Genomic DNA, 131204 nt, shown 5'->3' with positions numbered 1-131204 from the left:
AAGTTCCTTTTTAATGCCTGCAGATCTTTTTACTTTTGCATATTTAAATTATTGAGTGACATTTAGTTGAAACGCATACCATTGGAAAGAAAAAGAAATGCACATTTTTATTCTTGCAATCAAATTTTGTTTTTCATGTGATTTATGGTGAAATTTGAAAAACAAAGCATAAAAATGCTGAAATTTCAGCGTTTTTGGCTTACTGTCCCTTGACGACTGTCAGCATTGCTTATGTAGTTTGACATCTCTTCTATCGATGCAATTTGGGATACCATAAATTATGCACTTGAGTTTTTGAACTTATTGGATTTGCCAGGCATGCCATCGTACCGTTTACAACAAGATTTGATCTACAGTTAAATATGCTTATTGATTTGAACTCACCACGGCTGTGCAATGGCACGCGAGTAGTCATTAAAAAATTGATGAAAACGTCAACCATTTTGAATGGAAAGTTCTAAGGAGAATATGTATTACTACCACAAATCCCTATTGTTCCTACAAATGTGCTAATTGAATTCAAACGGGTTCACTTTCCAATTAGATTGGCATTCACAATGACAGTTTATAAGTCTCAAGGCCAAACGATGTCTGTTTGGGGCTTAGATTTGGGTACAACATGTTTTTCACACCGACAATCATACGTGGCATACTCTTGCATGGGTAAACTGTCCAGTTTGTACCTGTTGGCTAAAATGGACTCACTAAAAATATCGAACACTCCATTTCACTAAGAGACTGATAATGTTCTTTTTTTTAATTATCTTAACTAGTGATATAGAAATAATTTGATAATAAAAGTACAATGCATTCAAAAAATGAATGTTTGGTGTTTTGTTATTTTTACAGGTCGTCATCGTTCACAGCACTCCATTCCTCTTTGAGTCATTCACCACATCCCCACACCCTCAAAATAAGTCAGTTCTTTTTTATTAGACTACCAAAATATTCACTAGAAATAATTTACATGGCAAAACAATGTTTGCTGGGTCAGCTTGTTTATAAGTATAGAAAATAATGACAATAATTCAAATTTTTTTAGAAGAACTGAGAAAATACCAATTAGGTAATTAACTATTACAGTGTAGCCCTAATTTGTACAGCTGTTATCGTTTTGTACATATGCACATGCATCTTGTTTAATAGGAACTTATGAAATTTAAGAAATCATAGGTATTTTATTCTTGAAAGCACATCATAACATATAATATGGAGACATTTGACGTGTGGGAAAATGCCACTGGAATGCATCCTTTATATACAATAGGTCAACTAGGATCACTAAACAGTAATGATGCCTTGTATCTATTTAATAAGATACAAAGTAAGTTAAATGACCCTCATGACTTAATAAAAATAGCATGGCCTACAAGTGGAGAGGAAAAGCAAATCACCATGCTCACAAAAATAAAAACCTATGCTTTCCTACACTTGAAAAGTTCCTATTACACAAAATATATGATAACAGCTTTGGGCTGGGCTTAGGCTGCAAAATGATGACACTTCCAAAAGGTACATTTTTGAAACTGATGCTTCCCTTGAACACCCGAAAAAATGGGTACTTTTTCATTATAATTATAACAAAAATATTAAGTAAAAAGATGTTATATACATACAGAGATTTGGCCTACTGAATAACAAATCAAACTATAAACATTAATGTGCGAACAGTTTTTCTATTAATATTTTCCTTATTTTGCATATGGAAATAGATCCTTTCAAAAATCAAACGTAAATCTACAAGTATGTACTGTAAGCTTGAGTATCAAAAATGCAATGGATTCCTTAAGTTACAGTGAGTGTCCTAAAATCAACAAAATCAGACTAAGATGGGTGCCTTGATGTTGATGATCAGACTATTTGACGAAGGTGCCTTTGATGTTTTTGAAAATAATTTTATGATATCCCCCAATGAAAGAACCTTGAGGTATCCCTGAAAGGGATACTTCAAGTTTCTTTCTTTCAAGATTTCTTCAAAACGAGATACTTCAGTAGATGGAGTGAATAATGATGGATGAAATACCCTTTCTGATAAGGGCAATATGAAAGATTAATACAATCTGAGAGCAAGTGCAAATTTTGCAATACATACTGCTACACACGACCACTTATTGGAATACAATTCACAGAGCAATAATTTATAATACTGATTCGCCAGGATATAATATTACTGGTAAAATCAAACGTATTTGGTACCAGCATTTAATTCATAAAGGACAGTTGTCCAGGAATCCTTTGACAGTAAGGGCAACAGAGGTTCTAGGATTGATCCATTGGAACACTGAATTTATTTTGAGCCAGAATGCTAGAGTCCTTGACCCTTGGGCAATGATCTTCCTCCGCATAGTAATTTCCATCGAAACTTTTCATTTAAGATCTACAAGCACAATCTTCACTCCACCCATACCATATTATTTACCGATACAACGTCAACGCTAATACAGGGCTTTACAACTTCCTCCTGGCTTGATGGATCACCCCAGAAACCAGAATGCTAAATCCCTTGCTCACTTACGAATGAAACTGAAAAATCAGCAGCTAAATGGACTCGCAAGAGAAACTATAGGCATTATATGGACAGAAGAGTTAACTAATGTTATCAATAAATAATTATTCATTTAATTCCGGAAAATCTCGGCCTCGATGACCAAACATGATCCATATTATAACAAAAAGGAATGAATCATTTCAATCAATCAATTCAGCATTTTATGGCTGTTACTCTTTAGCATTCCCGACTTAAGAGTATTTATACAGGAGTTACTAGGTGCAACTTGAACTTGGGAATGTATATCGAAGATGAGGATAGGGTACTCACAAGATAACCACCCTCTGCTGTGCCATGCCTATGAGGATTAGTCATGTGCTTAAAATATTCATTCCTAAGAGCTGTACGTCTTTTTGCTTTGTCTTCTAAATTTCGTATCACTTGTGGGTCGACGTCGTACTGCTTCCCTGCCATTTTTAACAAACGACGATCGTTAACTCAAAAGTAGAATCGAATAGAATTCGACGGACTATCGATCAAACTATCGATATACTAAAAACAAGAATCAACTTATAGCGGGGTTTTCGATTACTTTTCTGGAATTCGTGTCAGTCTCTCAGTATTTTGGAATTGTATTTTATTCAATTACATGGCAATATTCAATAGTAATTGGAGAACTTAGTGCAACAGGAAGACTTGCTCCTGCTGAAACTTCGCCTTGAAAGTACTCAATACCACTCTATACTGCACCATACCAAGGAAAATTCTCTGCATGCCCTGCTATTCCTTTGAGGATTTTGCAATGAAGTACTCTCATCTTACGATGAACACAAGGGAAAACTAGATCCAGTCAAAATAAACCTTCATTTAAGGTACGTTTGTAAAGGGAATTTGCCGATCGGTTGAGATAGGCTAAGTGCCAAAAATATTTTCAAGTAATTTAAAAATTTATTTCGTGTTACTAAGTACCATTTATGGTGTAAAAAGGGATAATTGTGAGCGATAAGTGCAGTGGCGCCGACTCCATGGGGCCTGAGCCCCCTCAAAATTTCGTTATGGTTGTGAGGAAAAAAGGTGCCAGTAGGCTTGTCGATTTTCCCCGGAGTGTCTAGATATCTAGATTCGAGTTACCAGGGTTCTAATGTTGATCATATGACTCTTCTAAAATCCTTTAAAAAACTTAAAACTCACTACTTATAAAATTTCCGGGGGCAAGATCCCCGGTTTGGTACCACCCAATATTTTTTTAATTCGGCATCCCTCGAAAAGTGTCACATAAAAAAATCTTCACTCTGAAAGAGCTGGGAAGTGAATATCTTTCCTTACGTTTGATAGGTATACCTCTCCTCACTCACAGTGTGGGCAGAATCTGTTCTGCTGTGGTTTTTATAAGCGCGACAATTTCCACACATTTATTCCGCAATATATTAATACATCATTGATGCATTATGTCTATTATTCTTTTGTAATAGTATAATCACCATTTATAACACAATGTATTATCATGATAGTGTTACTAGCCATTTACCTACTGTGTATACTGGGAGAAATGAAAAAAAAATTAATTGTTAAAAAAATTAATAGATTGTTCACAACAGTTGTATCAGTGGTACACACCCAAATCAAGCAATAGAAGAACTTCCATCAGTAATCAATTTTATAAGAACTTGTCCATATCTCAGTATGACCATGTCAACGCAACAATTGCGGCCACAATGTGGCCGTATTGTAGCCATAGTGGGCATAGGTGGATTTAGGGAAGGGGGCATGGGGGCAAGTGCCCTCCCCCCACCGCCAAATCCGCTTATGCCCACCACATTTCCGCCTCGTTTTATTTTGTGTATTATGGAGCCTAAATAATTTAATTTAATATTGATAACTTTCATATCAAAATAAAGAGAATATTTTCTGTGGTGATTGTTCTGTTTTTTATCTCAATTTTGAGAAGACCTGGCAGACTGTAGTGCCCCCTCCCGGAAAAAATCATGCATCCACCCTCGATAGTGGGATTGCCATTATGGCCCCATAATGTTTTTGACCCCCAGCCATATTGTGGCCAAAGTGTGGCCCGCCATAATGTGGCTTGACTTTTTCCCTACTAAAGACGTATATATACGTGTGGACGTTTTCTGACCCGGGAGAAGAAAGCCGTATATTTACGTGTGAGATTTTCCTGGCCAGGAGAACGAAAGCGGTATATATACGTTTTCTAGCTCTCCCCCTTTTAGGACGGTCGTGGGTTTACGTCGTCTTTGTCTCGGGACCCAATGCTGTGGGGTTTAGGATTTACTCTCGGAATCCGGGAGCAGGTACCCGGACCCCACGTCTTTTATAAACCCTCTTAGCGGTAAGGGACAGCGGTCATGCAATTGCTTATCCAGTCAGTTTTCGAAATAAATATTTGTTCATTTCTCAAGAAAAATAGATTAAGAATTGAATTATTTGTCTTTTTCACAGCGTTTACAATTTTTAAACGAAATTCTACGTTAAATATTAACTTATATCTCGAGTTATGTCTAAACATCAACATGGAAATTGTTACTGCATTAAACGCATTAATATTGACCTTAGAACTTCGTTTAAAATTTGACAATGCTCAGAAAAAAATGAGGAATTCAATTCAAAGTCTGCAATTTACGTGCAAGCAACAATTATTCATATGCTAAATACATATAAGCAATACATATGTTGACCGCGAACCAATGCCGCATGTATGGCCGTAAACCCGGAAAGGAGGGAGCACAACTCTCGGAGTCCGAGATAATGCGGAGTCCCAGCGGGGTGGGGTCGAAAAAGGTTCCGCGAGACCCTTCTTAATGAATGTTCTCCAAAAATGCTCCGTACTACGAGAAAGAAGAGTCTCTTGGGGCTCAGTACAGCAGTCATGCTAAGACAAAAACTCCGCCGCCTCGAAAGGGTTAAGTATGGATAGTACACTTTCTTTATACATATCAATAGAATCAACCAACTTTCATTTTAATAACTCACCAACAAATCAATAGCAACTGTAATATACTTATGTTTACAAATCCTTGATTCGCAATCTGTGGTCTTCCTGAGATGATCCGAAGTGTGGCCATAGTTGTGCATGTGTCTGGCAAGCCAGATGGTACCCACAGTCAGGCCATAATACGGCAAGCTGTGCGGCTAGCCACCCAGTGAGAAATGGGTGGTGGAATCCACGTTGAGTGGTGGATATTTGGTGGTGGTGGATATTGAGTGGTTGGACCCACGTGGAATCCACGTTGATTTCAAGTGGATTTGTGGTGATTAGCATTAAATGTTAAACAGAATTTCTAATTTGTGGAACTTAACTCTCTGGTGACATTGCGTCATTTATCATCCTGAAACCACGCTAGTTATGTGAAAATGTATCGCACATTCTACTTTTATATAATTCGTGGATAGGCAGCCATGAGAGCACATGAAAAATCGTAGACACATATATAGAAGGTTTAGATATAGAGTGGTTGAGGTTTTAATGGTTTTAGGACAGCACCTACTGCTGTTTTAATTTTTCCACCAAATTTCCACGTGGGTTCCACGTTGATTCCACGACCAAAAACACGTGGTATCCACGTTACATCTCCACGTGGATTCCACCACCCATTTCTCACTGGGCATAGTCATAGTTGCCACAGGCAAACCACAATTTGGCCACATTGTGGCCATAATTGTTGTGTTGACTGGGTGGTATTTTTCATGTGCAAAATACTGAAAATTGCTTAATTAATGAACACTTTGATTAGATTCTCCTCGGATTAGCCCATTGAGCTGCAGGAGTTCACGATTGGTTCGTGACTACCAGCCTAGTTGGGAGAGAAGCAAGAAATATTTTTCCCCTCCAGCCTGACAAAGTGTCTTGCAAGGAGTGAACCCTTAAAAACTGGGGCGACATTTCCTTCTTTCTTACCTGCATTTGGGCTCTTGTCGTGGGCACATTAGCAGTGCAGAAGTACATAGTGGGCAGGAAACAATAAGAAATGGACAGTAAGATAGGAAATTCCAGGAGGTACCTACCCCCCTCCCAGGTTCACAGATTTCTAGTTTGCTGTACTCTCCTATAGAGTTTTTCTGTCCCTTTTTCCTTGCTTTCTCCAGCTTTCTTTGGGTAGTATTATTTTGAGTTTTCTCACTGTTTCTCCTTTGCAACCACCTGTATTTTTTTGCAGTCCAAAGGAGGAACATCTTCCCTCAAAACTCTGATGTACCTTTGCAAAGGTAGGCAAAATACATTTATATTATATTTTACACACAAAATACGTACATACATTGCTCTTAAAAAGTGCATTTATATTCATTCAGAATGAAAATTGCTGGAGAAATTTGTTTTTTCAATAAAAAATACAATTGAAGTATGTATGTATGTACTTTCAAAGATGGCACCTCCTGCCGTGAGGGCTGGCCTGTTAAAGTTAAGTTAGATAGTATTTTTTATTTTTAAGAGTGATAAAAAGTACATAGATATTTTTTATTTTTAAGAAAGTGATAAAAAGCATTTACTTTTTTAAAAATCTACCATTGCACTGTGAAATTCATAATCTAAATGCCCTGCTGTCGATTGTCAGCTTTTCCCCTAGTCTCCTTCATGCCCAGGATATCCAGTCCTCGCTGGTGTCTTTTAATGAAGATGGTGAGGAAATCTCTTTTGTATGGCTCCTGGGACTCGTGGGAATCGTGGGCAATGAGAGGACTGATGCAGCAGCTGTAGAATTACTGTATGACACCACTTCTGTCTCAGCACGGGCTCCACCTCAGAACCTTCAGTCCACCTTAAAAGTGAACTGTGGGGGAGTGGAAGGAAGATTGGTCATTTACTCTCAATAGCAAACTCTGCCTTATCAAGCCTGATATCTTTCCTTGGCCCACAAGCACTAGAGATCATTGAAAGGACTTGGTATCTGTAATTCTTGGATCTCTCCATTTATCGGTTTTTCGCCACGTTTTGTTGTCAGAGGTGACGACCATTTCGCCAGGTGTCTTCAGGTCGAAGTGATGATTTCCATGTTTTTGCCATGTATATATAGCTCTTCCTCCTCGTGGCCGCAGTGTTGTTAGCCGGTTACCCTTGCTGCTACACCGTGATTAGCCGGATTTCTGAACACTCTCTTCCAGGTGTTGGTTATGTTGCATCTGTCTTCTCTATTGAAATTCTTGGGCGTTTTAATGATCTCTATTGCCTCCCTTATCAGCCTCGGGTAATACCTCTTTTCTTCTGCGATGATTTTTGCTTCGTCAAATATTTTCTTGTGCCCAGGCTCGCTCCAAGCACGCTCGCCAACTGCTGAGAGGTGGAATTTCTTGTTCTGAGTGGCCCTCTTGTATTTCTGCAGGTGGATCTTCATGGATGTACATGCCTCACCGATGTAGGATTTACTGCATTAGCATGGTATGCGGTATCTGTAAGCCTGAGGACTGGGCACACTAGGCTCATGCTCTCTTATCATGAGAGAAAAACTATCACTCAGTTTCGTTGCCTGAGATTTGGTATTGAAAGTGAGACATCTGAACTGAATGTGAGAATCTGAAAAAAAACACGACATGGTGGCTAGATTTTGCATAGTGCGGCATGCAGCGACACCTAGGGTTTGGAGACCTTGCTTTTCATATGCCCCTCGTTCATACATCATGATTTATTTGTATTGTGGGTTACATACCTAATTCTGGGTGTTTTTCCAGTATTTTCTATTGATAAAATTTAAAAAAACAATTGTCTATTGGACACATAAGCAATGACTCTAATATCTTACATTTTTCTGTTGCACGCAAATGCTTGAATATGATATGGTGGTAACAATTGGGTACCTTCCATTGCTATCATTGTTTTTTCATGTGAAGCAAAAGATATCTTTCTTCCCACCCTCCTGCACCACAGCACCAGATGCATCGTATATAAGAGATCGTATATATTCTTGAGACATTTTAATTATTCTTTTTTTCATTCAATTTAATTTATAATAGCTTTGTGATTGATGTGACAATTTGTGATGTATTGATTTACACAATTATTAGGTATTGAATAGAAAAGAATGTACTCATTATCTCACAGGGTATATCCTATTTTGCTTAAAATAATAAGTTGTCTTGAAATGAGGTCAATTTTACTTCATGGGAAAGAATGAAAGCATTATTCATTATAATTTTATGGATGAAAAGAAAAAAATACTCTTCTGAACAAATTAAATCGAAACTTGAAGCTTTTATGTGGTGGAAAGGCTCCATATTAGCAATAAAAGACACTTTTTTACTTCCACAATATGTACATATATTAAAAAATTCTGACCGGTTTTGGCTGTTACACCATTATCAAGTACACAGAATGTAAAATAATATAGTGAAGACAGGTTTATATATGCTATGGTTGTTAATGGAGGGGGGATGGTTCAGAGCTGGGATTGGTAATTCCTGTGGGGAAACAAAGTTTGTCATTTGGGTTGTGGGGGTGGGGGTTTTGGGAGGGTGATGAGTAATAAGGGGGATGTGTTGGAAATCGCTCACAAGGTTTCCATTTGTTGTAAACTCCTGGATTTCCAAGGCATCCATCCTCCTTTCTTGCTTTGGAAATTCGGGAGATTACAACAAAAGGAAACCTTGTGAATGACATTACCTTTCCCAACCTATCCCCCTTATTACTCATTACCCTCTCAAAACCAGGGCCGGCCCTAGCAGGTGCGGGGCTAGGGGCAAACCTTCAGTGCGGGGGCCTTCACTTAAAATATTAAACTCTATACCCTATCTACAAACTCGAGCATTTTGAATCCCTACCACTCTCTGGCTAAGTATGTGTTCCCCTCTCTCGTTCTCTCACTCGTTGTTATCACTCACACGACACAGTACTGTGCTGACAAATGCAATTGCACAATAAAAATTACTGCATTATTATTCCTTTTTCATAATATTATTTTTTGTCTTGCACGGACTTAAAAATACAGTAATAGTTGAAATTGCGTTTTCAAAACTATCGTACATATATTTTAATTTTTTTTTCACGAATGCGGGGCCCCCCAAAGCGCGGGGCCCGGGGCGGTCGCCCCGCCCTAAGGCCGGCCCTGCTCAAAACCATGGATGGATATGGAAACAAAACGAAAGTCAAAACCAGTGAAATTTTAATAGTTTCGTTCCCAGAAACGAAATGTATGAACAAAACTATATGGATTTCAACCCGGGGAGCAAAACTCAGGGTCGAAACGAAATCGGATTCAAAACTACTTCAGGTCGAAACTAAATTAAAATTCTGGGATGAAACGAAACGTAGGTAATGTTTCGCAGCAGAGGGACCACGTGCTTCACCTTTGAATGGTTTAGTTTTGACCCACTGACCGAGTAGGAAGTATGGTTAAATGAAGTAGAGGTTTGGCGTAACGCGATTAGATGCATGGGGCATTCATATTTATACCACTAACCGGAGAATGGTGAATGCAAACTGGCCATTCGATTTTTAAGCTCAATGGCTTAACCTTTCTACACATAGTATGTCAAACGTAATGGGTCGAAACTATTCTCTCTTATCCCCCTCCACTCAACTTCTGGCATCAAAACTTAGCTATGAGCAGCTGAGTTTCGATTAATTTAGTTTCATTCCGGGGAGGAAAGTTTCGTCTAGGGTCAAAACTAAACTTTTTGGTGATTTTAATTTCGTGCGGGAATGAAACTATACCTAGGCCACGTATTTTCGTTTCCCTCCGCGTCGAATCGAAACATTTTCGTTTCCTTTCACTTGCCATCCTTGCCCAAAACCCATATCCCCACAACCCGAATGACAAACTTTGTTTCCCCCCCAGGTAGTGGCGCAGTGAGAGGGGGGTTTTGGGGGTTAAAACCCCCTCCAGAGCTCAGAGAAAGTTTTAAGTTTAATCCATTTTACTTAATTGGATTGATATTAACAATGGAATACTGTAAGGATGAATAAAATATCCCTCAGAAACCCATTAAAGTCACCATTTTGAACCAATTATCTTTAAAATTCCGCAATTTATTAATATCGCACCTACTACTTATCCTGGTGGGTATTCCATACCTCAACACACCCCGGTATTAGTTGCACCTAAACCCCCCCCAGCCTTAATTCCTAGCTGCACCCCTGCCCCCAGGAATTACCAATCCCAGCTCTGAACCATCCCCGCTTCCATTAACAACCATAGCATATATAAACCTGCACTCAACATATTTTATGTGCTTGATAATGGTGTAACAGCTGAAACTGATTGGAATTTTAAAATATATTGTGGAAGTAACAAAGTGTCTTCCATTGCGTTTTACTTCTGTACAAACTTCAGGAATGTGTGTAAATTCATTCAATCCCATAAAGTGTTTCAAAGCCCCAGTCCCTAGTACAAGAGGTTCAGAATGCTACGCAACTGTTCAGCCAGGATACACAAGCAAAGTCTTTCATTGTGGTGGGGGAGCAAAACAACATTTAAGGGTATCATAGACCTGTTTATGATTTGATGCAGCTAAAAGCTGAGTACCTTTCAGGATTGAAGTAAATAATAAAATAAGAAAATATTCAGCCAAAATAATTATTATAATTTACCCTCTTCTCACCTACAATTAGCGACAGCTAAAAAATTGGAGCAGTTCTGTATGCGTCATTTCAGTTCTCTCTTTTCCCCATACTTTCCTTAATTCCACTCATTTCTATGTTGAATGCCCTTGTATGAGATGAAATTATGTAATCAGGTAGCTTAGGTTGTGGTGTATTTGTATCAGCATTAGCATCATGTTGATGGCTTCTCCACATAAGATAGAAGAAAGTAATGAAAATCATGGAAACTTTAACTATACCTACCACAAATAGTGAAGATTAAAAACATTTTATGCTCAATGCTATTGTTAGAGTAGGAGTGGACCTTCAGCACTCATGTCTTGTTTCACTATAACTTATCAGTAAATGATGCCCAATATCCTGGAGCTCTGACCAACAGCACATTGTATTTTCTTATGTATGAATTTTATGTGAATTCATTGTTCTCTCTAGCATAATGTTTTAAGTCACTTTTTTCACAAACTAGTTAGGATTTACTTTCACAATCCCGATATTGGCTTGTTAGCCCACTCAGCACTTTGTATTCTTCTTTTACACCACACATGTAGCGGGCCCCTGTCATCACATGTGGTCCCAATTTCTTCTAAAATCAGATAGTGTAGGTGAAAACTCCGTTGGATCGTCCACACTCAGAACCCTCCAGCACATTTCCACAGCAAGACCAATGTCGCCTCCCTGGATGTCCGGAGTGGCCATGGCCACAGCCTTTGTAGCCACCTGTTAAGAGGAGTTGAAAAGTATATTGCCACTTTATTTTCCTTATAAGTTAAGTGCCCTCCACCCCTAACCTACTTCTGGTCTTAGGGATATGAGTTCCCACTACTTTAAAGTAACCTAATTTTAGAATTTGAATACAATATACATTTCAGTTAGGTTGGAACTGGGAAAACATCACTTTTCCCTATTATGAAAAATAAGAGGTGGCCTACTGCACAGCCCTCAAATGACTGCAGGGTGGGTTTTCTTGATAAAAGAGTAATGAGATAAAAGAGTCATTAATGTGAGTAATTACTTTTTGCTTATGCATTTTCATATATCATATTTGATTAAATTTTAAGAATGGGTTTCTGTGATATCCTACGTTAAAAATATTATACAAATAATTCTGAAGCTTTTTCACAGAATGTAGTTAAGTTTTTCCACACAAATTTTTCTCTCTGATGAAATTTTTTGTCTGACTAATGTTTTGAATTCAAGGATGGACAATTTTGCTGTACCAAGTTGGTCAAATGACTTGATTTATAGCAAGTATATCTTCATACCTGGCATTTTCCCTCCACAGGCACATGTAGCTTCCTTGTTTCCATGGCTGGAACAAAAAGTGCAGCAATGGAATATTCCAGTATGAGCTCGTATTGTTCTGGCATGCACTGTGAATGGGCTTCCCTGGGGAAATAATATATTTAGAGAAGTTATGCATGATACTTAATGCTGAAAATAGTCTTTGCCTTTATATTTGTAGTGTCCAATTGTTGTGATGATATCAAACTACTGTTTGTGACACTATACTCTCTTGGCAGTACAGTAGGTCTATCATTGCATAATTAAAAAAGGAATCCACTATGGGAGTAGAAACAGTCTTTATGAAATTTTTGTGCCAAATAAGGGTCCCATTAATGGTACAAAAAAAAAACTAAAAGAAACTTTGAAAGCTAGATTTTCTCTTCAGAGTCTTTTCAGAGGCCATATCGTTGAGTGTGAATGAAATAATTATTAGTTCACTGACAGAGCTCTAAATGATCTCTGACCGAAATCATGACCTTTGTATGCTGTGTTATCATGTATTATTTCATTTGCCTTTTTTAAGTTTTTCATTATGCCTATTGATTCATTGGTTAGTATTCCATTTATTGGTGGTGATCAAAAGTTAAATTTTGGTGCAGATGGAGGCAAGGTATTCTGCTCTTTATCCTAGCATGTTACATCTACACCTACTGCACCACAAGCTGCTTCAATAGGTACACGGTGGGAGTAAATATGATCCTTTTCAAATATCTTTGCGACTGGCCCAGTCGTGCAAGCTCAAAATGTTTCAAGTGGTGTTGAGGCAGGAGGTGGGACCTGCGACATGTGGAATGGGGAGAGAGAGAGAGAGGTGGACATTGCCATGTTTTCTCAAAAGTCTTTGTCAGAGCATCAAAATGAAAGACTGTCAAAAACCCTCATCATCACTGGTCAACAATCCTAGGATTGGTTTGACGCAGCTCTCCACTCAGTTCTCCTATCGGCTTATCTTTTCACACCTACGTATTTCTTCTCTTTCACATCCTTCTTTACTTGTTCCATATATTTTGTTTGAGGTCTTCCTTTTCCGTTCTTGCCTTCAACTTGTCCCTCGACGATTGTCTTCATCAGGCCATCATGTCTCAAGATGTGGCCTATAAGGTTGTTCCGTCTTCTTATTAAGGTTTTCATGAGGCTTCTCTTCTCTCCTACTCTTCTTAAGACTTCCTCGTTACTAACTCGGTCGATCCATTTGATCTTCATTATCTATGGAAAATCATAGGATTTTTCTTCTCCGTAGGAAAATCTTTCCTTTCTGCAGAAACATTAAATTATGGCTTCGCTATTAGTGGCCCATGCCTCCCCAATGATGGCGTTGGGATTTCCCTATCCCCTCCTTTCCAATCCCATCCTTATTCCGGAGGCATTGGTGTGCTTCCTATTGCAGTGGCGCTTCTTTTCTTTTTTTTCCTTTCCCACCGAACTCTGGCTGGGATAACTGGATGAATAAGTCTTGGTCTTGGTTCCTGGCCCTGGTATCCTTCTAAGAGTTCACCGTGGGACCTCATCCGCTGTGTCAAAAACCCTCTTCCCATTTGGCAGCTCAGCTAACTTACAAAGTGTACACCTCGGGGGTCTGAAAGACTAAAATAATTTCAAAGGAGACACCAGGTTGAGAATTAGCAATACGTGGAATCTAGTCATCCACAACATTTCTCCATCTCCCGCTGCAGTCCTTACTCCTCACCCCCGCCTCCCACCTTTCCCACTTGAAATAAAAAGTCAACAGTGCGACACACCACCAGCTTTCCCTCGAAGAAATAACCAGCAGTTGGTCATAAAACATAGGGGCAAAACCGATATATTACGCTGCATGCACCCATATGTCAATCTTTCATCATAATGAGCACAAAAGATTTAATCAAGAAATATAAAATATTAAATATTAAGTGAGGAACAGAAGAAGGTTGCTTCATTCTAACTATATTTTGTACCTTCTGGAGAACCACCTTAGAAAAGTTAAGAGACATTCAAATTCATATGGCAAATATTTAATCATTTTATAGGGAGCTTAATTAAACACATGTGGTAGAAAATCACACTTCTAAATTAACTTTTCTCAATTACCCTTTCATGAAAGGGGTTACTCCTCACCTTACATTGATCAATATATAAAGACTAGCATATGTGAATATACTGGCATAGATACCTGGATGTGCTTCCCTTGGACTGTTACTGTTAGTGACAGGACTCCAGCTGCATCTGGTATGAATGTGAGAATATAACTCCCATCTTTCTGGTCAGAAACATGTACTGGCAGCTGGCTGCAATAGAGCAAGCAAGGTGATACATTTGGAATGCTTAAAGATTTCATATGTTTTCAATGTGGTATGAATGTTGATTATCACACAATTCTTTCCCAGTGAAACATTTAATTGAATCTTATAACCTGCTTACTTGATTTAAACAAAACCAACAGGCAAAATTTAGATGTGGGATATTTTCTAGTTATAAAAAATGTGTCCATTCTAGTTGAATCTAACTAGAAGTGACTGGAAATTTCAGTAAGGTTTCAACCCTAGACCTAGTGTGCGAGTTTATTTGACCTGAAGCCAAGCCTAGAAATATACATACATATATGTTGCTGTGGCACGTAGAAATCAATGATAGTTGTCAGAGATTGGAAATAATGCAAATATAATCCTCCTTTAAAAGATAATGCCCCAACAGGCTTTAGGTTGTTATGCAACATGGATCCTTTATTGGGCTAATCAATTAGTTTTGAAATAAACATAATTTTTAAACAGAGCCACCCAGAGAAATTTAGGGGCTTGCAGAATTGCTCTATTTTTCTTTCTCTCCTAGTGAATTTTTTGTTATCCCCTCCTGCGCTTCATGAAAGTGGGGGGTTGTAGCTAAGTGCTTTAGTTACCCCTCCCCCTGGGGGCAAGGGCTTAGCCACTGGTTCCCGTTAGATCACTGAAGGCAAGCCTTTGGGCCCAGATAGAGGTGTGATGGGTGCTTACTCATACCTTAATTGTAGTGCTCTTTTGTGCCTTCATGATTGTAAAGTGGATTTAAAATAGGGTTCGCAGAGTGAATCAAGAAAGGTGTTGGTGTCCAGTCTCCTAATGATGGCTTCCCAACTCAACCCCTCTCCCTTTCTGAGCAGTCTTGTTTGTACATATCTTGCCCCATTAATGCAAAGGGTATTATACATATTATTAAGGATTCCAGTGAAAGTCATTTCTTTTCATTCTCTTTGTAGGGCATACCATGGGATAGTGAGGAGGAGTAAGATTAATGGAGTCACTGACCGATGGGAAGCATCGCGGTAGTGCAGATTGGCTACCACCTGCTCTCCCCCATGTCCTATTGGCTGGTCATCTGCATCTCTTGTAACCACCACAATCTCTGTCTTACGGTGTTGCCGGCAGTTGGATAGACCTGAAGATGGAGAAAGAAAACCACAGGTATATAGTTCAATATGGAAACTGCATCATGTGTAATGGTAGATTCCATTTTCTCTTGTTTAAAATTAATTACCTATTCAAAGTTAATTTCAGCATGCTCCAACAATATGTAGCAACGATATTACCTTGGAGTTATACGTGGACCTCTGATACTTTTCATTGTATTTCTGTTTGAAAAAATTATTTTCCCACAGGGCTATTCTGCGTAAAATTTTTGAAAAAAATTATTGTCAATATGTATTGCAACCTCGATTATATGAGGAGGGGAATTAGTGTTATCACCGCCAAAATGCAGATTTCTTGAGGAACACCATCAGCTGACGTGCAATCAAGGGTGGGCTGTAACATGGAGCATTTAAAGAAAATTCAATGACGTCTGACATAAACATTCTCATCTGCTCATGTGACGTTTTCTTAGAATTTTGAAATAAAATCGAGAGAAACCTTAAAAATTGAACAGTAGGGTAGTCAAGGGAAATATTTGAAGTTGTTGGAGGAAAGTTCACGACCTTTGCTTGGAAATTCATTATTTTTCCTCTATGGTAATTGCGCACGCAATTTGATTTTATTTTATGACCAGTTTTGATATCTTTGCTTGAGGGTGTATTGATTGTCTTCAACGACTTGGAGATAATGAAAAAGCATGTAAAGCTGTGGCAAAGTCAACTCCGTTTGGTAAATGGCCGGTTTTTTCATCATTATCATAAGTCAACAATCCTAAGGTTTGTTTGGCGGAGCTCTCCATTGAGCTAGCCTTTTCATAGTAACATACATATTTCTTCTCTTTTAGATAATTTAAACGTAATGTAACTCATTTGGGGTCGTCCCTTAAGGCTTGTTTACACAATACATTAACACGGACAAGTTAATGTCTGTTTGCATGAATTATTTTTGCAGACCGGAACGGAACATCTACGAATGCATGAACCAAATTCGAGCAGGTTCTACATATTTTCTGTGCTACATACAATCGCATATGTTGGATGTTTCCATGGTGCATTTCCGTGTACCTACATTCACGTGCCCATACATTTAGTCATGAACTCGTATGGGTTAATGTACCATGTAAATAGGCCTTTACCCTTCTTCCCTTCCACCCAGTGGCCTAAGTATGGGGGGGATGAGAGGATAGATCCAAAGCCCCAGGGAAATAAAAAAATATTTGAAACCATTGTCTAGTTTTGACATATAATAACTGCATCTGCTTAATTCAAGTTAAGTTTTTAGTGCCAAAATGATGTAGAATGTATTTCCAGGCATTTTTCAAAAGTTTTCTCAGAGTTGCCTGGGGAGGGATAGCCATCTCAGGCAATTGCATAGCACGGGGGGATTAAGGGGTACGGACCCCCCGAAATATGAAACACAGATACTATGCTTCATTAAAGGAAAAATATTGAAAAATAATGCATTTACGAAAGATTTCTTTGACAAATGAAGTTGTTTCGATTATGAAAAGTGTTAAAATTAGTTTAAAACCGTTTACTTAGTGCCCCGTTTTTCCATCAGTTTAAACGGACTTAATGCATTTCCAAGGCTAGACCCATACTTTAAACATCGCGATGACTGGCCGATACTTTCTACAAGAATAAAGTGCAGTCTAATCAGGGGTCTAAACATATACGGAGTCATCCGCAATGTGAAAAATTTTAACTGGGGAAAAATAATTTGCCTTCTCCTGGAATCGAACCGCAATCCCCCACATGCCCGCTCGGTAATCGCTCACAGTAGACGTTTTCATGTAAACAACTTATTTTCTGCCGGTTCTTAACTTACGTTTTGCCGTTGACTTAACACCAATGAAATAAGATTTACCAAATATAATCAATTTTACATCCTCCGGTACTAATAATCTTCTCTCCTCTTTTTTTCTCCTCTGGTTTTGGACCCCCCCAAACGAAATTCCTCGCTACGCCACTGATCCCATGCCCTCCCAAAGCATATTCCTAGTTACGCAACTGCTTCCACCTGTCATTCTACGATTATTTTCGTCAGGTCATCATGCTTCATTTTCGTCTCTTTGTTTATTTAAGTAAAAATTCAATTCGAGTCATTTCATGCCTTATTGACCAAAGAAGTAAATGGAAGAAACTTCACAATAACAGAATAAATATATTTTTTTCCTTTCCTTCTGGAACCACTTTAGCCTTGGTATCTTGGTATCAAGAATTATACCCCTTTTACCCATCATTCGGCTGACGTGACAGTATATTTGCTTCCTTGTCTTAGATGAGAGTTCCGTGGAGTGAGAACCACGAGGAGATCACGACATATCACGCAGCGCGCCTTTAAGGCACATTTTCTTTGCGTGCCCCGGCATCTCACTCATTGCCACTTCTTGAGATCTGTTTATCTGATTCTGAAAGGGTAAAGAAAGGTAATGTCGAGTTCTTTTTTTTTAGGTGGGTGGTGTGGCACCCCTGCCTCTTTTGCGTGCGCTATCTTTTCCGTCGAAGGTGCGTATTTATAGCGCCGCGCTGCGTCAGCACATCGAGTGGAGGAGAAACTCTCCCTCCAAGTTGCGCCTGCGTTGTTAATATTTATTGGAATCTATTATTGCTAAATTTATTAACGTGGTAGAATTCGAATTCACATCGGGAGATGGTGACAGTGTGGTCAATTTTGCTGCTGGGGTATACTTGTTGGCTAGGTTTTTTTTTTCAAAGGTGGATTGAGTTCATAGGTATTTCATGTGTATAGCGATTTTGGAATGAATGAGGCATAACATCTGTGAGTAATTTTTGGATTTTATATTCATCTCCATAAGAAAATAACTTTACTTTTTCACTTTGATTGTTACTTTTATATTGTTTGGCGATCATATTGCTTTCGTTTTTTTATTCACATTTTTTTCCGACAATAATTATATCATAGCGAATTTGATTGCGCGTACTGTTTATGAATCTTTGGTTAATATTTACGATTGATTGATTGCTATGATTTCAGCCATGTCATACTTGTTTGATGATGAAAAAATGTGTGCCCTAAGTACAGACTTGGCTGGAGTGGGTGAGCGCGCGCGATCTCCATGAGGCATAAAGGTGGTCTAGAAAAACCAAGAAATCGGGTATAATACCTAAATTAGAGATACGAAAATCTGGAAATCAGAGATAAGAAAAGGCGAAAGATAATACTGCTAACTCCTAGAAAGTAAACTCTAAAATTCATTCTACTCTCAAAATAATCATTTAAAAATATATGGACTAACTTGAAGTAGGCATATGCCTGTAAGTCTGGGCTTTTAAATAAGATCTTATACGAGGCGATTTTTCAACGTAGTGACAGTTTACATCCCGGGGCTAATGCGAGGGAGAAGATTGCTGTCTTTCGCTAGCTTTAGGGTAAGCATTTTTTGTCAGTGCATATTTGTTCCATTCATCATCGTTCGTATGCTGTGCAGTGTGGTTATGTGTTCCGATCCTTGCCAAAGTCAATATTGTGGATGAAAAACTCCCGCTCTGTTGAGGAGCGCTTTCATAATCTCGCGCTCCGAACACGTGGCTTTCTCAAAACATTTAAAAATAGAACTTCCTCCTGCGGTATCACAGCAGAGTCTGTCTTCTTCGTTAGGCATGATTGCACGCTGATATTTTTCTGATTTTTTTAGTGATAGACGAAAATTTAACATTTTTACTTGCCTTTTTGTTGTCAAAGAAAATCCCACTTCCTTCGTTATTAGAACCACAAATAGTTTACTTCCTGGGTCAATGCGCTGCCCATCACGCAACACGTTTCTCCTAAATGCGAGGGAGATTGTAATTAATTCATTGAATGTGGCTATTTTATACAATTTTTTTGAAACCCCTTAGAGTTATTTTTTTGCTTTATCCCGCCGTATCCTTCTAAACAAAGTAAAGGTTTCTAGTCATAAAATATGGCGTTCCAACCAAGTTTGTGATTATATATGCCTTGCAATATTTTCCCCTGTATTAACTATGGACTATTTTTCTCTTTTGTGATAGATGTCTAGTGATCCTCATTCTTCTCATTCATAGTCCTGGCCGGCTATCCAAAAATTTGTTCGTATTCAGCGAGCGCCTAATGTTTAACTCTAGCTCCGGTAAATCTGTATGACACCTCGTCGCTGAATGGGGTGAAAAAATTAAATTTGGCACGTGGAAAAAAGAGATTAAAAATTAACCTACTGGGATAAAATTTGGTAAGGAAGAGGTTAAATATGGTTACATGGCTTGCTATTTAACTAAAAACTTATAAGATATAGCTAGTTCGATATGCATATGAGCGAATCTTACAATCATAATTATGCTTAAAGCAAGGATAATTCTGTGGTAGGTATTAATTATACTTATTCAGGCACCTTAGCCATGATTGGGATCCGTACTCCGTAGTTTGAGTTAACGTTTTTGTTGCATCAAAATGCCCTGTGAATTTTACTACAGCTGAAAGAACACCGATCTGTAATTATGAAAATTGGCTCCACCAATTTGTTTCATAAATAAATCTTGACAATTACTACTCATTCTGGCTGAATTTGTGGCTGAAGTTATTCTGGGAATGGCAGTTGAATGAATGAATGAACGAGAGGAAGGTTGCGCGACGCAGGTGCGGCCTGTAATTTTTACCGTTTACGCCTGCAATTTCTGGGAGACAGCAATACGAGCCTTAAGGTGTCGCGGAATGCCGTATCACAAGGGGTTAGAATTTAGAAACCATCTCGATACTTCCACTGCATAAACGCTCAACAATCGCCCACCGAATCAAATCGTAGCCACCTCAAATCCGCTTATCTAGTAGCCCAACAATACGAATCCGCTCAGTCAGCAGTAGCCGGAGCATAAAAGCTCACCCACGCAAGCTTCGTTTGTGCAGTGGATGTATCGATCTGGTGCCAGGGAATAAGTAAAGCTGAGGAATAGAATTGACATAGGGTAACTCGGTTGATCAATTAAAACCAGATATCGGTGATTTGGAACTCAGAAATGGCGACAAAAATGCCTGAATTGAGGTGCAAAACTTCAACTCTGGACTGAGATAAGATGTTGCTCTGGGGTAAGAATACTCTTTTTTACCGATATGTCCAGAAGTTAAAGAATACATATTTGCTTCTTATGACAAATGAAATCATTTTCTAGATGGTTTATTGGGAAAGGAAATTTATGGCCCAAGCCACTGGTGTGGAGATATGGTATTTATTTAATTTAAGGAACTTCGAAAACGTCGATCGACAGTAGATGCGTTGCACGTAGCCGAGTCAAAGAACGTAGAAAATGGCAGAGGAGAAGAAAAAAAATCATTTCATCGTACATTTTTATTCAGAGGTATGGCCTAGCCTCATGCACTACCCACTGAGAGCCCTACTCTCTGGGGGTTGAACGCCCCCCTGGTTGACTTCTGTTTACGTGAATTACACGAAAACCATAACCCAAGCGAAAAAGTGCAAGGGTATGAAGCCAAACAAAATTTTATTCATTAATGCTTCTTATCATTTTTTATGCATAAGTCGTAGAAAATTAGTTACAGAGGATGTAAAATTGATTATATTTGGTAAATCTTATTTCATTGGTGTTAAGTCAACGGCAAAACGTAAGTTAAGAACAGGCAGAAAAATAAGTTGTTTACATGAAAACATCTATTGTGAGTGATTACTGAGCGGGTATGCGGGGGATTGCGGTTCGATTCCAGGAGAAGGCAAATTATTTTTCCCCTGTTGAAAATTTTCACATTGTGTGCGCTTGCGGGTGACTCTGTATCTGTTTAGACCCCTGATTAGGCTGCAATTTATTCTTGCAGAAAGTATCGGCCAGTCATCACGATGTTTAAAGTATGGGTCTTGCCTTGGAAATGTCCGTTCAAACTGATGGCCCATCGGTGATCGGTCATGACGTCGATTTAAGGGATGGGCGGGTCTATTTAGAAGAAGTTACGTTACGTGGGGGTGTCGGATAAAATTGCCATTATGCTTGGGACTTGAATTGATTCAATGTGAATGCTTGACTCTGTCCGAAGCGCCTCGCTCCCCCTGCAGTTTCTTCACCAGTGGCACTTTTCTTTGTACTCGCTGGAGTTCTGGGATCTCAAAATTCAACCGTATTATGCATTTTGCTTGGTATTTTTGTATGTTGGGTTGAATATGCCACCCTCGCCTCTAAAATGAACAAAAAGTGATGAAATATATTTGAAAAGAATGGCAATTTTTATCCTCTGTAAGTCATTAGCTACGACTCTCACGAAAAAATATTATAAATTAGGGCCTTATTTTATTAAATTTTCAATTGTTTAGTATCGTATTCTTGAACATTTTCGCTTGAGGTCACGGTTTTTGAGTTTATTCACAAAAAACTTTTAAAAAACTAAAAAAAAAGTTTGGAGAAGAGAGGTTGATGATCACTCACCATCCAAGAACAAGGGTTTTTTTGTGTTTACTCATGAGGCTTGGACCAATCATTGTGCAGAAATTTGTGACTACACGATTGTTTCTCCTAAAAACGTTCATTGTGCAGTAAGGTAGAGGTTTGGTCCCAGCATCAAACTTCCGCATTAGAAGTTTTCTCAGGACCGCAATTGTCACATTCATGCGTCGCGAGTATAGTGATGGAAAAAGATCGGTCGAAATCTATTTTTGGAGCAATCGATTTACAATCGAAATGAAAATCTCGAATTTTCAACCAAATTGGTTAAGATAAAAAAATCGACGGTCACTTAAAAAAGTTCTTGAAAAAAATGTTTATTATTTATCTGAAAAAAACTCCAAATACACATTTGAGATGTTGAAAACATTAGTCAGAAGACGTGCTTGAGTTATTGTAGTAAAAATTTACAAATGCATGCACATTAAGGTTCTGGGATCACCGCTTGGAACCATTCGACTACCCTAAAATATGATCAACTGAGTGAGTGCTTTTTTGATGATCGAGGGCGTGCAATTTAACCGACTTTAGAGAAAAGTCTTTCTCAAGGGACGGATGGCGTTAATATAAGCCGGTAGTGACGCTTCTGAGATGAAACGATGTGGTCAAGATCGAATTTGAAAAATCGAGTTTGGATCGAAAATCGAAGATTTTACTCAATCTCGATTTCCTCGATCTTTTTTAATATTAATACTCGATTTTCAATTCCAATCGAATTTGACTTTTCCATCACTACGAGTGTCCTCTATTCGAAACAACCATGCCATGAATAGATTCCTCGGATGAAAACATAAATAATGTAACCTCAGTGGTCCTAGTTGGTGTTGGGAAATGCTTCTTTTGTAAAGGCGTAAAAGGGGCACATTTTTTTAAAGTACATGATCGCATGTGGAGTTGTGAAGGGTCTCAGTGGTGGATACAGATGGGGGCGCGCACCCCTACTTGCGGGGTCCCCGGATTGCCGAAAATTGCATGGCCACAATAGCAACTTTTTTATGTCATAAGATAGCATTGACTTGCACATGTGCAAAATCAATTTAAATAAAACTTTTTAAAAATTTGCCTTTTTTGCCATCACATGTGAAAAAAAAACCTTTCAATGTGTGACTTGATTATTTTTTTTTACGGTAAAAGTAAAGGTAGCTCAATTAATCTTTTTCGCCCCCCTCTTGAGTGTTTTTTCAGTATCCGCTAGGTTGATGATCACTCATCATCCAAGGACAAGTTTTTTTTTGTGTTTACTCATGAGGCTTGGACCAATCATTGTTTTTTTTCTCAGGACCGCAATTGTCACATTCATGCGTCGCGATTATAGTGATGGAAAAAGATCGGTCGAAATATAGTTTTGGAGCAATCGATTCACAATCGAAATGAAAATCTCGAATTTTCAACAAAAATTGTATTTTAAGCCAAAATATTAAAAAAATCGACGGTTACTTAAAAAAAAGTTTGTGAAAAATATGTCTATTATTTATCTGAAAAAAAACTCAAAATACACATTTGAGATGTTGAAAAAATTTAGTCAGAATACGTGCTTGAGTTTAAAAACTGAGTCTAAAAAATGAGTGCTACTGATGAATCTGGGATTACCTTCGGAGGCGATGCGGCACTTAGCGGGGCTCACGGCCTGCGCCGTCACCACACCGTACATCTCGTGTCCGTTGATGTTGGCGGCCCGCTCCGCCGGTAGAAACTGGAGGGACACGGGGCACCCGCCGCCGCCGCCCCCGCCGTCCCCTCCGCCCTCCGCGGCGAGCAGCAGGGCGGTCGTGGTGGCGCGGCCGGCTCTGCTCGCCTCCGCCGACGCGCGGCACCACTCGAGGCGTCGCACCAGCGCCGCCGCCACCGCCAACATCTCGGCGTCGGACGCCTCGGCGAGCAGGTCGTCGGCGAAGCGAACGGCGGTGGCCACGCCCTCCACCTGCCGCTGCAGCCCCGCCCGACGGCCCTTCAAGGCCTCCAGCTTGGAGTCCCGCGCCCTCCAAGCCTCCGCCTTGAGCGCCTGGCGGTGTTCCTCCAGGGCCCGCACCCACGAGTCCACGAAGCAGTCCACTTCCGACTCCACCTCCGCGGCCCGCACCTACATGCAGTGTTAGGAATTTGAGAATTTGCGTTCCAGATTAGCAGTGATTAGAGATGCGTGAAAATCGCAAATGCGATATAGATGCGATGTGCGCAAAGAAATACGACATAGATGCGAAGACTATAATTTTATGATATTTGTACGCAAATTTGCCTTTTCGACGGCAAAATTCGTAAATTTAAAAATCCGCCGACACTCACCGCTTAAAGCATGTGAACGACTGGCCAGCTGCTAGTTGGCTGGGACTTTACGTGGCCGCGAACTACAAGTGGGCGCGGGCAAGCTACACCTCCGCCACTATACGTCTTATTCCTTAATTTATTATTGTTCTAAAATATAATTATTTAAAATATTCTGTATTTTGCTGTATAACTGTTTCACTACATTTTATCGTCATCTACCTCATTATGAAAATAAAAATAGACGCTACAAAATGCGATAAACTGTTATTGAAAGTGCGATAAAATAAAAATGAAAGTGCGATTTTCACTTATCTCTAGCAATGAAACCATTCGTGACTTCCACAATTCATTTAAACAATTACGACCGCTTTCGGCTGTCAAACCATTATCAATTAAATGAAATTCGTATTACGGCACTTTTTAATATAAATTAATGCACATTGTTGAAATAAATTGAGGAAGTCACGAAATGTTATTATTGCTAATATTGGAGCTCTTCCACCACGTTAAAGCTTCAATTTTCGATTTAATATTGCACCACATCTAAAGCCCTATGCTTTTAAGTATCTCGTTAGCATTTAGAATAATAGAAGAAGAAAGAACACTATGGGTCAACTATGGGTTTTAAAGTTATGACGTGGTATTTGGAGGAGGCAACCGACCAGTGGCGCAGCGAGGGGGGGTTTTGGGGGATAAAATATCCCCAGAGCTCAGAAAATGTTTAAAGTTTAATCTATTTTATTTAATTGGATTAATATTACTTATATAATAGTGTAAGGATTAATAAAATATCCCTAAAAAGGCTGTAAAACTCACAATTTTGAACCATTTATCTTTTTTTTTCTGGCGGAGGGCCCTCGCACCTCCCGCTTACCCTGGCAGATACGCCATACCCCTAGACCCTCCAGTATTAGGTGCGCCTGAAATCCCCCCTAGCCTTAATTCCAAGCTGCGCCCCTGCATAGCTAAGGTTATTTGCGCCGTGAGGGAAGAGTAGAGAGGGAAGGGTGGAGAGAAATGCGGCGTCGGAATAGGGTGGTTTTCGATTATTTTTTTATTGCCTAAATCGAAAGATTATTACTCCTGGAGTACGTATTTCACGCTTTTAGATTTTTAATCAACGGTATCTATTTATCGCGATTAAATGAAAAGTGAAAATTTTCAAGCGCGCGAAAACGCGACGCGTAAGTATGAATGCCGGGAAATCTCTCCGTGTGACGCATTTCTGGTTCCCGCTGCCGCCCTGTGAGGTGACCTTGAGGGGAGTTGAGCGCTGATACGACGCAGGCTGCTAGCGGGTAGCTGAGTACCTACCCTGCTGGCTGGTAGCGCTTGGCTTAAATAAGGATTATTAATACCTTATCAAATGAAGAAAACTTTAATAGAAGAAAGTTTTAATAGGTGATTATTAAGACATGTTTCCCTGATCTCTTTGCCTCATGCATGCATTAGTAATCTCAGACGATGTATAACTCCTATCTTCTCGTATAGAAACTAGGTCCCTGTGACGTCACGTGGAGTGGCATCGCATGGGCGCCAATCTGACCCTTTTCAAATGAGGATAAAAATGGACCATTGCCATTCGTCTAAACCGGTATTTCTAAAACGAAATAATTTGTATATTATGAATACAGTAATGGTGGGTAACGAATCGCAATCAATGCCTTTCGTTTTCTTTGATGAAAGAAACTACCCTATTAGTTTACTTTTAACGAAAGACGGCAAGGGCACCACGGCTTTATGTCCCATCCTACGGATGGAATTCTGCACTGTAAGTGCCCTCCAAAAAGTACTCAAGTAAGGATCGGGCAGTCTCTGAAAAATCTCAGTCATGGGCGGGATTTGAACCCGGATCACCTGGATGGGAAACCATCACTCTAGCCATCGTGCCAACCCGATCCCCCCGCCGAAGAAGATCACGGTGTATTGGCCACGCAGTGACACACAGCATTTGTGGGGGAAGCATAATTGAAGGAAAAACTGATGGCAAAGTCCCCAGAGGAAGATGAAAGGATAAGAAGTACCGAGGACAGATCAAGAAGGACGTGGGGAGGAAGAGCCTTAAGGAGGTCAAGAAATAGCTTTATTTTCTTGAGGTTAGTGGCATGGGCGTTCCCAGCGAGGGGCAGGAGGGAGCAGCTGCCTCCCCTCCCCCCCAGAAGGAAAAATCGCAAATTTCTTTAAGGAAAATAATATTTTTTCAAGCAAAAAATTGATTGTTTGAGGCGTAACTTGGTGAAAGCGATTCATTATTAAAATTAAAAAGAAGAACTTTGTGCTTTCACATTAATATTTATTCACAAATTTACGACCATGGTTTCAACGTTAGACGTCATGATCTGATGATGACGTCTAGCGTTGAAACCATGGTCGTAAATTTGTGAATAAATATTAATGTGAAAGCACTAAGTTCTTCTTTTTAATTTTAACAAGCAAATAATTTTAAAAACTAATAAATAGCTGTCACAGTTTCCTTTACATGTGATTTCATTCACCTTTTCCACGCTCAAATCTTACCTACAACTTGAACAACCATGGCTTGCCCCCACCCCTAGTTTTGATCCTGGATACGCCCCTGGTTAGTGTACCTTTTTTCGACCTTTTCTGGCGGTCATAATTTGTGCGGAAAACGGATGCGACCATCTTCTTTTACCTGCACTCGGTGTTCCATTCGCCGGAGTCCGTCAACGGCGGCGAGGGCGTGATCGGCGTAGGGCCGCACCTTGTCCAGGGCGGCGCGGATGGCGGGCGCGGCCCAGTTGCGCGCCGCGTGCGACACGGGCTCGCAGCGGTGGCTGGCGGCGCATTGGCACGACCTGCACGCGAGCCGACTGCACGGGCCGCAGAAAAGGCGCAGCGCGTTGCCCGGGTGCTGTGGGCACATCGGCACCCGACCCACCACTCCCGCAGCACCACTCCTCTGCACGGGCGGCACCACCACGCCCTCACCGATCGGCACCGGCTGCTGCTGCGGCTGCACGAGCGTGTGGCCGGCCGTGCTGCGTTGGCGACGGTGCGTGTCCGAGCATAGGACGCACAGAGCCAGGGAGCACTCCGTACACTTGCTGGTCGCCTGCGGAATGGGAGACGGGAAAGGAATAATAATACAATCTTCTATATTATTTCTACTGTGTAGATACCTTTTTCTCAACTTATACGCATTTAAACTCTACAAATGAGGTACCAAAATGCACAGAATTTATCAGAGAACATGTGACGGCATATCTTACTTCCTAAATATTGCTATTGTTTCCTAAAATTGGTTTTTAAATAATTTAAAAAAACAAAAAAAAACTGGTAAATATTCCTGACGTTAACGGCGCAATAACTGATAAATTTGTTCATTTATAACAATATCTCGCATTCTTTAAATAACTTTTATCAAAATGCGGCTGATTCCACATTCAAGTCTCCTGTTGATATGTAAGTATGAGTCATCATGTGCGTTTAACGGAGGGTAGTGTAATTACTTCCAAAAGTTTTGTTTAAAGAGGTCCTCTGACCTCAATTTGTACATGAACATTCCAATTAAATTTGTACATAAGACACTGCCTTTTTTCTACATTTTAAAATTAGAAACGAGCTCTCGGCGAGACTCTCGGCGCGGCGAGAGTCTCGTCCCGACAATGCCGAGAAATGAAATTCTCGTTTCGACCGCCGAGACTCTCGGGTGGTCGAGATTCTCGCACAGCCCTAGTTATAGGCCTCGTGGGCCCATGAGAGTTTCGATGGTCACTCACGTCGAGGGAGCAGAGGTCACACTTGGGCCTGGGGGCCTTGCGCCCGTGCAGCCGGTGGAGGAGAACGGCGTGCGGGGGTAGAGTGGCGACGGCCGCATGCACAGCCGACGACGCCATCTGAGGCGTCAGCGCCCCCCTCCGCGTCCCCGGTGGCGTCGGCACCTCCGTCTCCGTACCGCAGGTGGGGCAGCGCAAGAGGAGGATGACCCCTCCGCCCCCGTCCTGCTCGCTCCCGCCGCCCCCGACCACGCTCGAAGCCGTGCTGCCCCTCTTCCTCCATAGGAGGGCCGGGGGCAGGGCGGGGGCCCTCAGCGAACCCCCGTGGGCCCTCCGCGGCATGGGCGGCGACGAAGGTGGTGTACGCGCCAGCGTCAGGCTCCTCTGTAGGCCCAGCCTCCGTGGGGACGGGTCTCCTGGGAAAGTCGGCGTGTGGGTGAGTGCAAACAAAGTCTTATATATGTTTATGGCAATTCTTATGGATTTAATTTATCACCATCATAATGGCGCACACAGGGGCGGATGTAGGGTTGGGTCACAGGGGTCGTGAACCCCCCTCCCAAATGTTATCATAAAGTTTAATTTTTATTGGTTTAATAGTTTTTGTATCCTTAACACTTAACACCATATTGACATTAGCACTGTAGATCTATTCCCCACTGTTGACTATTTTCTTTTTCTTAACAACCAACCTTTGATACGAGGTATAGGTGTTTGGTATCGTTTTAAAGAATGAAGTTTGCTTTCGTTTTTTTCATCTCTTTGTGTATTTGTTAAAAAATGACAAACTACGATTTTTCAAGAGACGTATGGCGTAACGTAACGCCCATAGCACGCAAAGTGTTAAATGTCTAAAATTTTTAAATTTCATTCCTTGTTTAGAGTGAAAATGAAATTATAGCATCTCAAATGCGTAAAACTGGATATTTAAAAAAAAATTACAAGGAAGAACGTCCCTCTCTCCCTGGGGCTTTCCAAACTCCCCAGACCTAGGTCATGACCGCTCTCCACAGGTGATACTGAATCCGCCCCTGGATGTAAACATGAGTAATAGACAATTATCGTGAGATTCGGGGTATTTCATAATTAGGTATTGATAGATACATTGTTAGAAACTTGGCCACGATTTTTACTTCTTTCATTCGTGGCTTCCAGTGAATAAAGGTATCCCATTAGGATTTCGTTTAACCCGTTATAACCCAATGTTGCATCTAAGCAACATCAAAAATTTTTAATCTTTCAGGTCTATTTAGGAGATATCTAAACTAATTATTATTTTGTAATGTAAATTTTAATGACGAAATATTTAGCTGCCAGGATAATTATCATTGAGTGTAAAATTTTGAAGTTTTCATATTGAAAAGTCTTGAAAGTTGATTTCTCCCAGAAACAGCTCTGGGTTAAAAAGGGTTAATCACGTATGATTTCGAATTTACTTCTATCTTCAGTTTTTAGAGTGACTTAAGTACGCTATCAATAGGCCTGCCTCTTATTGATTTATACTACAAGTGTGAAAATGAAAACTCTTGTTCTCGAATTAATTTTTTTATTCATCGTAGCAGGTAGTCCAACCTAAGGCTGTATTAATCAGGACATTTGACGACGCTACATAAGGGCGAAAGGAATGGGGAATATTAGAAGGCTTACTGGGGACTTTGGTGTGATCTTCTTCGACGACGGGGGCTCTGCGACGGCTGCTGCGAGGGCTCCAGGCCCCCTTGAAGGAGGCCCACGACCTGAGAGAGGGCGGACCCCTTGACGAGGACTCTGAGCGACCTGACTCCGACATGGGACCTCGGGGACGGGAGATGATCACGGCTCCGGTGGCGTCCACCTCCGTCAGGGTCCCTAGAAAATTAAAAGCAACCGTGCAGTAGCCATTGGAAATTGAAAGCCACCATAGTACCTAATAGCATTCTTTTGACATTCCGGAATTCGGAATAATTTTTTAGTGAATTAACAGATATTAGCAGAATTTAAAGATATTGTGAATTAACAGAGTTAACATTTCTGGAAGATAAATTTTATGGAGATAGGTACGTAAATACATGGTGAATATTGGTTGAGACCAAAATTAATACTAATATTTTCTTTTTATACCAAAGTAATGCATAAAAAAGTAAGTAGATTAAACAATAAATCTGGAAAAACTTCGTTCAAATCGTGAAGAATGTAATACATTTGTTTAAATAATGGAATTTGCGAAATAAACGTGACGCATAGTTGGATTTATTATGGAAATAGTTTTTCCACATGTTTGGTGAAAATTAAAATAGCCCTATAATTCCGTTTGTTGGGGTGGATTGGCGATGGGGGCAATAAAATAGCTTATATGACTGGCCGAACTGAGATGATAACGGGTTGAAGTTTCTTGCTTGGTGGAGTAACTGGTCAACACGCCTGACTGGCTATCGGGAAATTCGAGTCCGAATCCCGGCTAAGACAAATATTTTTTCATGGCGAGCTTCATCATTGGTATTTATACACTTTCCGCTGGCTGGACATACCTTCGGGAGCAGTGTTAGCGGTGATGGCTGGGGTAAGCGTCACTGCGGCCGCAGCCGCTGCGCCGCCTCCTTCGGAGGAGGCCGTTGGCGCAGGGGTGGCGGCCGAGGCGGACGTGGTCGGTGGGGTTGGCGCTGGGGGTTGCGGTGGGGGCGGGGCGGTCGGAACGGCGGGGGTGGCGTCTCCATCCTCGGCGGTCATCTCCACCTCCTCAAGGCCCTCCTCGTCCTCGCACGGCACTGCGCACAGCTGCGGCAGCAGGAGTCGGCGCAGGCAGGCCGCGCAGAACGCGTGCAGGCACGTGAGCACGCGAGGGTCCTCGAAGGGCCGGCGGCATAGCGGACACGAGTGCCACGGTACGCTGCTACCGCCCTCCTCTTCTTCTGGTAGATAGAAGAGAAAAAATTATGCAATATCAAAGTGTCCGGCGGATACAAATGGGGCCCTCCCCTTGCGGGACCGCCCGCATAGCCGAACATCGCAGAACCACACTTTTTACTTTTTTGCATCACGAGATGACATTGTCTTGTCTACGAAAAATCGTAGAAATTTCGGAAGGTTACACGGGATTTCCACCGGGTCAGGTTCTCCAACTCCATCTCGGCCGACGTTTCGATGGGGGAGTTGTCCATCATCTTCAGGGCATCCTCGTCATGGGCGAGTTGTCATCGTCTTCATCATGCCCTGAAGACGATGGACTACTCGCCCATCGAAACGTCGGCCAAGATGGAGTTGGAGAGCCTGACCCGGTGGAAATCCCGTGTAACCTTCCACAATTCTATACGCCGGGAAAGCCTACGATCAGTCTTCGTAGAAATTTCCTTCCTCTTACGGATTTTTTTTCTTTTCTATAGATACGGTAAGTCATGGTTTCGCTAGTAGTGGGCCCTGGTCGCTTCTCTAGCGGCGAGGGTATTCCCTATCCTTCCCTTCCACACCTATCCCTTCCTTAGAGGTGTCGTCGGGCTCTCATCGCAGCGATGCCTCCTATCCTTTTTTCCTTCCTCACTCCTTCCCCTCTTGGGATGGCGCGGGCGTAAAAGTCTCTGACTTGGTTCCCGGACTTCAAGAGTGTGCCCTATGCGGGCTTGCCCTGGGTTTCCGATTCCACTGTCTTATATAGATGTATAATCAGTTTAAATTGAACTTTCTAAAACTTTGGATGTGATTATATTTTTATTACGATAGAAGTAAAGGTAGCTGAAGATATCTTTTGCGCCCCCCACTTCTTTTGTCTCTTTTTTCACCTAAAGGGGATGGGATGACAAAATCGTGTCGACGTCGGCTGTGGATTTTCCCAGATAGTGTCACCTAAAATTGTAGAGCCTATATGTGAGAAGTGCCTCCGATGCAAGTTAAATTCTTTATCAAAAGTTTAGAGATAAATGTAATTAACCAAGAGAAAGTTGAAATAAAACTTCAGTCGTTACCTGTAGCGCCGTTAATCAAACTAAAAGGTACATGGGAACTCATGACTAGGAATTTGTCTGAAGCATCCACTTGTTGCCACATTTGCTTATATTGAGAGTGGCCCGAACTTCCATCAAAACCGTACTTAGAGATTAATGTGTAGTTCACCACACATTTTAATTCTTGAGAGGTGGAAGTGGTGGCTAAGCAGGCTATTGTTCCCGATATGGTGTGGTTCAGTGGTGCTTGAAGGTTTAACTCGCACATGGTCTCGGTTATTTTAATTCCTTCGTTATAAGCTGCCTTTTTTTGCTAGCGCTATTCTGTCATAGCTGGGATACAATTCGTGTCCATGGCTCAGAGTTGTCCTACGGAAAGACCGATATTGACTCTCGGTCAAATCAGAGGCAATCATCAATGACAGTGCCTCTTCCACTGTCATCTCATGGTGGACCTTTTCACTCGTCCTCCACTTTGAAAGAACTCTCTTAGCCTGAGTAGGGGTCGTAGTTGTTATTTCTGCAATTAGGTGAGCTGCTGCAGTGTCTCCCCTCTCTCTCAAACTCACAGATGCCGCGAGAGCAAGCTCAGCAGTAGTAGAAATAGTTTTTAAAGTTTGAATTTTCTTCTGCGTGATCTAACACATGAGGTGCGACATTTTTTTGGCCGCCCGAGAATGCCTAGCAAATATTAATAAAATTAATGGGTAGTACGATATCTTTGTTTATCATTTGTTTTATTAGGACTACTTCCAAAGAATTTGGTATAAAATTAGAGTCTGAACTCTATTTTTTAAGTACCGGTATGTGTTGTCAAATCCCTTATTTTTGATCATAAAGGATTTTACCCTAACGATTGTAGCTGAGCACATTGGAGTGGTATCCCTCAAATGGTCCTCATTTAGCTCTTGTATGATCGTCTACGGCCAAGACAGAATGGATAGTTGGATTAAAATTTCTGGGCTTCTCTTATCTGTCCTAGTTCAGAAATATCTTCTCTTAGCTTCGTCTCACTTCTGTGAAATGCGTGTTCAGCGTCTGATAAAGTGATGGAGGATTGAGCGACGACTTTATGGCTTCCCCAGCAGTAACATATTGCTCACTCAATAATTTCACTTTTATGAAAGAACTCCATTTTGTTTGAGGAGTCGGTTGGGGTTTGTCATCAGTTTTACCGTGAGGGATTCATTTAAACTTATGCCTCTAATAACCAGCTCTCCCAATTCTCAAAAGTTGATTCCCGTTTTCTTGATGGTATCGTAGTGAAATTAAAAAAAAGTTGTGCAGCTAATTGGCTCAAGTGAATATGTCCTCAGGCAGCAAATTTAAATGCCAATTATAATGGTAGTAGTAAATTTTTTCCTCCATACTTAATGAGGGTTACAGCTATAATCAGGAAACAGTTATGAGCAGAGGCGAAATCAACAATGTAATGCAATGACTTGAGCTTATTGAAGTGTTCAGGAATTTATAATGGTATCACAATAACTAGAGAAATCTCACTCGGTTTATCATCGAGATATCCGGTTTAAATACCACATAACTTCATTACATTTTTGAATATTTAACATAAGAGAGATATTAACTATTCAACTGTGTGAATTAACTCCAAATATATAATTTGAATAAAAAAGCATTTGATTCGCCCTTTAGTCATCCGATAAACCCGTTTTGCGTATTTCATTTCTCTGTGTGTATGAATAGGGGCAATCAAGAACGGTGAAGCAAGTATCAAGCGACGCGACACTGAAAAATGGTCGTTATGAGGGGTTTTAGTTTGGCAGAAGGGGGATTTTTGAGAAAGTTTAACCTTTTAATAAATGTCATTGCCTAAGCAAGGTGAAAATATTGAAAAAATGGAATAGGAACTAGGACTAGGAATCCTTGGAAGTTATAAGGAAAAAGTTAATTTAAATAGTTTTATCGAAATGCCGTAAATATTCTAATAAGTAGTAATTTTAATTTCATTGTTTGCGTTTGTTATAGAGAGGGAAATTTCCCTCTAATTAGTGGTCTTCGGATCGAATGAGTGGCGGTTTTCGAGCAGAGTTAAGGAATAAATGGGCGTAACCAGCGAGGGGCAGGATGGGGCAGCTGCAATTCGCAAATGTCTTTAAGGGAAATAATATTTTTTCAAGCAAATAACTTTGAAAACTAATAAAGAGCTGTTACAGTTTCCTTAAAATGTTGATTTCATTCACCTTTTCCAAGCTTAAATCTTACCTACAACTTGAACAACCATGGCTTGCCCCTCGCTTGTTTTGATCCTGGATACGCCGTTGATTGAATACCGTAAACCTACGGGCACCACAATCTGTTATGCAGAATACTTTTCTTTGAGAAGTGTGGTAACTTCGAAGAGTTGGTAGGTAAGAGAGATGTAACTGTATCGATATTCAATCATTTCAAACTGGCACCTAAATACGAAGAAAGTTAGAGATATGAGGGGAAAGGAACCGCGTGGTAGATTGTATGGTTGGGAAAGCAAAAGTTCCCAATAACTTTGGGCCTCCAGTGGAAGGGGTGGATGTGCTTGACACTGATCGGAATCATTCCGAGTTTTTCATTCTGAACGGTTGATTCCGATAGGTTGGCAACCTGATCGGGATTTGCTGGTTTGAAAATTTCCATCCCGACGACGATAGTTGAGTATGGGTGTGGAAATTTTCAAGCATACTCCGATAAAACATTGCAACCAATCAGAATCAACCATTTGGAATAAAAACCGGTCGAAATGAAAACAGTTCGGAATGAAAACAGTTCGGAATGAAAACAGGTCGGAATGAAAACAGTTCGGAATGAAAACAGTTCGGAATGAAAACAGTTCGGAATGAAAAGCGTTCGGAATGAAAACAGTTCGGAATGAATACCTACCGTTCGGAATGAAAGCAGTTCGGAATGAAAACAGTTCGGAATGTAAACAGTTCGGAATGAAAACCGTTCGGAATGAAAACCGTTCGGAATGAAAACCGTTGGGAATAAAAACAGTTCGGAATGAAAACAGTTCGGAATGAAAGCAGTTCGGAATGAAAACCGTTCGGAATGAAAGCAGTTCGGAACGAAAACTGTTCGGAATGAAAGCAGTTCCGAATGAAAACAGTTCGGAATGAAAACTGAACGGAATGAAAACCGTTCTGAGTGAAAACCGATCGGAATTAAAACCGTTCGGAATGAAAACTGTACGGAATGAAAACCGTTCGGAGTGAAAACCGATCGGAATAATTCCGGTCATTGAGAAGCACAGCTCCCAAGGGGGGTTAACGAGCTTTTGTGCAGATGCCGCGAACTTTGAACTGAGCTCTAACCGCCATACAGTTCACTGGGGGTGGCTCACCTCTGCTGCCGTAGAAGGCATCGTTGCGGAGGTGCGGCGGCTGCTGCTGGAGCTGGGGATGGTGATGGTGGTGGTGATCCCGGCACCCGGCGCACTGCACCACCGCCTCCTCGCCCTCCTCCCCCTCCCGACCCCCGTCTCTCTCCTCATTTCCCCCACCCCTCTCCCTCTCCTCCTCCGCCCCTCCGTCCTCCTCTCCATCGCCTCTCTTGGAGCCCACACCAGAGTCCCCGCTTCGACTCTCGTCCTGTGAAAAGGAATGGTCGGCTTAATCAGCTCGCTAGGAATAATGCCACCGCAAAAGTGCATGCAAAATCCCTCATTCGGAAAAGTTAAAATTTAATGAATCGTGCTCGATGGTATGGGCATAGTTACGGGGATTCGTGGTGAGAGGTGGCCCTGTCCCCGAGAATGCTCGTCTCCAAGAAAGGGTTAGAAAATAGAAAAATCGAAAATTTCAACGCTCTAAAAAAATTTATTCGGAAATTAGGCTTAATTTAAGTTCTGAGATGGTCTAATGAAAATAATTTTCCGGGTAGAAACACCCCCTCTTAAAGTGGAGGCAACAGGTTTACCGAGTTTGCAGCGAATTATGCATAAAATATAAATTGAATATTATGTTATTCAGGAAGCATGATGCTATAATTTTGACTTGGTGCATTGCTTTAAAAAAATAATATCCTGAATAATTTCAATTTATGGAAGAGGGTTGCTGTGCTACGCAATTATTTAGAGAAAAACGACTCTGGCCTCTTGTTTTATTTATTACACACTCGTGTCAGGTATTATTAGATTTCCAGCTCTTTTATTCCTGATAAATTCGGGGAAAAATAAGTTTTTCAATGGAATTATTATGTCGTTATAGTCTGGTTCATTGGGAAATATCGGGACCGGTATACTTTGCCACGACTAAACCGCTGCCCCATTATGCGAATCATTAAGTAAATATTCAAATATGGACAATGAGATGTAACTCAGAAGACTATATATATGGATCAAAGCGAGTTTTTGTTCTGCCATCTTTAAATAGAATTATAATTACGAAAAAATTATTAAATAATGAGCATTTTACTAAAATTCTGAGAGAAAATAGAAAATAAGACATTTATTTCAGTCTCCACCGGTGAGAACATTTGTTTATAGCTTTAACAGCGGTACGAGTGGTGAAGGAAGTTGATGCGTGATCAGGAATTGTTCAGAGGGAGAGAATTTATAAAATTCGTCTATAATGTCAAAAAAATCAAATATTCACGGAAATGTTGGGAAAATACCGCCTATGAGGGGTCTGTTTGAACGGATTTTAGTCCGGATGAACCGGAGAGAACTCATCGTCGTTGGGATGTATTCTAGGAGATTCGTACCAAATTAGCGGCCTTATTGTCCGGGACCCCAATTTGATCAGCTATACTTCAAGTAGAAGCTTTTCCACGCAGCGCCATCATCCACCAAAATGTCACTTACGATCTCATCAAAATAATATTACCATGAGAAAAATGCCCGTGAAACGGAAACTGAACGACGAACCTGTAGCTTTTCGGGCCATTTCTTATATTACGCTGTCCAGAATTTTTCAATACCATGGCCATTGTATTCAGTTTTAGGAAACTGAATGGCGCAGTGGCCCAGAAAGCTTCAGGTCCGTGGTACGAATCTTAGTCCACGGGAGTGTTTATCAGGGCTACCTGGATTACAAGAATGTATTCTAGGTGTCTCTGATTTTATCCCATACCAATTAATGTGAATTTTACCGCCTCGCACGCGGAGGAATGGAAAAACGCCAAAAACTAATGCAGCGTTTAATGCTGATGATTTCCCAATTGGAGTAACGCGAGGAAACTTCCTTTTCGGTTGGAAGGGTTTGTCTTACGACACGGTATTGCGTGATAAGTGAAATGGAGGGAAAATTGAATGAAAATTCCCCCCGAGGTAGAGTAATAGGTAAATATTACTAAACATTTCGCGGTCCATGTTTATTATTATGAAAGGATTTTGGTGGTTATCCGTGTCAAGGCTTTCGAATGGCCAACTTTTCCTCTCCTATGCCGGAGACCTCATTAAGGAAAGTGATCATTTCTCTCGGTTCTAATCTCGTAGAACCCAACGACCAAGAGTTCTTTATTGTTAATTTGGACATAAAATCCGTTCAAACAGACAACTTTTAGGTGGTATTTTCCCAACACTTACGTGAAGATATGGATTTTTCCGGGTCACTGCGTCATCCTATGCCAGAGAAATGATCATTTGCCTTGATGAGGTCTCCGGCATAGGAGAGGAAACGTTGGCCATTTTAAAGTCTTGACGTGGGTTAACCCCAAATCCATTCATATTGTCAATAGTCGAGGAAGCTAGAGAGAGAGGAAACTTCAGTGTTGTAAGGAGGAGTGTTTGTCGGCCACTTGCCTCCTCGGTGGCGTTGCCATTGCTGCTCTCCCCGTTGAGGCCGTTGGGGCGGTGGCCGTTGGCTTCGGCGGCGGCGGCGGGTGCGGTCATCGGGTGCTCGCCCTCTCCTCCCCTCAGCTGCACCACGCCCATCTCACCGCTGCCCGGAGATGACGAACCACTGCTGCAAAGGCATCGAAAGATATTGGTTTATTTTCCCTCTACAGAAACAATGCCCTTTGGGAACAGATGAGAACAAGAGTACATGGGTCCTCCATTAAGGCTTCCGCGGATCATGTTTGATGAAATACATTTTTTCGGGTCTTTCAGGTAGTAAAAACTTTATACTGTTTGAATCGATTTATTTCCAAATGTCATTTTTTGACGCCATTTAAATTTTCATTCTGATTACCAGAATGTTATAATGTTTTAACGTTTTTATTCCAACTTTTAAGCATCTGTTTTTTGTTCATGTCCTTCACTGATTGGTGAGAATGCTGTCTATACTTTTAAGTATACTCAAGGCATTTGTTTTTTATAATGGTTCAATTAATTATTTATTTTTAAAATTTTTTTTATACAGAATCGTATGTACTGGATTCCCTGAGATGAACTCGAATGAAGCAAAGAAAAGACTTGACCAGCCCGACATCCAATGACCATTGAATGTCCACGAAGCTGAACCAAATGTACTAAAAGAGGAAAATAATACATACCGGTATCATATTTTGTACTGTAAGAATTAAATTGAATAGCAATGTAAAAGAGCCCTGGCCCGGGGGAAGAGGGGGCCGGATTGTGGCCTCACCCGAGCCAGGTAAAATAAAACAAAAGCCAAGTCAAGTACAGGTTATCTCCTGATGCTTCGTGACTCATGCTGGTCGCGTGGGAATTATTCCCCCTACCACACCCAACTCATCGCCTTGAAAAATATAGGGAAATACGGCGTAGAACGGGGACCGGGGCAGAATGAGGTTCGTTTTTTTGCGTCCAGGAGGTGCTGTTAACTATCAAAGACTATTTGAAATAGATTAACCTGTTTTTGCTCATCTTCTGCAGCCAAGTTGGTTCGGTTAATTGAATGTTACCACGTGAACTTATTGTTGTGTGAATTTTATCTTTTGTTTTCTAAACTTGGAAGATTTTGTATCGATGTTAAGTCATATTTAAGTGTTTGAATTACGGTAATTCTTGGCTTGTGTTGGAATTACTTCTAATTATCGTTAGTTTTATATAATTGAACGTCTGGCCAATCGTTTTTTTCGGGTGTTAGTTCCTAGGTGAGCGTAAACGTGTCCTTTGGGCAGAACGGGTGGGGCGGAACGGGGAAGGAATAAAAAAATGAAAAAAAAGAATCATGAGGTGAAGAGAAAACACTATATTTATGCTACCGCAACTTCCATTCAAAATCAGTTGAAGGCTGTGTCGCTAGTTCTATTTGCGAGAAATGGGGTCACAATTCGTGTGAAGGAGTGGATAGCGAAGCAGTTGACTCCGTACTTGTGAATGAATGCTGCGATTAGGCTTCAAAAAAGACTGACTGAAACTATAATGCACCTAAAAACTCATTTGAATTAAAAAAATTAAGGTACAATTTGGGTTTTTCTTTTTTTTCACATATTAAATTTGTAATTGTAATTCATTTTCACACTATCCCATTCCTCCCCATACCTGGGGCAGAACGGGGCAAATGACATGTTTTGTTTTTTGGGGAAAAAAATTATCATTAATATTTTTTCCTTTATATAATATTTTATTGTATAATTGTATAATTTCCTGTGTATTGTATTTTTATGTTCAATGCATTTTATAAGGTCTGTTAAAATGTGAAATAATTTTATTAAACTGTAGTGTGCTTGTTTTTTAATGTTTTGAACTTGATACGCCATTCTGCCCTGGTTGCCTGTATATCTTCGCCGTTAGCCTGCTCTTAGTAGAAGGTAGCGAGGGTATCACAGCTTAATGTCCCTACCGAAGGGCGGAATTATGCGCTTCAAGTGCCCTCCACAAGGCATTCAAACAGAGATCGGCAGTCTCCAAAACAAAATTTCCACCACCGCCGGTATTTGAACCCGGGCCCACGGGGAGTGAAGCCCAAATTCTAGCCACCACCAACCTGATCCCCAAAACAGTCACGTGAGCACTAATAATGATAAGATCAGAAGCGTGGGCTATAGCAAAAAGGGGAAAAGAAGTAAGCAGAAGCCTCCGAGACCATGTGCTACAGGTATCTGTGCTAAAGATCAAATGGACTATCACGGTTGAGAAACAAAGAGGTCTACCGAATAAGTGGATGAGGAATAGAGCTGTGGAGCACAGAACACCAGAGAGGGGCCCGTATTTACGTGAAAAACATAGTGATGGTAAAAGCGAAGGAAAGGTCCTTCGAGGTAGTTTAGGTGATAATTAGGTACTTGAGGCAGACACATATGTACACAAAGAAGAGGAGCATCAGGAGACTGAATTAACTAGCTTAGGAAAGGGAGAAGTGGAGGGCTGTAACATACCAATCTTAGGGTTACAGTACTATGAATGATTACGTATTGTCATGTTATAAGTAGGTACTGCTCAATACGTGGTTTCTCTAAAATCATTCTCGTAGATCCTATCCGCTAGCTATTGGCACTAAGAATACCAAAGGTTTTGTTGACGTGATAAAGTCAAAGAGTATTTGATAGCCCTTATTTTGCGACTCCTTCCATCTTAAACTTTACTCATTATTTTCCTTCCCCCATCTCTAGCCGTAAAGATTCAAGCGCAACACCTGTTTTAATTAAATTGTCATATTATGACTGTATTCTTAGCCCATAAACCAGGGCCATCATTTAGTTAACATTTTAGTTAGAAAAGTTGTGTTAAAACACTCTCATAAGCAAAATAGATGTATCCAATAAGATTCGCAAGTGATTAGCAACGGACTTATCGAAGAAATAAATTTACTCTAAAAAAATCGAGTTTTCAAAAACAAAAGGGTCTGCCATTATTTTTTCAACGGCTCATGATATTTATAACGATTTATAATGGATAATAAATTGCGATAAATCTAACCAAAGGTAGTTCCCTGAGCGATCGAAAAGTTAAAAAAGCAATTGTATGTGATTTCTCCTTATGTTACTTTTAAATAGTCTTTTTCGTGCTACATTGAGTGATAAATTACGTATTTGATGAAATTGAAGCCCTGTAAAAATACAAATGGTATTCTTTGTCAAAATGAAGATACCATTAGATTAGAGCAGGGGCCTCCAAAATTCGGTCCGCGGAGGGCTTTCATCCGGCCCGCGCACTCGTTTCAAGTAGCGCGCGATTCTCGCTCGTTTAACTCTGTGAGACGACGCTAGGAGCATTGCATCGCTGTACTCATAGAGTTTACATTACTAGAGTATTTATGGCTGTACTGCACGTCAAGGTCGCCTTCAACTGTTCGTAAATAAGAAATACGCCACTGGATTCTTCAGTAGACGTTGGTATCGAATACTTCAGTCAGCGGCAAATTTGCTATCCGACCCGCGGGGCGATTCGAAACTTACAATGTGATAGGCCCTCGTGGCCTAGTAAATTGGAGACCCCTGGATTAGAGTATCTATTGTGAAATTGAAATTCAAGCACTTTTTTGGTAATGTCCTTTGTTAATTTTTCCCGAGAATTCCTGCATTGAGAATATATTGGATGGTTCAGCCTGTTGTTATGCGCTATATTGCCGTCGTACACGCATTGCAGTAGGAAGTCTTCCTCACGCAGCGTAGTGAGTTCACCTTTGCCATTATCATCCTTTGGGCTCTGATCGATCAGTGTCAAAATATCGAAAAAATAGGCTTTGTTACACTCATGTTGTCGTAATACCGTAAAGGCATATTCAATACCTACCGTACTCACTTACGTAATACTTATATCCGTAATCATTAGCGTATACCTGTATTAACTCCTCCATGGACTAATAAAGTTAACTTTATATTTGGGTTCCAACGAGAAAGAAAAACAGAACTGTTACTATGTGTCTTTTAGTGGTCACATCAATATTTAAAATATTTGAATTTAGATTTATATTGCCGTGGTTAAATAAAAATCGCTGATATTCATTAAAAATTTGATGGAATCAATCTAGACTTTCATAATCTGAATTAAATATTTTATAGACATATCATCTTTCTTAGGACGATTAATGAAGAACTTTTCTTATTGTGAACGATAACGTCTTGAATATTATTTATTTGAGTCTTTTTTCAATGCTGACATCTATTGTCGTAGCCATAAGTGATTTAATTTTCCCCGGGTGATGATTCTCCGTTGGAAAGATTAAAGAATTATGCCATAAAGCGTATGAATTATTTCGGTAGTTTGATTGATTGACTTCTATTATAATCGATTCATTTATCCGAAATGATTCCAGTAAAAATTAAAAATGGTTAAATTGCACTTTTATTTATATATTGATTTTACGCTTACTACGCTTAACCACGCCTCCATTTTGACAAGAAACAAAATATGAGACTAGCAGCTAGTTATGTGCATTACTACCTGAACAGTATTTTAACCCCTGTTGAGGAGTACCTTCCTGAAATGTGTTCCGCTGAGTTTCCAGAAATTATCCAGGCAGTAATTTCCCCGAGGACCGTGAAGCACGAGACCGTTCATCATAATAGGGCAACGCCTGGCCCTCCAGGCTTCAGCAAGCCTCGTCGGCTTAAGCGCGAGAAATTAGAAAACGCTAAGTCCTGCGGTGTGCCCAAAAACCAAAGCCAGCATTGATGGGAAAAAATACTCCACCATCTTTGGGGGCATCCATTACTTAGGTGAGATATTTAGGGAGAGGGAGGGGTCAAGCCGAATCTTACCCAATCTCCCTCGCAATTATCACTTATATTTTGTGCAAGAAACAGTGTAAAATTGCGAGAAAACTGGGTTGAATTGAGGAAATAATTGAACAAATTGTTTTGTAATGTATCCGACACAATGAAGAATAGATTAACGTATTACACTGAAAATACGCATTTCGAACAATCTCACGTGATATTAGAGGTCGAGTCAAATCTCACGATATCTCACTAAGGGAGGAGAAGGGGTCCCAAAATCACCTCGTGTAATCAATGGGCGCCCCCTTACTTACTATTTGAATACACCTTCTATCTTCGTGATGGATAAATTCCACCCAATATAGCTGAAAATGCCAAAAATGCCAACAACTCAATAATCTCTTTGAGAGCTTACATATCTCGACAAATAAGGATGAACGTAATGACGAATCATTATTGCTGAGATACGACGATACCTCCGCTGCACAAACGCTCAACAATCGCCCGCCGAATCAAATCCGCTCATCCAGTACTACCCTGCAAGGGCCGAATCAAATCCAGTCATCTAGTACTACCCTACAAGGCTACTAGATGAGCGGATTTGATTCGGTGGGCGATTGTTGAGCGTTTGTGCAGTGGAGGTATCGTCGTGTTGGATTTAGGGTAGTTATTCTCCAGAATATGACCAAAATTATGCTTATATTTTTCGAATGGCTGTGTGAATATTCTCTTGGAAATTACATCTTGGTTTTCGTGTGATTTTTGTCAAGATCAATTGGCATGGTACTGAATCAGGACAGGGACTTCGACTTGCAAAAAATATTGGAGGGGCCCAAACCGGGGATCTTGCCCCGAGAAATTTTATAAGTAGTGGGTTTTAAGTTTTTTTTAAGCATTTTAGAAGAGTCATATGATCAATATTAGAGCCCTGATAACTCGAATCTCGATATCACAACACTCAAGGGAAAATTGGCAAGCCTGACACATTTTTTCCTCACACCCATAACGAATTTTTGAGGGGGCTCGGGCCCCCTCAGGCCCCATGGAGTCGGCGCCACTGTAACAGGATCAAATTTTGTTCATAGGTATTTGTAAAGTCTTCACTAATTTGAAATTGATTGGTTTTATCAGGCAAGTACTAGCGCAGTAATATAGTTAGAACATCAGAGAATGCCGCTAGTATGTTTCTAGGAATATCTTTTCACGTTCCTTGGTGTATCCCTTTTTAATAATTGCGTCAGTGGTAATGTATAGCGGATTCAACTCCTCAGTGGAGTAGATAAACTATCTTTGGAAACTTTTGATTGTTTCGGATATTAGTCGATTGTTTCATATTTTTGGATAATTATTTGCTAATGAGGTTGCAAGAGCATCGTTGACTCCATTTTAATGAACTGTCGAGGTCGTTTTTCAAAGTGGGTGACCCAGATCTTTGAGGCTAATTTTCAATAATTTCTAGAGAAATCTAGCCGGCCCATATAATGAGGATAAGTCAGAAGATATTCCTTTATTGATGATTATGTTATGAGGAATGCAAGAAATAAGCGCATTATTTTAAACATAATTTACGTCGAAAATTAATAGTTTAGCAGGTACGGACGTGCTGACATTATTTTATTTAAATTTGGCCTGGAATTAGACAGGCGAGATCAGTGTGGCGTAATTTTTATGCAAAAATTCTGTGCTTTATCATGGTTATTCTACGTATATTAATTTCCAATATGCTCCAAAAAACTGTTTGATAAAATGATAAATATTTTTGACATTCCTAAAAAAAACTACAGCTTGATTTCATTATTGGATTCAGATTGAGTTAGATTAGTCAGATTAGGCGATTTAGAACTAATCGATGAATGATGCCGAAAAAGATATTCATATTTTCATGATAAGATTGTGAATTTAGAATAACCAGAAATCGATAATTTAATTTTTATTTTTTAATTCTAATCGGGATCTCGAGGATAAAATCCATTCCGAGAGGTTTATGAATTTTAGATGAGATGTATTCTCTTGAACTATTTGGTATGAGACGAAACTACGTGTGAAAATAGTGCGCCATTTGTAGGGAATCAATGCTAAGCGATCACATGAAATAAGCGTATGTTTAACTCCTCGAATGCTTTGCTGTTGGTGAGCATTTGATATGCAGCAATGAGGATATGGGCGTACAATTGCTACGTTGGCCCAAAATGAATCAACGTTCAAATACTTTAAAAAGGTTATGTAATTTTATTAATCTACCTTAAGTTCTATGATAGCATCATAAGCAGATGATATATAAAAAAACATATTTTACCATTAAGTGTTGTTTCATCGAAATTCTGCGTCTTCTGATAACTATTGTAGCACGATGTATCGTCAAAAGCTAAGATTCATTAATATCAATTCTCCACCTTATAGAGGAGTTTGTATAATAAGTGATAACGCACCGAGTTATGTATCCATATATATCCATGAGACGCCGAGAAATGATGGATTGTATGTTATTTTAGAAGGTTAGCTCGCCAATTTTAGCAGTTAAGAATACCTTCATGTAATGAGTATTCATGTCTGTAATGATGGAACCACGGTAGCAATTAGCCTTCTGAGGGCAGAAGATAGAATATGGCAAACGATTTGGCAGTGAAAATCGTACCTGGTATGGTAATATTTTTTATCTCAGCAGCAATGGTAATTGCAACGAACTGTATTCCGATTCGTTGCAAGTAATGTTGGATGCTTATAGTCTTGCTGGGATACTTGTGTATGGAACATTGAGGCTCGATATGTACCTGTAAATGAATTGCTTCCGTAAATATGCGGGAACACGTCTCGATGAAGTATTTTGAAGTCAGCCATTATGTACATTAGTTGAACATGGCTGATGAAAATGAGATGAGTGAGCTAGAGTATAACTATGGAGTTAGCAGTGAAAACATTACGCGTGCAAGCATTGGCGAGCATTGTAACCGCGAACGTTCTACCCCGCAGAATTGCTCCTAAATAACAGCGTATAAGTAATATCGTTGTGAACTACAAAAATTCAAATAAAGATTGAATGAAGCATCGGGTAGTATTAAATAAATTTTAGGTTGACTATCGTGGTAGCTTTTCCATCTAAATAGATTTTATATCCTACCAAACTTTTCATCTTTAATCCTGGATTGGTTTTCCTCTGTAGTGATCGTGTTGATGCCTTTGTGAGGTGGAAGGGATTTCATTGAGCATCTTTTGATGGCGGCTATATTCGCCAAATATTCTAACAAAATGATTTCGCGCTTATATTTTAAAACGAGCTTGGGCTATAAATCTTGCTTTTTAGAGTTAATCACAATTTCTCGGGCATTCCAGCGATATAAACGTTTATACCGGGCCACAGATACAGAAATTGGTGTTACTTGAGGTGTGCTTTAAAAAATCACCAAACCCTCAAATTAATCTTTTGATCCTTATGGGCCGACATGAATGTTTATGTCGCAGAAATGCGTAAAAAATTATTCCGAAATCGAACGCGTTATATGTATTGGCTACTTTTAAACCATCTTTGCGAAAATCAAAAAGCGTTGAATTCTTAACCATTATTGTCGCTATAAAAAAATCATTGCAATCCTATCTACATCAAATGAGAATTGGCACGATAATCATAGAGCTGCGAAACCACTGATGGGAGATATTATAAATCGTTTAAGATCGCAGCAAGGCATTAGAGAAAAATTTCCATGGCTAGCCGGGAAGCCAGTTTCAATAACTCAATTTACTTGGCAGTTGGGGCTGGTTTGGGAAGAACTCGAACGTGTGTGTTTTGTAACTGATGCGGGTTAGGTGTTGCAAGTTTCAAATAAATTGGATGATTTTGTAATATGATGAGCTCGACACCTTTTCAGTATTTATAGCATTCTTCTCGAGGGAGGAAGTTCGTCTCCCTCCAAGAGCGTCGATAATGACGCCATGGCCAAGGGCGACTTTCCCTGCACTTCCTGCTGTTAAATCAAATTATCATTTGCCACCGTTTTACCCCACGAGTGAGTCTCGCCGTATAATCTGAGGCACTGGGACAAACAATGAGCGGGAAGTTTTGGAAAATGGTTGACATTGTTAGTTACTCTTTAGAAGACAATACAAGTGGCGAAGTGCTTTTTGTTCAATATGCATAAAATTTATCCATCAACTGGTGATGATTAAATTGGGAACGAGTTGAAGGAGAAACAAAGACATTGAGGAAAAACAGTATGGGCCACTTAACGTATTTTGTATAATTTGAAACTTCCGATTTTAAATATTACGTGCGAAGTATTTGTTCTACGATCGAAATACATATTTATAAAGAAAAATAATATGTAAATTTACAATAAAAAATTAAGGGCTATCATATGAGAAAGATGGAAATCAACCCTGAGGCCGTTGAGGACAGGGAAGCTGAATAATTTGTGTTTTTGACTGATGGCTGGATCAACGGTAATAGTGGCAGAGGGTCATAGAGACTCAATAAAAACGGCTGTGTAAAGAAAGTGCTCCTTCCAAAGTAGCACGCTAACAACTTGGTATTATGTAATATGGTCTTTCTTTTACGTAAAAACGTGTCTAAGCAACATGGAGTCTTCCAAAATGGCAACAAATGGCTGAAATCGTTTAAAGGAATGAAAATGCGGAGCAATAATGGTGATTCGAAAAATTGGAAGATGTATTCAAAAGTGCTACAATTACCACAAAATCTCAGGAGGTAACGTTTTGAGGAAGAAAATGTATGGATAATGCCTGAAACGTCATTGGCAGGGAGAAATTATTAAAAAGATCCACGGGAAATGTCGAGATGCAGTTTCCAACCATAGCCACTAACGTGGTAAAATTATTATTGTTAGGTTAAGTTAAATAGATCCAAACACAGTTAGTCATAACTTTTTAATAACTAATGTTGGAGTTAATACAATGCAACTATCACGTATAATCGCCCCACAAAAACAATCCTGTGATCAATGAACCTCATTTTCGTAGGAATACATTTTGCACATCGATTTTATTGTTTATTATCATTTAAAATTGATTTGAAAGGAATTATAGCTATTCCCCTTCTGAAGATTACAAAAGAGTCATATTGTTTTCTATAATGTTTTGCTTTGAAAATTACTCACATTTTTGTACAAATTTTCCCTCTCTTATTTTATTCAATGGGATTTGATGATATATCAAGCGTCAGGTTTACTTATTGGTTTCCCTTCACTTCACTGTCATTAAAACTCCAATGATCGATTATTTCTATCAAGATTCGTATCTCTCCGAACGGTTTATTGAACCAGAACTTTAATGATGTCACTCACTCATGAAAGATGGGCGGCAGCGATTGCATTTTTTCATTTTAAAATGAAAAAGATGGCCGAATGAGGGAATTTTTCTCGTTGTGACCTATTTTACCACCCACCTACAGCATTATCTTATTACACTGCGATTTCGGCGGAACGATCCCATGGGTCCTTCTCGGCGTTTGTGCCAATAATTTGACGCTCCTAGATATTTTGTTTTAAATACACTGATCATAATGGGAATAAAAAATAACTCAACTTGTTTTTAAACGATCAGACTAAATTAATTTGAGAATAATCAGGAATCATATCATAGATAATGTCCATCAAAATATAGGTAATCAGATACAATTAGTATGCAAAGAGGAATAAAGTGGGCTAGTGAGAGAACATATTTCATTCCAGACGGCTAACAGGTTCTACGGATACATTTTTTGCCGGAGTTTTTCTTCGTGACCTTACCGAGGGTAAATATTCTTGGCACCCGCCCTTCCCTTCTGATAATCGCCCAGGGGACTCGTTTGATAAGATCACGGTCGAGTTGGTTGGTAGCTGCAACATCGACCCCACCCCAGTATTCTTGAAAAGTCATTATTCAATGCTTGGGAAAAAGTTCCTCACATCTGACGTCTTTGCCTAGCGTAATTTTTACTTACGTAACATTTAAAAATCAATGGAATCCGAAAATAATTCGGAGTGTACGTTTCTCTAGATGTTTAACCAATTTCCGCCCAGAAAATTTGTGATTGTGAAGATATTTAGGTACGTTGCTCTCTTGGTCGTATTTAATAATCCAGTGAGATACTGTGGTGATATATCAACTTGTTTCTTCAGAATGACCCATAGCCATGTAACTACATTGGGAGGTTAACGAGGTCAGAATATAATTTTGTTCAATTTCTACGTTCAATTTCTAACGTTTGATCTTGATGGAAAGGATGAATCTTTAGGGCAAGCATATTTTTGGATGAAGGAAATTTAAAATAATCTACACAGTGCCATTTCCTGTTTACTTTTATGATATTCGCATGCAATTTACAGAGTGTGGGCGTCCATATTGAATTTCCGTTTCGCAGTCTTCTCTTTCCGTCTGTGAGCTTATTTCGTCGGGCTTCCAAGATAAACTAATAAGTGGATTAGCGCTATCAGTGTCCTATTCCTTACTCCAACGCTGGTCATTTTTCCCGAATTTTAGAAATTTTTATTAATTTTACTACCGCAAATAGAAAGTTGAAATAAAAACCGCCATATCTAGGATTATACATTCGAGTGTATTTTCTATGCTCTAATTCGTCTAAAGAACAATTATAGGTAGACATCCAACCGTAATATTATGGCAGCAATGTAAAAGACGATCAAATTTAAACAGACGTAGTATTAAGTTGCCCACAGTTGTACGGAATTCCTCGAGAACGTAATATTACGTCATTTGCACTCTAGTTAAGTTGTTGCAGGCTTCAGCAGAATATTTGTGACAACAAAAAGGAATGTGATGGGTTTTCTTTAAGAGCCTCATATGCTAAGAATGGTAGGATGTAGCTATACTACGGTGGGCGGAAATGGGTTAATCAGTATTTGAGTTCGTTTCAGATTACTCAGATAGTGGTTGCTATGTTTATAAATCAGAAATGCAGAGTGGCCGAGTATAGCAGTTCCTGCTGTCACCTACAATGCACAACAATCAGACCATTGAAATGATAAAAAGATCAGACCTCTAGGATAATTATCACATCGTAGAATAAGCGAGTACTTTCCTGCGTTTGGTGTTTTTCTTAATCTTTGAATGTTAAAATATGTAATTTACTGACGCGTGAGAGTCTGAGAGAATACAACGTCAACTCGGATCTCTTCCAAAACCAAAAAAATTCAAGATAGGTAATTTACTGAAGAATCATTTTGTAGGAAGTGGGTATTATTTCGTGAGTTACCCTGAAGAATTCTTCTAGGCCGAAGAATCTTTGCAACCATCGCCTCTCTACTCGCGTGCAACAATTATGAAATGCAAAGCAATTTCTCTGATATTTTCATTTTCTGATAATCAAGGCCCACAGGTTACCCACCCAAGGACCACCCAAGGTTACCTTAGCGAGGTCATTTCAGCCACTTCACTGGGTGGCGTGCTTGGTTTGTGGTGGTCCCTGGCGGGGAAGTAACATTCCCGTAAATCACCACGGTAGTGCGATTGTATTATAACCGGACATTTTTAGTGGGGACCCTTAAGCTTTATGAAGGATCCAAGGTTATAACCCCGCGGTTATCTTAGCGACGTCCATACAGCCTTGCAAAGGTTTCCATTCAATTGTTACGTATGCAGCTGTGGAGTCCCTGGCGAGGAAGTAATACTACCGTTAATTACCACGGGAGAGTTTTCTAGTTTTGGTTAGACGAGTGGTGCCAAATTTCACGTCATTTTACGGCCGTAACCCTTTCTTTAACTTTTAATCTGAGAGAGATGTTTCCCTTCTTTACCCTTTAATCATCAAAGCCCAAAACACCAGTCAATCGGAAATGGAATAGAGGCAAATATAAATCTTAAAAAAATAGTCGGTAAGAGTATTCACGAGAAAATAAAACGCAAATATGTATAGAGCTAATATTACACTTGGTCACATTCATTGAGGTGTTAATTTAGAATTCCGTGCGAAAATTAAAAAAGCACGTATGATTTAATATTCAAACCAGGGAATCATCTGATTAAAAACCCGATCTGGTTGTTCATATAATAATTGATACATTTTGTTTTAGCCAATATTTTTAGTTAACTCCTTATCAAAAATTATTTTGACATTTTCAATGACATATTCATTTTAATAAATCACTCGAGTATCTAGAAAATATTACGACCAATTCTCTATCTCCTAAAGAATATTCCAGTTTATTTAACTATCATTCCCTATTTTCTACAGCTAATAGTGAAGTGAGCGTTAATATTGCAGCTTGCGTGCGATTTCATTGGATTGGGATGAGACTTAATTTTTAAAATCAAATCCCCATGAAGCATGATATGGTTAAAGTTAGGTCTTCTATATACATACACCTATCTACGCATTACCTACACCTCGTTTAATATTTTACGTGGTCCAGGTCAGATTTAATTTGACATGGATGACATGAGATATGCTCTCATTAGACACTTAATTCTCATTGGATATGATCAAATTGCATCGTTAATTTCCATAATTGGGTCTACGGTTAGAATAGTGTAAGTATTGAATATATCTGTTTCATTTTTAATTTATCAGAGAGATGTAGCTGATATCTATCTTATTTATGAGAACGAGAATGCTTGTATCATTCATTTTATAGGATTGAGTAGTTGTGGAGGAATCTATCAAGCTATGAATAAATTGTTCAGGCTCTTAGCCATGTCGTGAATGAGGACGTGGCATGGATCATTTTTATCATCTACCAGTTGTTAGAATCATACACAATGATTAGAAAGGGCCACTTCGCATGTAAGCGATGGTTTTATGCTCGTAAAGTCTTCATGGTTGTCACAGGTTGTTCGTGACCAAACAGTATCAAGCAGGTCGCACTAGTGAATGACGTGTCGAAATGCGATGGAGCGAAATCATTTTCCTTACCTTATGGGGCCCAGAAACTCTTATAAGTGTATAGCCGTGACTAGGGTGCTTTATTCCTGTAATTTTGCGCGAAAAATATCATCGGCAGCCTTTTTCATCCAAGTATGCTATTCCGTGCTATCGGGCTTATCTGAATGGCGCCGCTATAAGATCTCTTAGTCTTCACGGCATTCCATCATTTTATGACATTGTTTTTATTGCCCCTCTGCAATCTAAGCTATGATCTCTGTAAATAGATGGCAACCAAATGACTGATATCAATCATTTCACTTTTTTACTATACAACCCAACATTCAATAGAAATGATGTATAATTTGATGTATCAATAGTTGTTTCATCATTTTAGAATAGATATATCTGCTTTGCATAGCTAATATTAAGAGACGTTTACGATTTTCGCAATCCGTATGTATTAGGACCGCGTTTTGTTTTGCAGGGGAAATTGCGTATAGATCAAGACACAAGAATTTTTGATAGAAGACGTAATCCTCAGGTTATAAGGTGTTTCTCAATTTACGGACAGCTTTTTAGTTTTATCCTAGATATACTGATTCTCCTGGAAAACATTTGATGATGTACTCTGTATTTATTCGTTATGGAAAATGTTATCTATAAAATTTAATTTCGATTGAAAACATGGGGAAAACTTACGTTTAACTTATTGAGGCTCTAAGATTGTATGACACTAATTAATTACGCGGCTTTGTTTATTTGTAGTTACCCTGCATTTCATGCCTACGTGTAGCTTCTGCTCGCATTCCTTTTCTGGCTACCTCTGTTCGCCAGGTATTGCGAAAGAAAACATTTGGTCCCATAATCATTCCATTGAACTCCACATTGCCAAAATGATAAGAAAACGGACTTAACTTTAAATCATATTTTACTACAAATTGTTCTTTAAAAGTTAAGACCATTGCCTAAGTGAAAAATTACCATAATATTAATTTTCAATGGTGAATATGAACTCCTGCTCTTCTCATGTAAGGCCATTATCAGTTTCTGCCCTCACGAGCATGCTAAAGTGTAATAATAAGTAGGACAAATTTCAATCCAAAATTTTCATCCTGGGGTAGAAGATTTAGCAACCATGAATCATTGAAGATTGCCTCAGAAACTAAGGCAGAAGAGAGGCGAAATGAAACTAACTTACAGTCAATATCTTTTGACATCCTGGCTGTCGAGTGGTCGCTATGAGTTGCAAGAGATAGCTACATACAGTGGTGGATCCAGGATAGGGACAAGGGGGGGGGGGCTTAGTAAGGGGTAACCTCCCAGAAGTAGTGGGGGTCCGGACAAAATTACATATAGACCCTATAGATCCGCCACTGGGTACATGGAAGGCTATGGATAGTAGTAAATGGATAAAATCATAATTGTTAGTGTTTGCTAATTAAGGAGTTAATTAAAGTCATTGAGGAGTGGAGAAGAGACTTTGAACGACCCAATATATCACTTCTTTATTTTACTATCGAAGTTTTAGAATTTTTTTGGAGAAAAAATCCGGCGCCGGGGATGGTTAAAAAAAAAAAGTCATTCATTAAAGTTTTTTTTATCCAGAGTACATTCTTAAGCAAAGTATGATTTCGTCCGTATCCTGACTTTCAAGAGTCGAATATTAAAAGTATTTGTGCTTGGTACGCCCATAGTTCAATGAATGCATAATTTACCAATAAAAATAAAAATTAATCCTAAATAAATATAATTTTTTCTTGAATTGCATTTACTTCCATTTTTATGAAAACCGTAATGACAGAGGTTGCAATTATAGGGCACTATGTAAATGAATGATGCCAAGCACATCCCAATAGTCTGACATCGCTCAAGAGACATCGGTGGTATTTGGCTGAAAGAAAAATTAGGCTAGTGATTGTGAATTACTCGATATTAAGAAGAATACAATAAATATCCGCTTACGAAAATGGTCCTCATTTTGGGATAGCGCGTAAAACATTTGTTACATTGATAATTGCCTCTAACCACTATTCCGAATTAATTTTGAAAATGGTAGTGCACTGTATTACCCGATTATATATTTCATCTCACACAAGGTCCAAAACACCAATTTCGCTGGAGTGGCATAACTTGGCTCTTTTATAGTCAACAACCAATGATTTTAGCTTCTATGAAGTCGTACACCTCAGCTCGGTTATATGATTTAATTTAGGAAGTTGGAGCTATTCATATCGGGACGGCTTTTAATACATGTTGATTTTGGCTGATAGGAATCTATTCAAGACTCAACTGTTGGAAGCCTGTTAATAGCTCATTAATATATTTTATTTGTAAATGCGGAATTGGCCATCGTGTTCCTCGAATTTCCCGGTATCTCTTAAATTGTCTATTTGTCTCTCTATCTCTGTATTTACGCCTTTTTCACTTATTGTTAATCATAGGATGCTATTTTCGAGTTAGTAGTAGTAGTGGTGGAACTGAGAATTAGAGTGCGTCGGAGGCTAGGTCATTTTGCACCACTACCCAATCATTTAATTCAAATGATATAATAAAAATGGTAATGGTAATAGAATCATAAGATAAGGACTGTAAACTTTAACTTCATAAAATAGGCAGGCATATTATCATTTTATTAAAAAAAGACTTATTTCTTTGTGAAACAAAATTTTGAGTTTTAACCATAGTTCCTCCTAGTTGTAAGTAAAATAAAGTTATTGTAAACAAGACTTAATAAGTCGTATTACTCGACGCGGATCCGGGGAATGAGAGTTTGAATCTGAGTCTAGGCGGGGGACCTTCATCTGTGGAATTTTCTCGCTTTTGGTAGAACCGGCCAAGAATATTACAAAAGAGTATCCTCAAGTAGGCCTCTAAACGTGTTGCCACCGACCGTGCATCTAAATGGGTTTTCGAAAGTCGCCACACGCTTCGCTGAGGGACAAAGTGATCTGAATTTCACGGGGAAATGAAGGTATAATTATATTTATTATAAAAATGGGTATAATTATGGCTTTTAACCAAAATTTATATGCATGATGATGAGAGATGCCAAATACATAACTTTTTAAAGCTATGTATCCTTCATCAAAGAAAACGAAATGCAATGATTGCGATTGCTAACCCACCATTAGCGTATTCATAATATACAAATTATTTGGTTTTAGAAATCCCAGACGAATGGCAACGGTCAATTTTAACATCATTTGAAAAAGGCCAGATTGGCGCCAATGGGATTCCGATCCACGTGACGTCACAGGGACCTAGTTTATATACGAGTAGATAGGAGTTTTACATCGTCTGAGATTACCAACGCATGCATGAGGCACAGAGCTCAGGGAAACATGTAATAAGAATCACCTATTAAAAATACCTAAGTTCGGAAAGTTTCCTTCGTTTGATAGGGGAATAATAATCCTTATTTAAGCCAAGCGCTACTAGCTAGCAGGGTACTCAGCTACCTGCTAGCAGCCTACGTCGTATCAGCGCTCAAGCCTCTCCCCAAGGTCATCTCACAAGGCGGCAGGGGGAACCAGAAATACGTCACTCGGACTTTTTCCCATCATTCCTACTTTTCCGTCGCGTTTTCGCGCGCTTGAAATTTTTCACTATTCGTTTAATCGCGAAAAATAGATATCGTCATTAAAAAATCTAAAAGTGTGAAATTCGTACTCCAGGAGTAATAATCTTTCGATTTAGGCAATAAAAAAATAATAGGAAACCACCCTATTGTTGTCCCCCCGCGTGCATTAAAATCAAATTTCAAAATCGCCACTCGCGGCGCTACCAGTCATCTATATCCACTTTTCACTATCTCGAGGTAATACACGGCGGTAATATGAAACTGAGCCAATAAATCATATAAACCACATATTTAACGCCTGAGGCACGATTGTCAACTAAAAAAGGCCACTTCCACTACGGTTAATGGTGAGAGTCACGCTGAACGAGATACACACCTATATTGGCGCCGCCGAATAAAATGCGTGCGAAACGGCACACAATATAACACTTAACCGCCATGTCATTTTGCCTCCTGTATTGGAATCCCATTGGTAATCACCATGAAATAACGAAACCTTGGTAGGAAAAAATAAATTACCATGTGGAAAAAGTAAAGATTCTTTTCCTAATTCAAAAGTCAAGATTCTATTCAACTCCAACGATTAAATGAATGGTAAAAAAAGATATACCACTGCCCACTAATTTTATTTAACAGCTTATTTCAACTAACTGTTAAAAGACTAACTGTTAGTACCTGATAATGATTGCAAGGCAATCGAAACACGTGTTGTGGGATGTTGTATTAAATTAGTGTACAGTAGAATATCTTTATTTATCATTCGATATTGTATTCCACGATATCTCTCCGGGAAAAGTTGACTTTATTCCTACGATTAAGGATTTCCACTAAGTAACGCCCGCTGCTATTGCTTATGAGAATTAACAGGTCATAGCACTCGGCGCGGGATCCGGGGATTGCGAGCTTTAATCTGAGGGAGGGAGAATTATCTTCGTCTGTGACATTTTCTCGCATTTGAAAGAACTGGTTTTCAAGTCACCTTTGATCCACGGACCTCCTCTTGGCGCCAGATGGCAGGGCGGTGGGCGCCCCCGCCGCCAGCGGGCCCTCGTGCTTAGCTGGCCCCCGCCTCCTCGCCGACACGCTGCCGAAGATGAAGAACGGACCGCGGGGGCGGTGCCGCTCCCCCATGCTCCCGCTCCCAGCGAGCAGGCCACCCACCGCTCCTAACGGTTGTCGAAGAGTTGGATGCGTCAAAGGTGCACTATCGGCCCTCACTTTCTCACACTTTGCCCCGTTGATTCATACACTCCTCACTCAAGCACGCACTGGGCAGGAATAGAAGATAAAACTGTACCATCGGTATCACTTTCAACAGGTAGTCGATGTCACTCCTTTCACTTCGAGTCACCTTAGACCGGATCAGTCGGCAGCACAGTGGGGAAGTGACTGGGGAAGGACTAGAGAGTTCTTTTCAGGACCGATTATGACGTCGTGTTGGGTGATGTGGACTGACTCGAGGCAGGGGAGAATAAAGGGGGCGTAAAGCTGCAAACTCTCGCTCACAGAGATAATCCAATCCGTAGCTAGGATAGGAGGCTACCTATCATATTCCAATGCCTCACAAGAGCACTCACGGTGGACTCCATGCATAGAGTCGAAGCCACGCCCACCAGTGTAGACTTATTCAGGATTTGTGGCGATGGCTAAAAAGACACGGAAAGAATGAGGGTTGTTTGATCATAATCTTCCTGCAGCGGTCCTATGCATGGAACGTAGAACTTGAAAATGGTGCGGTTGCTCGAAAAAAGTTTTCTCTGATTAAGAAATAATCGATGTCGCGAGGAATTAAGTCTTGCCTTTGCACTAATATTCTTCTCCTCTACCTAAGAATTTTCGCTCACACCATTCGCTCATTTTGAGTTGCGCGGAAAACACTGTTTACCAGTTCAGAGATATCGAGAGCGTAACTAATAATACCTCACGTCGAATTTGAAAAATGTTCCACTTTTCCGTAATAATATCAAATTTATCACCCTTTATTCTCGGGAACCTACTATCTCTTGACCCCTCTCACAACATTCTTACCCGTTACAAAAAATGAAAGATGCGCACTATTTCATCACGAATCAAATAATCACCCCATTTCCGTGAGCGGGCGAGTATGAATGAGTGACGAACTGAAAGCCAAAGGGCCGTGTCCGCCGAAGAGAAGCTCTCTCTCCCCGCGAACTAAACTCGACTAGGAACTACGAAAATTTAATCAGCCAGAAGCGTCTTTGAGTGCGGTCATAGAGGACGGCATCGCCCTTTTCTCTCACATGCATTCTTTCAGGAGAAAAGATAATCAGCTATGATTTGTCAATGACCAGTTGATGCGCTGAGCCTATGCTTATCACTGTGGACATAAATATCCTGTGTACTATGTCTTACTCTGCGGTCACAGGGGATAATATAATTTATTTTTTATCTCGCACTTGAGTGCTCAACCCTAAGAGAAAGAACTAATATGAGAAAGTATTGTCACTCAAAGCACTGGTCCTTCTTTGGAGACATCACTGATTGTCCTCAGTGCGGTGTCCTCCTGTGCGAACGTGATTTTGAGTTCGGTCATGGGGGATTGGATCGCTCCATTCTCTCGGATGTAATCTTTCAGGATGCTATATATAGTCAATGATCACTGGAAGCGCTGGGTCTACGCCATCCACCATAGACGAGAGAAAATATCAATGAACACAATGCCACTTTTAAAAAGTCTTACTCTGCGATCATAGTGGATTGTATTAGTTCCTTCTTTCATCTCGTTCCTAAGTCCTCAACCCAAAAAGAAAGAACTAATATGATAGAGTATTGCCACTGCACTGTGAGAGTATCGTCACTGCAGTATTAGAGAGTATTGTCGAAGCACTTGTCCCACTCTCCGCCCCTCGTTGGAGACATCACCGGTCGCCCTCAGTGCGGTGTCCTCCTTGGTGACGGAGCCGTGAATATTCTCCTCCGCCGCTGCCTCTCTTCCAGCCGGAGGGCTGCGTCGAGGGCCGCCAGCAGCGAGGGGTGGGCCGCCCTGGGGGGCCAGGGGGCGTCCCTCGAGGGCCCGACCCCCGCTTCCTCCCCTCCCCACCCCCTCTCAGCCCTTTCCCGCTCCCCCACCGGGTGACTTCCGGCCAGAGGGTAGAGCGACGCTTGGAGGCGGTCGCCTACGACGGTCGCAGTTGCGACGCTGTTGTTGTTACCGTTCCTGTCGCCGCTTTCCACGCGGTTGTTGTTGTCGAAGGCACCGTTACTGCCGTGCGAATTAGGGGTGGCTGTTAAGTTACTAGTGTCGGTTGGAGTCCACGGAGCTGGGGTCCGGCGGGTGGTGTACTTCCTCCAGGGCCACATGCCCACGGCCCGCAGCCGCTGGTCACGAAGGCACAGGGTTCTCCACGCGTTCAAGGCTCTCAGATCTTCCCTATTCTTCGTCTCTTGGATTTAATTGGATTTGGTTTCCTAGGCAGATACAGAGTGATGGAATTCACGAGTCAGGGTGAAGCAGCGGTTGTATTCGGCTGGTTGTCTCGCAACTGACGGCTGCGTATCCAATGCTTCTGTCCGTGACGCTTATCCAACTATCAATATGCCAGCCTCGCTGATGGCATCGAAATATGGCGTCTTTTCTCGATGAGAGACTTCAGTTCAGTGTCTATCGACCTCACGATCTTCCGCACAGACAGAATACGCGCTCAATCTCGGCGATCTCCAAATTCTTATCAAACTTATGGGGGTCTCAATTTTTCTGAGAGCCGAGATTATCTTGGGTTCACCACGGTGAATATGTGAACGGAAAGAGAACTGGCCGGAGGGAAACTCGGCGTTTTTCCCTATATCCGAGCCGCGAACTCAGAATCTATTCCGTCGTCAAATCTTCCAACTTTTTCCCAAACTTTGAATTGTAAACTAGCGAACTCGCGCTGTCACCGCCAACTTCTACCGCCGCGCACGGTCTGAGCTCCGGAACCCTCTCGCATTGGAAAGAAAGGATAGAAGCGAAATAGGCACGCGCTTCGAGTGCGTCAGTCACGGCTAGGGAGGGGGCGAAGGAGACTGTCCTCCCACGGGGCAAAAATCCACCTCCGTCGTTGGCCCTTCGCTGGCGCCTCACCGGCGTTCGTTATCGGCCACCTCTCCTCCCTCTCCCTGTCAACGCGGGTGACGAACACCGGACCGCCCCGGAGGCGAGAAACACCAGGCCCCGCAGACAGCAGACGATCGCGAGTCGCGGCACTCATTCGTTTTCCGGAGAGTCCGCTGGAAGTTGAGGGGGTGGGGGAGAGAGAACACGAACTCCTTTCCAAACGTCCCCAGATTAATGGGATGGGGGAAGCGTGAAGGGCACGGTCCAGAAGAAAGGGTCGAAAAAGGGCCTCTTGTCTTCGGGCGTGCGACCTGAGAACGACTAAGGTCGTTTCCCTTGACTACGCGATATGGCTCCTCGTCATCGCCTCCTCCTACCCCCACCATCCCCCCCCCACCCACTCCCTCCCCCCTTCCTGTTGCTGTTGCCGCCTCGGGAGGTTCGTGGGGTGGGTGGAAGCCATTCCTGGAGCTGGCAGCGGCGTATCTGGGGCGGAGGAGGTGGGGGAAGGCTGTGGGAGGAGGGAGACAGGGGAGGGAAACCCACTCTTTCACACACACAAACCTCACATTAGAAAGTCAACAAATCCACGCGAGCCAACAGAAAACGAAAAAAATATATATATGCCAGAAGTAGAAGAGATTGTGAGGGGGATTTGGAGATAGATATCTGCATGCAGAGCGATCTGTCCTAAGATATGACAGTGCTGGAATGTTACCCTAATTGGAGGAATGATTCAATTATATTGAATTTGCCGCCGGCCTTGGTGGCGGTGGGACTACATCCTTGCATCCCAACTTGAAGGTCACGCTTTTCATTCCCACCCTTTCCGGTGTTTCTTACCGGAGGCAGGGCTGGGCAGTATTTCAAATATAAATGTTTTAAAATATGTACTAGAAATATATTTGTAATTTGTATTTGGTATTTGTGTTTCTTGTCGTAGGCAGTATTTCAAATACAAATATTTTGAAATACGATTTTGAAATACATTTCTTATTTGTGTTTAATAATTCAAATGCAAGACCTGAACGTATTTTTTAGTTAAAATTAAGATTTTTGGTATTTTCTCATTCTAAAATGTAAAAAAAATAAAAATACTTTTGAAGTAACTCTGATTACACTTCTGTAACACAATGCTTCAGAGATTACTTCATTTTAGTCAGAATCGTTTTCTTCATGTTTGCAGCTACCCATTAAGTGTCAGGGCAGGTTATTTTTTTTGCAAGATATCTTAGTTTCCATACCAATGTATTTTGTATCTTAATAAGTAGTTAAAATGCTATTTTTTAGTTCGCTTTTGAAATACCGAAGTCAAAGGTATTTTGTATTTTGCATTTCAAATACATTTGAAGCGGCATTTTGATTTCAAATACTCATCGGCCTGTAGTTTGCCCAGCCCTCATCGGAGGGTAAGTTTTTTACAATGGTCAGTTGTTACTTTTCTCGATGTGGAAGTGTGGACCTTGCGAAGAGACTTTTTTTAAGGTCATGAAAATAACTATGAACAGAAATAAATTTGAGGAACCATGAGAAGGACTTCATAATTGACAAATTATGATATATGATAATAAGTAGGGGAAATATATATCGTGTAAATAATTCCACGAGATTGGATTTGATAGCTGTGCAGCAAATAGTAATGCTTGGATTTCAACCCTTATGCAGAGTGACGAGGCCCAAGAAGATGCGCCAAGAGTCTTGATATCACTTATTCATTCTTCTTAGCGTTCATCAAGCCACTTTATCTCTGGAAAAATATTATCATTTTTATTTTAGAATATTCAGAATTAGTATCCTCTCAATCGCACGTCACTCTTTATTTATTTTCTTTCCTTTAAGTTTTCCTTTCTTTAAGTTATTAAAAATAAATTTACTTATCCTGAGTAGTGTGGTAGTTGCATATAATACTTGTCAAAAGTTGATGTTGATGTTGTGAAGCTGGTGAAAAAATGTTTATGCTTAAGGCAGGATTATTCATGATTTGAACAAATGAGACATATTTTACGCCGAGCAAGAAAAAAAGCAATCAATTTAATTGGATATGCATAAACACAGAGCGAGAGAAAATTCAAAGGTGTCATCCTTTAAAACTGTTTTTCATAATGAGCCCATGTTGGTGTGGAGCTGATGATGATATAAATTGCTCATATGACAGGGTTCAAACCATGGCTGAAAATTGACAAATTTATCTAAAAATTTCATTCTCTTGCAAATTTCAATGATTGCTGATATTTTGGTGAAATAACAAGTTATAGTTGTATGTATTAATTTCAATATATGGGTTGTAAAACCTATTTCAGAGGAAATTGACAATTTAATGTAAATTTTCCAAGATTTTATGAGATTTCAATAATTTTAGTTGTTTATGGCGAAAAACCTAGTGCTGGCGGTGAGTTGATATCGGAATTTTCAGTGGAAAAACTATTTAAGTGCCAATAATACTTTTTCAAATGTAGATTTTATTGGTGAAGCAAAAAGTTATGGCTCTATGTATTAGTTTAGATATGCTGGTAGCGAAACCTATTTGAGAGAAAATTGACGATTTCATGTTAATTGCCAAAGCTTTAATGAAATTTTAATTATCATAGATGTTTTTGGCGAAAAACCTGGTGCTGGCGATGAGTTGATATCGGAATTTCCTGTAGAAAAAGCTATTTCACGCAAAAAAAACTATTAAATGCCAATGATTGCAGATTAGATTGTAGATTTTGTTGAAATATGTGATTGATAATATTCTGGCTCTATGCGTCAATGTTTCGAGCAAAACCTATGTGAGAGAACATTGACGATTTTATGTAAATTGGCGCAAATGCAATTCGGAAATTATTAAAAAAATTCAATAATCATGGATGTTTGTGGTGAAAAAAAGAAGTGCTTACGGTGAGCTGATATCGGAATTTTCAATGGAAGATAATTAATCGTAGCGGGCGTAACTTGGTGGAAATCCATAATCGCAGGAATAGAAGGATCAACAACTTTGCTCTTTCCACATAGTGATTTATTAACACCGACCATGGTTTCGTTACAGAGTAACCTTATCAAGCTATCTTAATCTATTTACCTGAATTTTCATCTTGATAATGTTACATTGTAACGAAACCATGGTCGGTGTTAATAAATCACTATGTGGAAAGAGCAAAGTTGTTGATCCTTCTATTCCTTCAATTGAAGAAGCTATTTTTAGAAATGCTTTTCTTTTTTTTATAAAAAAAGCTAATATAAAAGTGCCAAAAAACTCGCTGGTGATTCATCCATACACTATAATCGAATGTCAGCGGCGCGTTTGCGCTGAGCCGTGCAATTTTAGGTCCAATAATATAGCGACTCAGCGGATCGGAAGTGATTCGATGCGATACAAGAGATCATTCAAGAGCGCGGGGTCGTGGAGGACATGGCGTCGCACGGCGGTGGCATTAGCTGCGTGTGCGTTCGCCGCGGCGAGAGGAGTCGAGTTCGGTTGTCTTGCTAAGGAATGGGTACGAGTGGGAGAGGGTTTTTCACGCGGGATTAACTCCGAACGGCGTTTCATCGCCTCGAAAGGGGAGGCGGAAAAGAAACCAACGACAGCGAACCGGCGGAGAGAAGTCACGAAGGCTTCACATGTGGAAAATCGATGATCACGAGAGAAGACGAAAGAAGAAAAAACTCGTTCGGACTCCATTTCCATTAAAATATTACTCTCTCTTTTTCTACTTTTCTATTTTTGCCATGGCACCACTGTGATCCCTCTCGTGTATGCAAAAGTTGAGGAGGTTTTCCGAGAAACCATCTCATAAGGCCTATTTACACGGTACATTTACACGTACGGGTTAATGTCTAAATGTATGAAGGCGAGAATGAACGCCAAAATGCACCGTGTAACTACCCAACTTGTGCGAATGCATGCACAGGAAATAGAACCTGTTCTAATTTGATTAGTGCTTTCGTACATGTTCCGTTCCGGTCCACAAAAATCATTCACGCAAACGTACATTAACTCGTACGTGTTAATGTATCGTGTAAACAGGCCTATACGCTAGGTTTGCTGTCAGGTAAATTTGTATGCATAGAATATGCAGTTTCCGACGTAATTCGGTGTAAATATTTAATATTTAACATAATTAGAGTACTCATCTATTTCCACACTTCTTTATTTCAACTGACCCAGGCATTGGCATATAATGCCATTTTCAAGGTTTCGTTATGTTAAATTTGGATGTAGCAATAATCAATCCAATTTGTTGGGTACGTTTTTTTACCTCGAATGATCTCCAAGAATTGCTGTATACATCAGACAGATAATTCGGTAAATATCTCATGTGGATAAACTGCTGTTAAACCACGGTTAACAAATTCACTGGAATGAAATATAGGAAGGTTCACAACATGAAGATTGGTAGTATATGAGAGCAAGAATAGGTTTGCTGTGAGGTAAATTTGGATGTGACAACGATTAATCCAATTCGCTGGGTACCAAGGCTTTTTTTTATATCAAATGATCTTCCAAACGTCTGTATACATGAAACAGTTAATAAAATTAACATATCATATGGATAATTTACCGTTAAAACACGGTTAATAGATTCTCCAAAACTAAATATAAGAAGTTTCACGCATTTACGTTAGGTAGTATATCAGAGCAAAAATTCTTCATTTCCTTAGGTTACAACAAGCAAGGTTATTTAAAATAGCCGAAGTGGTAAAGAATAGAATTGTTATTATTCTTTATTATTCGCGTTAAAGAAGAGAATTGTGCTATAGAAAGGGGAATTGGAGGGAAGGAAATCGATTAAGTTCACTCTGAGTAAATTTTAGAAAGAGATTGGCTCATTAAGATGTCGTGTTTTTTGCTGTGGAAACATTATAATCAGGATAGAGGATTAGGTTGGGTGAGGTGAGTGAAAAATGATAGATAGGTGGCAAGAAAATCAAATAAGAAGGTACTTGTCGCGGTTGGTGTGAACTGGAAACTCATGCGAATGAGGGGGGAGGTTTTTTTACCCACATTTTTGTGGACGTAATTTTTTTTTATTAAATTGCTCTTCCAAATTGAAATAGGTTTTCATGGAGTACTTAAGAAGAACTCTGGCAGTCTCGAATGAATTTCCCTCTTAAATTCACAATAAGGCCTATTCCCCTCCTCACCCTCGTTAAGCCAACATTCTATCCTTTAACACTGTTTCTAACACTTTTTTGTTGGAAACAGTGGACGCAATGGGAGAGGGAATAAAATTTTGATAAAAACAATGGGAGATTAAGGAGACGTTAGATTGTATCAGAAGAGAAAATATATGCTCTAATTAAGTTTCCTGAAAAGATCCGGGGAAAATCGTAGATGGAGACTTTGGCTCCTCCTTCCCCCCACATCTTTCTCCGCTAAAGCCACCTCAATGGGTATACGTATAACTACGTTGAAGGAGGTATTTAGAGGCGACTGAAGATAAATCCAGTTCCTAAAGGAAGTAAATGGGGGAAGTTGGAGAGAACAATAATAGACTATTCAGATGAAGGAAAAGGCTGCTGTAGAACTGAAGGAGTCGCGTGAGAAGGTAATTGCTTACAACCTTGGAAGAACATTCTCATAAAAGGATGCAGATTTCATTTAAACCTAACCAGCGGAGTCGGAGCTATTTTCGCTATGAATCCTTCTTTAAAATAGGCCTGGCTCTTAAAAAAAATTCTCAGATATAAAAAAGCCCAAATTTTTGCGAATAAAACTGCGTAAAGAATATTTTGAGAAAAACGATATGTAAATGAGGAGGTGCTAGGATGTGCGCCAGAAGGAAAATGTATGCTGGAATTAAGTTCTCAATTTGACCGAAAGGGTCCGGGGAAAATTTTGGAGGGAGGCTTCGGCTCCTCCTGTCTTCCAAAACTCAAAACGATAAGCTTAAATAAACCGGTAATAACTGTCTAGAATATAACGATCAGTGCTCGTAAAATTACCGAGAAAAAGTAATTTGTCTCAAAAACAGTTACTTCGTAAAATAAGGAATATATTACGAGCATAAATTACTGATTTTAAAAGTGATCAGTAGAATTAATGTTACAATTAAGTACTTCTTGTAGGATTGTCCACTCTGGAGACCACCTAGCAATTAGATTAAAGGAGTGAAAATTAGGAATAATTTAGTTATAGATGTAGCTAAAGTTGTAACTTGCGCTCTCGTACAATTATAACAGCTGTAACAGCAAAAGGGGCGTTATATTTTGTACCCATCATTAGTAGGCTAAAACATAAGGGTGACTGAACCTAAATAAGCCAATTATGGTATTAAGGGATTCGAAGTTATCTGTAGGCTTAGGTAAATAAGTTAAATCGGTAAAGTAATCGTATATTACGAGCAAGTAACGATTCCTCTTTCATCGTAAGGAGTAAAATCAAGTGATGGGGTGAGAAGCTATGGGGTACAAGTGATTTTTTTTCTAAATGCAGGGAGGTTCAGAAATTGATCGAAGAAATATACAAGAACTTGGTTGCCAAAGAATATGAGTGAGTCTCGGTTTTGTGCTGACATCAGGTGGAAAATCAAATGCACTAATAAAGATCTCGTTTATCTCGTTTTTTTTCTTTATCTAATCTATGTATGCACCTAACTCTGTTTAGAGCAAAAATCGCTTGTATCCCTTGGTATCTCACCCCCACAAGTAAAATTAAATTTCGTAAAAATGTAATCTTTACAAGTAAAAATTGAAGTAATAGTAATCGTCACAGGTAATCCGATCGCTTTCACTCGATTACATACCAACACTGATTATGGTCATGCCGGCGAATGTCGCCGCCAGTATATTGCTGGGCATGCAATTTTCCTTGCGCAGTGAACATGAGCCATCGATCATGGGAGCAGGGAAGCGCGGCGCGAGGCGTGAGATTGAGGATGCGGAGTGGAAATGACATCACGGGCCCGAATGGAATCTCTCACGCCCTCACCACTTCCGGACGGAAAGGAATTATGAAGAAGGCCTTGGTTCGGCGTCGCACGTGTCAGGCGGGCTGGAAATTGAGGAAAATAGTGGAGATATTAGAAAGAATGCGACAGAAATAGAACGGCAATGTATTGCGAGGCTATTGAGGAACGGTGAAGGGCAAATCGAATTGGAGGATCGCCGCTGGGGATTGATTCAGACATATAGTCTATATAGAAAATATTTCAGTCCCTGCCTTCTCCCTTTACCCTGCGTAAAATAAGTGTGCCCTTGCCACAACCAAATTTGACTATGTTTAAAAGATGTTTTTTGTACGTAGGACCAAAGTTTTTTAATTTGTTACCCCAGTCATGCTGTATTTCAAAGTCTTTGACAAAGTTTTTGGAAAATGCACATTTTTGGCTTCTCACTGAAGAAAGTGCAGAACAAATATTGTTATAAAATATTGATGTAAACGAATTATAAGTACTACTTTAGTTGTTTTTTCATGTACGCACTTAAGCTTTGTTAGTATGGATTATCAAGGTAAAACAAAATGAGCACTATGTGTAAAGCATAATGTATTATTATTTAGGATGGTAGCCTCAAACAGGTTATCCTTCGCGGCTACCTAAAATTACTCAATTTTGCTATTCTCATGTAATTTGTGTGTGGAGTAATAAAATTATTTATTATTATATTATTATTATTATTATAGTGCTCAGAGAAAAATGTGCTACATTAAATTCCATACTCAATGGAAAGATGCTCGCTGATTACATTTCTCTCGGCATCACAGGATTAAAAAGTTTGGATACTAGATTTATTTTGACGCAGCTCCAGAGTCCTCTCTCTTTTCCGCTAGCTTTTTCATACCTATATATATTTCTTCTCTTTTACATCCTTTACAACCCGTCATATGAAACTCATTTGGGGCCGTCCCTTGACCTTCTTCCCTTCCACCTGCCCTTCCGCTATTGTTTTCATCAGGCTATCACGCCTCACAATGTGGCCAATTAGATCTTCTCCTTAAGGTTTTTAGAAGAGTTCTCTTTCCTCCCACTCTTCTCAGCACTTCCTCATTGCTCAATCGGTTGATTCGTTATATCTTCATCATTCTCCGGTTGCATCACATTTCGAATTCCTCCACTCTTGATCTGCTGCTTGTCAACTTCCAATACTCGCTTCCATGGAGAAACATGCTCCATAGGCAACATCTAATGAATTGCTTCCTTATTTCAGTGCTTGCTTTCTCAGATTTACAAGAAATTCTTCTTATTGTAGAAAGCCGTCTTTGCCTGCGCTATTGACTAGTTAGGAAAAATATAAGGGAGACAAGAAAAAAATAGGGATAGGCATAAGTGCAATAAGTTAGGCAATTTGTCATAACGGAGTTTAGCATAGGGAGGTTTCATTGGCAAGGCTGTGGTCAGAAAGAATTTTCTGGAGGGAAAGAGATGCAGTTAATTTAGATATTAGGTACATTTTGGGGTAGCTAAGTGGGACAGGTACTTTTAGGACCACCTCTGCCCAAACTCTCAGTTGGGTTTAAACACCTAAATCTTGCTTGGTACTGCCTTGTAATTTTGTAGACCGGGCAGCTACGGGTCGGTGCGCGGCTAATTCATCTGTTTATTGTATGATGGATGGCCACTTATAGTAAGTAACCTCTATATGACCTCTTAGTAGGAATTCCTCCACGATTTCTCTCTAAATTTCAGCTGAAACTTTGCGGAGAAGTAAAATGAACTTGAATGTCCACTAAGGCTTTGTTTTAGTTCAACTGAACAGTTGTAAACCACGCATAAGTTATATTGTGTACTAGACTCAGGGCCGGTTAAAGCGGTAAGCAAAGTACGCGGCCGCCTAGGGAGCCAAAGGATGAGGGCGCCAAAGTGCCCAGTCCAATATTAGGTATTAATCAAAAAAGGACATTAAAGGTTGAGGGTTAACTTACTCCACAAAATTATTGTATAAGTAAAAATATATCGTAAAGTGGATATCCATGCATAAATTATTTTTATTTATTTTAAAATGTATCCAGAGAGAATCCCTACGACCTCTCAGGTTTATTTTTGAGGGGGTTGGAGCGGAATGTTTCTGGCATACACTGGAAAAATGTCTAAAACCGGCCCTCACTAGTCTTGGTACTAAATCGAAGCGGTCAGGAGAATAAATATGAGGAAAAAAGGCAAGAACGTGTGATGGTCCATAGCGGTGGATATTACGTCGTTTCTTGTGTGTAGAAGCTTCGCGGCAATGTGGGTCCCTGATGGAACGCGCAATCGGAAGATAATGGGCGGAGATGAAGACGAGAATGGGGTGAAGGGAAGGGAATTTTTTAGGCCTGTGTTTTTGTGCTTACGCACGGCTGGCTTGAAGACCTAAGCAGACTTTTTGAGGCATTGAGTGCTTGCCAAATTCAGGGAAAACGGCGCTGCGTGATGTCAGGGGATATTTTCAACTCCTGCATCATTTGGCGATAGATCACGTCGTAAAAGCGAATATTTCTTTAAAATTTGTGAAGAATAGTTCAAAATATGCAGCTTTAAGCTGGAACCGTATTGAAATCTGTCCGTTACCCTTTTGAAATCAGCTGTTATGAATCTGTCCCACATCTTTGAACATTGATTGTCTTCATTTTGAATGAAAGTCACTTTTAAATCAACTTCAAGTGAATTAAAATTCAAATTGAAGATTGAATTTTGAGTACATGTGATTTCTTTCAGCCAATGGTTTAATTTGAAACACAAATACCAAGCAGTTTTCGACTTAGTTTTTCACGCAAGATAAAGATAATTCCGTAAATATAAATTTATTTAATGATTTATAGCTCCATCAGTTTCAACATTCCTATTTCATATCTATTTTAATTCCAGGGATTTGCATGTAAGCGATTTAATTTTCAGTTTTGGTTGTAAACGATAGTTTTTCTTTTTTGATTACGATGGAAACGAACATAAGGCGTGTATTTTAATCGCAAAAAAAAATGATCTTTCTCGCAGTACATACTGAAAGCAATTCTTCACCATCATTAGGAGTACATATAACTGGAATTTTACTACAATCCATAATTCTATTCGTTAAAAAAAATCCTGGTTTGAACGTAAATCGAAAGAAGATGGTAAATTTCATTAAGTAAAATTAAAAACTGGCTCTGTGCTTCACAATTAATGGAAGTTATTTATTTTCTTGATTCATGACGTTCAAATACGCTAGTCTTAAAAATGCATAGACTCTCTTAAGCATTCGAATTTGCTTGGCGATTAATCATTTTCCTTAAGCAACAGAAAAAAAGTCGGTTGTATTCTTCGCATCTCATTTCTCTGCCTGTTATCATTCAATCAGATAATAATTCAGTTTCCATCCGTCTGGATAAAATCTTGATGGATCTTTTTGGGGTTTTAGAGAAAGATTACGGCAGTTATTTATCAGATTTTCCTGGAAAAAGTCGATCGTTGCTAAACCAGCCAGTTGAAAATTAAACACCCATTGTCCTGGCCTTTATTATTCATAAAAATATACTCTTTCTCCAAATAATGCAGTACTACAATGCAAAGTCCAGTTTTACTATGAAAATTAATCAATGGCTTCTTACTCTTGTGTATGTGCAAGAGCCTATGAAAACATTTTCATGTAGCCACTGCTGAAAATGTAACGGTGGCTTAAGATTTTTCTTTCTCGTTATTACCATGGAAGAGCTAATTAATAATTCCATATTTTTATTTTATTTTTCATTTATTACACTTTATTTTTCCCAAATACCATATTTCTTACCAAAATTCATGCGTAATTTGCACGAATAAATATATTTCATTCAATATGTTCTAGAAAAGGAATCATTCATAAAAGCTCTTTAAACTTGCAAACTTAGTGATTCTTACAGATCAGCTATCGGACTGCTTGGGATTAAGTGATGACTTTAGTCGTTGTATCCGTTCATTTTCTTTGATATTACGTCACAAGATTTAGAGTTTTCTTTTTGGAAATAATTAGCTGCTGAACCTGATGAATTAAGTTTAGCCTTCAGAATGTTCGATTTAATGTTTCATGATTGTTGAATTTAAATATGAAAGTTATAGTTTAGAAACATAATGTGACTGGTATGAGAAACTAGCGTAATTGTCTTAAAATTTATTTTTTAAATGAATGAGATGTTTTAAAAATGATTCTAATATTCTCCCTGATTTGGTCTAATTTGCCACATGCATCTCGTTATATTCCCGACCATTCCTTGAGAATTATAATTTCTCTATCATTTATGTTCAAATAGTAATGACCATCGCTAGTGTTACCTATTTGCTCCTGATTAAAAATTGATAGGTAGGTGTGAAAAGTTACCAGTTTATACAGGGTGTCCCATTTATCTTGACCACCCGAAATAACTTTTTGTCCAGATGCAAATTCAAAAATGTGTCTAGCAAATGTTCATTAGCCGTCAGGGGGACATTAATCAGCATGATTGCCTTCCCTTTAGCATTGTTATTTACAAAGATATGAACAGCGGTATGTCTTTTTTAAATGGCACCCTTAATTTTTTATTCGGCAATTCATTTTCTCTACTAAACACTTATTCATAAATGTAGCACAGTGGACCATTAACATAAACACAACGGTATGAAAACATAAGAAACTCATCCACTGACCGGAGTTAGCAGTTAACAAATGACAAGTAAGTCAAAACATAACACAAAAGCCACTTTGAGCCCGGGACCACAACCGCGTCCACGTCTAGGGTGCCATCCGCTGTTCATATCTTTGTAAATAACAAAGCTACAAGGAAGGCAATCATGCTGATTAATGTCCCCCTGACTGCTAATGAACATTTGCTTGACACATTTTTGAATTTGCATCTGGAAAAAAAGTTATTTCGGGTGGTCAAGATAAATCGGACAACCTGTATATTTGGGGTATATATTACAGGGTATATATTTTGGATAGAATTATTATATTTAATAGATATAGGACTAAATTACTGTCAGACTTGTGAATTATAAAATGCTAGTTCTTCATGTAGCATATATTTTCCACTTGTTAAACTTGTATTTTGTGAAGCTCGCAATTTTCATCAATTTTATCCGAAATATATTTTATATATGGCATCAAAAGTGAAGTAACCAACTTTTCATGCATTACCAGTCTTTGATTATTTGTATATACTCTCAGCAATTCCTGATTTTCCAAAACTAAGTCAAAACTCTTTAAAAGCCGAGGATTGCATGAGGTCATGCATAAAATATTCCCCGCCAGCCTCTTCTCGGTGCTGAGTTGTCAAGCCGCCCTTGTATCACTTTCAATTACCTTTACTTCCCTTGAAATAATTTAGCATCTATAATTAGTTTCCCTTGATGTGCTGTGGTTCCTGTGGAGACCACGCTGTCTGATATATTTTCGCACGCATGTTCTTTATTGTTGAACCTCTCGTGCAACCTGAGGATTTTTAAATTTCCCCTAGTCATAAAAATTAGGCTAGAACGTGTCACTATTAGTCCACCATAAAAATAAATAATTTTCCATCTGCAATCGGCGAATGAGCATTTCTGGTATCTCCTAAAAACACGATCTTAAGAATTAATTAGGCAACCCGCGACTCGTGAATGCATGTGACGAGGTATCCCATAAAATCCAGGCGTAACTGACTCTCTTTATTAGGTACGTACCTACAGACTGTGCCAAGGGTCGTGTGTCATTTTTGACCTGTAATTTTAGTAACTTTGCGTCGAGCAATATTCATGAAAATTGGTACACTTATGGGCAAAGGTCCTAAGTTTAGTTGAGTGCAAGCAAAATTTTACAATTTTGACCTTTTGACCTGAAAATGTGGGTCCAATCCAAAACTTTGAATTTGCCTTATGGGGTTTCAATGTTTAAAAAAATCGATATAGAAAAAAGTCTTAATTTCATTGACTAAATTGTCAATTCTGTGGTTTTCGGACACGAGAAACCCGAAAATAACACTTTTATTAAGAAAATTCAACCTTTGACCCAGTAAGGTCACCGTCAAGGTCATAAGGGTGGCAAAAGGAATAGCATACCAAAAAGGTCGATCCATGGGCTTTATAGGGTGCTCAAGTCATTGGCATTGTCCAAATACCCGTATCATTCACTAATTGACCTCCGAGGGTCACCATAGGGGTCAAAGTTCATAGAGGTAAAAGTCGGGCCATCATGACACCCAACGTGTCAAACCATAGGTTTTGAAGGGTAAAAGTCGGTTAGGCATTTCATAGATCCGTATTGTTGATTTTTTTACCTCCGAGTATCATAATGGGGGTCAAAGGTCATAGAGAAAATATGCAGCGCTCTTACTCCCCCATCCTTGGCACAGTCTGTATATAGAAATGCGCCGTCGTATTTGTTGGAGGCGACCAACAGCTGAGGTCATTTGCGCCATGAGGGAAGGGTATGGAAGGAAGGGTGGAGAGAAACCCGGCGTCCTTTCTCTTAACGAAAAGCGCCTAGGGGACCACGGCTTAGCGTCTCATCCCTCGGACGGAGTCTTGTCCTCTGCACAACCTTAAAGTAGGGATCGGGCAGTCTCTGAAAATCCTCTGCAGCCGCCGGGATTTGAAACCGAGCTCCTTGGGTTGAAAGCCAACACTCTAGCCACCACACCAACCCGTCGTGGCGGTGTGGATTGCCAGAGCGCTTGACGTAGAATGAATATTTCTTAGGAAAGAGGTAATGTGACGCCCAATTGCATTCTGCAAAAATATATGAAACCAGTTTTTGCTTATAACTTCAGGAGTAACCTATGGAAGGAGAATTTGGTGCTAATCCAGTTTGAATCTTGTGGGGCGACTAGTAATAACGAAGTGGCTACTCAAATATGCCGAAAAGGTTTCGGAGATTTTATCTCCTACATTTATTGTCTCTCACACTATTTCTTTCTTCGTAATTATTCTCTAGAAACTGCTCACTTTAATCCGTCTGAAATGGAGCGACACAGGGATGTCCGCTGAATTAGCATTTAGTGCCAGCTCGGTTCTGGGCGTAATCGTCTCCTAGTTAAAGTCATGTGAGCAATCGTTTACGATACCAAACGGAGAGATGGGCATCTCGACTCGTTGAAGCGTAGCCATGGCAAGAAATACTGGGTATTTCAGGAGGAATCTTTACTACTTCAGTAGGAGGTAGGGGAGAGGATTTTAAGCACTTTTTGTCCGTAAACATGAGGTCGCAACTCCTTATTTACTGAGCTATGGCAACTCAAACATTTTTGGACGCACTTTGCAGTTACCATGAAAACTGTTTTTCCAACCTGCACAACATTTTATTTAATAATCTGGGTTTTTAAGGACATGAAATAATGACGGTTGGACGAAAATTTGCGATTATAATTGTCTGAAACTATGAATCTCAAAATGGGTGAGATTGCGCAATCATATTGATGATATTTGCTCAAAGCTTTCGTTTAATTAAGCTCTAAAATTAATTGTTTCAGGAAATTATTATAGCACATTTTCGTCCAAAATCAATTATTTTATGTCCCTAAAAATTCAGAGTATCAAATAGAATGTCAATAAGGCTAAATACTCAAGAAAAACCGTATTCATGGTAATTCCAAAGTGCATCAAAAAAATGTTTGCGTTGCCATAGTTCAGTAACTACGGAGTTACGATCTCATTTTTATGAACAAAATATGCTCCAAGTTGTATCCCCTACCACCTCCTGAGGTATTGCAGATTCCCTTTGAATTACCCTGTTTATGTGGAAAACGTGGCATAAAATATGATGTGATAACCTGTGTTAGAGGGAAAATATTTGCTTTCATCAAGACAGAACTGCCTGATATGTCATCGCACGTAAATTATTTGTTGTGAGATTATCTCTTATAAAACCTAAGGCTGATCTCTGCATTTTTTCGGGTTCTCAACGCGCCAGTTGACTTGTATTGACAGCAGTTTCGTTACAGTCAGCGTATTCAGGTCAAAGGTTCAGGTCAGACGCTGACTGCAACCTCAGTGAATCTGTTGCCAACAAAAGCCAACGGACACGGTGAGAGCCGGAAGAAAATGCCGAGTTAATGTGATCAACGCCGCGAGAATCTTCGAACCTAAGGCTTTTTAAATTCCTCGAGTTTCCTCGAGAATTTTAATTAACTCGAGTCGTAAAAAAACGAAGCTGAAGCATGTCACCATTACTCCGCGGGATCAATGATTAATATTCAATCTGCAAATGGCAGAATTCGCATATCCGGTGACTCGTAAAAATTTTCCTAATATAAAAATGCCATGTTAATTTCGTTTGAAATTATGAAAAATGAACAACCTCTCGTACAAAATGCAAACATGTTTTCAGGTAAAATTAGAAGGTTTCGGTAGTAATTTTTCGATTTTAGCGCAAAAAATTCGCATAACGGCGCGAAATGATTTTACTCGTGAGTGAAAAAAATACCCGAGGTTCTCCCTTTCCGTCACCTCTCCAAATAATACACTGGAAAATTTAACTGGCCATCGATGCGGATTTAGAATCCTGACCTCACTTATCCTCAGCAACGAGCGTGGAGCATTGTGATTGTCGGATGTTAGAAGGCGGAGGGAGATGGGTTGACAGCTTCCACCGAATGCACTCTTCTTTACTCCTACTGTCTTTTTTGGCCACTCTCGGGAACTCTCGTTCTTTTTGATGGGCTATGAAAGCAAAAATAATTTCCCAGATGGCGCCGAGGGGATGGTGAATAGCTGTGGTCCACCTAGCGGATATTTTATCTCCTCAGAGTGCCTAACTTGCCCAAAGTATTTTATGTAACAGTCATGTAGGGCGCTGGAGTAACTAGCAAGGGTGCTTGTAATAATGGTGGGCGATAGTTACGTAATTCATTGACGAGTCAAACTGTGGCTACATTAAAAGTCTCCGATCCTTGATATTTACCAAGTAATGATCAATTTAATATTTTATCGTGGAAGTTTCAAGTCAGTTGAAAAAATAGAATATCTACGTATTGGGGCACCTCTTCAAATCACTTTTTTCTCGGAGAAAATTTAAATTTGGCCATTGCCATTCGTCTAAACTGTGATTTCTAAAACTAAATAATTTGTATATTATGAATACAGTAATGGTGGGTAACGAATCGCAATCAATGCCTTTCGTTTTCTTTGATGAAGGAAACTACCCTATTAGCATAAGAGGACACCTCCATCATTTAAGCTCAGCTCTATCTTAGCAGATTGATTTATTTCAGCCACTGGGTCGTCATAAGGCTGCACTAAAGCCTATATACATAAAAGAGGATGTCTATTCGTTTGTTCGCTATGAGTTCACATGCAGCTGCACGGATTTCAGCAAAAGTAGGTATAAAGTTACTTCTCATGCCATAAACCTCTATGGCGCTACTTTCGATTTCGTTCAACGAGTCCATTGCGTCGTTTCCTGATTACCGTTTGTTACATCACGTGATACAACTTCTGCGGTTGGACATCCTGCCGGGTAGGTTCACCTCCTATAACGCTCACAGGAAAAACAAAACTGTAATGAGGGACTCTACGCTGAACTATCATCTTGGTGCAAACCTTTTTGATGAGGTATGCGTTCACACGACGTTTTTTACTCTATGCACGTTCGGACACCTATAACGATCAGTGTTTTGGAGCAGTATATATGTAAGCTAATCCCGAGCGCAGCGTACGGAAATAATTTTTTCAATAGGGTAGTTTCCTTCATCAAAGAAAACGAAAGGCATTGATTGCGATTCGTTACCCACCATTAGGGTTTTCATAATGTACATATTATTTGATCTTAGAAATCCCAGTTTAAACGAATGGCAATGGTCAATTTTAACCTCATTTGAAAAAGGACAGATTAGCGCCCATGCGATGCCACTCCACGTGACGTCACAGGGACCTAGTTTCTATACGAGTGGATAGGAGTTTCACATCGTCTGAGATTACCAATGTATGTATGAGGCACAGAGTCCAGGGAAACATGTCTTAATAATCGCCTATTAAAACTGGCTAAGGTCGGAAAGTTTACTTCGTTTGATAAGGTATTAATAATCCTTATTTAAGCCAAGCGCTACCAGCTAACATGGTACTCTGCTACCTCCTAGCATCCTGCGTCGTATCAGCGCTCAAAGCCTCGCCCCAAGGTCACCTCACTTGCGGCAGCGGGAACTAGAACGACGTCACACGGAGTTTTCCCATCATTCATACTTAGCCGTCGCGTTTTCGCGCGCTTGAAATTTTTCACTTTTCATTTAATTGCGAAAAATAGATAACGTCATTTAAAAATATAAAAGCGTGAAATACGTACTCCAGTAGTAATAATCTTTCGATTTAGGAAATAAAAAAATAATAGGAAACCACCCTATTGTTTGCTGTTACGTATGTATATTTATAATTATCGTCTCCTTTCCCTAAAATTGCTGCCATGTGACCATGAATTGCAAGGTCCAAGTACCCCATTCTTTCTTCCCAAGCATCGCCGGGTGCCTTGCTAGCGTGTAATATTTCGATTCTTCCGTGTGAACGGCGGTGAAAATTACATCAATTTCCGTGAGAAAAAATTCCCCTGAACCGGGATATGAACCACTGATCTTTGGCTAATATCTATTTGCATGAGCCTTTGTGCGGTTGCCACGGGAATTCGGGAACCGGGATAGCGTAGTGTTCTGCGTAGTGGCCTGGAAAGCTAAAAGTCCGTGATTAGGAACTTTTTCTCATGGCAATTCATGTCATTTTCACCGCCGTCTAGCGGCAGGCTCGAAATGTGATAAATCTACCGATTGGCAGTATGAAAACACTTGTCACAGCTTTTTCACAAGCTTTCTGCACCCATGAAAATGGTTGGAATATGTGTCGAATTAGCAGGATTTCTTGATTTGGAAGCCACTCATATTCTTTCGCGCGTCATCGACACGGTAATCGGCACCTTGCTGTCCCCAATGACACCTGGTATTTTTTAGGACAACTCCCCCCATTCTCTCTTCACTGAGCACACAAGCGTAAAATCAGCATTTTTTGCTATTGGAAGGTTAAGGAGGAGAATTTGTGGCTAAAATAATGACGGGAACGCGTTAGTGTCAGTTGGGAGATGAGTAGAGAATTTTGTGGGACATACGAAAATCACCGTAAGTCAACCATCCTAAGATCGGTTTGACGCAATAGGGTGGTTTCCTATTATTCTTTTATTGCCTACATCGAAAGATCATTACTGCTGGAGTACGTATTTAACACTTTTAGATTTTTTAGTGACGATATCTTTTTTTCGCGACTAAACGAAAAATGAATATTTTCAAGCGCGCGAAAACGCGACGGCTGAGATGAGAAATGAATGATGAGAAAAGACCGTGTGAAGTCATTGTGGTTCCCGCTGCCGCAGAGTGAGATGACCTTGGGGCGAGGCTTTGAGCGCTAATACGATGCAAGCTGCTCGCAGGTAGCCGAGTACCCTGCTAGCTGGTAGCGCTTGGCTTAAATAAGGATTATTAATACCATATCAAACGAAGGAAACTTTCCGACCTTAGGCAGTTTTATTAGGCGATTATTAAGACATGTTTACCTGAGCTCTGTGCCTCATGCATGCATTGGTAATCTCAGACGATGTAAAACCCCTATCTACTCGTATAGAAACTAGGTCCCTGTGACATCACGTGGAGTGGCATCGCATGGGCGCCAATCTGGCCTTTTTCAAATGAGGATAAAAATTGACCATTGCCATTCGTTCTAACCGGTATTTCTAAAACCAAATAATTAGTATATAATGAATGCACTAATGGTGAGTAACGAGTCGCAATCAATGCCTTTCGTTTTCTTTGATGAAGGAAACTACCCTATTAGGGGTATTACACGAAACATAAGCACATCATGATGTCATCCATCAAATTCATTAATTTTCAATACTATTCCTCACAATGACAAACATGATACTGCAAAAATTGGAACAAAGTGGATCGCGTTGCACTCATCACTGCGCCGTGGGCATTTTTGAAAACCGATTAAAATTCGACCTCTGTGGCAACAGAAAGCCTTCCATGGGACGGAATTAGGCCTCCTCTCTGCAGTCCCCTTGGGGTTGAACTTGAGACCGAACGGAACTTCAGTAAAAAAAGCGTAGGAACTTGTTTGGTGGGCTGGATTTACTCGGGAAATCTTTCTTGTGTTATACCTTCTGAAACTGAGTTCCTAAGTAAATCACCGATATTTCCTCGATTTATTCACGATGCTTTTGTAATCGTATTGTTACCAGTAGAGAGCAATCGGTTTCTATTCGCTACCTATCTATTTTCTGTCACTTTAATTTTTGATCATATTCTCATAAAATTACTCGCACTCAACTTGAGAGTTTAAATCCATCATTACTTAAATAACCGGAATTTCCTGTTTTCGAGTGCCATTACACGGTACTCTTGTGATTGTGTTGAATTTTATCTTCAGAATTATCCCATTATAATCCTTAGTTACATAAAAAATCTATAAATTTTCAGCGCTATTAAGGAAATATTCAAACTACGTGTACTTTTGTGCTGTAAAGTTAAATTGCGAAATATGTAGCTTCCACAATAATTACGATTGAGTTGAAAATTTTCACAATTTTAAAATGAGAAGTCTTGAAATTCAATTTCTCCCAGAAGCAGCAAGATATTATATTATTACTTTCTGGAATATGCAGTGGACTGAGTGTCAATCAGTCCACCTTAACATGACACCCTATCATACGTTGCCAAAAAAATCAAGCGCAAGTCTTCAACAGAAAAAAAACTATCCGCTACAAAAGAAAAATATGGAAGTAAAAATGGCGAGGGGGACTTGACGGAAATCCTTTATCGTAGGAGTTCAAGGAATAAAAGCTTTGCATTTTCCAAAAGGGATATTTATTATGCCCGACCATGGTTTTGTTACAGCGTAACATTTTCACTAACTTGAAAATATTACACAAAAGCGATAGTGAAAATGTTACGCTGTAACGAAACCATGGTCGATCAAAATGAATCACCATACGGAAAAAGCTCTTGCCAGCCTCGGTGGCGGCGGGATAAAGTCCTCGCCTGCCAAATAGGAGGTCGCGAGTTCGAGTCCAGCCTGGGTAAATTACCCCAGTCAAGGGCATGGTTGTTTGTGCACGTTAAATTGTTAACATGTTAATAACCCCGATGTAGAAGGCCGTCTAGAGCTGTTTTCAGTGGTATAGAAATGAATAAAAAAAGCAAAGCATTTATACTTTCAAATCCTACGACAAACGAAAGTGAAAAAATAAAGAAAACAAGGACAAATATAAACTTAGCAGGAGTATGTATCGACTTTCTCTTTATGCTATGTCCCTGCTTCTGCAGTTCTCCTTAGTTGAAGGATGTCTTTAAGGGCGCGGTAAATGATGGAAAATCACCGCTAGATATGTCCCTCGGGAACTAATGTAAGATTTGATTCGGCCTCACTCTCTCTTTTTTTCTCCTTCTCTCTCTGTCCCCGTAAATTGATGATGCCCTGTTTTCGCAACCGCCACCGCGACCCGGTCCCCCTCATCCTAATCGAATCACACCGCCTCCACTTCTTCGGGGGATGTGGAGGGAGGGGGAACTTAGAAGCCCGCGCTGTGTCGCGCCGGTGGGGGTGGCATTGGGGATGGGGCAGTTGGAGCGGGGGCTGAAATGACGGCCGATGCAGTGTGGGGTAAGGGGATTGGATTAAGGGCAGGCAGGTCGGCCTGTATGTGTATACACCCTCGCTGTATGTAGTCGCCGTGTGGCTTGGCAAGGTGAGGATGGGCGAGCTGGTGATTCGCGCGCTTCGGAACGTTGGTAGTTTAGTCAGGGTGTCCGGTGAACGGGAAAACCGGTAGAATCGGGAAATATGCGTGAACTTTTAGTCCCTGGGGTTCATCATCATGATCATTAGTCAAAAATCCTAAGATTGATTTGAGGCAGCTTTCCGTTTCACCTCTCCAATCCACTGGCCTTTCTATAGCGACGTATTTCTTCTCTTTTACATCTTTTATGACCTGCAGTGGCGCCGACTCCATGGGGCCCGAGGGGGCCCGAGCCCCCCCCAAAATTCGTTACACATCCGAGGAAAAAATGTGTCAGGCTAGTCAATTTTCCCCGGAGTGTCCAGGTATCGAGATTCGAGTGATCAGGGTTCTAATGTTGATCACATGACTCTTCTAAAATGCTTAAAAAACTTAAATTTCACTACTTATAAAATTTACCGGGGCAAGGACCCCGGTTTGGGCCCCCCCAATATTTTTTGTAAGTCGGCACCCCTGATGACCTGCCCTGTTCAACCATTTAGGCAGAATATTAGAGAAAAAATGAAACAATATCAGGACCTTAGGAAGAGAATTGTATTAGTAAATGAGGCGATCATGAACAGGAAGGGGCTTATGAGAGGATCGTTAAGTAAGAGTTTAAGAAAAGGCTACTGAGGAGTTTGATCTGGAGTGTAGCCCATAACGGTGCGGGAACATGGACACTTAGGAAGGAGGGCGAGAGCAGACTGGAGGCATTCGAGATGTGGATGTGGCGAAGAATGGAGAAGGTAAAGTGGACGGAGAGGAGGAGGAACAACGAAGTGCTGGGCATGGTGGGCGAGGAGAGGCAGCTTTTAGATGAGATACGGAGGAGATATAATGTATGGGTGGTGCGAGTACTTAGCGGGGAGGGGATGTTGAAAACGGCGTTAGAAGGTAGGATGCTAGGTAAACGAGGGAGAGGGAGGAAGAGAATGGGATTCTTAGATAGAATGAAAGTGAGTAGGCCTTACGGTATATTGATGAGGGATGTGCTTGAAGGCAAGGGAGACTCCCAGAATGCTTCTTAAGTACTTAATGGACACCTATCTCATTCGGTAGAATACTATAAGAATAGTAATAACCTGTCCTATGTAACTCATTCGGGGCCATTTTGGCCGTCCATAACCCTTCTTCCCTTCCACAAGTACATCTCATTCTAAGATTGTTTTCATCAGGCCATCATGTCTCATAATGTGGCCAACTAAGTTGTCCCGTATTCTCCTCAGGGTATTTAAAAGACGTCTATTTTCTCCCACTCTTCTCTGCACTTCCTCATTACTTACTTGGTCGGTCCATTTCCTCTTCATCATTCTTCGGTAGCACCACATTTCGAATGCTTCCACTCTTGACTTCTCTGCTGCTGTCAACGTCCAAGCCCCGCTCCCGTGGAGAAATACACTCCATTTGTGGCATCTAATGAATTTTTTTCCTTGCGTGTATGCTTGAATTCTCTGATGTGAACAGATTCCCCTTTTTTTCAGAAAACTCTCTTCGCCTACGCTATACTACTGCCTATTTTTTTTGCTTCCTCTGTAGTTGGTAATTCGGTTTCCCTGGCATTATGCATGAATGCATGCATTAATAAATTTTTGCCCCAGCCTGAAATTTCAAAATCTTTTATTTCAAATTAATTTTTCATAAAAGTTTGCAAGTTCAACACCCATTTTGTTGCCTAGAATGAGTCCGTCTTCATTTTAAGTGTTATACCTTAGCAGTATATTTATTTTGTACAAATTTATGGGATCATATATAACTCTTGAAATTATGACGACAGTCTTGAGGTGCTAAGTGAGAAATTGAAAAATTAAAGGTTAAATTTTTATTACTAATTTAGTGTACCTAGATTAACCTGAAATGTTAAATTTCCCTGAAAAACCTGGAATTATGCATGGATTTTTCTGCTTTGATGCCGGTGGAACCTACCCTTAAACCGACCTGTATTCTCCGGCCAGACATAGGCTGAAATCGAAAAAAGATGGTCAACACCTCAAAAATGATTTTTGCCAGCACGGAAGTTGAAACTTTGCGCAGTTGTTGTCTATACGTAAGTTCATGTTTTAACGCATACCGTCAATTAGGGTAACTTCGGGCCAACTTTTCATGGTTTATTGGTAACAAACCGACTTATCTAACTTTAAAATTAATAAACAATGTATATAAAGTGGTTAAAGCTATTAAAAGATCATGAACCTTCAAGTTAAGACTGTTTCTGGATCTCTGATTAACTATTTTAACAACCAAAACTAATCTAAAAAAATGTTGGGCCAAAGTTTAACTTGAATTGGGGTAACTATGGCCCAATCTTATAAAAAAGTGCAAATCTAGTTCTAAACCATGAAGTTGGAGCAAATATAGCCCACAAAAAGTATATCTTATAACGCTGTTTTCAAGCGTTTCCTGAATTTTAAAGGGTAAATTAAATTTATTCGGGCCCCTTTATGGGCCTTGATTCAGGAGTGAAGCCAGTGATGATGCCTGTCCAGTGTCCACTAGGTCCAGTGTCCACTAGGTCCATCAGCTGATACAAGAACCAAGTCGATAACTGAATGCTAATATTAAAATACAGGACTATGAATCTTTTTACGTTTCTGGGCCAAAATTACCTGGAAAGGGCCGAAGATACTCCAGTTGATGGTTCCGTTTTTCTTAGGTTACTTTTTTTGAACAAAATATATGCCCTCAAAGTTGAACAAGTTTCGCGGAAATTGCCCGCATTGAATTATTTTTTTTCGAAATTCAGCATGTTAAAAGTAATGGCACACCTTTTGCTGTGGTATAACAGTAACAAAAATTCAAAATGTGATTACACAGTTTGCTAGTATTAATTCTCCATTCTCAAAAAAACCTTTTTTGAGATTTTGGCCAGCTATTTTTGATTTCAGGCGATTGTGCTGGAACCGAGCGTATTTCCCGTTGTAACTGAATAAATTTCGCCTCTTATCAATGGCCATCTCCTTCAACAGCTAGAGGTCATTCTTTTCCAATGGCCAGTCTTCAAGAGGACGCATACTTGCCTTTCGATAGGTATTTTTGGTGATGTATTACTTGCGTAAAACATAGGCTATTATCTTGAAATTTTCAGGGTAAGCTAAGAAGGCCCTGTTCAATATTTGCCTGCATTTCAAGTATTAATAAGCTAAATGAGAGAACATTATTAAAAGGTAGCACTATTAAATTTGAGATTCAGGCAAGCATGAAACGGGGCCTACACTGCTTACCCTGAAAATTCAAAGATAAGGAGAGGTCATGCAGGAGGTATGGGTCGTCTTAAGATATGGATACAGTGGCGGATACAGATGGAGGGCGCGGGGGGCGCGCGCCCCTCCCTTGCGGGTCCGGCCTTATTGACAAACATTGCAGAACCACACTTGTGACTTTTTTATATCATAAGATGGCATTGTCTTATATATGTGTATAATTACTTTAATGAAAATTTTATTTTACTCTGTCTGTGACTTGATTATTTTTGATCACGATAAAAGTAAAGGCAACTCAATTTGTCTTTTGCGCCCCCCCCCCCCCTTGAGTGCTTTCTGTATCCGCCACTGTATGGATATGGAACCAGTATGGATGGATCGGTTGTGAGCGACCGATATGCGCGACTGAGATCTTTTTTGTAATCGCTTGATGAACGGGATCACTCTGGCGGACGATACAATATTTTCGGTCGTTCGCGACAGATATCGTTCGTTGATCATTCGCGAAGTCGGTAGTCGGTCACTGATCGCGACCGATGTTGGTATGTCGGGTGCCAATCATTTGCGTCCGAAGTCGGTCAGTCGATCAAGTTAGTCGTTCGTGATCGAAAAAAGCTTTCCATTGATTTTCAATCAAAAACTTTCACTCGCGAGAGAAATTCTCCCTCAAATGCCATGCCTCGGACAGTCGCAGTATTTCCAATCAATAGGATGCACTGACTAATTACGGAGTTCTATTAAAAAAATAACATGGGAGCCATTTTATTTTAATAGTACGTACTATGCCTACTTCACCTCCCCACATCTTATCCAGAATCTATATAATTAGCTTATGTTCATAATTTGGTGCCAAAAATATGAAAAAATGGAAATTCATTCATTATCTCTACTTCAGTAAACAAAATAAACGTATTGTATGTATTTCTATCCAGTTTTTTTAGTTTTAAATTAAATTTTTATATTTTTATTATAAAATTAATCAAATAAAAATACCATCATAATTAAGATAAGTAAAGTCATAGAAAGCAATAAAATGGCCCAAACACTGGTTCCTTTCTCAAGAAAAATAAAGTATGTACAAGAAATACAGAGAGAAGGAAAACTTTTTGAAGTAAAGAGTAAACGAACACTCTCTCGTACGGGGCCGCCCGCATTGCCGAACATTGCAGAACCACAATTATAACTTTTTTATGTCATTAGATGGCATTGCATTATATGTTTGTATAATGGCTATAAATAAAACTTTCTTAAACTTTGCATGTGACCTGATTATTTTTTTAATGAAAATAAAATTAAAGATACCTAGCTCAAGATATCTTTTGAGCCCCCCTGAGTTTTTTCTGCATCCGCCTCTGGTTTTACGTAAGTCTCGTTGTACCACTAGGATTCACTGGTGTTTTGAAATAATAGTTACCGCAATGCTTTATCTCCGGACGGAAATAAATTTGCCCAGAGCATGTTAAGCTGAATCGACCCTGACATGACAAACACGAATGATGTTTATCTCATTGTGTGAAGGTCATTTATCTGTCATCCTCATCCAACCTCAGTTCAATTGCCCTCACAACGAATGGACTCCGATTTGCCGTTGATGCGCACTATCACTATTTTCACGGTCATCGGGGCTATGTATCGTGAGTATCAGCGGTCACGGCCACTAATACGTCGTGTCGCGACATAAGAAGTTCTCATCACGCGCCTATTCTAATTTCAGCCAAGTAGTAGATTAATTGATGTAGAGAGGACTCTGCCATGATCAAAATTTTCTTAGGCGAGTAGTAAGTGCTGTCACCTTGCGGTGTGACAATTAACTTCGACGCATTTCGGCATGTGACTAACGAATGGCGTGGTATAAATTCAAGTGGTGAATTATGTGTATTCTGTTCGCTCTTATTCAGAGGAAGTAATTTCTTCTTGGTGTTTCAGGTTAGACTCTGAAATTGTTTTTGGAAATTGAAAAAAATCTGATCGACGGTTTATCAAGCCCCGAACTTCATTGTTATCAGTAGGCTGATAGTATTTTTCTAAGTGATGGTTCAGGCCGTGTGAGGAGCAACTAATTCAGCATGTCTATTTTAACACATAGTAATTTTATCTCGATGATGAGAGTAGTGAATCAAAGACCGGCAATACGCCACATATGTGCGCGTGTTCTCACGGGAGTGAAAATGAGATTAATGTCCAGCTCGGGAAAATATCAGCCTCCTCCAGATGAGAATCCAATTTCAAGGACTCTTAGGATACTGAAAGGAGATATGATGACTCTAAAGAAAAGGATTATTCCTACTCCAGCCCAATACGTGGATGATGTTGTCATGAAAGGAGTGGTGCCTCAACATTGTGATATTGTAATTATTGGAGGAGGAGTGATTGGGTCTTCAATAGCTTATTGGCTGAAGAGGAAAGCTTTACGCGGACTTAATATCGTCGTATTAGAGAAGGAACCTACGGTTTGTTAATATTCACAATTGATTGAGTTACCTTTTGGTGGTCGTTATAACTTTAAGTATAGTACTGTACTAAAGTTATACCCATTCTAGAAGATAACATTTTATTACTGCCTAAAAATCCATCCTTTGTATGCAGTTTAATATGAGTAATGATAAAATTTGGTATATTTTAGTATGCACAAGCATCGACCGTGCTGTCGTGTGGTGGATTGCGGCACCAGTTTTCCCTCCCAGAAAATATTCAGATGTCTTTATTTGCTGCTGAATTCTTCCGGAATATAAATGAATATTTGGGAATTGAAGGGCCTGAGGGTAAGGGTGAGAGCGTTGATTTGCAATTCACTCCTTATGGGTATCTTTTCCTGGCAAGTGAAGAAGGTGCTGAGCAGCTCATGAAAAATTCTGAACTCCAGGTGTAAGACATGTTGAATGCGAAACACGAATCATGAATGTGGATTATTGCTTTCATTTAAAGTAAGCAATAACATTGTGTAACCAAGTGCTTCTATTTTAATATTTCAGGGAACTGGGTGCTAAAAATGAGCTGCTTACCAGTAGGCAATTAAAAGAAAAATTTCCTTGGTTGAATGTTGAAGGAATTGCATTAGGATGCCATGGCCTTGAAGGAGAAGGCTGGTGAGTTACTAAAACCATTTTTTAATACCTACCAATTGGAATGAGTTTGTGAATGTTTCAATTTGTATAGCTCCTTGTCATCCTATTTGAAATTTTTTAATACAGGTTTGATCCATGGAGCCTCCTCCAAGCTTTCAAGAAAAAGGCCTATAACCTTGGTGTAAATTACATAACTGCTGAGGCAGTTGGATTTGAGTTTAAGAACATGCCTGATTTCATGATTCAAGGAGTGGAAATGGGCAGATATGAGGCTTTGGATAGGATCTTGGTAAGATTTTATGTGTATCTGTCCTCTTCTTTAAAGATGACATTGGAAATGCCCATAAAAGTAAAGAGTTAAGGTAATAAGGAATGGTATACTTATTCATGGTCGTGTGATAGAAATGATCGGCTTATTTTTGTGGGTTTTGTCAGATGCAGTTTACAAAAAATATTGTCATCATCAGTTTGGTTGCTTATACACATCTCAACGTGGACGATCATATAGCTATTTTGGTGTTTGTACATGCCCACCTGTATTTCTAGCATAAGAATTTCATTGCTACCAAATATGCTAGTGAGCCTCCTCAGTTTCTCTTTTCATACCTTAGATACTGATTGTAGGGGCATGGCTCATGCCACATTAGTCTACTGGTTCCTGTTATACCATAAAAGTTAGGGTTAAAATGGCCAGAGTTATCTCATGGCAAATGGAAAGGTTGAATTAGAGGTAAAGGGCAAGGTTGGCTGGCCAGAAATGAACAAACGGGTGCTGCAAAGAATATTTTTGTATTTCACTAATGGGTACCTAAAGCGATACCGCTAGGAAAGGATGTATCTGTTAATATGTGTCTGAGTGAAAATGTTTTATGAATGGGTGAGGATGTAGGAAACAGATAGGGGAAATCAATCAATCATACAAAACACACTGTCTCCAGGATTTTGAATCTTTCAACTTTCTCTATATCTGTCACGGTCAACTACAGCTGACTTGACTGTAAGCAACGTTGAGGCTGGATGAAGCTTGGTTGTCTGGCCATGAAATAAGACTTCATTATGCAGGGCTCCCATTTAGCCGTGAAAACCTTAAAACTGTGAATAAGCCATGAATTTTGTCTACCATGAAAAAACCTGGAAAAGCCATGCATTTCATCAAAAAAAATCTTAAAAATCTCTCAAACTTGATTGTAGAGCTACGATTGACAAATCAAAAGAAAAATCGATAAGTGGATCATGTTTCAGTCACTCGCTGATACTGTCCATGCATTTATCTGCACACGCGTATTCGGAGCACAATAGGGTGGTTTCCTATTATTTTTTTATTGCCTAAATCGAAAGATTATTACTCCTGGAGTACGTATTTCACGCTTTTATATTTTAAAATGACGATATCTATTTTTTGCGATTAAATGAAAAGTGAAAATTTTCAAGCGCGCGAAAACGCGACGCGTAAGTATGAATGCCGGGAAATCTTTCCGTGTGGCGTATTTCTGGTTACCGCTGCCGCCCTGTGAGGTGACCTTGAGGCGAGTTGAGCGCTGATACGACGCAGGCTGCTAGCGGGTAGCTGAGTACCCTGCTGGCTGGTAGCGCATGGCTTAAATAAGGATTATTAATACCTTATCAAATGAAGAAAACTTTCCGACCTTAGCCAGTTTTAATAAGTGATTATTAAGACATGTTTCCCTGAGCTCTGCGCCTCATGCATGCATTGGTAGCCTCAGACGATGTATAACTCCTATCCTCTCGTGTAGAAACTAGGTCCCTGTGACGTCACGTGGAGTGGCATCGCATGGGTGCCAATCTGGCCCTTTTCAAATGAGGATAAAAATGGACCATAGCCATTTGTCTAAACCGGTATTTCTAAGACGAAATAATTTGTATATTATGAATACAGTAATGGTGGGTAACGAATCGCAATCAATGCCTTTCGTTTTCTTTGATGAAGGAAACTACCCTATTATTGGTCTGCGTGCCATGACGACATACAGACCTTAAACTTGTGATTGGAAGACCAGTAACCGGTAAAGTGTTCATTAACCCTGACGAAAAATAGGACACCTCGTCACTTCCCTGCCACCCTCCATTTTCTCCCCCACTACCTTTAGCTGGACCTGAATTTTGCTAACGATAGGTGATGTCTTGAGAGAGAGCACTTTCATTGCTGCATTTGCATTCATAGCACGTGTCATGTTCTTTAAATTTTTAGTTAACGTGCGGCTGATCTAGCTGAGCGTGCGATGCGGATGGAGTGGAGTAAAATGTGCTGTCCCCATGGAGGAATCTAACGATTTGATCGGTGGATCCTTCTTCCTCATTGAATGGTCCTCCAAGATTGTTAGAACATTAATTGCGTAAGATTGGTTTCGTTAGTAGTAGGACCCGCCCACCTTTGTGACGGTGCGGGATTCCTCGTCCCCTCCCTTCCTTCCCTATCCCCTCCCAGGAGGCGTCGTCGGGCTCCTATCGTGGCGGCGCCTCCTTCCTTGTTCCTTCCTGTCCTTCCCCTCCTGCGGGCAGAGGAAAAAAGCTAGCGCTTAGCTATCCCTGCCCCAGGAGTGTAACCAGCGAGCCCGACCTAGGTGTCTCGTTTCCGTTGTCCCCATGGAGGAATAACAGGCAAAATGCTGAACATTTCCTGACTTCACGACAGATTAATTGTTACGTTGTTCAGACTGTGCCCAAAGTGCGAGTTCTTCTACGCCACACAGCATCGCTTCGGCCAACTCCGTAGGCACCAAATACAGTGGAACCTCGATAAAACGACACCCCACGGTGCACCAATGAACACTCGCTATAGCGAATTGTCGCTTTACCCGAGGTGGTGCAAATAATAGCCAATATACCTCATATTACTCCTTTATTTTTATTTTCTCGCTTAGACGTGTTTGGTGTTTTTTTGGCCATGGTGTGTTCCATCAAATGCTTTCTATTCATGCAACTCATGGACGTGCGGGTATGCTGACGACTGCTTTCTGCCGCCCGAGGAACAAAAGAAGATCAAGCATTCGCGAATGCTAATGCCGCAATATTTTCACCAAAATTAACTACTTATTTATCGAACGACAGTTTACCACATAAATTTGAGACTGAGCACTCCATTAACTTCATTTCTAACAGATCGCTAGCAATTACAGAGATTAAGGAGTCTTGGTGTAAGTTTTTCCGGCGGTGAAACCCTCGCTATGGCGAGAGCCAACACCAAAAGGGCCTCGTAAAAACGAAATTTTTAACATGCTTATTATAGGATCAATTGACGGTGCATCGGCTATCTCTCGTAATAGTGGGGGTTTCGCTATAGCCCATACTTGCTTAAACGAGGTTCCACTGAATGAAATTTTGGGCACGCTTGAATTTTCGAATGCTTTTATCACTGATAGTCAAATGTTCATCAGAGGAGGACTTATCACACGGTCATTTATGATCAGTAATGAGTAGGTCATCATGACTCTAGAGGATTGAAGTTTATTAAATGATGTTGTGTGAATACTGACATATCTCCTACTGAAGAAATAACCATAATTGACGCTTTTGAGCCAAGTGCATGAGGAGAGCTTAAATGTTGCACAATGATTGTGAGGTAGTGTAGTATATATGTATCCGCCCAAATGCCGTTGCTTAACGGTGGAGCTTCATAATAAAGTTCATTTTATAACTGCTGGGACCGGGCCCGAGGTTTTTAATTTCGTAATAAAATTTCTTTTAACATAGATTGGAATAGCCATTTTGTCAGGAATAATAATTTACTTTGTAAAAACAAGAATTTTTTAATAATGTTTTCTGTATTAACGAGTATCTACTGTACACCCTTACAAGGCTGCACTCCAAAGGGAAGAGAATGATCAGTTTTCTTCTATTCAGATTCTTATGTTTTTTTCAATTAATAATAATACTTAAGTGAGGTTCTTGTATGGTGAAAAATGGGGCTCTTCTTTTTTACTTGAATTTGCAGGATTGTACTCTTTTTTTTTACCAAATATTATGTTTGCAAATTTTCTGACTATAACCATCTGTGAAGTGAGTAATGAAATATTTGGCTTTGTTGGTGAACCTGAAAATTGTTAAAAATTTACAAACCTTTATCAACCAAAGAATACGTGAAGGTTTAAAGAAATACCAGAGTTCAAATTTGAACCCTGGCACCTAGCAGATCTTTAAGAGACACTTATCAGAAATCGGAAATCAATCGTTCCAAATGTAAGTGGAAGCTCTCAATTGTTGATTTTTGATACCTACTTTTCTGTACTTGAGGATTTTTTAAAGTTCATGCTGTGTTAGCTATATTACTTTAGTCATTATTTCCAGTGATAAATGCTTGCATTTATTTAATGATGTAAAGGCCTGTTTACATGATACATTAACACGTACGAGTTAATGTACGTTTGCGTGAATGATTTTTGTGGATCGGAACGGAACATGTACGAATGTATGAACCAAATGAGAGCAGGTTCTATTTTCTGTGCATGCATTCGCACAAGCTGTGTGGTTACACGGTGCATTTTGGTGTACATTGTCGCGTACATACATTTAGACATTAACCCGTACGTGTTAATGTACCGTGTAAACATGCCTTAAGAATCCATTTCTGACGTGCCTTTTTTCCTTCTAGATCAAGACCCCAGATGAAGAGATTCATGCCATCAAGTTTGCAATCGCAATAATCGCTGCAGGGGCGCAATCTGGAAAAGTGGCAGAGATGACACGAGTGGGGAGCGGCAAGGGTCTACTCAGTATCCCGCTCCCAGTGGAGCCCAGGTACTAGCTCTGCTCAAAGTGTAATCTATTCTCAGTAAAGAGTATGGGCTTGAGGATTTCACTTTCTTTCAATTGTTTTATGGGAATAAACATTACTTTATTGATAGCAATATTGTTAATGAGTACGAGGGAGTTATTAAGCGTATCATTTAGGAATAGTGGCAATGCTAATCTAATCTCTCCTAAATTTGTTTGATTATGATTTTAACTACACCCTTATCAATGCTGGACATTTCACTCAGTTAATGTTATCCATACATATAAAAGAAAGTCGAAAATCGTGTTAGTTAGAACACTTATAACTCGAGAACGGCTGCACCGATTTTCATGATATTAGGTTCTTTGGATTCGTCTCAGCACCGGATAGCATATGGGACATTAAAAAATAGGAAATGTTAAAAAAATTCATCCTTTTCTTAGGGATATGTTTTTAGGAGTTAGTAACACAACAACAATTGATTATAATCTTCTCGGGATACCGCGCGGGTTAGATTATTTAAGAGCGCCGATGTTTCGGGTACCAACGTCGGTATCCCGAGAAGATTATTCTAAAGTTGTTCGCCGGGAAAGTGTAAAATCATATATAACAATTGATAAGTCGGTCAGAACTACAAATTAAGTTATTTGTTTTGATTTTACCAATTTAATAACTGAACTTCGTATCAATATAACATTTTAAATACTAAATATTCAAAATATTGAAATTTTATTTTAAAAATTTTATTCGAGCTAATTGTAAACCCTGCTCGAGTTGATGTTTCACTACCGTGTTCCTATCGAGGAATTGAGCAGTTTGATTTCACTTCCTCGGAACGTTTGCAAATTAGTTTCATCGGAAGGTGAGCTCTTCAACAAAGTGTTCTGGAATATGATTGATCACCACAAAAGTCACAAATGAGCGAGCAATTTTGACGGCCTAGAACGAAGATGTGGATGACTCAAACTAGGTAAATCAGGATCAAATAGTTGGTACTCTGCATGGACTCAAATCTTTTAACTGTGTAATAAACGAAGATGAAGTCACCAACTATCTATCTGAATATTTAAAGTCCTTGGACGTACCTGGCTTACCATAGGATTTACAGCTAAAGGTAGGCTCTGTGTTCATGATCTTTCGAAACCTAAACCAACCAAAACTATCCAACGGAACGCGTTTGGTTATTAAAAAAACTGATGATAGGAAGTTCTCATTCCGAAGATTCCATGATCCCAACTTATATGCTCTTTTGAGCTTAAACATATTCAATTTCAAATTCGTGTTGCATTTGTGACAACGGTTAACAAATCGCATGGTCAGTCTTTCAGTTTTTGTGATGTTTGTGCTCATGTGCTAATGAAAACCCATTATTTTTCTCATGGCCAATTAAACGTGGTATGTTGACGAGTCAGTAAACCATCCGCTGTATTTTTTCCTTCCTTTCAAGAACACAGCTAGGAATTAAGTATAGGGAGGTTTTAGGCGCAGCTAATACTACGGGTCTGTAGGGTGTAGAAAACTCGCTAAGGTAAGCGAGAGGTGTAGGGGCCCTCCCCCAGGCATTTTTTAAGATAAATGGTTCAAAATAGTGGGTTTTGCGGCAGTGTGAATAGATAAATAGTATGTTTTGTTTGTTACTCATCCGTCCCCCTAATATTAGTAACAAAGGTTTTTATTAAAAAGTTCTCTGAGCTCTTGGGAGGGTTTTAACCCCCAAAAACCCCCCTCGCTGCATCACTGCTTCGTTTCGCTATATTTATTTAGCTTCATCCGCTTTATCTCACTCCTGATAACAAAACAAAAACTGTTGTTTATCAGAAGGTGCTTGACGCAAGACATTAAAGCCGAATGTGTAGGGCAAACCGTGGTGCGTTTACGCATGCAGCACGTTTACGCAGTGCATTTTTTCCAAACAGAGATACTATAACTGGCGTGCCTAAAGTCATTTGATATGAATGCTGCTTCATAGGTGCTTTTCTTACACGATTTCGAGCATCAGTCCAACATCGGTTTGGTGTTGTGTTAACCTGCCCTGTGAACGGGCCAAGTTTACGCAACAGACTTGGACCTAAAAACATTTTTTCATGGTTAATAACACAAATTGCCAACAACTGAATCGGTATAACTTTTATTTCATTAACTGCTTTATAAAACCACAATGCCCAAAATTTCTTAAGCTAAAACATAAGAAAATTAATTGAAAGAATCCGCATAAACGTGCTCCGATCCACCCTATGTAGATTCAATAAAGAAAATTTCTTTCTGGCAAGCGATTTTGATACTCATTTACGTAGTTTTATTGAATTTGTATCCTTATTTTATTATTATAAATTAAACATGATTAAAAACGATACAGCCGCTCTTGATTTATAAATGGTGTAACTAAACTGTAAGTTCATTGATTGTTAGGGGTACGAAGTTGGCCGGGTTAGCTAGTTTTTTTTAAAAAAACCACGAAAAATGTCTAAGTACCGTGAACTCATGTATGGATAATCGACAACATGGATAAACTGGAGCCGGATAATCGGGAGTCTGCTCTAATATACCATCCCCGTTGCCTTCTCATGTATTTATTTTTGATGTATGGAATCCTTTGGGCAACTAAACATTATTATCTTGAACTGAGGGTATTTGCTGTATAAAATGGCACTGGGTGCCCTGGAGGAGGTGTGGCACCTGAATGAGTGGGTATGATTGGGCAGTAGAATTTCCTGGTGGAAGTTAACTGCCTAAGGATGATAGAATGCAATTTTAATTTTCTTTATTCCAAAGTATGAAATCATTTCAGGCTTGACGTGGTGGAAATGCCATACATATATCCATGATAAAATATAAACAACAAATGGTAATTTCCTCACTTTAATCTTAAACTCCTCTACTGACCATGTCCTTGAAACTGACATGTGGAAACTATGGTCGGTAGTGGAGTTATATGTTTAAGTCTGGAAATTACCTTTCATTGTTTGTATTTTTTCAGGGATTTTTATCTTCCATTCACTATCCTCTCTCTTTGAATATCAGCTATTGTGGATTACAGTTAGTCTATGCAGAAGCTTGGGTAAAAAATACCTGTCGTAACTGTATAGGGATGATATCCATCCACAGAGGACTATCAATCTCATTGAGTGTTAGGGGTCCTTAAAGTACTGTGTTCTTGATTTGTTTATATGTTATGAGATTAGTGCTAAAATGTTAATTAACAGCTCCTACCAACAGTCCAGCTGCCTAGAGTTGTCTAATGACAGCCCAAAAGGGGGGACGGAGAGCCCCGCGCCATTACGGTTTTCAGCCAATCGCTGTCCCCTAAATGCACCTCACACCCTCCCCTAGTCATACAACATTGTCACATGCATATGAACCACCAAAAAAGGCCTGTCTGCAAATCACCAGAACCAGGGATTCTCCCTTTGGGCCCTTCATGCTCTTTGTCCCCACTGGCTCCTTTCTTCATAGCAGTGGCGCAGCGAGGGGGGGTTTTGGGGGATAAACCCCACCCCCCCAGAGCTCTGAGAAATGTTTAAGTTTAATTCATTTTACTTAATTGGATTGATATTACTAATATAATAATGTAAGGATTAATAAAATATCCCTCAGAAAGCCGTAAAACACACCATTTTGAACCATTTATCTTTAAATTCCGCAATTTACTAATCTCAGACATACCACTTATCCTGATGGGTATTCCACTCCCCCACACACCGCGGTATTAGTTAGTAGTAACTAACCCCCCCCTAGCCTTAATTCCTAGCTGCGCCCCTGCTTCACAGAGCCCTTTTTTTTACATGTGATGTGGGCATTTCCCTTTCTTACTTGACAACCTTGCCCCCCACCCCAAACTAGATTCTTCTGCCTGTCATCGGCCAACTCTCGGTGGCTGGACTGTATATGAAGTGGGAAACATGAATATATGTACATTCTTAAAACAATAGCACCTTTTTAATTTCTCTTCAAAACCACGTAGATAAAACTCAAATAAATGAGCTCATAAGGTACTCTTTTTTCATGATATTTTTAAGTTGGATCCCTCTGATCTCATTCACCCCAAACATGAGAAAATCCTTTGGATGGGGGAGAAATGTATGAATTTTTAATTAGCGGCTATTTTTTTGAAGTTCCATTCCTTATTTTTCTTATAATGTACTTTTTAGGAAGCGCTTTGTGTATTGCTACCATTGCCATGATGGACCAGGACTCAACACCCCATTTACAATTGATCCCAGTGGAACATACTTCAGGTGATTACTTATATTTGTTTCTTATTAATAGTAGATACTAGGGATGGACCGATCCAAGATTTTCTTGGACCCGGATCTGGTTCTTTGATTTTCAGAGCCGAATCTTAGGATAATTTTTGATCCAAATGCCTTTTCAAATTGCTGCTATAAATCGTAGTAATTATTCAAGTTTCTTCTGGGTACATACAATTTAAGGAACGCTTTTTAGATTTACATACACATTTTAATATTTTTACTGATTAAAAATCATTTTTATAAGCTTTCAAATTATTTTTTTAAAACGATTAAAATCTCTCCATGCTCAGGATCTTAACTGTTAAGCTTGCGTTTGGAAATAAAAATAGGTTTCACTCTTCGGATAAACCATTGACTGATTTTTGATATTCCTCACATAAGTTTTCCCCGAATTTCGTCACTTTCTCATTGCATACTGACTTGTGTTTCACCTGCAAATGCTTCAGCTGCAGTGAGGTGGATTTTGCACTTCCTCGCTATAGTTTCATGTCACTGTGTACGCACATTCTTCTCTTTGTGTCAATAAAAATGTTTTTACTCAACGAAAGATGTGTTTATCTGTATATCATTAGATTAAATTGCAACTGTGCCATCTGCAATGCAATTAACAATGTTTAGAACATAAGCGTCACGTGCGACGAGTTGTGGTAACAGAACAACACGGCCGCTCAGGGAGAAGAAGGGGTGGGTAGCAGAAGCACATGAAGGGGAAGGAGCACAGTCTTTCAAGCAATGAGGCTACAAATGAGGGAATGAAGGACAAACATGTCAGATCTTGCTACATATTTTTTGATGTTCTTGCCTTCAAAGTGAAGCTGGGCAACCCATGTGATATATACATTTGGCCTTTCCAGGCCATTTCTCCTTGTTTGATAGTACTGAGGCCATGCCTGTTTCTTTGAAAATTGTGCTATTTGGACAAATTTGATTCTTGGTATAGTCTTGATATAAGTAAAAAAAACTTTATTTCAATCAATTTGAGCTTAAAAAAACCTAAATATGTCAGAAATGCAACAAGAAATTCATTTAGTCTCATGCTTTTTTGAATCTCGTGCACGTCTTCCAATTGCCAAAAAATATCGAGACATCTTAGGGTCCAGTAAGTCACTCTCCTAGCATTTGTTCTCCAGAAACGGAGAATTGAAGCAGGTAAGATGAGAAAGGTCAGTGGGTGAGATGGGGCACAGATGAAACATGCTTCCATTGTTCTTGAAGATAATGATTTATGGACTGTGTGGTCTAGGAAAGGAAAAAAATATCGTAGGCATGGGGTGATGGAGGGCCGAGGGTGTTTTTTTTTTTTAATCTGCAAAGTAGTCAATTTTGATGTGGTTGTTATCCTAGGGCATTAAGATTCTCCCGATAGTTTTTCAATCTCATTGTATGCATTGTATGAGTCACTCCATGTGCCTGTTGTATTTTGCTGTAAAAATTTTCGCAGCTGAAATACTGTTGCATAACCCCTACAAGAGGGCTCACCATTCATGAACCATTTTGGTTCATGAGTAGGGCAAGCATCACAGTGCAACGGCACATGCGAGGAAGGTAGGATCGAAACTCTTTCTGCACCCTCATATGGGATGCTGCATTCACTGAAGCATAGATTTAAAATTTCGAATCCAGATTTGATGCCATCTGTAAACTTGAATCCAAAGTATCCGATGAAGGGCAATGTCCACGGGTATTTGGATCCGTGGTCTCCGATCAGACCATCCCTAGTAGATACTCCTTTTCCCTGTGATGGTAACTCCATTCAAATCACATTTTGATTGATTTCTGACCTCACGAAAAATAGATTTAGAGCCCTTGTATTCGTCAATTGCTAGTTGAAAGTTTTAGTTCATTTTATTGCATTCTTACTTCTCCTGAACAATAATCCCATTGGATTATATTTCCTATAAAAATTTAACTCTTAGAGTCTGGAAGCAGTGGCGGATACAGATGGGGGGCGCAGGGGGCGCGCGCCCCCCCCTTGCGGGTCCTATTGTATTGCCGAACATCGCAAAACCACAATTGTAACTTTTTTATATCATAAGATGGCATTGTCTTTTACATGTTTATAATCACTTTAAATAAAATTTTCATATACTTTGCCTGTGACTTGATCATCTTTTATTACGATAAAGTAAAGATAACTCAAGATATGTTGCGCCCCCTTTGAGTTTTTTCTGTATCCGCCACTGTCTGGAAGCAGTTTTTGGAGTGCTACTGTTTTCTCAAAGCAAGTTGCAGTTCCCTGAAAAAGTTCTCAACTCACATCAATGTTATATATTTATTTTAAAGTCAGTTTACATCTTCTTAAAATAAAATTTTTGCCTCCAAATATTCCATATCTGTGCCTATTTTTCACTAATGAGATGACTTAATTTGGTGCATATCAACATTTACAGGTGACTAGTACCCTGCAAAATACTTACACATTTTTCTGAATCTCTAAAGTAAATCACCTAATCTCAGTATTTTTTGGGTCAATACTGACGATGAACAATTTCAAATCCCGATTGTGGCAGATAATTTTTAGAAGTTACCTGATCCTTGCTTGACTTTTTTTGGAGTGCACTTCAAAGACAGCACTTCATCTGTCAAATGGGATGCTAAGCTATGTTCCTCTTGGTGCCTTTCATTAAGAGTAGGCCATTGCTGATGCTAGGTTTCTCTCTGTACTTCCTTCGCTATTGAGCAAATGACCTTAACTGTTGGTCACCTCCTCCAAATTCCATGCCATAAGAATAATGTATTGCTCAAATAGTGAATTCCTTTTTGTGTTGTAATGATGATTGCTCTTGGTATTCAGGAGGGAAGGATTGTTTGGAAATTACATTGGTGGATGCTCTCCAAGGGAAGATGAAGAACCTCCAGTGGAGACAGGCCTGGAAGATGTTGACCATTCCTTCTTTGATACCAATGTTTGGCCCAATTTGGCAAAGAGAGTTCCTGCCTTTGAAAATATCAAGGTATGAATCTATGAAGATATGTATACTGAATTCATTGGGTCACCTCATAAGTTACAATTTGGACAGGGAGTTTCTGGAGGAAGATGGCTTGTGGAAATTCTCCTTCACACAAATATTTTTGGGTCCATTTTTATGTGCTTGCTAAGCTGCAGTAGATTTTATGGTGTGAAATGAGTAATGTTTATCGATGTTTGCTTGAATGGGAGCTGGCAAAATAGCCCATAATAATTTTTCTCTGGCATTCTGGACTGTGGGATTGACTTTATTCATCAGAGGATCCTTTCAGGTGCAGTATGTAAAATAGGCTTTATATTTTGCTATGTGTGGGCATCATACCCTACCCTGTTTTCCAGTCCGCTTGCAGTACCCGAGCTTGAGGTGGTTAGGTAGTTGATAAGGTGGGGATAATAAATCATTTAAAAGAGACTTGAAGGATGAAAGTGAATAATTTGACAGTAAAACTCTTTAGCATTGTGCATAGTTTAGCTGTAGCATTGTCATATGTGGCAAATTTTGTTGGTGGTGAAACATATATACATATTCTTTTTTCAAACTTTAAACATTTTATAGGGATGCAGTGCTTGGTTAAAACAATGCTGAATGCACTGAAACTCATGTGATCGGTATTGGTCTTGCAATCCTATAAAATGCTTGCAGTATTTGTCCTTTTGCCTTTATATGCACACTCCTACTTCATTATACATACATAGATTTTCTTGAAATCTTTTACCTTTCTTTGAATTGCTCATGAAACTTTTTTATGATCATGGATAATTTTTGCATTCTTTTTAAGACATAGTTACCTTGATAGCTCAAATTTTTGCTGAAAAATGTCCATTTGAGGCGAACATTTTCAAGAATACATAGTTCCAGGGAGAGGGGTCACCATCACATTTTCCATCACAGAGTATGTCCCTTTCTCTATTTCTAAAAATATTTTCTTTTAGCCAGTCAGATATCAAAGATTCAAAGAGGCAGGTCTAACATCATGCTCAATTTCCAATGGTATAAGTTTTAAACATTGAGGAAAGAGCTAAAATTATGGAAACAAGGACTGTAAAAATGCGATCCAGATATAAAAGTGATCCAAATGATGAAGCTGGAGCTAAAAACAAGGTGAAGTTGTAGCCATACCTCAGAGGGACAGAGAGAATCATTGTGTGATCCAGGCGTAATTTAAGTAATATTTACTCATCAATGCGTTGATTTCAGTTTTTATCAATTTTTACTATCTTTGACTAATTTTTAAGTGGAAGTATAATAACTCACGGTGTGGTGATCTATTTATGAGGAGAGAGTTTGGATTGGGTTTTACACCCGGGACAAATCTGCAAATAGGGTGATTTCCTATTATTTTTTTATCGCCTAAATCGAAAGATTATTACTCCTGGAGTACGTATTTCACGCTTTTTGATTTTTAAATTACGATATCTATTTTTCGCAGTTGAATGAAAAGTGAAAATTTTCAAGCGCAGGAAAACGCGACGGCTAAGTATGAATGCTGGGAAATCTCCGTGTGACGTCATTCTGGTTCCTGCTGCCGCAAGTGAGGTGACCTTGGGGTGAGGCTTTAAGCGCTGATACGACGCAGGATGGTAGCAGAGTATCCTGCTAGCTGGTAGCACTTGGCTTAAATAAGGATTGTTAATATCTTATCAAACGAAGAAAACTTTCCGACCTTAGCCAGTTTTAATAGGTGATTATTAAGACATGCTTCCTGAGCTCTGTGCCTCATGCATGCATTGGTAACCTCAGACGATGTAAAACTCCTATCTACTCGTATAGAAACTAGGTCCCTGTGACGTCACGTGGAGTGGCATCGCATGGGCGCCAATCTGGCCTTTTTCAAATGAGGATAAAATTGACGATTAACATTCGTCTGAACCGGTATTTCTAAAACCAAATAATTTATATATTATGAATACTCTAATGGTGGGTAACAAATCGCAATCAATGCCTTCCGTTTTCTTTGATGAAGGAAACTACCCTATTCTGTATTTAGATTGCCTCCTTTCAGTAATTTTATGAGCTTTCTCTAAATTTTACTTGGCTATTTACTTTTGATTGTGATTATATTTTTAGGCTTCATTTAAATTTTATTCCCTGTATACTTGAGTACATTTACCCTACCCATGCTACATTATGTGGACCTCAGAAAAATGCCTAGAGTGGTAGCCTAGGGGTAAAGTGCTTGGCTACTGACTGGGGGTTCCTGGTTAAAATCCTGAGTGAAGCCTCTGGACATCCCCAATTAGAACCCTAGGAGTGTGAGTTGGCACAGGAAAATGAACTTACATTACTCTGAATGTGTGTAATTCTCGTGCCTGTGGGGCGATCTCTACCCTGATTGTCCAAACCTAACTTTGGGTTGTACTGTCAAGTGTTAGAGATAACGTAATACCTTGGAAGTCTACTCAGGTTCCCCACTGGGTAATAGGGTAGTTTCCTTCATCAAAGAAAACGAAAGTCATTGATTGTGATTCGTTACCCACCATTACTGTATTCATAATATACAAATTATTTTGTTTTAGAAATACCGGTTTAGACGAATGGCAATGGTCCATTTTTATCCTCATTTGAAAAGGGCCAGATTGGCGCCCATGCGATGCCACTCCACGTGACGTCACAGGGACCTAGTTTCTATATGAGAAGTTAGGAGTTATATGTCGTCTGAGGTTATCAATGCATGCATGAGGCGCAGAGCTCAGGGAAACATGCCTTAATAATCACTTATTAAAACTAGCTAAGGTCGGAAAGTTTTCTTCATTTGATAAGGTATTAATAATCCTTATTTAAGCCAAGCGCTACCCGCCAGCAGGGTACTCAGCTACCCACTAGCAGCCTGCGTCGTATCAGCGCTCAACTCGCCTCAAGGTCACCTCACAAGGGGGCAGCGGGAACCAGAAATACGTCACACGGAGAGATTTCCCGACATTCATACTTACGCGTCGCGTTTTCGCGCGCTAGAAAATTTTCACTTTTCATTTAATCGCGAAAAATAGATATCATCATTTGAAAATTTAAAAGCGTGAAATAGGTACTCCAGGAGTAATAATCTTTTGATTTAGGCAATAAAAAAATAATAGGAAACCACCCTATTGTTGGCATTGCTGCCAACTTTTGGGGAAACGAGTTGGCTCTCATCTTCAGGGGTGATGCCAGGTCCATGCAGAAGTCTGGTATTTATACTCAGTCTTGGTCTGATGATCAGGACTGCATAAGTTACCAGACGAGTGCACGGGCCTGACATCAGCTCTAAAGATTCAGTTCCCAAAACATCAGCAGGGATATTAACAATTACCCTGTGGGTACCCAAGTAGCCTATCAAGATGCTTTACATGCCAGGAAAACGGAGTAGTATGCTTCAATGCCATAATATCCATGCTTAATAATTTTCATTTTCCAGGTGAAGAGTGCTTGGGCTGGCTTCTACGACCACAACTATTTTGACGAAAATGCAATTGTTGGGCCTCATCCCTACTATCACAACCTTTACTTGGCCTGTGGATTTAGTGGACATGGTGGGTCAATTTCAACTTTTGCTTTACTAATTACCATCTTTGCTGTGTACCGTGCAAGACCACTTAAAATATTTTCTAGGATGCACCAATTTTCCATGACTATCCTTGGCCACTTTTTTTTTGTGAATGTCCACAACCTTCCAGGTTTTCCAAGCTTTAGGGATCACAGGTGATACAATATTGGCTTAATAAGGCACTATCTAACGTTCATCATAGTGACAAAACGCTCTCATTGACCATTCTGGTTGAGAATACTCTCGCTGAAATTGAAGAATGAATTTAATGAGATTCCTTTGTCCTACATAGTGTATTATCTTACTAGCCTTCATTTAAATTTCATCTTGTACATATATACTTATGCACACCTACTTTACCTGGGAGGTAGTCTTTTGGGCAAAGCAGTTGGCTACTTAGTGGAGGTTTTGAAGATTTTCAGTGGACCTGAGTTTTATTCTTTTAAATTTCTATGTGGAAAAGTTTCGAACAGTTAATTCTGAAGGTATCAGTTATGTTTTATCTTTTTTACTTATATTTTTGCTTTCTCTAATATTACTCACAATAATTAAAAATAATCCTGTAGAGTTATCATGTGCATAATACATAGAGTGTATACATAGTCATATATCATGAGCATAATGCATAGATTATAGACTCTTTGTATTATACACATGAGTAGTTCTTATAAGAGCCTACTATTAACAAAAACCTGCTATTTTCAAATTAACACAGCTGCCAATTCTCTTATGTATGTAGGCCTATACCCTACCACTGCCTTTTGTGCTTGAATATGTACAGAAGATAGGTGCAGTGAGTTTTCTTAAACCATTTGTTGAATCTAAATTGCTTAGCTCAAAGGCTACAAGGTGGCTGGAGAGACAATTTTCAGGCTTTATTTCTGTACTTGAGCAGCTACTTAGCAAATAGGGATGCAATTAGGCTACTGTTACTTGCATTTTATGAATAATTTAAAGAAGTTCTCAAACAACTTATCAGTGGGAAGAATTGCTGACATACTTACTTGTAGATGGGACATTAATCCTTTTAATGTGCTAAGAAATGGGAGAGAATCTTTAGACTTAACATTTGAAAAATGATTTTCTTTAATTAGATGTTTTCTAAATGCTTGGGAAACCATTGACTGTTTCTTTTATTAAAATTTAGACCAAAATCTGCTCATGCCTTCACATCTGCAGATTCTTAATAAATCTTATTGACTCAAATGTTATTGTTCGGTGTGCTTGTGCATATGCTAAGGAATATTTTTAAGTGTTGGAGTCACCTCTTCTGTTGCTTCCTTTTATTTGTGAACGAAGGATCTCGCTGGCTTATTTTTTTTGAGATAGGAGAATTGCAAGAGTTTTTAATGATGTATTGTATGATTTATCCTCTGACAGGACTCCAGCAGGCTCCTGCTATTGGCCGTGCTGTGATGGAGATGATCATTGATGGTCAATTCATGACCATTGATTTGTCACGAATGGGCTTTGACAGAATAGTAGTGAGGGAGCCCCTTCTTGAGAGCAACATAGTTTGAGTTCTCTCCCTGATGTGGAGGTTGCTTATCAGTATGTAGTGCCTTGGAGTCCCTTCTCCCCTGGGGTGTTACTCAAGAGAGTTACTGGCACCATGGGGTGTGGGATGATGTGCCATTTGCTTTTACATTGATTGAAAATTTATGAGGATTACTTGATTGGAAAATGGTTGTGGAAAATTGGGGTAATATTCTACCAGTACAATGGATTTATAATTCACATTTTATGGTTCTGACCCATAATTAAATAACATGTTTTGATTGGTTTAGAAATTCAATCTCTTTGATAAGAATCAATAACCATTAGCTTATTGTTTTGGTAGTTAATAGTTATGGTAATAAATATGTGGGACAAGGCCACATTCCAGTGGCATGTGCTAACTTCCCATTTATGAAGTTTGAGGATTGTATTGTTTCTGATAAGTGGTTTAATGTACATAAGAAACAAGCATAATATATTTCCAGCATCAATGAATACATCACATGCCTGTTTATAAGATTCACCATTGATACGTATGTGTATTAAATATTTCAAGTAAACTTGTTATGCCCAGAAGTAGGTTTTCTTGAAAGATTGCTCAGGTCCTTGCTGCCATTTATGCAAGGATAGTCATCATTATACTTGCTCACTCTAATTGAGCTGACTAGTTGTGAATACTGCGAAAAGTATTAGTTCTATCTGTTACAGTATTGTGGAATAGTATTGTAAACCAAAAACAGCAATTTATGAATGACAGATATCAATCAGTTTTACCAAGAAAAAGAATGCATCAGTGCCTGAATATATAGTGGGCATCTGTGTTTGTCCACTCGCATAATGGACGAATGGTTAGAAATGGCTGTCTCATGTTAAGTGTCGATTGCTACACTGTGGCACCAGCTGATGCATCATGCTTTCAGTGACCTTATTATGGTCATGGGGCAAATATTTGGTGTGGTTGAGTGACTTTTGTTATCTTCTTTGAGTAATGTCTTTTATTAGTGCATTAAGCACCAAAAATGAATTATTATTTAGTGGCACTTCAATTTACCAATGTTATTGCATGTATATGTGGAGTACCAAATAATGTTACCTCAGACAATCATCAAATAATGCATTTTTTGTAAATCAATCTCAGATTTTTGTAAAAATGAAAGAGATTGAAATCCAAATGATTAATTTGAAATGTTAAATTTTATATTTGTGATCAGATTTTAATGTTTTCTTTTTTCACTGAGTAGTTATAATGTATATCATTGTATGTTATGACTCAATTGACTTTAGAAGATTTTATAAAAAAGTGTTTTTAAAAAATATATTAATTAAAAATAATATTTTTGGTGTTAAATATTTTCCATTGAATGCAGATCCCCAACGATGATTGTTCAAGTTCACTTAAATCCCAAATCTGCAAAAATCTCCACTAAAATCATAATGTGATTGGGCTTTACCCAAAAGATGACTTTTCTTAAATTAACAGTCTTCTTCATGAAGACATTTACTTAACTTCATCTCTGTTAGAAAAGAATTAAATCTGCAGTATGACAGTGAAAATATGTAAGTAGAATAATACTTTTTGACTTCACCATTCCCCTCAAAATATGTATTACACTTGCTTAGTTCATTACTTTGGGACTCAACTTTATTAATTGCAAAATTTTGAAAAAAAATTTCAGAGTGCATGATGAATGCCATTTACTCTCCAGTGAACTGGCAAGTCTGTCTTTGTATTAAATGTATATGTTGTAGATTTTCTAGTTTTTTCTTCCTCTACCACATTCATTTTTACTCTTCTCTAACAAGGGGAGAGTCCGAAAACCGGGTCTCAGATTTTAATCAAATGATGGTAATGACTGCATGTATCCTTAATTTCGATTTATGACTTGCCTGCCCAATAAGCAGATTTGTAGCATGTTTTTTCCTACTTAAAGCATTTGAATCAAGGAAGTTAGCATAGATTGAAGGGGGACATTTCTTAAAGTAATTTTCTCGGGCCCACCTGGTAGAATTAGGATTCTATCTCAGCGAACAAAAACACCATTGAACATATTTTGTCACCATAAAAACTTTCTCCAGGAAAAAACTTAGAGATGTAAAATTCTGAAATGTTCTTAGAGGTGCTTTCTGCTGGAAGCTTTACTCTCCAGATTAAATTGGTTTCACAAGAATCTGAAAAAAATCAGCCTTAAAGACGAGATGTAATAAAATTCACTGAAAGTTATCAGCCCTCATGATGTTATATTTAACACTGATAAATACATATGTACATTAACAAGAATTCAATACTTGTGGGTTCAGATCCCTGGGAAGTCTTAGGAAGATTCGTTGTATCATGATTGAAGATGCTTTTCAGTCCATTCTAGCCCCTTGCAAACAGAGCACTTCCCAACACTTAGTACACATTTCTTCGGAGGCAAATACATCAACCATCAGCCAACCCAACAGCACTGTCGAGGTAACTCCTCCCACATAATCATTTAATCAGTCCATGCCAATTATTTTCAGGTGATATGTCAAATTAAGTTACAAAAAAGACTTCAGGGGGTATCACATGTCAATAATGACGAGAAAGTTTCTCCCTTCCTTCCATGTGAAGTTAACAACAGTTATATATGTACAAATTTTGGAAAAAAATGAGAAAGAAGAGTGAGTCAATGCATAAATGCACACCCTTGAAGGTATTTATGAATCATGATTCTGATGTTTATGAAAAAGGAGCTGAATGTTCATCACATTGGCATCTCAAGGGTATAGGTACAGACATCTTGAGAGAGTATGGGCCAGTTTCAGGAGCATACCAAATTAGTTCAGAACTTCATTTCTATTTCACCCATGGAGCCACCGAACCATTGGCCGCGGCAATCATCTCAATTAAAGGAGGAGGGGGAAGTAGGTCAACCAGGAATATGGTAAATAACCCATGGTTCACTTGAACTGTTGAGGAGGTGGGCCGAAGATACTGCCACTCTGTTTGCTAGCGGTCCGTGATGGAGCAAATCCCAGCATCTTCTGTATGTTCTGTGAAAGGTACCACAGAGAACTTAAATTATTAAGGAGAATAGTCACAAGAAAATACAATACGATGAAAAATACATATAAAAAGGCCTAACCAAATGAGAACATTTGGACCAGCCTACTACAGCCAGGGAAAAAATTGTGGACTGAAAAGAGTTAAAGATACTGCCTTGGCTGGCACTTGGTCCAAGGTTTTCATGAGAAAATGGATATTTCACAAAGAAACATGAATGCACCACTGTATAATTGGAAATATAAAAAAACTTAGGAACTGAATGGAGAGCAGAAATGTCATATTTATCTGAATACATACATGACCATTTCTGCGCGAAAACATTTTAATTACAATTGTCAAGACTCATCTTGTATTCTGGTTCAAATAAAATCATAGAAAATCAAATATTTAGAATTATTAGTGGACACAGGGTAAAACCTTAGTGGCATTATATACTTTATATTTAAGCACTACTTAACAAGAGGGTACACATGTCAATTCTATTATTCAAGAGCAGGGTTGCCACAATTCTGGAAATCCAGGAAAAAAGAACCTTTGATGAAATCTGGGAAAATGTTTACCACTAACCTGTCGAATAGACATGGTGCACAGGATGTACAAAAATATGAAGGAGCATTCAGAATAGTCATCTCCGTGCAAGTTGCGGTGGGAGAGTCCCTGAATCCAAGAGATGGGGATGAAGGGTAGGCGAGCCACCACACGACCATCAAATCTAAAGAGTAAAAAAAAGAGAGTGAATTGATGAGTAAGGTAAGCATTAAATCTTTAGGCAAGAGCAGATTTTAAATTTTCCAAATCTCTGAGCAGATCACACGACAAAATGAAAATATATTACTCACAGAAAACATATGAGTGGACAGAGTCCACAGACACCAGTGAGAGGATAATTAATGGATTTTTCTTCCTTGCAACTGATAAGAGTTATTAGTAATGGGTCGATTTGATTCCTCGATTCTATGCCAAGAATCGGAATTAAAAATGAGTATTAACAAAGGTGAAAAATAGATTCCTATTCCTGTAGTATTTCAAACCACAAATTTATGCTTTGACTTGCTTCTAACAGTCATTTGCATACTCGCGCCAAGTGATCGTGAAAACAAAAACCTTTGAGTCAGCATAATGACCATTTCTTACATGCTGTAGTCTGGTAGTGACATTAAAGATATGTGCGTTCGGTTCTCAAATTCATTAATTTTATTATATTTTAAATAAATAGTGATGGTATTAGTAATGATTTTGTTAACTGATTCTTTCACCAAGTAATGATTTTTTTATGTGGTTGATTTGTTGCCCGGAATTAAGTGAAATTTATCTTGGAGTCTATGGCATCAGAATCGACAGATTGGAAATTTCAGAACCTGAATTAGAATCGCTAAAATTTTGGAATTGAGCCATCACTCATAACTACTTTTGTATCCTAACAGAAATAAAATAATTACTATAATTATTAACTTTCCAGCTTGATATACCATGACTTACAAAGGCTCCTTCCACATCAAATCCCACAAATCCAAGAGGCTCCAGATCCATTTCCCCTTAATCAGGCACATAGCTACAGAGGGGATTCGGGCCCCCCAAAAATTTTCCCAAATGACTACTCATGATACAACTGCAGAGGGGACCACTTGCCCAGGGGCATCTAACCTCTAACACAACCATTTTTCGATTTTGCTCCATTTTGTCTGTTGATAATAAATGATGAATTTGATTTTCTGCATTGCGAAATATAAGGCCGACTTAATGAATTGTAGGGTTTTCCAATGAATGCAAATTGACAACAAAATAATAGTATGTACACCCAAAATCAGCATACTTTTGCAAAATCAAATTCAAGGTTCTTCCCAAATTTTCCAGAGATTTGCATAGGAATTACAATTTAATTTCAATCCATATTTTTATTATCAATACGTAGTCATTAGTGTAGTTGAATTGCTATTAGTAAGATAACCTTATGAGTAAGCAAAATTTATTTGAAAAAGAAGAACATCCCACAAATCCCACAACTCACATACATATCAAGTGTCTGGGCTTCAAATTCTAAAAGCAGCATAGTTTCCAGAACTTCCGACACATCTATCACCTTAATGTTTTATTTCAGTATTATCATGGTTTTGGATGTTGGGCGTAAATACAGGTTAAAGGCCGGACTATATAAAATATTAGCATTAAATAATCTGCAGGGAGTACTTAGCTTGAGATTACAGTAGCCATATTTCAACGGCAGAGTTTATAGAAAAAGTTAGTGTGGAACCAAGGGTTAAAAAAATTAGAGTGGGGTTTGGTTGATTTTGAATCCACTGCAATACATATTAGCATTAGAAAGTGCAGAGTCGTAGTCACTAGTTTTTTCATGAGCTCTCCATATTTTTTTCAGCTCTAGTTCTGAACCGTGGAAGAAGACATCTTGGATTGAAAAATAACATGGATATACTATGGCATTGAAAAGTAAACTCCAGAAAAAACATCGACACTGCTAAGAAACAGCTCAAATTAATTTCAACACCTTAGTGTGGTAGTTTGCTGTTACAGCTGAGCAGAAGAATGATACCTACATCACGTCGAGTACCCATTAATTTTTTCCATATATGCATCAAAGCTGTGAAGCTAATTTTCTATTTAGGGCTATATTTTAAGTTATTGTTAATTTTTTAAAACACAAGATGGTCCTAAGTAATAGTACGTTTTAGCACACAAGCTCTTGACTTCTGCAAGTACATACAACTGCATGATTATTTGGTAACAGTTTTATTCACATTTATTGACACAGTAAAAAATTCTTCTGTATTTAGAATCAAAACAACCTTTGGCTTCTTGAGCCACTGGGTAGTCCAAGTACCTGTTCCATAAACCCTAAGTCAATTTATACAGAGGTTCATGGAGCAATGTGATACAGCAGTCCACTAAGGATAGCAATGCAAGGGAGAAATGGCTTCTAAGAAGCCTCTACCTTTAGTGGACTCCTCAATGGTGATAAAGTTGGGGCTCACATCACACAGGGATTCAAATCAATAAGTTTTTAAGCTTAAAACATGTAAATTTTTGGCGTGAATGATGTTACATACATGCTATTGAACATGCTGAGCAATGCTGTAAATGCAAATCCAATGGCAAACATGGACTTCATTTTGACAAGAGAGAGATCTCGGTTGTTGTTTTTCAAGCGCTCCTCCTCTCTCTCGATTTTCTTCTTCTGCTGTTTGTCCAGCGAATCGCCATGAGCTTCCTTGCGCTTTTCCACTATAGATCAGAAAAGAATACCAATTTACATATTTGCAATACACCCAAAAACAGTGCATGAGACCTTTTACATTGGATTTTTAAACAAATGATCAAATAATAAAGAGTAACAAGAAACAAAAAAAAAATACATGAGTTAAATACACTCAGATCTCATGCAATATTTACTTCACTTCTATGAATGCCTCATCCGCTCATTTGTAATTTAGGAAGGGTGGAGAAAGAAAAGAGGGATTTAAAGACAAAGTTTCCTGATGGCGGTCGTAAATGACTAAAATTGATGATGTTACATCAACAGAAGGAGTTGGTTGTTTGAGGCGTAACTTGATGAAAGCGATTCATTACTAAAATTAAAAAGAAGAACTTTGTGCTTTCACATTAATATATTTTCACACATTTACGACCATGGTTTCAATGTTAGACCTGATGTTAGTTTCACCTGATGATGATGTCTAATGTTGAAACCATGGTCGTAAATGTGTGAAAATATATTAATGTGAAAGCACAAAGTTCTTCTTTTTAATTTTAACAGAAGGAGCTCTGATGGAATTGTAGGTAAGAGGTAGCCAGTAGGTAAGGGATCTCTGGGTCACTGATAAATGGAGGAGAGGTACATAGATGGAAAAGAAATAAGTTCCGTGTTTTACGGGAAGGGACACAAAGGGAGAACATTGACAGAATGTCGTTAGACCTGAAGTGGCCATTCATGATTTGGTGGAAAATCCTGAGGTCACTAATAGTACCTCTTCGCCTTAAGGGAACAATGTCAAGTTGAGAGAGGAGATCATCAGCAGTGAGATTACGGAGGGAGGGGTCACAGTTTTTTACAATGTCTACGAAGAAATTAACAGGTCTATTAATATTTTTGAGATTTGAGGAACAGACTGAAGACCGTATGGGCAGACAATAATCAAAAAGTGGAAGAACACATCCAGAAAAGATAGATTTCAGAGCTAAAGGACTCCATTTCTGTAAATCAGTACTTAAGTCCAACTAGAGCTATTGCTTTGGTAGATATGTGCTTAATGTGAGGGGTGAAGGTAAGCTGGGAGTCAAAAACGATTCCCAAATCACTGTCGTATGTAACTTTCGGAATCAGTTGGCCTGAGAAACTATGGGAAGGATTAGACCGTAGAGAGAAGGCCATGGTTTTGGACTTTAGGGGATTTACCTTTAGCTTCGAGGTGGAACTCCAATTTGAAATGGAAGCGAATGCATCCTGTAGGATTGAACTCTTGGCGTGGCTGTCAACTCTTCTGAAAACCTTGCAGTCATCAGCGTATAGAAGAATTCCACAGTCACGTGACGAAATGGATTGTGTTACATCATCGAATGTAAAGGGTGAATAAAAGGGGGCCACGCACACTGCCTTGGGGGACACCGCGGTTACTCTGAGGGATGAAGAGGAGACACCGTCAAGAATTACTCTTGGTGTTCTCTTGGATAGGAAGTCAATGGGAAGATGAAGACGGGTGCCGTTAATATTGAAGTGGTTTCTTAGCTTGTGTGATAGGAGGTGATGGCCTACGGTATCAAACACTTTTGAAAAATCAATAAAGCAGACATCAAGGTGGGAGGATTGCTCATTTGCATACGCTCCATTGATGTGGCTGCTAATGAATGTGAGATTGCTGAGGCATGTTCCACCTGGGAGGAAACCATGCTGGTTTGGAGATAAATAGGGAAGAGTGAATGAAAGGAGGCGGTTATGGATGATTCTTTTAAAGACAATAGATAGGACAGGTAAGATGGAGATTGGTCGATAATTATCTATGGAACTTTTGCATTTTGATTTCAATATTGGAGTGACACGGCCATTTTCCACTGAAGAGGGAAAAAATCATAGAAATGGGAAGATGTGTTGGCAGTGCATTTGAGGAATAGCGACCCGATGCATCATGGCCAGTAGCTTTGTTTGCAGGTAAGGAAGAAAGAAGACCGAGGACTTCATTTGGTAAAGTGGAAATGGTTGATAGTAAATGGGAACCAATAGTAGAGGTGGGTGGAAAATTTTATATCATCTTGTGATACCCAAAGAATTTTACTAAAGAAAGTTGGTTCATTTTCTTATGTAACACACATTACATATTAAATAAAGTTGGGCAAAAGCCTCTTGATATGAACCAATACCAGACATAAAAATAATATTGAGCATAATTTATTAATTATACATAATATGATCGTCCATTCATAAATTGGTTAATGGCAGATGGAATTCCAAGTGGATTAAATGATTGAAAATAAAAACCAATAGAAATTTTCTAAGCTTAATAGGACATGCCCACCCAGAAATATTGCCCATATTTTTTATGTCATGCACAGCAATGCTGTCAAAGTACATTATTTGATCAACAGGAGATGAATTTATGTTAATTCAGACAGACTATGGCACACGCCATCTTCAGTTTTGATGAACATTGCATTCACTTATATTACCTAGCTATTAAACTATACAAATTTTTCCCTCTATCAATGTTAGTTTTTTTTAACTGTCACTAAAAGTCACAGAAAAATTAGGGGATTTGGTGTGGCCAAGGCATGCATGGGTATTTGTATAAGTAAAGGAAAATAATGTTCAATAGTAAGTTTTTTTTCAAATGAAATCAAAAACCTATACCTAAAGATGTAAGAAAAAATTAAATATACCTTGAGTGTTCTCAAAAATCCACTAAAAACCATCAACCCTGATGACCGCATTATTTCTTATGCCCTCAGTCATTCGCAACTAAAATTTCTAAAACGCCAATGAATTTAATCAATGAAAATTTATGCAGGTGATTCTTTTAACTTCAATATTATAGAATGAATCACTAATAGATGCCGGGATTTTTTTCCTCACATTTAGATAGTGTTCTAGCCTGAGTTCATTATCAATAGCCTTTGAATTTTTACCATTGAATTGATGACCACCTACGATGGATTAACAGCATTATCTTAGAATTACCGTAGTTGTAGCTAATTACTATAATTAATTGCAAGCTAGTAAATGCATTAATATCATAGACATTTGATTGCAAACACAGCTCATCAAACTTGCCTTTGTAATGCCCTAACGAAAAACTCTTACGTTTTCTCTTTCTGTCAAGAAAATTAAAAATTCTACACCTTATTATTTTCTCCCGTGAGAATAATACAGCAAAGTTGTTCCTCTGTTTGAAGCCCCGTTATATTTAAGACATTCTTCGGAAACATACACGAAAATGACATTGCATTTCATTTCAAAAACCTTGGTTTCGAAAACCACCATAGTGGAATGTATTAAGGACAATAACATAAGGAGTTTTTATAGAGATGAGGTGCGTGGAAAGACGTAGAATGCATTAAAGATCGTCCATTTGAGGGCACGCGAAAAATGAAAACAAACACAGCGGCAGGGGACGGGAAGTACGATGAAATTCAACTGAACCTAAGGCATCCCATTGACTAAGTAACATACAAATGAATTTACACATTGGTCTAACATTGTGCTACACTAACAATAAGCGATTCTCGAATCGCCGAAAGAGACGATCAAGAATGGTTACAAGGGATCCACTAATTACTGTAGAGACCAAACTCCAAAGTAGACCAAATATAAAACAGACTTACGCCTTTTACTTTGCCTCTCAACTTCAGCTTTCAGCTTTTGATACTTTTCGGTTCTGTAAACCATCAGCCACGTCAAACCTAAGGAGAAGCATTCAAGTATTGTACAGGAAATACATGATCAGGGAACTTACTAAATGTTACTAATCTGCTCATTATACCAACCTTCGCCTAGAAGTGCCGTACATATGGAAATAAAGACTATGAGCAATGTATCAGACCACATTTTTTTCGCTTAATGAGCCAGAAAAATTCAACCGTAACTAATTAAGAACATACAAAGAAACACGCTGAGGTGTCCCCCCCTCTTTACGCTGCTCAAATTTCCAATGTTTTCTGCTATTTATTTCCGGTGTCCGGTGACGCCAGAGCCATCTGGAGTAGATATCCCAAATTGTAATCACTAGTGATGGGCAAAGTCGATCATTTTAGTGATTCAATCATTTTGACTCGAGTCACATAAGTGATTCAATCAATTGATTCAATCACTATGATCGAAAAGACTCAAAGGAGTCAAGATTGAAAAGACTCAAAAGGAATCATGATCGAAAAGACTCAAAAGGAATCAAGATCGAAAAGACTCAATCAATGGATGTAATAAATCACTTTGAATAATCGAATAAATACTGCCTCATCTGCGAAGAGCATTGGTAACGCTGATTGCTATCCATATTATCATTTCATATATTATTTTAATTGTGAATTCCTAGATGAGTAAATTAGATTGCAAAAATGAAGGAAGCAGTGTCATGAAAATATTTGGGAAGGCGAAACTGCCACAGTTTCTTAACACTAATAAAATAATTTCTAACTATAGTTGATCAAAATATAACACAAAATACACCACACACTATGCATGAATCTGATCTGCAGGATAATTTTATGAACGGCACAATAAAATATAATCAGCTTTAACTTCTACTTCTTAACGTTCTCCTACAGGAGTCATCTTAATATTTTCCTTTTACGTGTATTGGTGTTATTAATACTGATAACTGCTGGAAAACATTTAAGAAAAAGATTACACAAGTATTCAGTTCTTCATAACATAGTATTTAATTTTATCACAACTATTTCTGCCCTGACGAAAAGAGATTAAGCATCGGTCGTTCCAAATTTTGAATCAAACCGGAAACCGAGATGATTGATATGAAACCGGAAGTCGGAGTGATTGATGATTGATGATCGACTTGTTTAACGAAATGAATCATGAGTCATTTGATTCACCTAGTGATTCAATCTTTTTGATCGAATCGTTCATGATCGACCCATCACTAGTAATCACGGGAGTGCAATCAACGGGATAAGGGGATAAGAAGGGGTTCTTTGTGATCGACGTACTTGCGAAGTAGATAGTTTATAATTTAGGGTCCGTTGAGCCAAAAACTGTTGTGATGGAGCAAAGAGGACAGTTTACGAATCGTTTCAAGAAACAGTAGAAGTTTTTGCGGTATCCAAGAAAGTTTGTGATGAAGAAATTTTTGAGTGCCATCTTGTCAATGGAGCTGTCGTAAATAACAAACCTTAATTAGGGTCATTTTGATCATAGATAAAATATAGTGGTTGTAAGCACGTTTCCCATCCTGCTGAATATAAGTTAACGAAGGTTCGTACGCTTTGCAAACGCTTATTTTGCATGTTGTGTAGAGCATGTGATATAGTACAGTGCCTTTTTCATGTTCCTGATTTTGTTAATAAATATATTTTTGTTAGCTTTATCGCCAGACGACTAAAGTTCCTAATATTATAGCTTAACCATTTTGATATTGTGGGGTTTTACGCGTGACTCATGGGGCGAATTTTGGTGCATGAGGATTGTTTATTCAATAATCATTTATTGAAGACGAAGTTTTATAATTGCCCCTACACCTAATTGTTGCGGTGTGAATAAGGACGCGTAGTGATATAATTGTATTTAAATTTTGTTAGTAGCAGTATCTTTCGTGTTGGAAATCCAGAAGGAAGTTCAATTTTGGCATGAACACCATTGAAACCTAGTGCGAGGAATCGACCACAACTGCCCAAATTTGGAAAAAGAGTTTAAAAAAATCATTTTATTGTTATTTATCAGGTAATAGTGGGTCCAGTAGAGCAAGGCAACTCTTTTGTTTAGCTGGAAATAACTCGCAATTGCCATGAGGTAATGGCAGTGTTGATTTCACTATTGTTACTCATTTCTACGCTTCTATTTCCTTCTCTTCTTTGTTTATCCTGAAGCGCCTATTCTCTCCCTTACTCTCCTTGGTGGAAACCATTGATTGGCGATTTGATTCTAAATCGTAATGCTCTTCTAGCCGAGATTAAGGTATGACTTCTCTGGGTATGCGATCCATTGAAAGAATCAGTCACTTAGTAGAATTGTAACTGGCCAGTAGAAAACTGGTAACTGATGCTCATCAACATAGAGGAAGGGGCAGAAGTGTTTTGGGGTATATATTGAGGATAAGGAAGTAAGATGACAGGCATGAGTAGACAGTAGTGAAATAAAAAATCTGCCGTTACTTCTGTTGGAGAACAGTGACTCTATGTCCCTGAATGCTGAACAGCACTCAGTGACTTAGAGTTTACTTATGCAACATTTTTGAAGACAAATATATTCTTTGTTTGGGATGGTATTTCTATAGTTCCTGTACCTATAAATCACATAAATTTGTTTTTGTTTTAAAGAGCAGGGGTTGTTATGCTCTGTCCATCTTGGCTTGAAATGAGATCTCTGTCTGTTTGGAAAGCAGGCATACTTGACGGCTCTGCTTCTTAGATTTATCTGGCCGTTACGTTCATGATACCAGGCAGGGTATGTCAGATTAATCTGAGTGTGATTTGTAAACATATCTTTGCTTCCTAAATAGACACACTGGTGGTAGAGCTACACTATAAATATTTATAATTGAGATGAGTGGGTGTAAGCAGGTGTATTACAAACCTCAATAAAACTCAAAGCATCAAGGCATATTATGTACAAGATGGGCATTCACATAAATGTCCCTTTACTGTAGAAAATAATTTTGTTGTGTTTATGTTAAGTTATTAAGTATTTATTGTGAGTAATATTTTTGTGAATCATAATATTTTCTATACCTGAACCTTGTTGATGTGCATCATACAAGTGTTTGCATGATTTGTTTTGATCAGTGATTGTCAGGGGCTATCTGGGGTGAGTGGGGGCAGTAGGCTGGGGCTCATGATGAAGCTCTCCTTACCAGGAAATTTGGGGGTCCTCTCCCCAGAAGATTTTTGGAAATTGCTTGCCCATTGATGGATTTTGGCACTATTTTGACTCTTAAAAACCATACAAAAATTAATAAAAAAATTGAAATTTTGAAGTAAAATAATATTGTCAAAAGTGAGAATTTCATACCTTATGAAATTCAATAATGTATTGTGGTTTTATATTCTATTTAGTGAATTTGTTCCTTGAAAATGTTCTAAAATCTATGAAAAAATTCTATAATAGCCTTTTTGAGTAACAATTACAAAAAAGCATCAGGTTCACTTTATTCTTCCTACACCTTTATTTTATTTATTTTTGATATGGCTTTTTTACGTTGATTAAGTTGCAAATAAAGCAACTAATTAAAATGAAGACGTATATTTGCAAGAAAAGCTTTCATTCCAGTAATCTGAGGGTGTAAAAAAAAAAAAAATCATATATGCTCCACGGTAGACATCAGTGTTGTGGGGTTGGCTCGGATGACCTTGCCAGACCACTCCTGGTGATTGTATAGTGTGTGCAGTGTCTACTGGGCTGATCAATATATATGATAACAATAATCAGTGCCAGTGGTTTTGGTGCCTCCCTAATTCATGTCTATCTCTCTATCTCTTCTCCAGATTGACTCTGTGTGGGCCTGGGCCCCCCCGCCGTCTCCCACGCCTCCGCCCCCATCGAACCCTCCCCCCTCCAACCCATCGCCCCCTCCCCCAGCACCCCCCATTCCGTCTCCGCCCTCGTCGCTGCCCTCCCCCCCACCTCCCCCTCCTTCTCCCCTCTCCCTCGGACCTGCCTCGGGTCTCTTCGCCTCCGTGCCTCCCCTCACGTCAGGGGGAGGAATAACTCCGCCCCCGTTGCACCTGCGAATCTCGCCACCCCTGCCCCCGGCCTCACACCACCAACCCCCCTGCCCACGGCACCAGCCATCGTGCCGGGCATCAGGGCAGCTACCAGCGCCAGTGCCCCTGCCGCCTCTGCAGCTGCCCCTCCGCTTGGGGCGCCTCTCACAGAGGCACCCAACGCCTCTGTCTTCATCTTCCTCATCAGGCTGCAACCGTGGTGGTATGGTCACTTCATTGATGTTCAGAATGCACGAAAACCATATTGTGCTTTGGCATTGCATACAGTTAGTCCTAATTTAATTTCATTTACTGCTGTTAGTAATGGGACTACAAGGAAAATGATATCGCATGAGGCATGAAGTCTCTTTGAAAAACTTTAGGCTAGCCACTATTCTAGACTTTGTGGGAACTCCTCTTCCAAATTTTTGGGTGAATTTTCTGTTAAATTTATCAAACTGAGTGGAAAATTGTTCAAGTTGTCTGAAAGTTCTGGATTAGCTGGGTTTTTCCTAAAGATGTTTGAGTAAAATCTCTGAAAAGAGGTTTAAAAAATAATTCGTAATCAGTTTCATGCTTAAACTGTTATCACTTGGTGTATTAAATTTTTTATTGTCCTTCTGGGACATTGGCAATGTAGGAAAATCAAATAACCTACAACTGTTCAGTTTACTCCATCATGGATGAGGAGAGTGATGTGAATCCCCATTCATTTTAGGGTAATTTGATAACATTATTATGGTTGCTTTGAATATTATTTGGAAAAAAATAGTCGCTACTGGTTTAGGCTCATTATTACGAGGTGTGTCCGTAAAATAAGTTCCACGAATTTTTTTTACATCAAAAAACTGGTTTAATTGCAAAGAAAAGTACATTTTTGGAAAGTTCAGACTTTCTTTTATTTTTCTGCATAATCGACGTTGCGTTCTATGCACTTCTGCATTCGAGGCACCCACTTCTTCAAACCAGAGTCATAGAACTCTGCCGCCTGTCCGTGTAGAAAACTAACAACCGCGTTTTGTACCTCTTCATCTGTCTGGAATTGGGTTCCGCCAAGGTTTTTCTTCAACTCGGGGAAGAGATGGAATTAATTTGGTGCTAAGTCTGGGCTGAAGGGTGGGTGAGACACCATTTCCCATCCAAATCTTTCGATTAGGGCTGTGGTTCGATTGGTGGTGTACGGTCGGGCGTTGTCATGGTGAAAACGCACTCCTTTTGTCAGCATTCCTCTTCTCTAGTTCTGAATTGCACGTCTAAGATTTTTCAAGGTCTCACAGTACCGGTCAGCATTGATTGCTGTCCCGCGAGGCATAAAGTCGCTCGACAATATGCCCGTTCGATCCCAAAAAACGCTAGCCATGATTTTCCCGGCAGACAGGATTTGTTTGAACTTCTTTGCTCTGGACAAAGAAGGGTGCTTCCACTGCTTCGATTGCTCCTTTGTTTCCGGTGTGGTGTAGTGTACCCAGGTCTCGTCACCAGTAACAATAGTGTCCAAAAATGCCTATTCCAATGTTCTGTGAAAAGCGAAAAATTTTTGGGCCGTTTCAACCCGCTGCCGCTGGTGGTCTGCAGTGAGCATTTTTGGCACCCATCTTGAGCAGACCTTTGACTAGCCTAAATGTTCAGTCAAAATCTTGTCAATTGTGGTTTTGCTGACCTCCGGAATCTTTCGCACAGCTCCCGAACTGTAATCTGTCGATCTTCAAGCTTTTCTGCTCCGACTTTGGCAATTGTTTCGTCGCAAACCGATGGCCGTCTTGCACGGGCTTCGTTGTGGACGTCTGTTCGGCCATTTTTAAAGTCCCTGACCCATCTGTGCACCATCCCGGAGCTCATACACTTTTCTCCATACACTTGACAAAGTTCTTCGTGAATTTCCTTTGCCGATTTCTTCTTAGCGGCCAGGAAACGAATAACAGACCGCAACTCGCAGCTGGCGGGAGACGCAAGAGGAAGCTCCATCGCTGACGGCTGATGAGTCAAGACTAAATGTCGCAGTGACGCTGGCTTGGTGAGGGATTGGAGTGGGGGAACCAAACAACCTGCCTTTGTTGCCTGGCCGCGCATAGAAACGATCCTAGTGCCAGCGGCAGCTCGTGGAACTTATTTTACGGACAAGCCTCGTAGATAATTTCATAAAGGATTTGGAATTACGGAAGTGCTTTAATTCTTGTAATTTCATGAATCTCAAAATCTGGCTTGCAAACACCTTCTGAAATTTGATGTGAGTACATCACCAACACACTCGTCTTTTATTTTTAATTTGTTTTACATGTCTGATGGATATCTGCATGGATGGATGGATCGCACATGTCACGAGTTGGTTTAGCTATCAGCTAAATTTATGCTGTGTGTCAAATGCTCTATTTTTTACCTTTTATGTACCTTCATTTTTATTTTGCTTATTCTAATGTACAAGGTGCATTCAAGTTCTAAGCCCTTTGATTTTTTTCTAACTGGCTACTCACCTGAAAATTATGAAACTGGTGTTACTTGTTGATGTAAGTTCCCTCCAGATGTACACATTTTTCACAATGTTGATGCTATGATTCCATGGCCGTGGTGAAGGCTTCTTAAGGTGTCCATTGTGACCACTAGAAAATTGCCTTGATAGTTTTGGTTTGCTGTCATTCTATGTTCTGCCTTCATTAAACTATAGCACATATATATGGACACACTTTTAGCTCATCCATAACTTCTCCACCATATGTCTCCTTCAGCTGTCGGTGAATTTCAAATGGTGTCACACCATGAAAATTCAGAAAATGAATGATTGCACACTGGTTGTGTAAGGAAAGCGTCATCATTTCAAGTATCTAAAACGATTCTCATAATAGACGCTGCTGAAAGAGTTCTATCTGTCTTACTGTTCAGCCATCTAAGTCACTTATTGACAAAGAGTGCAAACTCCTATTAAAACAATACATGTGTTTCTATTTGTTTCCAGTCTGGAGAAAAATAATTAGAGGCCTCACAACTTGAATGCACCTCGTATATCTAGGATAAGTGCATTGAGCCATTTGTGAAAGTTTTATCAATTATGTCTTTGCTCTGCCCAATACACAGCGGCTGTGAGGATGGGGGAGATGGTGCTGGGTGAGCAGCCCCTCTCACCGGCTCGCCTCGCTCACACCTCAGAAAAGCATCCCAGAGGCACACTCACCGAGCTGAATGTCTTGCGTAGGCACAGGGAGCTGTGCGATGTGGTGCTCAACGTTGGCAACCGCAAGATATTTGCCCACCGGTGAGTTTTTCCCTTCTATTAATAACAATATGAAGTCTAATTCTTCACACTCTTTTCGTTGCATTCTTAATAGGATACCTGAAAGGGAATCGTTTACCATATGTTGGCGTTGTTTTCAAGTAATGGTTTCACTACTGATACATAGTTTTATCCACAAAAAAATCCTTCCATATGACTTTTTTTTGCAGTAATAGAGTCAGATCTCGTTTTGAAATTAATTATTTATTATAATTGCTTCTTTATGCAGGGTAATACTGATTTAAATGATTTTAGTGTTTTCTCTATTGTTGATGGTTGCATCTCTTTGTGGTCCTGCTTGGAAATCAGCAATTCATTTATATTTTGCCTGACAACTATCCATTGATGGTTTTAAATATTTTCATCGGAAAATGGGAATGAACAAAATGACCATTGGTAATCTGCATCATGTCATTCTGGGAGCTGCCGCTGAAGCCATTATTTTAATGCCTACTTGCAGTGTCATCCTATCAGCATGCAGTCCTTACTTCCGAGCCATGTTCACAGGGGAATTGGCTGAATCACGACAAACAGAAGTTACCATTCGTGACATCGATGAAGCTGCCATGGAACTTCTTATAGACTTTTGCTATACATCTCATGTTGTAGTTGAAGAGAGCAATGTGCAAACACTTCTTCCTGCAGGTATGATGCTATTGGCATTATTTTTATGGACAGTAATTGCCCTTTGTTGGAGCTAGAGCTGAAAGCAATACGTGATAGGCTTAACAAAATGTGAGGAATGCAAAAGATGCTGATTTTAATATTGAAATTCATTATTCACTTTTTATTTTTTTACCATTTAATTTTAAACTGTGTTGCAGTGATGCTTTTGTATTCCAAAAATGTAAATTATGTCATGGATATAGAAGACTTTTCTCCACAGCAAAATTTCAATTAAGTCTTGTTCTCCATATTACAGTTCTAATGAATATCATGAGGTGTATATCCCTATAATTCTTTAAAGAAAATTTCTATAAAATTTTCATTCAACTAATGACATCAACTTCATTTGCAGCATGTCTTCTTCAGCTGGCTGAGATTCAAGATATTTGCTGTGAGTTTCTTAAACGCCAATTGGATCCATCGAATTGCTTAGGGATTCGGGCATTTGCAGACACACATTCTTGTCGTGAATTACTGAGGATTGCTGACAAATTTACTCAGCATAATTTCCAGGAGGTAAGCAGATTACATGTACAGCAGACTACCGATTATCCAGGTTAATAATGGGGAGAGGCAGCACAAATAATCGGAAAACACAAATAATTCAAACTTTCACTTTAATTTCTTGTGATTTTCAAAATTTACGCTAGTCAAACAATCTATTGTTGTTTATGCACAATGTCTATTTTTTGAGGTTACTTTCCGGACGCTATGCAGGACTCATTGAGAGCTTTCTTTTCCTGACCGCGATATTTTTAGCAGTGATAACATGATTGTGCTCATATTCCTTCTGCTCCATATGACACCTGGGTTCCGAAAACCATGCATCTGTGTCTGCAAGGTTTAGAAAAGTGATTTGCACGAAAGGTAGTTTTCAAAACCACTGCGCGACATCAGAAACTACACTTTCAGGCACCATGCTGCATAGTGGCATATCGTATAAGCTGGTTGGGATGTAACTACTGCAGTACACTGATCTATGATCACTGAACATGATCGTGCACCGTGGTACTTGGAAAACAGGAATAAAGAGCTCTCGTGAAGGCATCTGGCACGCCATTGTGCAGCAATGGTTTTAGGAAACCAGGGCTTATGGCAAACTACGCAGTCTACTCAGGCAAGTGCCTCGTTATGACTCATGCTACCTCTACTTCCCTTACCCCTGCTGCCTACACCTGTTCTATACCCTTCCTCTCCAGTTTTTGACCTTGACTAGACACGATGTAAACATGCCGGAGTGCAAAGAAATATCAAGATTCCCCTGTGCCGTATTCAACCGCATGTGAGGCCACGACAATGATTCCACATTTGCAATATGAAATATGCATCTAAAAATTATAGAATTTTTTTTATAAATTTACGATTTGCTAGCCGTTGAAGGATCTTCTAAAATTAATCAAGAGTTTGTTTTCCCGCTAATCGGCATCTGCCATGCTCGAGTAAATGTCCAAGTAAACTTTTAATACTCCTTGTCTGCAAGTAAATAAAATTATTCCATTTTATGAAAGGAAATATAATGGAAATAATCCTGGTGTAGAGTGTAAACTCATGCACAGGTAATCTACAACATGGATAAACCACAGCCGGATATTCGGGAGTCTGCTGTAGTTGATAAACATGTTTTTTTAATATTGCTTTTAATGTTTAATGCTAATAAGTTTACAACATATTGTGCGTAATTTTAATGATTCACATATTTATCAAAATATTTTATATTAGTTCCTTATTGTTGAGTTGTTATTTTCCAAATTATTTTGATTGTACTAATTTATATATTGCTATGTCTGTTTTACTTTAGGTGATGGAAAGTGAAGAGTTTCTGCTGCTTCCTGTGGTGCAACTAGTGGACATAATCTCAAGTGATGAATTGAATGTTCGTTCTGAAGAGCAAGTTTTTAGTGCAGTAATGGCGTGGGTGAAGTACAATGTGTCTGAGCGGAGGCAGCACTTGGCTCAGGTGAGACAGAATTCATTCATCTGTGTTTTTGAATGGAGCATTGAGTTCTTACTTTTAGCCTTTGGTCTTTTATTTAAACCAAATATATTACACTTTTGACTGTGAATTTGCCAAAATTCTGCTCATTTGTGTGGCCGAAATGTTTTCTCCAAGTGTCGTTTGTTTCATCATATATTCTATCTTTTGGTTCGAAAGTTTCTGATCATCTTGTTTATGGACTACAGTTGACTCTCATTATTACGAAGTTCATGGGACCGAAAAACCGGAGGTTCATAATAACTACGTTCGTATGAATGTTTCTTTTAGGAATCATCTGAAAAAATGGTACATAATAAACGCGATTAAATTATGCGGAAATATATATAAAAAGGAAAATTTGTTTCAGTTTCTCAACGGGAGAATGTGGCATGACGTAATCGAGGGTTGATATCTTCCCGAATACATTAAGTCCTAAGTACGAACTAGATGCGTTCCAAAACCTTGTTCCTAAGTTGATTAACCTATGGGCCGGCCACCAAGAGTGGTCCGATGTCAGGCAGAATGGTCTAGGTCGGGGCAGCGTTGCTAGGTAAGAAAGGGAAACGCCTACAAAGGGCTCCGTGAAGAAAGAAGCCGGAAGGGATGACAAGCGTGAAGAACCCAGAGGAAGAATCGCTTGTTTAGGTGATTCGAAGAAAGGGCTTGTTTCGATGGATCAGGCTTATTTCGGTGCTCTTTATGCATTTGACAACGTTGTATGAGTAGGCGATGGTGTGAGGTGCGTTTGGGGTACAGCGATTGGCTGTAAACTGTGCTGGTGCAGGGGGGTTATCTGCCCCTCCTATTATGCTGTCATCAGGCTGATCAGACTGTATGCAAGGAATCGAGGAGTATGGTTATCCGGCAGTATGCAACAATGCATAACAATTGTGTGCTAACTCACGATTGTGACGAACTGATCTAGCTGGGTGTGCAATGCAGTCGGAGCTGAAAAAATCGCTCTCCACGGTAAGGAAGAACGAGCGAAACGCTGAACAGTTCCTAACTTCACACCGGATTCAATGATACTTCGTCCAGATTATGCCCAGAGTGCAAGTTCCTCTAAGCTGCACAGCAATGGCAAAATCAAAAGGTGCCAAATTTGAAATTTTTGAATGCTGGTATCTCTGAAAGTTTGTAACTCGAATGTGTGTAGGAAGAGGTCTAACTGTACATCAAATTTACGAGCTGTAATAATGATAATAATGATGACCTAGTTTCTATACGAGAGGATAGGAGTTATACATCGTCTGAGGTTACCAATGCATGCATGAGGCACAGAGCTCAGGGAAACATGTCTTAATAATCACCTATTAAAACTGGCTTAGGTCGGAAAGTTTTCTTCGGTTGATAAGGTATTAATAAACCTTTTTTAAGCCAAGCGCTACCAGCCAGCAAGGTACTCAGGTACCCGCTAGCATCCTGCGTCCTATCAGCGCTCAGAGCCTCGATCAAGGTCACCTCACAAGGCGGGAGGGGGAACCAGAAATGCGTCGCACGGACTTTTTCCCATCATTCCTACTTACGCGTCGTGTTTTCGCACGCTTGAAAATTTTCACTTTTCATTTAATCGCGAAAAATAGATATCTTCATTTAAAAATCTAAAAGTGTGAAATACGTACTCCAGGAGTAATAATCTTTCGATTTAGGCAATAAAAAAATAATAGGAAACCACCCTATTGCTGGTGATGCCTGCGGTGTAAATCCGAAGTTGTGGAAGATAGGACTGCGATCCTAAGTATCTTAAGAAACATTCCCCGTGTGATGTAACATAGACGAAACGGAACTCTTTTACAACCTACTCCCCTACAAAATCCTTGCAGTACGAGGTATTTCTTGCAATGATGCTTCTATAGGTAGGTATTGCACCTTGACGATGGTGTAGGAAGTATGATACATTGATACTCAACGTAAATTGTCTAGATGGACGTATTTATTCTCTGTTGCGGTTACAAGTAATTGTCACGATCACAATGTACTAGTCGTACTGGCACTCTCTTCCGTCACCAGGGTGGCTGAGCCTCCCCTGTTGGGTGCTTGAAGAACTCACAGAACAACTGACTTTCGTTTGGTGCCATGTCGTATATATGTGAAGAGCTGGTGCTGCAATTTTAGTTTTTTTAATTTAAAAATTCTGCATTCCTTTTTTATGTTTCGCAGTAATTATTGAGAATGTTAAGTTAATAAATTCATACTAGTAAGTTTTTTTGGCCTTAAGGTCCATCGTATGCCTTTCCGTTTCTTTGCTGCAAATGTTACCCATGTGAGTTATATTCGTCGCAGTTTCTTGCATCTTGCTTTTGTTTTACTTTAGTGACATCAGCATTATATTTTTTCGTGAAATAATATCACGTTAATATCTTTTCTTATATTAACAATAAATTATAATTAATTTTGGAGGAGAGTACATTTTTGGTTGACTAGTTAATCTGTATCTACAGATTGGCAAAAATCACCTCAGGGTGTATGACTATGAGTGTTGTCATTTTATTTTGAGTGTTTGGCTTAAATAGGAATGTGTTTGGGAAGATGCAGCAAGAGAAAAACCAGGGTTTACAGTGAAAATTAATTCTGGGAGTAAATACAAGTTGACTCTAGGCCATACCATGCAAGACATTGCTGAGTCATTGGTGTCCCCACAGTGTCCAGTACTTTCATCGCCTCATGGTTGCAACTAACATTACCTTCTCAAAAACGACAGCAGGGCAGGTGATAGTGCAATGTGGTATGCTTACGTTATTCTCATTTTGTCTCTTGTTTGCAATTCTCATGAGCTTTTGAGTGTGCTATCCTAACATTGAATACAGAGGACGAGTTGGCATATGATGCCAGCAGATGTAAGGCTAATGCCACAACTTTGAAGGCCAAGTTTTTCTCTCTAGACATGTTTCAAGAAATAATGGTAGCTATTCAGTGGCAAAACTTTTATGTAGTCACCAGCAAGTACACACAAGGTAGAAAAATTCCCAAGAAATAAATCCTTTGCCTTCGACTGGAATTCAAATCTAGAGGCCCAAAATTAGTGTTTATTGTAGTTTTCTTGTGCGATCTTACTGTAATAAATATTTGCGGTATTGAGAAGGATCCTTTGAGGTCAAAAGTGGCTCTAAGTGTACACAAGTGTACTGTTAGTATTTCTACTGATGTCATGTATGTTTTTCTCAGGTGCTACAACATGTGAGGCTACCTCTTTTATCACCCAAGTTTCTTGTTGGTACTGTTGGGTCAGACTTATTGGTTCGGAGTGATGAAGCATGCAGGGACCTTGTTGATGAAGCCAAGAATTATTTGTTGCTCCCACAAGAGAGGCCTCTCATGCAGGGTCCACGCACACGCCCACGCAAGCCCACGAGGCGGGGTGAAGTGTTGTTTGCTGGTAAGTTTATGAGCACCTTTTTCCTCCTTTTTCGTGTAGTCCTTTTAAAATCCAATTATTTCTCTATTTCATTTTTTAAGGTATGAAGAGTTAACCTTTGCTACTCTTCCTCTTGATTCTTAGTCTACGTTCTCATATACTCTAGTTTCATGCTCTTTTTGTCAGCATAATGATGCTCTTGCCACATGGATTTTGATGTTTAAGTGTAACCGTTGAAGTAATTGGAGCTATTTCATGCTTAGTCATGGAAGGACCAACACACTAGTGAAGAATTTATTGTAACTGTTGCATTAAAAAATTTTCACAACCATAAAGTAACCCTTAGAATAGTTTTAGCAAGTAATTGGTAACTTGCTGCGAAACACATGTCCTAAACATGATGAAACCTGTGGATGTGAACTATTTTCCCAGTTCAAATGCAATGTGTGCCAATTTTGGCTTTTTCAGTTTGTCTATAATAAATATTTGTTGAGATAAATCCCCAGTATAATATTGGAGATATCTCCCCAATATTTAAACATGTCAGGCTTTCCAAGTCTCCTTGTCAGCACAGATATTATTTTACTGTAATTCATTGTGGTTGTCATCGATAGTGTTGAGGTTAAGTAACAGAAATACAGTTGTTAGAGCGTAGGTTTCCGCGGCGATGGTTTGATCTCTGCATTTCTCCAGGGTTTTCTTCCGCGTCAGATTGTTGGTTGACAACAGTTTCGCTGGCTATCCTGCCAGCGTCTTCAGGTCGAAGGTGGTGTAAAGAGTCACCTTCGACCTGAAGACGCTGGCAGGATAGCCAGCGAAACTGTTGTCAACCAACAATCTGACGCGGAAGAAAACCCTGGAGAAATGCAGAGATCATACGTTAGAGTTGTCATGGAAATGCTATAAATGATTCTGATGTTGGGGTGTGGAATGTTGTTTGTGCTCAATTTTAGTTCATTAGTGTTATTTATGATTGTGTAGGAGGCCTGAGGATGACGCAGTGCGTCGAAACCATGGTCGTGATTAAATAAATATTTATGTGGAAAAACAAAGTTCATTTTGATTCATCATTGTATTGGAGAGAAATATCTTTGTGAATTGTAATAAGAGACATTCTTCTATCTCAGTTTCTCCAATGGTCTTCAAATATTAAATTTGAAGAAACCATAATTAATTTATATTTTTGACTATTGGGATGTACATAAGTATTTTTTTGGGGTTCAAAGTGCCTACCAATGCATGGTGATCTGCTAATAATTGGGAATTGAAATTTCTGAATATAATTTAAATTGTTTTCCATTCCCTCATACCTGTATTGTGTCCTTGATTATTTTCCGTTTACAATGAAGGTGGATTTTTTAGGGAATGTTTTACTGATATTATTTTTTCGTTGTAGTTGGAGGTTGGTGCAGTGGAGATGCCATAGCATCCGTTGAGAGGTTTGACCCGCAAACAGCTGATTGGAAGATGGTTGCCCCAATGAGCAAGCGTCGCTGTGGTGTTGGTGTTGCTGTTCTGAATGACCTCTTGTATGCAGTTGGTGGACATGATGGGCAGTCATATCTGAACAGTATTGAGAGGTATGTATAGTCTAATGAGCAATTTTGTTTTCTTGACTTTTGAAGTTTTAGATATTGGGAAACATTATTTTAAATTGAAATTTATTGGTTTTAATTGGTTATTTTATAGCCAAACATATGTGTTTTTTTTGCTTAAGTGGTGTTATTTATCCCTGAAATGATGAGTCACTTGACCAAAACACTTACGTCATGAAGACTTGTGTGGGTTTTTTTAATTCAGTCTTCATGATATTTAGGCATTTTTGCTTAATTTCTTTTGTTGCAGTTTTTATTGTTTTTTTTTAATGCTTTTAAACGTATCAAATACAAAACTGGAAAAGGTAGTGGCTTTATGTTCTCAAATACTTGTAGTTAATATTCCTACAATCAATTTGCATTTTCCTATTAAGAAATCTCTCTCGATTGTGTCTCATGGGAGTGAAAAGAGGAAGTTAACTCTATTCCCTATTCAGACATGCAAAGCAGATTAATATTCATGGTAGGCTATTGACAATGTAATCATAGGGAAGAAAGGAGAGGTTACACTGATACAATAAAACCTCTTTACATCGTAATGGAGGGGACCAAAATTTGGGCAATTTGATGGATGGAAGTTCACTATAGAGAGGTTTCAGTGGTAGGCACCATTTTTCCTTATCCTTTGGAAATGAAAGGCACTAATGTCTATAAATCATTATATTTGTGTGTTTAAGAAAACATGCATGCATTAGTGAACATATATTTACTATTTACAGTAAAACCTCACCTTAACGAACTCCCGCTAAACGAAGAACTCCGTTCAACGAACAAATGCTATTGGTCCGGCCAATTGCCTATGTAAACACATTAGTGAAAAACCCCGATGAACGAACTCCTCTTTTACGAAAACTCCCGATCAACGAAATGAAATTTCGGCGCGATCGAGTGAAATTCACCTCCCAATAACCAATTTTTCCGGTTAAATTTTTATTTTCATATGAATAATTCAATATTCGTAGCGTTGGAGGGCAAATCAGAGACTTCCACTGAATAAGCCAATCAGAATCGTCATTATTAACCGTAACCATAGCCTTCCGTCGTGTGTTTCCGCCGACCCCAACTCGCGGCTCGCGGCGAATTGCGAAAAATGTTAATGCTGACTTTCGTAAATAACTCAATGTCCCAATATTTACACGCTCAAAGATATGATATCTAGAGCTATGTACTTCGATCGCATTCTTTTGACGGTTGTTTAAGATACTTTACAGAATTACAACGCGTAAATTCCGAGAAGCATTTTTTTCACTCGCCGCCATCTTGGATAACTTCTTTAAAATTTAACTAAATTACGGAAGATACAATGTGCGCGCTAGAAGATGAAAGCCAAAATTTGCATCTCTTAATTATCTTTAATATATGACTCAGTAGTTACTCTTGTTTCATTCACATTGTTTATTTCAACATCATCTAAAAAATAGGAGAAACTTTTGCATTTGCCGCAATCTTGGATAAAAAAACATTCGCACTTAAGACACGAAAGCCAACATTTCCCATTGATCTAGACGTTACTTGAATTGAGTGCTTTATACTAAAGGTCAGTCTCTGTCTGTTGGCGATTGTAGCGATGTCCTAACGTGATGTGAAGCGGTGTTGATTTTCTCCTGAGAAAAAGGTTTGCGACGGCCGTCAATTGTTGCATGAAGAAGACGACACAGTCTAAACATGCCATATTTAGACTGGGCCAATGGTGATGCCTCACCCCTGAGGTAGCAGCAAAAATCCATGAATGACAGCGGGATTAATTCAGCGGTGGTTGGCGGGAGTTGATGCACTCATGGGGAAAGTAGATTTCTTCCTCGATCGCTGCACGGGCCCAAACATAGGACTAACAATAAAAAATGTGCGTGTTATTTTCTTCCCCCCAACTGCAATAGCTAAGTTGCGACCTCTCGACCGAGGGGTCATTTCTGCGGCAAAGCGGCATTACCGTCGGATTTTAGTGGAGTTTTTGGTTTGTCGAATGGATGTAAGGGATCGGCGAAATTGAAGAGGACCATTTTGCAGGTAATGCAAGGGCTTTGCAAAGCTTGGAAGCGTGTCGCACCTGTCACCATATTTAGTTATTTTGCAAAAACCGGGTTTGCAGTCAACAGCATCATTATCGTGACTTATTTTACTTCAAGAACTCCTGCATGAGGCCTTCCAAGCTGTTTTCTTATCGGGAGTTGTCAATCCGGTTTGCAGTCAACTGCGACCACGCGATGGAGAGTGATGACAAAAGCCGTGAATCCTGGCAGGGTCTCTCAAAAGTCATGAATATTGAAGGGTCGTTTGATGAGTTCACTAGAATAGACTCAAATTTCGTAATCCGCGAAGCCAGCGAACTGAGGGTTGCAGAATATAATTTCTCGAAAACTCATTTTTCAAAATCGTGACGTATTTTACTTCGAGAACTCCTGCATAGGGCCTTTCAAGATGTTTTCTTATCGGCAGTTGTCTACCCGGAATGCGATGGAAATGATGCTAGTACAATGAATTATTTACGAAGCCCGCGACCGCAAATATTGCTATGGAGTATTCTGGATTCGACTACTACAAAGAAATGCTGCCACCCACTGAGCTTTAATGGGTCGACGAAAGTCGCACTCGCGCCGTTATGGTAGAGCGATCTTAATTTCATGATGAAGCTATAATTGGCGCTGTTACTTTAACTTTAAATTAGTAATGGTCAAATCTATCGAATTCTTAATTTTTCAGTGTAAACTTCGCGAATACATGTACTCTATTTCAAATATTGAGAATAAAGGGATGGCCTCGCACTCACCGCTACGTTGCATACATTTTTGAAAACCGATGAAAAAGCACGCGAAGTGATTGAATAATACGAACTGAGGCTTCCTAAATGTGGTCTATTGCCCGCGATTTGCATTGCAGCTGAAGAAATAAGCACTGTTTTGAAGTATGCGAAGGTAGAATGAAGATAACGCATGCAGACTTGCGTCTATTTCCGAGCCCCTAGAATGATGCAACGTGCGCATCACCTCCGGGGAACGAACTCCCGATCAACGAAACGGCAAAATTTCGGTCCCTTGAGTTTCGTTTAAGAGAGGTTTTACTGTATTTTTATCAGAGAGCAAGCGCTATCGTGTGACTTTTACTTTGATTCGAGAGGAAACGATGTTATCTCTCTTAAATCAACAGTCACGTATAAATATTTGGACAGTTGGATACCTTTTTTTATTTACTGTTAGGTATGCTCTCATATTGAACAAAATGGCAACAACTAATGATTTACGTGAAAATTCCAGCATAATAAGGTATATGAGAAAAAGAGTGAAACATTTACTGCTGAAAATGTCATTCCATGTACGTAATCACAGCTGCATTAATGGTCTCCTGTTGTCTAGGTGCGATTTGTGGTGGTAGCTAGGTTGTCTCGGGGGCATCTTTTTTGTATGATAAGTGGAGGTTTTACGAGATAAAGAGGTTCAATACGAAGAGGTTTGCCTATAAATTTACTGGTAAATCTGATGGGACCGTAGGGGTGGTATGAAGTATGAAGGTTTATGATGTAAAGAGGTTCACTTCATAGAGGTTTCACTGTATTTTGTTTGTACAAAAAAATTTAACTGTCAACATTATACTCAAGATTTAAAAAGCCTACGTTAACTTCAGACTTCTGAACCGGGGAGGATTCAGGAA

The 131204-nt window shown here is 39.4% G+C and overlaps 5 protein-coding genes across 5 annotated transcripts in view; 2 read left to right on the top strand and 3 right to left on the bottom strand.

Moving 5' to 3' along the window:
• LOC124165279 (NADH dehydrogenase [ubiquinone] 1 beta subcomplex subunit 4) overlaps positions 1–3002 on the bottom strand; it is an 8923-nt gene extending 5921 nt beyond the window's left edge. The window contains exon 1 of the mRNA XM_046542614.1: positions 2819–3002. Coding sequence (XP_046398570.1) covers positions 2819–2962 — 144 coding nt within the window. The 5' untranslated portion in view covers positions 2963–3002. The remainder of the gene's footprint in view (positions 1–2818) is intronic.
• A 7989-nt stretch (positions 3003–10991) lies between these two features.
• LOC124164995 lies at positions 10992–57946 on the bottom strand. Its single transcript, XM_046542233.1, has 12 exons — positions 55886–57946; positions 37746–37908; positions 35346–35592; positions 30605–30985; positions 29745–29945; positions 28101–28513; positions 27014–27433; positions 23686–24175; positions 15575–15704; positions 14467–14581; positions 12296–12419; positions 10992–11750 (listed from the first exon to the last, which is right to left on the bottom strand). The coding sequence occupies exons 1-12, from the start codon at positions 56035–56037 to the stop codon at positions 11623–11625; spliced, it is 2964 nt and encodes a 987-aa protein (XP_046398189.1). The 5' UTR covers positions 56038–57946; the 3' UTR covers positions 10992–11622.
• A 26166-nt stretch (positions 57947–84112) lies between these two features.
• Positions 84113–104132, top strand: LOC124165516 (FAD-dependent oxidoreductase domain-containing protein 1-like). Its single transcript, XM_046542958.1, has 10 exons — positions 84113–84616; positions 84694–85217; positions 85391–85632; positions 85740–85853; positions 85959–86121; positions 90442–90587; positions 94713–94799; positions 97609–97768; positions 101175–101289; positions 102684–104132. The coding sequence occupies exons 2-10, from the start codon at positions 84834–84836 to the stop codon at positions 102821–102823; spliced, it is 1551 nt and encodes a 516-aa protein (XP_046398914.1). The 5' UTR covers positions 84113–84616; positions 84694–84833; the 3' UTR covers positions 102824–104132.
• An 886-nt stretch (positions 104133–105018) lies between these two features.
• LOC124165566 (calcium load-activated calcium channel) lies at positions 105019–113011 on the bottom strand. Its single transcript, XM_046543022.1, has 5 exons — positions 112819–113011; positions 112657–112734; positions 108894–109068; positions 106399–106543; positions 105019–105818 (listed from the first exon to the last, which is right to left on the bottom strand). Exons 1-5 carry the CDS (start codon positions 112877–112879, stop codon positions 105726–105728), a joined length of 552 nt encoding a protein of 183 aa, XP_046398978.1. The 5' UTR covers positions 112880–113011; the 3' UTR covers positions 105019–105725.
• Positions 113012–116598: 3587 nt separating this feature from the next.
• LOC124165224 (kelch-like protein diablo) overlaps positions 116599–131204 on the top strand; it is a 23109-nt gene continuing 8503 nt past the window's right edge. Inside the window, exons 1-7 of the mRNA XM_046542513.1 lie at positions 116599–116926; positions 119773–119950; positions 120429–120613; positions 120987–121150; positions 122433–122591; positions 125775–125985; positions 127361–127544. Of these exons, the coding sequence (XP_046398469.1) occupies positions 119784–119950; positions 120429–120613; positions 120987–121150; positions 122433–122591; positions 125775–125985; positions 127361–127544 (1070 nt within the window). The 5' untranslated portion in view covers positions 116599–116926; positions 119773–119783. The remainder of the gene's footprint in view (positions 116927–119772; positions 119951–120428; positions 120614–120986; positions 121151–122432; positions 122592–125774; positions 125986–127360; positions 127545–131204) is intronic.

The sequence above is a fragment of the Ischnura elegans genome, chromosome 9 (genome assembly GCF_921293095.1).
Source record: "Ischnura elegans chromosome 9, ioIscEleg1.1, whole genome shotgun sequence".
NCBI classification, from domain to species: Eukaryota; Metazoa; Arthropoda; class Insecta; order Odonata; family Coenagrionidae; genus Ischnura; species Ischnura elegans.
This window is presented reverse-complemented; position numbering and strand designations above follow the sequence as displayed.

Bases quoted from the DNA above. Each gene is read 5' to 3' on its own strand.
- LOC124165516 (XM_046542958.1), top strand. From the start codon at position 84,834: ATGTCTATTTTAACACATAGTAATTTTATCTCGATGATGAGAGTAGTG. The intron at 85,633-85,739 runs GTAAGACATGTT...TTAATATTTCAG, and splicing joins AAAAATTCTGAACTCCAGGT to GGAACTGGGTGCTAAAAATG. The intron at 90,588-94,712 runs GTACTAGCTCTG...TGTACTTTTTAG, and splicing joins CCGCTCCCAGTGGAGCCCAG to GAAGCGCTTTGTGTATTGCT.
- LOC124165566 (XM_046543022.1), bottom strand. From the start codon at position 112,879: ATGTGGTCTGATACATTGCTCATAGTCTTTATTTCCATATGTACGGCA. The intron at 112,735-112,818 runs GTTGGTATAATG...GCTTCTCCTTAG, and splicing joins TACGGCACTTCTAGGCGAAG to GTTTGACGTGGCTGATGGTT. The intron at 105,819-106,398 runs GTTAGTGGTAAA...TACCTTTCACAG, and splicing joins GCACCATGTCTATTCGACAG to AACATACAGAAGATGCTGGG.
- LOC124164995 (XM_046542233.1), bottom strand. From the start codon at position 56,037: ATGGGGGAGCGGCACCGCCCCCGCGGTCCGTTCTTCATCTTCGGCAGC. The intron at 24,176-27,013 runs GTAAAAGAAGAT...CACTGCATGTAG, and splicing joins GAATGGAACACCGAGTGCAG to GTGCGGGCCGCGGAGGTGGA. The intron at 12,420-14,466 runs GTATCTATGCCA...TTATTTCCCCAG, and splicing joins TCCAAGGGAAGCACATCCAG to GGAAGCCCATTCACAGTGCA.